Genomic DNA, 144,179 nt, shown 5'->3' with positions numbered 1-144,179 from the left:
GGGTGAATGGTTTCATTTGAGGTAGGGGGTAATCATACTTAGGAAGTCAATGTGGAGTCGACGGTGCCTTTTGAACTGACACGTAATTAAAATAAGTTGTTGTGGCTCTCAATCAAGTCACTTACTCAATTAGGAAAATTATAGACATGTCATTTCATAATTAAAATAAGTTATATTATTCGAAGGTACTTTAGTATTTTTTATTTAAAAAACAATTAAAATATGTACATGGTAGAATTTGAACTCAAACCAATTGCATTAGTAAAACTCTTAATTTACCACTAAACTAAAATTCTATTTTAATATTTTTATACATTTTAATTTTATTATACACACTTCATTACTTCCATGAATTGTATATCTATATACTTTGTAACACCCCTAACCGTATCTGTCGCCGGAATAGGGTTACGGAGCATTACCGGACTTATTTCATAATCAATCATACATTTCACATACATTTTCCAATTCCAAATAAAAGTCATTCACAATTAATCATATAGTCCCTAATACGAGCCTACGACTCAAATCATGCATTAGAAGTGGTTCAGGACTAAATCGATAATTCAAGAAATTTTTGGAAATCTTAGAAAAATTTTCAAAATACAGGGGACACACGCTCGTGTGGCCCGGCCGTGTATCTCACACGGCCAAAGACACGCTTGTGTCACAGGCCGTGTGGACATTCGAAATAGGATCACATGGCTGTGTCCTAGCCTATATCTGACCCCGTGTAACTCTCTGACTTGGGTCACACGACCAACACACACGTCCGTATGACTACCTCGTGTGCCCTTCGAAATGGTCACACACACCCTTGTGCCAGGCCGTGTGCTAGGCCATGCCAAAACTGTATGGTATACTAACTTATGCCACACGGCCAAGTCACACGCCCATGTGTTAGGCCGTGTGAAGTATACTGACTTAGTTTCTAATTAAACACCAGGGGACACACGGCCGTGTCATTGACCGTGTGTCACACACGGGTGAGACACACGCTCGTGTCTCTGCCTATGTGGACAAAAATAGGCTATTTACCAAGCCATCTTTCTCACCAAAATTGCATCCACCTAAAATCATCAAATGGCATATAACATAGTATCAATAGACATTCAAACCAATCTCAAACAAGTCTAATTTATGCCAATTCAATACTAACAACCATAAGGTACACGAGAGTCACAATTATCCATTCCATTTCATACCAATTTCACATATCAAAATCACTTAATTGATCACTTTCAATTGTGCATTATTTTACTTAAAACCACAAATATACCAATCTCAACTTCCAACTATTTGATACCCAAAATATCAATCTACAACAAGCATTACATAGCCATTATCAACCACATAACAAAAGGGCATTTGCACACACACACATATATATATACACACATAACAAAACACGCCAAAATAAGCCAATTTACATGGCTATACACATAACCAAACATTTATAACCAAGCCTTTATCATTTATAAGCCAAATCAAATAGCTAAATCCTTTACTAACTTATATACCAAAATGACCATAATTCCTATACATGCTATATAATTAAATATATAAGTTCAAAAGTACCAAAATGATAGCTTGACAGTGTGATGAGATCTCCGGCGACTCCCAAACCCGAGCAAGCTTTGATATTCACTATAAAACACGGAAAAGTAAACAGAGTAAGATATAACACTTAGTAAGTTCGTATAGTAATAAACTCAACTTACTATACATACACAATTTAAAAAATTAAACATATCATAATATAATTCATATTGCTCCACAAATCTATCATATATTCATTCACAAGGTTAGATATGAAATTCACAAGTTTCTTCGATTCAATGCTTGTACGGTTCATGTACATAGCTGTATCAACTCGTATCAATCTTATACCCATCAATATTTTTGATGTACCCGTTGAACCATTTGGAATAATATCGGATACTCGGGAATCTCGCACCCTAAGTGCCAATACATAGCCGAAGCTGTCTCAATCTCATATCTCATATAATGCTCACTCTCGAGCTATCAACGGGTCTGCTCACACAAGCTGACGGTCATGATGTAGCTACACAGTGCTTCTTACATAAGCTGACGAGAATCTGCAACACATGCCGGATAACTCAGCCACCGGTAGGATGTACAGACCAGCACCCAAAACACATAATCCCTAATGACATGTCATTCGTATCTTAATCTATTCCTAAGGTTCAATCAGGATTTCACATTGTCGAATCTTTGTCGAATATATCCGTAAGGTCGTATTCAAAATTATTTCAATAATAAAGCATTTAAAATACAATTATATTAATGCTTATTAACATACGAACTTACCTCGATTCACACAAACGATGAAATGGATCGACTAGTCTAGTACTTTATTTTTCCCTCAATCTAGATCTGAACTTCATTTTTCTTGATCTATATAATATCGAATTTAACTTATTCAATTATCATTCTATTTAATTTAGCCCAAAAATCACATTATGGAAAAATTAAACTTTTGCCCCTAATAGGTTAACATTTTTACAATTTAGTCCTTAGCTCATAAAAATACAATTTCATGCAATTAGATCCCTATCCATGCTAGCCGAATTTCCCTTATCATCAAAGCAGCTCATATTTTTCATTTATTTCACATTTCTATCACAAAATTTTCACATTTCTCTATTTAATCCCTAATTGACAATTTTACCAAAAATCACTTTACAAATGTTGTTTATCTAACAACAATCATTTATTTTCTATCATCAAACATCAAAATACACCTATATTAATCAATTTAAAAACCTAAACCTTTAAATTAATCAATTTAAAAACCTAAACCTTTAAAATTTTTGCAAATTAGTCCTTGGGCTAGCTAGATTAATCTGTAATGATCTCAAAAACATAAAAATCATTAAAAACGGGACAAAAACCATACCTAAATGAGCAATAGAAGCTTGGCCGAATGAAAACCCTAAAATGGCTTCTTTTCTCCTCAAAAATTCGATGGAGAAGATGAATGAATAGAAAATTTGTTTTCTTTTATTTAGTTTAAGTTTTAATTACTAAATTAACTAATTAACCTTATTACATAATCAAAATTTCCATAATGACAAGCCAATATCATCCACTATCTAGTTAATGGGCTATTTACCACATAAGGACCTTCATTTTAAAGTTCTATAGCTATTAGACACCTTTAGCTAATAGAACTCGAGTTTTACACTTAACACAATTTAGTCCTTTTTATCGAATTGAGCACTCAAACGATAAAATTTCTTAATGAAATTTTCACACAATCATACTATCATGATGTAGAAATTAAAATAATAATAATAAAATAAATATTTTTACCTCGGATTTGTGGTTCCAAAACTATTGTTCCGATTTGACTAAAAATGGGTTGTTACATACCTACTATTATTTAAGCTCCTAACTAAGTTAAGGTCACCTTCTACCAGGTTACCAACTCAATTAGAAATTACAAAAATGTCATTTCATGGTTAATATAAGCTATATTATTCGAGAATACTTTAGTCTTTTTATTTAAAAATATGAATAAAAATATCCATGTAATGGGATTTGAACCCTACCCAATTGTATTAATAAAACATTTAATTTACTATTCAACTAAAGTTTTATTTCAATATTTTTATACATTTTAATTTTATTACACGCACTTTATTACTTTAAAAGTTAACTCAATACCGACTCGGATTGATGACAACATATTGATAAATAATTTAATATATTTTTTAAATTCTAATATTGTATATATTTCATGTGTTATTATTAATTATTTTCAAGCCATACGTTTTATTATTTATTATATGCTATTTTTAAATATATACACTTCTATTGTATATGTAACACCCCATACTCGGCCTCGAATCTGGAGAAGTTACATCAACTCTTTTGAAAAACCAATTTAAAATCTAACATAGAAATCGTATGATCTGAAATCTTAATTTTAGCTGATTTCATACGAGTTTTAGAAAAATCTCAAGTTTGAAAATACTTATTTTATAATAAAATCACTTAATCATTTTCTTAGTTTAGCAGTGGAAAAATTTTCAGAGTTTAAATTGAAAACTGAATTTTTAATTTGTTAATTAGAATGATTTTGAAGTTTTACGTTTAAAATACTAAAATCCGGCAAAACTAAGCAAAAACGAAAAACAAATTAACAATCCAAAATATCAAAAACGACCTAATCATAAATCAATTTATTTATTTAACCAAAAATTCAATTCGAGCTTCCACACGTCGTTTGATCCTAAACTTACTGTTTACCTGAAAAGTCAGAGATAAAACAAATGGGTGAGTTACAATGCTCAATGTGTAACTAAAACTCAAACTGAGATCACACACAATACAACATACAAATCAGAGAGTCATAGAAAAATTTCATAACGATCAATCGTATAAAACTAAAAGTGCATGATTAAGCCAATGCAATATTTTTCAGAAAATCATAATGCAAATTTTTCAAAAAAATTTACTACCCAACTTCGCTACACACCAAAATAGAGTTCCACAGAACTCATCCAACCAAATCACACAAGCAGAATGGTTGTGGTCAATGCCACCAAAGATTGCAACCCAGCTACCAGAATAAACATATGTGGTTAGGCCACTAAAATTGTAGATAAGCTACCAGACAGAATTGTGGATAAACCACCAAAATGCGCAGATCATTAAATTGCCAGAATCTTCCTCCTTCCAACATTATCCCAAACCCCATGCAACGTGTCATGGCATGTACATACAGAATCAGAATGATAAGTATGTAGGACATGTTGACGTACAACAACAGAAAACAGAAGGCATGTAAGTTCACGCTTTACAGAACATATTTATCAAACCTTATAAAAACACATCAGTTTTGCCATGAAGTCACATGCATGGTTATATAACAGATTTATAGATATACAAATTATCATATTCTGACATCACATGCTCACATCCAAACATAGCAACACGGAACATACCATTAAAATTAATAGAATACGGATCGTACATGTATAAACCACACACCTTAAATGCATCTCATACAAAAGCATATTATTAGGTACATTGTTTTCAGGTCTTATTTAAGCTGTACGGGCCCTATACAGAGGCTAATTACAATTTACAAGAAATTTTAAAAAAATGGGCCCATATGACCCAATTGGCCAGCTTGAGTGGCCCATACGGCCCAAACAACCCATACCGTGTGGTGTCAATAGTCTAATTTTTTTACTTTCTATCATTCAATGTTTTTCTAGTATACACCCCTGATCATTTTTCGATGCACATCCAACCATGAGAATTCCAGAAGCCTAAAACGACATCCAAAATGACTAATTAACACAAATTATCAGCCTAAATCACTGAGAATCCAAATACAAATTCGGCCACAACCGTCAACTCTTAGGCCTTAAACAAAACATACTAGCCATCAATCAAAGGTTTTGAACACTTACCTAACAGAACAATGATTCAAAAATTCCCTAGCACGTTAGAAGATTACGCATCTCCTGCCTCACGACCTTCTCCTAATCGGATTCGAACACAGTTAAACTGAAAAACCCACAATCAACCCACCATCTTCGCATACTAATTGTAATAGCCCAATTTTGCCTGGCCAAAACAACAAACAAATAAATAAAAACCTAAAGCCCAAATACACCGGCCCAATAACCCAAAACCTAAACAAAAAAGAAAACCGTAATTCCTCTAAGCCTCCAGCTGCCACCGCTTCTCTGCCTTTGCCACATCAATAGGCACGTCGCCCGAGGTCTGCCCTCCTTTCATTGAAATGGAAAAGCGTGGTTTCCCATCGCCATCGATTGCCACAGATGCTTGCACAAAAAAAGGAAAGAAACAACACAGAGAGCAAAATAGAGAAAACAAAAATAAAATGTATGATATTCGACTCTAAAACCAACAAAAAAACAATTTTGTATCATCAATCAAAAGAATACAAAAAACATAAAAAAAAACAAAAGTTTAAAAAAGTTGTCCCATTTACTTTTTTTTTAGAACATACATATAAAAAAAGAAACAAAAGATTTTTTTTTGTTTACTTGCACCGCCTTCGTTGGTGGTCCCTTCTAGCTTGAAAGGCTTTCGAATTCCTAAGGATTCGCCTAAGGCTGCATAAAAAAGGGGAAAGAAATCGAAAGATTTCTCTTTTTTGTTGAATTTTGACGAAACTTTTAGGGATTTTAACCCCAACTAGGAGTTCCACGTGAAATGGGAGTCAAAAGGAAACTTTTTCAATTTTTTGGCCACCGGATGCGGCGGTCACCATCGCTGATGACCGATGGCAGCGGCAGAGGCTTGCCGAATCTCGTGACCAGCCTAAGGATGGCTTGAGGAAAAAAAAAGAGGAAAGAAAGTTTTTTTTAAATAAGTTGCAAATGAATTTTTTAATTTTTTTTACTTATATAGCCCACTTGAAACTACATCGTTTTGACTTAGCTTTAGATGTCTAAAACGACGTCATTTTAAGGACTAACCTAATGACCTGATCTGGATCTATCCAGGATTCGCGTGTTTTCAAGGGGAGGGTCTAATTGTCTTTTTGGTCCTTCCGCTTTTTTGCCCTTTTTTATTTTCGTCCTATTCTTTTTTTATTTTTTTAAATTGTACCCCATAATTTTAATTTTCTTGCAAATCTGTCCTTTAACCCACTGTTGAACTAAGGAGATGACATGGGATTGGGATAATTTCCCTTTGAGTCCCTATACTTTTCTATTTTATTTTAATTTGATCTTTTATGTTATATTTTTGTTTTTTTAATTTATACTTTAAATTTTATTGCACTTTTAGTTCAGTACCCTGCTTATTTAATTAAGTCCCTGTACTTGCTGTTATTTTAATTTTTACCCTTTTAACTTGCATAATTTATGTTTTTGCCCTTGAATTTCTTGATTATTTTATTTTAGTCCTTTATTTTTAAATGTTAATACTATTAGTACTATTTTATTTTCGATATGATTATATTATCATCATACCTTTTATATTATTTCACTATTATTATCATTATTATATGGTATTATTAACTGAATTATTATTATTTCTTATTATTGTATTCATTATATTATTTTCATTTTATTTTATTATTTATGTTGTTTTTTTGTTAATGTCATAATTTTGCCATCATCATGTATTGTAAATATTGCTACATACATTCGTATGTTTTTCTACGGAAACGCAAAAGAAATAATTTAAGACCGAGGCAATATTCTTTATTTGGGGAATCAGATGGGTTGTGCTCTTAACTTACGGAGTATAACTTTCTCATTGAACCGAAGTAATCGAATATCCCATTTAAATAAAAAAATAAGGTTTAGGTAATAATTAAACGATGAGCGTTCTTATTTTTGAGAATTCAATATTTTGTGCCCCAACTTACGAGACATGGCTTTTCGTCTTGATCGACCCGAAATAAGAAAACCTACTCACTAAAATTTAACTTAGACGTCATCAAATAACATCATGCAAAGAGGGGATCATATCTTAAATTTTCTTTGAATTCTCAATTCTCGACACTAAGACATCATGTAATCAACTAGGTACCAATTTTGGGCGTTATGAGGGTACTAACCTTTCCTCGTACATAATCGACTCTCAAACTCATTTTCTAAACTTTGTAGACCGAAAATCATCGTTTTAGTAAATCTAACCTTTTATTAAAATGATCAACTTTCAAGGTGATCCAATCACACCTAATAAAAAGAATTGGTGTAAATAAAAACTCGATTTCCAAAAAGGTTTCGACACTAATAATTAAGGAAAACAAACTATAAATACATACCAACCAAGCACTTAAACTACGCACCATCACAGGAAAGGAAACTAAAGAGGTTGACGATAATGAACTACTCAAAATACAAAATAGTCGCAACTAAGATAACGCAAGGAAAAAGAAAATTCCACAGCAATTGAATGGTAAGTTCTCAAAAGAACCACAGAGAAAACTTTTGAACAAAAGAGAGAAACCAATGTGAACAGAAAAATGAGAGAGAAGGAAAGTAGGGAGAAAATGGACAACAATTTTTGTGGAGGAATTTTAAGAAAACCCCAATAGATATTTTTTTACAAATAGATAAATAAATAAATATAAAAAATATATAAATAAAATAAAGATCCCAATCTATCATATTCACTCTCTGCTGAATTCAAACCCAACTCAAATATTTGCCACATGGATGACACAAGAAAGAAATTGCAAAAATATTTCCACCTTGCACGCACAAGAGATCAAGACCTCTAACCAAATTAAAGCCTTATCACTGAACCAACAAGCTCATTCTATTATCAATTGAATGAAAAATAAAACAAAAGCCAAATGTTCAAGGATAAGAATTGGCACTAAATAACAAAATGTAAGAAAAATGATTCAAACTCATAATCTCTTATACACAAACACAACACTAAACCACTGAATCAGATCAAATCACTTGACAAAATTTTTGAAATTTTAACTCAAAAATCAAGGCGTGCCCATTCTTAGTTTCACTAACCAAATTTCTTCTAACCTGATTTTTCGGACGTGACAATATATTTGTAGTTTCCACATGCATACATATATGACAATGATTCTAGTTATTATAATATACGTGATATTTTGTAATACGATATGCATAAAATATTATCTTATTAATTATGAAATGATTTCTGTAAAATAAATTATTATAGATTTCATAACATTTTGTGTAACATTGATACAAAATACATTATCTAATTAATCAATTTATTGCAACTCACATACTATTTTGTATAACAACACAAAACTCATAAGGTTTTGTGTGGTTGTATAAAATATTACTTTATTACACTGATTATTAAAATTTGAGAGTAATGTTATTGTTATTATGCAAACATTTACCTTACTACACTAATTATTATATATCTTATGATGTTTTATGTAATATGAATTACAAAATACATTATTCGATTACACAATTTCTTTTGTGCTATTATACAAAACATTATTTACACTAAATAATAACTAACATGAATTACATAATTTATCAGACGGTTACAAAATTTATTACAATTTATATAATATTTTGTGCAATAACAAAAAACTCGTCAGACTACATGTGATTATAAGAAATATTATTTTACTACACTAATTATTATATGTTATGTTATTATGTAAAACATTACCTTAATGCAATATAAAATACATTATTTGATTAGATAAATTATTACAATTTGCATAACGTTTTATGCAATAACACAATTATATGAATATTACCTTATTAAACTAATTATTATAGTTTGAGGGTTATGTTTTATGTTATTGCATGAACTATTACCTTGTTTCAGTAATTAATATAGATGTTGTAATATTTTGGCTGACACAAATCATATAATTTATTATTTAGTTATATAATTTTTTTAATAGTAGAAATAAATAGATTTTTAACAGAATTAATTTACTCTTTGATATAATGAATATAAATTAATTTATCTATTTTTTGAATAAAAAATTAAAATACAATTTAACTCTTAATATATATACTCGGAATATCAATCAATTGGATAAGTTAGATTTATGACATTTATATGTTCCTAGCAATGTGATGTGTAAATTTCAATTTCCTGATTGACAGTTATTACATTTATTCTTAAATTGAAAAATAATATTTATTACCTGATACATGTTAAAAGGCAAGCATGAATGTCCCCCAAAATTCAATTATTTTTTTATCACTTCAATTAATTTTGAAAAACAAACACTTTCTTTTCTTTTTTATCCCTCTAATTTTTAAACATTTTAATAATTATTTATTCACTACACTTTTTATATTTTTTTAAATAATTATTATAAAATTTACATATTGTACCATTATGATATAATAATATCGTTTTATACATACAAATACAATTTTAAATATTAGGTTGTTTAAAATAATATAATTAGTAACAGCTTAGTGAATAATATTTTTTTAAAATTATTCATTTACTTTAATAAGCAAAGTGCGTTCTCCTGCTCGTGTTTTACATTATAATAAAAAATATTATATACTTAACACAGTTATTAAATAAAATTTGATAATTAATTTTCAAATAAAATTTTCTTTTTTAACAATAACCATATTATAGGTTTTTATCATATATGTTTTTTTTAATATAATAATTAGAATTACCCATACTCCCTCTTCAACTCTTAAATAGGAGGAGAATACACTTCAGCGCACTCAAACTCACGTCCTCCTATATTAACAATAATATCAATGCCAATCGAATTATTACTTAATCAACAATTTTTAATTAAAGTTTTAAATTTATTTTAAACAAAAACTTACACATATGCATAAAATTGGATGTGAGCAATGTTTCATTGCCTATACGTGAATCTCGCTTATGAGACTATTCTAAAATTTTATTATCAAAATTTATTAATTTTGAATTTAATATAAAAGAATTTAAAATGATTTTAACCAATAATTTTGTAAGCTTCTCATAAGCCAAAAATATTAATTACCTATTAATGTACCAATTTTATATTTCTTTTCCTTTTGATTTAATTACTATTTTTTTAATAATTTCATTATAAATTTTGATCATATCTGTTTTGTAACAACCTAAAGTTTAAGAGTATCGAAAAAGTGTACTTTCGGGTTATTAATTTCAGTAAAATGAATTTATAAATATTTATTAGAAATATTTACGAAGTTAGTAGTGTAGTTAATTAGATTTTGGCTAAGTAAATTAGCTTGAATTAAGGCTAATTTAGTGAAAGGCCTAGATTGAATAAATGGTAAAAGTTAAATTATGGAATAGAAAAAAGTCAAAGGACTAAATTAGTAAATAAACCATATGGGGACAAATGTGTGGTATAAAATTTATACATTTGTAATAATTGTATTTATACAAATGTAATATGTATATATATTTACTTATACTTTAAGTATAAGATATTTATTAATTATAATATATTATTATATTAATTATTAATTAATTGAAACATAAAATAAATAAAAGAAATAAAAATAAAGGAAAAAAATAGGAAAGAAAAAGAAAGGAAAAGGGAAAATTAGGAATTTGAAGCTTAATTTGGTAGGTCAATTTAGTCCCTTTTTTTTGCAATTTTGATGTTTTTGGAGTCCTAGAGACAAATATTACTTGATGTAAGTGGAAATTTTGAAAGTTAGATGATTTTTAGACATGAGTTATGTTGAACAAATTGTTGAATTAGGGATTTAATTGAATAAATTTCAAGTTATAATTGATTAAAGAATTAAATTGTAAAAGAAGCTATAAGTTTTATATTTGAGGAACTAAATTGAAAGAAACTTGAGATTAGGGTTTTACCATGAATATTTAATTTTTAAAGAGAATATAATAGGAAATTGAATAGAAATGAAGTATGAATTGAATGATAAAAGCAAATGTGTTAATTAGGATTAAATTGAAAATTGAAGTTTGAATTGAATAGAAATTCAATTATTTATTGTGAGTTGCTATTGTATTAATAGTATAAATTGTTTAATTTCCGTAGCTAACGTAGTACTGAAGACATCAACAAAGAAAGGAAAAGAGAAGGTTGACGGGGAGTAATCCAAAAAATTTACGGTTTGTATTTCTATAAACCAAACTTAATAATTATTTTCGCATTCATTATATATACAGTAAGTATTATAGAGGTAAGTATTGTTATTATTGTATTGAATTGATTGGAGTTGTCAATATCTAGACTGAAGTGTATATTGATTATTATCTGAAAATTAAAGTGAAATGAATACCCTATTAACAGTGTCGGGCTAGGTTGGATATAATTGGCATGCCATAGGATTTGGAAATGTACTGAGATACTTCGACCATGGGTCGATGAGGCACTAATAGTGTCGTACTGTTACTTCAACTTTGTGTCAATGAGGCACTTCGTGTGTCGTACTGTTTCCAGTGCTTCGGTTTAATCCGATGAGGTACTATGTACCGTATTGCTACTGTTTTCTTCGGCAAAGTCGATGAGGCACAATGTGTCGTACTGGTGTGTTGGTTGGATCCGTGTATCCGCCAAAGCTTGAATTATGTTAATAGGGGTAAATTTACTGTACTGGACAACTGAATGACTGTGCTACTGTAATGAAAATCTATATTGATTGATATATTATTGAACTAAATGTTTCATTGAGATAGAACTTTGAATATAAGTAGTGATATTAGATTTGAAGTTAATAGCATAGATGCATTTTGTGTTAATATTGATTTAAGTATTGGTTTATATAAATACCACTGAGTGTATACTCAGCGTACGGTTTATTTCCGTGCGCAGGTTAGGTACGAAAGCGACTAACAACTCAACATTCAAGCCAAGCCCAAACTCAAATATTCGGTGATGTATTTTATTTTGAGAAATGGCATGTACCTAGGTTGTCTTTGACGCTATTTTGTGTAAGAATGATAATGACTAGCCCATAAATGAAAAGTTATGTTTATAATATAGTCTTTTATATAGTTTAATTTTGAATTGATTCAACTAGTATCAAGGTATACTATCTAGAGGTTCTATGTTAAACATTTACTAATACACTCGAGTTAGATCGTAACATTGATGATTTTAATGTGAAATAGATGTATTTAATCATGTTTTGGATTGGTTAAAAGATTGAATTTTGAGTTGCTTGTTATTAAAGTTTGCAGGGTTGGTAAACTTAGATTATAAGATTAATTTTGAGTCCACACGGCCTGGCATTCGAGCATGTGATCAGACCATGTGAGACAGACGGCCCTTTACACGGGCATGTGAGTAGACCGTGTGTCCCCTGCATCTAAAATTTGGCAAACAGAATGCTTAGGTATGGCCATACGGGCAAAGAAACAGGCATGTGTCTCAGCCGTGTGAAGTACACGGCCACAGTACACAGGCATGTACCTAGCCGTGTGAAAATTGCACTAGATTCGAATTGAAAATAAATCCACACGGGCTAAGCACACGGGCGTGTGTCTTGGCCGTGTGAAACTAGTTTGTTCATAAGTAATAAGTCAGAGAAATACATGGGTAAAGGACACGGGTGTGTTCTAACCGTGTGAGTCATACGGGGTGACAACACGGACATGTCCTGAAACCACACGGGCGTGTGGTACTGTTCATTAAGGGAAATTTTAAAAATTTTATGAAAAATTTTATAAGCATCTGGATAGATTCCGATTTATTTGTAACATCTTCATTGGTCCCCGAATGTTCGTTTAAGAGTCAATAAGGTATATTATTGAACTATACAATGTTTAATTTTATTTGATTCGTGTTATAAATTGTAGTGACCGGTAATACTTCGTAATCCTATTCTGATGTCGGAAAAGGGTTAGGGGGTGTTACATATTTTTTTTTACACAATGTTTAAAACTAGGTATAGTCCCTCCCCAATCTATAAATAAGAAGATAATGTACTTCAGTGTACTCGAATTCACATCTTTATGTATTGACAACAATGCCCATTTAAATTAAATTAAGACCCAATCGACAACTTATTACCAATCATAAAATTAAAAGAAAATAGATAATATAAAATGTTATATTAAAGAAGTTACAACATAATAATTGATGTGGATAAAAAAAAAAGCATAATCTATATATTATATAAAATTAGCTCCTATGAAGAGTTAATATAGGTATTTTAGGTGGTATAAAAAATTAATAGGGCTATTTTTGGTAGTATAAAAATTAATAAGGATAATTTAGACATTAAAAGTTAACAAAGTCAATTTAAGTATTTTGTAAAAAAAAAAATTACTCTGAAATTTTTATGAGTTTTATTTATTTTTTAATTTTAAAATATTGTGCAATTTAATTTTATTGTATTATTTTATTTTCAAGATTCATCGTTGAAAGTGTAAAATATTGGAGAAATATATTTTTTTAATAAAAATTATTTCTTCCCAAATGATTATATGAATTTGAGTTATGATTCTACTTTCCTACGTTTGGATTGCATGCGAATCAACAAATTTCTTTCTTATTTGAATTTGAGTTTCACCTTAATTGGATTTTGATATAATTTGGTATATTTTAAAATTTTATATCTCATTGTTTGTTTTTTAGAAATAGTTTACCGTCGCTTCTCTTTAAAGAATGCATAAATTTTAGTTTTAAACAAATTAAGTTATCATAGGATGAATATAACATTCCACTAACCGTTTAACTTTTATTTGTTTTTCAAGTTAAATAAATAAATATAAACAAAATTTAAAATTTATTTATTAAATAAATTGAACACAAACAAGGTTTATTATGCTCATTTATATTCATGCATAAGTTTATTTATGTTAATTTAAAACTCGTTTATTGTTTAATTATTATATTAATAAATTTATTATTTGTGTGCTTATTTTACTTATTTATATTATATATTGATATTTAATTATTTTACATCTAAAAAATATATATGCTTATTTATTTATTATTTATTATTCATAGAGATTGTTCATAAATATGTTCAATTATATGTTTGTTTAGCTTAAAACGAGCGAGAATAAACACACATAATTTTAGATAAATGAACATAAATAAATCACAAACAAATTTAAAAACGAACAAACGAAAATGAACGTAGATTCGTTCATTCAAACTCGGTTAATTTACATCCTATTTCTAATATGATAATTGTGTTTTTTTTGTCAAATGTAATACTTATATTTAACAAAAGTTTAACATTTTTTTACCTGAAAATACTGTATTTTTTAATATTTAATTCATATTTAAAATTAATTTGGTAAAACTTCATCATTAATTAATATATTATTGATAGTTATTGATTATTTTTTATTTACTTGAAAAAAATAACTGTTTAGAAATATTCAAGAAAAAAACACTTAAACTTTATTAAATAATATTCAAAACCCGTGAAATAAAATTCATTTTATTAAAATAAAGTCTAAAAATTCATATAGAAGAATTAAAAACCAATCTAATCCGAGCTAAATTATCATAGATAATTCAAATCGCCTTAACTGAAACGAATTGAACTCACCCTATAAAGAAAACCCAATATTAAACATTTATGTAAATTTGTTGACTTGAAAAAAAGTAATTACATGTATAAAATTAATAAAAATCACTAATTCAACAATTTATACCTAATAAATTAAAAAAATCAATAAACTGTTCACTTGATCAACTTTTAAACTAATGACAAATTAATCTAACTTTTGAAATTTTGTAAAACATAAGCATGAAATTGAGAATTAAATAAACAATGGTGGTAAAAAGTTAATTTAAGAAAGAAAAGGGGGTTTTATGTAAATTCAATTATTTAAAGCATGTTGTAAATATAACATAGCAACTAGGGTTCCAGTCTCTTCAGTGACCAAGCAGCAGCAGCAGCCGCAGTGCAGGAGTCTCCCAACGCAGGTCACCTTTCTCTCTGATATCTGATCTCTCCCTTTTTTTTTTCTCATTCATCTTCTGTTTGCTTACTTCTATATAGGAATTCTGGAGGAACGTTAAAAGGAAAATAAAACCTTAGCTTTTTCTGTAGGAAAAAAAATTGCTCTCTTTGAAACTCTTAGTCATTTGATTTTAATTGTTATCTTTATATACATCAAAATGAAAAAAATAACATGGGTTTGATTAGATTTTATTTTATTTTTGTTTTGTTTTGGGTGGTGAAGGAGGGGAAGAATGTCTCACAGGAAGTTTGAGCACCCAAGGCATGGTTCCCTTGGATTTCTTCCAAGGAAGCGAGCTTCTCGTCACAGAGGAAAAGGCATATTGTATTCTTTTTCATTTTGACAGTTTAATAATGAATACTGTAATTATCCTGCAATATTATCTTTGATAACCTCCTATGTTGAACTATGTTATTCGGACTTGGGGTGATATGGTCACGGGTTTGGATACTATATGTTTTTGGTATGGATATGTTGGAGTATGATGATGTTGTTTTTGATTCGTGCAGTGAAGGCATTCCCAAAGGATGATCCAAGCAAACCATGCAAGCTTACTGCCTTTTTAGGGTACAAGGCTGGTATGACACACATTGTCAGGGAGGTCGAAAAACCCGGATCTAGTAAGTTCATTTTTGATTAAGATAACTCCCATTTTCATCTGTATTTTTGAGCTAAATTTATGTCCTTTAATTTTGTATAGAGCTTCACAAGAAGGAGACTTGTGAAGCTGTTACAATCATTGAAACCCCTCCTATGGTTATTGTTGGAGTTGTTGGGTATGTGAAGACACCACGTGGTCTCCGCTCATTGAACACCGTCTGGGCTCAGCATTTGAGCTAGGAGGTTAAACGTAGGTTCTATAAGCATTGGTGCAAGTCCAAGAAGAAGGCTTTCACCAAGTACTCAAAGCAGTATGAGAGCGAAGAAGGGAAGAAGAGTATAGATGCTCAGCTTGAAAAGATGAAGAAATATGCCACTGTTATTAGGGTCTTGGCCCACACCCAGGTTCATGAGTTTTTTGTTTCACTGGAATTAATTTGTTATAAATGTTTCAAGGTGGACAAAATTTGCTTACAAAGTGCATTTACAGATTAGGAAAATGAAGGGATTGAAGCAGAAGAAGGCACACCTAATGGAGATCCAAGTCAATGGTGGAACGATTGCTGACAAGGTTGATTTTGCATACAAGTTCTTTGAGAAACAAGTCCCCATTGATGCTGTTTTCCAGAAGGATGAAATGATTGATATCATCGGTGTTACAAAGGGTAAAGGCTACGAAGGTGTTGTCACTCGTTGGGGTGTCACACGTCTGCCCCGTAAGACCCACAGAGGTCTGCGTAAGGTTGCTTGTATTGGTGCCTGGCATCCTGCTAGAGTCTCGTTTACCGTTGCCAGGGCAGGTCAGAACGGATACCATCACCGTACCGAGATGAACAAGAAGGTTTACAGAGTTGGCAAGGTTGGTGATGAGACTCACTCTGCTATAACAGACTATGACAGGTTAGTACATTTGTCTAATTCCATCTGATTCAAAGTTGTTTTCAATATCTTTGTATGGAATGTTTCAATGTTTTCCGTTCGGATTTGCTCGATATAATTGCTGAATGTGTTGATGGTGTTTGTTTTTAATCAGGACTGAGAAAGATATCACCCCCATAGGTGGCTTCCCTCACTATGGTGTTGTGAAGAGTGATTACTTGATGATCAAAGGAGGCTGTGTTGGACCTAAGAAGAGGGTGGTTACGCTTCGCCAGTCTCTGATTAACCAGACATCTCGCGTGGCTCTCGAGGAAATCAAACTCAAGTTCATCGACACCTCCTCGAAGTTTGGGCACGGACGGTTCCAGACAACACAGGAGAAACAGAAATTCTATGGTCGGCTCAAGGCATAATCTTGGAAAAACCGGTCGGAAATTCATGGTTGAATTTTGTTTTGCTTTTTATAAATTTGATGAATGTTTGAATTTGCTGAGTTGGTTCAGTTTTTGCGTTATAGATTGTTCCGAGCTTTGAACCAAATATACCCAATATCGTACTTGTTTTAATTTGCCTGTTTGCACTTCGATCAGAAATTAGAATTGTTTTTTTTAGGTAAAATAGGATTGCTTGTGAACTCGAACACTGGAGTATTAACAAGTAATCAACCATCTAAACCAACCTATCTTGGAAGTGAGGGTCTTGAATGACACATTAAATCCAATTTAATATTAAGAATTAAAGTAAATATAAACAATGAGTAGGCTCAAGGTTATAGAAAATAGGCAATCAAATGTTATTTTAGGGAAAAACAATAGCTTTGATGTGTATTTTAGTCTTTAAACTTGGTAATCAATTAAACGTGTCAGGTTTAAAAAATTCATACAAACTAGTAAAACTCCAAAATTAAGGTTGTTTAATCTAGTTGATGAGCATGACTTCTACGAGATCTCTTATTAGATCTTCTATATGCTAGATGTTTCGAGTTTTAGTCTTTCTATTCCTTGCATTTTAGCAGTTGTCGTGCATTTGCTTCTATGAGTTTAAATTTTTTCGAGACATTTTCAATCAATAATTTCACCATGGCTAAATAGGAAATAAGACATGATAATAGTAGACTTGCTACGGCTACATAGTAAACGAAATTAAATTGGAGACAATATTAGACTTGTTGGAGTATGTTTTATAAGGAAAATTTGTCTTTCAACTCTATCGAAAATCTAATTACCTAAGCACGTAGCCAGTTCATAAAGCAAGAGTACCTTATCCGGTACTTATCTAGTACATAAAAAGGCGAGCCTATGTAGAGAGAGGGGTTATAATTGCCCCCAGTTGAAAAGGGGGTTACAAAATCACTATCCTTTAGAGAAGATCGAGTGCTAGGTAGAGGTCCTTCTGCTAATTTGTAGCGGAGTTATTCTATTGGTGTAAGTGGAAGTCTTCTCAAATTTCAAAATTTATAATCGATGACTTGATAACTTGATGACAAAGTGTCATTTGTGGAAACATGTGTTAACTATTACTTGATCCATGCACGTGATCAGAGTGGTAATGAAGCGTGGGATATATGGTAGTGTTTGATTGGTTGTTGCAATGATTACTTGTGAAAAATACATGAGAGTTACGCATATAACGAGTGTGAAGGAATTGGAATCTTCTATAAATAAGGGCATTGTTCCATTATTCTACACTTCAAAAAAATTTCTAGCCATGTAAGGATTCTCTTGTTTTTAACTTATCATTCATCGTTTTTCTTTCTGTATCTTCTGCAATATTTATTCTCTCTTTTTTCTTTTTTTTTTTCCTATTTTAGTTTTTAGCTTTTACTAGTCTTGGTCTTATCATAATGTACTAGTGTCACGGGGCTAGATCTTTCATCTTGCGATCCGTGCGACCTTAGGCGATCTGTTTGTCCAAACTCGCCTAAGTCAACCTTTACTCAAGTAAGGATTCTTTAAGAACTCTTCCAAGGCACCAATTTGTATAGCGGAAGCAAACTATGCCAAAAGAAACTACAAAGAACAACAGAAAGCCATAAAAAGAATGCACACAGAGTGTTTGAGTAAATGCTCTCTATATTCTCTTATTCACAAAGAATAATGAAACAATGAATGGAGTGAGTACAAATGAGGGGAAGACTCTCTATTTATAGTTGAGCTCCTCCAAAATCGACGGTTAAGATTAAATTACATTGACGGACGAGATTAGCTTATCCATTGATTTTAGGGATTTACAAGATTACATCAAATCATATAAAATCTAATCTTTACAAGATATGATTCCCTATCAATCTTTAAAGATTAGTTCCCATACTTATTAAGATAGCCTAAGTTGCCATATCTTCATTATCGGGCCAACCGAGCTTCAATTTGACAGGTTTTTCCTACAGTTTACTAAATCGGGCCAGTTCCACAGGCCAAATGATCCCCATCTAAACAATAGACCTCCATTGGATGCATTTAGTGTGATGGTCACGGGCTTTAAACTTTGACCCATGACATTTTCCCCCACCCATTCTCGCAACGCCTTCGTCGCGACTTCGGAATGACACTGACTTGATTCGCCTCTGTCTCGTATCGATGCCTTAGCTTTTTTCTTCATTTAGAACTTTTGCCTCGATTTATGTCGCTTCTTAACTCAAACCGTCCCATTTGTTTGTATATCTCTATGGCAAGAAGTCACGTCTTTCTCTTGCTTACATTCTAACTTGCCCCGAACAAAATCTTCTTGATTCACAATATTTGGCTTCGCTTTGCCCACAGTCTCTCGGCCTCCTTGCTCAAAAACTTTGAAAAGGCCCTTACGTTCTTGCCAAGTCAACAAGTTAGAATGCAAAACACTATCAGAGTGTTGAGAATGTACCTTCCTTATTGCATTTACTCGGGTCAACTATCCAACTTGCATCTCTACTTTCTCGAAGTGTGATACACACCCCACCTCTCTCATGGGTGGTAGTCCCTCCGACGTGTCAACAAAAATGAACCTCATTGATCCTAGCTTTAAGGTTTGCATTGCAACTTCTTTCTCTAAATTCGATGCCAAACTCACTTCTTCCATGAGTGAAAGCCTCGCCGAATGACTTGGCCAACTCCATCGCTTTATTCGAATTGAGCCTCATTGGTCCCAGCTTCACTATTTTCATTACAAATTTTTCCCTTAAGTTCGATAACAGACTCACATCTTCCTCATGTGGAAGCCCCTTCGATGACTCAACAAGCTCCGATGTTGCCTTTTCTTTGACCATAACTGACTTGGATTGCTTTGGATAGTTCTGCAACTCATGTGGACCACGAAACAAGAAGTACTTTACTCGCTTCTTTTTGCTCCTCTTTTCCCTCTTGGCTTTGGCTTTTCCCTTGCTCGAACCAAGCTTCTTAGGCTCCTTGTCTGCCCCATCGTCTAATTCGATGATAGACTTTTTCAGAAACTTCTGCAACCTATGCATACCATGACACAAGAAGCACTCCACTGGCTTCTTCTCACTTTCGGCCTCTCTGGCTTCAACACCCCTAGCGCTCGAAAAGTCCTAATGCCTTACCTACCGGCTTCTCTTTCTTAAGAAGCGTGAATTTCTTTAGACTTTTCTTCAACATGTGTGGACTGTCGCAAAGAAAGCATTTCAACTTATCCTTTTTTTCTGTTGGGTTTTTTCTCCCCAACTCGTAGTTTCTCATTACCACTATTGTCACTGTTGCCGTTTCCATCAACATCTTTCTTATGATCTTTTTTACATACGCCCCTTTCCTCGGACTTGGAAGACCCAAGCTTGTCTTTCCCTAGACTAAGCTTGACCACGGACTCTGCTAGCTTTTGGACACTTCTTTGTTCCAACTCCTATCTGACCCACGGCTTCATTTCAGTTTGAAAAGCAAGCAATGCTTCTTTCTCGGTCACATATGAAACTTAGAGCATGAGTTCCTTTAACTTTCGAACATATTCCCCCACTGTGCCCCATTGCGGTAGTCATCGCAACTTTGCTCGAGCTACTTTCTCGGTAAATTTTGGGTAAAATTGTCCCTTCAATTCACATTGGAACTTTTGCGACTTCCCAATCTCACTTTGCCATTTATCTGTGGACCTGTCTCGCCACCAAAAAGTGCAATATCAGTAAGAAATATTGAAGTAGTGTTTACCTTAACCGTATCATCCGTGATGCCTTTGGCACGGAAGTAGTTTTCCATCCTCCAGAAAAAATTATCCACATCGCATGCAAACCTTGTCCCTATGAACTCTTTCAGCTTTGGGACATCCTCGTAACTGAGTGCTACACTTGACACTCCTTTTTCCACGGTTGCTTGACACAAGGCCAATTTTCTCTTGAGTTCCTCTATTCTTGTATTCAAAGCCTTCGTCGTGGCTATTATTTTATCCTTTAAAGCCATCACCATGGTCTCGAGAGGATCGTTCCTCTCTTTTAGCTTATTCCTTTGAAAATCTAGCAACTCTTGTACATTGTCCCTATTGAAAGTGAGACACATGGTCACAAAGTCCCTGGACTACTCCCATAAGTCATTTATACGCTCACCAAGCGCATTGTGTGACTCTTTCATGTCCCCCATGGGCTCCTCAAGTTTATCTACGTGTTCCTCAACAGTCAACAACATCTCCCTAAAAGGGACTGATCTTTTGGCCTATTTTTGTTCAAACTCTTCTTTTGACATCACAATGGTGCCTTCGTCACCAATAGCTCGGATACCACTTGTCATGGGACTAGATCTTTTGTCTTGCAATCCATGCGGCCTTAGGCGATTCGTTCGTCCAAACTTGCCTAAGTTAGCCTTTACTCAAGTGAGGATTTCTTAAGAACTCCTCCAAGGTACCAATTTATATAGCGGTAGCAAACTATGCCAAAAGAAGCCACAAAGAACAACAGAAGGCCACAGAAAGAACGTACACAAAGTGTTTAAGTAAATGCTCTCTATATTATCTTATTCACAAAGAATAATGAAACAATGAATGGAGTGAGTACAAATGTGGAGGAGGCTCTCTATTTATAGTTGAGCTCTCCAAAATCGACGGTCAAGATTAAATTACATCGACAGATGAGATTAGCCTATCCTTTGATTTTAAGGATTTACAAGACTACATCAAATCATATCAAATCTAATCTTTAAAAGATATGATTCCCTATCAATATTTAAAGATTATAGGGCTTTAATCTGACAGGCTTCTCCAACAGCTTACTGAATCGGGCCAATTCTTGCAGGCCAAATGATCCCTATCTAAACAATAGACCTCCATTGAGTGCATTTGGTGTGATGGTCACGGGCTTTGAACTTTAACCTGTGACACTAGGTGAGACTCTTTCTTTTCATTTAACCCTCATCTTTTTGTGTTTTCTAAGAGTGGCGGAAGGGTTTGTCAATAAGTTAGTAGACTATGGCCATTGTCTTTACCAAAGTTGGAAGTACAAAAGTTTAAAAGGTGTAAGATAAGAGGAATAAAGGGAAATGAAGAATTTGGACTTGGAGGACCTAATGAAGGTATCTTTTTTTTTTACTTCCTTTTAACATTTTGTTTATTTGAAGGCAAGCTACTCTTGTCTTGTTAGATTTCTCAGTCGGGAGTGAATTTAAAAAAGTGTTTAAAACTTCTATCATAAGCTTTAAAAATGATAGTAATTGTTCTTGTCATTGAGGTAAATTTTGGCCTTTTAGTGACAGAATTGATAAGAGTCTCCTACAAAAAAGTTGCACATAGTTTGAAGGGCTAATGCCCTTCAAAAATACAATAGAAAGTTGTTGGGAGGAATGATGTTGAGGTTGAAATTGCGCAACCCAACAGAGGTGCTGATAAAAAAGTGATGAAACCTTCTTAGGGTGTTTCACCACTGGTTCTTTTGAGTGAGGTTACTACATTCCTTGCTGTTGTTATTCTAGTTATTACCTCCACTACATCAACTCTTATTGTTATCTAAATTCTAACTTCAACTTCAATTGCATTGTTACCTTCATCTTTATCAACAATCCTTTCACCTCCCGCTTCTACTCCAACTTGTTTGAGTGAAACACTGTCAGAAAAATCTGATCTGAAAACGGATTTTTTACACAGCGAAAAATTAAAAATTTGAAAATCTACTCATTTTGTTATATTTATAACAATATACCTTATACTAAAATTGTACCTAAGTTTTCGGATAAGCGGATCCTTGATGTTTTTCGGCTTTTAACCAAAAGATTTTCACCGCTATTCTCGTGCCATGAACTGTTTCAAGTGTGTGATCGAATAAATTAAATCAAAACACAAGACTAAAAAAAAATTTCTTTTCTTTTTAAGGTGAAAACAAAAATTCTCTCTTCTTTAATAGAAATCAGTAAAATTGTTATTCTGAAATAGTTAAATATAATTTTTCTATTTTTCGGCAAAGTAACAAACTTTCAAAGTTGTGTTAATAGCTCTACTGGTGCCATCTATTTATATGAAGAGAAAGTATAACCCTTGTTGAATTGTAGTGGTTTATTTCAAATAAAAAAAAACCAATAACAACAACAACAACAACTTCCTACTTATAGTGAAAATATGGTAGACAACACACCCTAGTATTCCTACTAGGGTTGTCGTCCCCTTCATGTTACATGAGGGGACTTTGGGCCTCTCTCCTATCGAGTTTAATTACAAGTATTTCCAGGTTGAACTTCATATATTTATATTAAATTATTTTCTTATCCCAATTTTACATTTAGCAAATTATGACGATTTGACCCTGTAACGCCCCAATTTTCAGGAATTCTGTGAATGTTAGCATAGGTTTAATTATGTTAGTGGGCCTCTAGAAGGCCCAAGCTTAAGATAGAACCCGACAATTTTAGTTAATTTTTGTTCCATAAGAAAAAGGGGGTGAAATTATGAAATAGAACCTATGTGAAAATGTTTGAAAATGCTATAGGCTAAATTGAAGTGGCCAAATAAATAGGAGTGCAAAATAGGAGGATTTGCATGACAAACCTCCCATTTTACATGAAGTGGCCAGCCATCATGTTGTTGTAGACAATATGAGCACTTGATATCCATAATTCATGGTACAAATTGATAATGAGTTAGGTAAATGTTCCATGATAATGGATTAGGTAAATATTCCATGATAATGGGTTAGGTAAATGTTCCATGATAATGGTTTAGGTAAATGTTCCATGATGGGCATTTCATGTCTTTTGTATTAAAGAATTAAATGGATGAAATATGAAATTTTATTAAAAGAAAAAGGGGTGAAAATAACAAAGTTTTGTCCATCTTTGTTCATCATAGCCTAAAGTTAGAGAAGAGAAAGTAGAGGAGAAAGCTCTTGAATGTTCGGTCACTTGGGGAAGAAAATTGAAGGTAAGTTCATGGTAGTTTGCTTCTATCTTGATGTTCATGAGTTCTTCTTGATTCTACCTTAACTCTTGAAGCATATTTTGGTTTTTGGTTGTGTTGTGAGCATTTGGTCATGAATTAAAATGAAGGAAATGGTTGTTGTTTCATGTTCTTTTGATGAAAAATGGAAGATAGGTGAAGTTGAGCCAAACAAATGAGCATGCATGTGCCTTAGATGCTAAGGGGAAAAATCGGCTAACATGTTGTGCTTTAAAATGATGAAATGGAGACTATACTTAAGTAAACTCATAGATATGTGATGATTGATTGGTGATATACATGTTTAAATAACATGCATGCAAGTTATGTGTGAAAGAGTGATTTGGTAATAAATCTGCTTGGGACAGCAGCAGTAACATGACTTTGGAAAATCACCATAAATTGTGAGAGATGAGTTAGAAGGTGAATAAATTATGTAATTAAAGTTTAATGAGTCTAGTTTCAAATGAAATAAACGAGAACATATTTTGAATTCTGTACAATGAGAAATTTGATTCGTAATGAAGAGTGGTCAGATTAGTCAAACAGTGAAACATGGGAAACTTTAAGAAAAATCTGGTATTGATTGGCCAAACCAAAAATTCTGAAAATTTTATGGATAGAAGATATATGAGTCTATTTTCAGGGAAAATTAACGACACTTGATTTGGAGTTTCGTAGCTCCAGTTATAAATGATTTAGTGACTGTTGCTCAGGAAGACAGCTTGCAGTGAAATTATGATTATATGGTAAACATTGACAAAAATTTGTTAATGAGTTGCTTATTGATTTCTTATAAGCTTACTATGATCTGTAGGTGTGGTTGGTCGAATATTGTAAGGGGTTAATATGTAGTTTGTATTTGAATAGTTAGGTTAACGTGTTAGTAATCCAATTGTACGCGGTTCGTGTGTGGATCTCGTCAGCATATCGTCGCAAACAGGTGTGTAACTGACACCCTCTCATAAACTAGATTGGCAAAAGCCGAAACGCTGAAAAGTCGGTATTTTGGGAATTTGCGAGTGTGCGAATGCTCGTAAGATAGTTGGGTTGTATATTTGGTAATCTAAAGTAATAAACTGCAGTACGCGCGATTTCGTACATTTTGATAATTTGGGCTTAATGGGCCAAAGATCGGGTTCATGGGCCAACGGGCCCAATTCGGTAAGTATGCGCGGTAAGTGTTCTGATAGTACGTAAATAGTTAGGATATGCATGAAAACCCTAAAAGCAGCTAAATTACTATAATACCCCTATGTAGGAAAATTACTGTTATACCCCTAGGTGCAAAATTACCATTATACCCCTAGGGTTACTTTTGACTGAAAAGCATGACGATCTGATTCTGTATGATGTATGCCATGATTATATATCTGTTGCATGGGGACATGGGTTATATTATGGAGGAAGCGTCCTGGTGGCTATGCCACAATTATCTGATCTGGTGGCTCTGCCACATATATCTGTTCTGGTGGCTATGCCATGATTATCTGATCTGGTGGCTCTGCCACATATATCTGTTCTGGTGGCTCTGCCACAATATCTGTATCTGGTGACTTTGTCACAATATCTGGCAGCCTCGCTGTGATTTCTGTGGTGTGTAGCGGTTGGGTGGGTCGAATAGTCTCCCCACATGGTGTAAGGCTAGTACGGGGGTGTTATGGATGAATCTGGGTTGGGATTTCTGCATAAACATGTAATATCTGTTCTGTTCTGTTATGGGCCTATGGGCTTTATTCTGAATTTTTGTTCTGGGCTAAGGCCAACTTATTCTGTTTCTGTGGGTTGAGCTGATTTAGGCTATGATTGGGTTATTTTACACACTGAGTTTCCCCAAACTCACCCCTTTTATTTTCATCCACGCAGGAAATCCCCAACCATAGTGGGCTTGGAGCTGTGAGGGAATTTGGAGTGGCCACCCGTTCTGAAAGTTTGGTTTTCTTCTGGTGAACTGGACATCCTATTATTTACGTTGAGGTTTGGGTTTTTAAATGTAATAAGGCCGCTTAATTATTTTTGATGGTTTTAATATGTATTACTAAGATAGGTATTACTTATTTTAACTGTTGAAATTGGATAGCTTTAGGGCGCGTTTTCAAAAAAAAACAACAATTGATTTCAAAATAACACGACAACAAGCAAAGCTTCCGCAATAAAAGTATTTTCCAAAATTAATCAATTTTCCTAAAAATGACTTAATCAGATCGGTTTCCTAGAAATATACATGACGTTAAGGTGTGGCAATGGCGGTGTGCATGTCTAGGATTGGACCCGAAGGGAGCTTGGTACTTAAGTAGTCCGATAGACTCACCTCCTATTTTCCGGTTTCCTACCTGGTGCATAGCTTCCATTCACTTTAACCTATAATGAAATTATCTTTTAAAATATTAAGTAGGTTTTTCTGGATCAACAATATAAAATGTTTTGAACGCTTCGATGTGGCATGTCGGATCCGGCCATAACGTTTGGGCCGAGTTTGGGGTGTTACAGACCCCAAGTAAAATTTCGAGAAAATATGTTTAATATTTCGCCACTCAAGTTTATTTTCATTTTCGGGTTTTAAAATAGCTAAAAAGCATAAACTTATTTTTCCAATCATTTTTGAGTAATCCATATACATTTGCAAATGAATCATTTCTCATTTCTCATTTTCATTTCCATTTTGAGAAAACCACATTCATTTCCAAATGGTTCTATTTCTCCATTTAAAAGAAGACCATAATCATTCTTGAATGTGTCTCATTTCTTATTTTTTAATTCCGTTCATTTTAATTCAAACATGCAATTCATTTCTAGTTTCAACGAGTTAGCGGAGGGACCGATTGGACATATGTAATTAGGGCTTAAATAATTTATAATTAAGTTATAGCTTTTCTCCTATTGATTATAAACTTATTTAGTCACGAAGTCATTCCACTATAGTATCATAACTAAGCTTCCCTTAATGACATACCATTACGAAAACAACTCAATTAATGCTCGTCCAATGACCTTATCATAAGTGTGTTACCCTCATAGGATATCCTTAATCTCTTTGGGATAATATCAATTCTCTCAATATGATCCTATTTTATCTCATTGTAATCATTACATCTTCCTTCATGAAAGGTCAATTACTATCAAATAGTAATCAAGTCATTCATCACAAAGACGAACAACCCATGGTCACATTTACTTTTCATCAACCATGTAATTCTATTGTTGTGAATGACGACGCTACATACTACAGAAGTCGTACACCCAACGCACCAGTTTTTGGTTCATTATCTATTCGAACTTAGGTTTTTACTTACATCAAAGTGTACGAGTCATGCATACATAGTCCGTCATCCACTCAAGATTTAGATATGCCACACTATGAATGTCACAAGTGAATAAATTCATAAATAGATACAAGATCTATTCTTCTTGGGTCCAGTTCACTATACTGTTAGTCCAATCAATCATATCTATGTCTCTATTTTCTGGGAGTCATCCGCTCTAATGCCTAAAACAAAACATCTCCCTAATTGGACTTGCTAGACAACATATTAGTCTTTCAATCAGTTTGCTCATTTTTTATTAGACTGAGGGCATATTTAGGTTCGTCTACTAATATAAGCTGTCTTTCTGTATTATGACACGACCATGTAATACCGCTTAGTATTAGTTAAACATTAGACAACTAGTGAGCAATGTTTGTTTTCATTTTGCTTTGCGTGCAAAAAACATGTGAGGACAATAATCAAAGTATTAATGTAATTCATGAATAATTTTATTAATCAATTTGTTCAAAAAATTACAAGTATAGTTAAACGAAAATACTACACTTAGGGCACTAGATCCAACAAACTCTACTTGCACCAACCTTTTCTTTCAAGGTAGGTTAGTTTGACACTTTGATTTTTGTGTTTGAATTACAAGTTTTTTTACTTTTATATTTTAATAATTTGTTTCTACTTTTCTCTTGTAAGTACTTCTCAACTAGTATTCAACTCAACTCACCTCATCATTTTCTATCTACTAACACCATTGGGGTTGTTGCCAATAACATCTTTACTACATTGGATAAGGGGTAGAAATTTCTAGGCTTTATCCTCAATTTTCACAACTAACATGTTAAGCTTTTTATCTAGCACGATGCAATATATCAATTTCCTCTAAATTCAAATGAGGCCATTATAACAGCCTATTTTTAAGGTTAATCGAAACAATAGTTTCGGGACCACAATCTAAAGTCAAAATATTTATTTTAATATTTTATCATGTTTTAAAACATGATATAATTATTGTGTGAAAATTTCATAAAGAAATTTTACCGTTTAAAGGCTTAATTCGGTAAAAAGGACTAAATCGCGTAAAGCGTAAAAGTTGCGTTCTATAAGCTAAAGGTGTCAAAAATCTATGGAATTTAAAAGTTAGCGTCCTTATGTGATAAATGGACCATGGATTAGATATTGGATGATGTGGTTTGGCATTTGGTTGTAATTATTAATTTTTATTAAGGATAATATCGTAATTGATGTTTAAAATGATAATTGTAATAAAACAAAACGTGCATTTTGCATTCATCTTCTCCAAAAAGAGAAAATCAACCGAGTTCTTGAAGAAAAAGAAGGCTAGGGTTCGGCACTTCTTTTCTCTATCAATTAGGTATGTATTTTACTCCGTTTTTAATAATTTTTACTTTTTTGAGATTGTTGCTTCGTAATCTAGCTAGCCCGTACCTCCGATTTCAAAACTGTTAAAGTATTTGGATGATGTCATTGTTGAATGTTTGAGTATCTTGATGTTTAATGATAGAAAATAAATCTTTGATGTTAGATTAATGAGTTTTGTTAAGTGAATTTTAGTAAAAATGTCAATTTTGGACTAAATTATGAAATATGATAATTTGTGTCGTAAAAGTGTGAATAAATGAAAAATATGGGCTGTTATGAGCATGTATGAAATTCGGCTAGCTTGGGCTATGATGAAATTGATTAAATTTACATTTTAGGAACTTAGGGACTAATTTGTAAAAAGGTCAAAAGTGTATGAAATTGGGTTAAAATGAATAGAATATGAATTGAAATAGCTGGATTTGATTGATTATATCAAGTTAAGCCTCGTACTAGTCTATATCGAGGGAAAAATAAAATTTCAGGCTAGTCGATCTATTTCGACGTTTTGACGATCAAGGTAAGTTCGTATGCTAATAAACGTTTTTAAATTGTGTTATAAATGCTTATTTATTATTGAATTGAATTGAATTATATACGTTTATTTGTAATTGAACTGTTATGAATGTCAAATAAGCAACTACGAGTAAGAATGAACAGAGTTACGATATTCAAAAGTCCCGTACGAAATTTAGGAATAGTATAGGATACGAATGTCATGACATTAGGTTATTGAGATGTGATTACATGTAAGACCATGTCTGAGACATTGGAATTGTATTGTGATTACGTGTAAGACCATGTCTGAGACATTGGTATCGTATTATGATTCGTGTAAGACCCTGTCTGGGACAGTGGCATAGATATGTGATAACATGTAAGATCATATCTAGGATATGGTATTGTACGAGCTTATGTGATTACCGAGTATCCTTAACAATTCTGAGTGGTTCAACGAGCATAATCAAGACGAGAATTAAAGTACAGTTATAGTAAGTAATACATGTACGTACAAAACTTATGCAAGAATCGAATGAAAGTAAATTGGTGAGTTTATATTGTATTATATTTATTAAATAAGAAAGAATTGTGTATAAGTATGTTTCATGTTAAAATGTGTTTATTTGACTATAATGAAGTATGTATTGAATGTTATATGAGATGTGAATTATAGTTGTTTTAACTAAATATACATATGATAATCGACTAATAAAACCATAACTGGGTTATGGCATGTGAAAGAAAGACCACGATAGGGCCTTGGCAATGTATGTGTAATACCATAATTGGACTATGGCATAGGAAAATCGATGAATTTGTATCATAAGCACTTATAAACAAGAGAGGTTTGATAAGAGTATAGGTGATAAATAGAAAGGTATTAGTACAGGTTTATACGGAAAATTACTCAAGTATTGAGTTATATGAAGGTGAGAACTAGCAAATGAGGACATGAATAATTTTATGTTAGCTCATGAATTGATGCTTTAAATGTTAATGGTTTATCTATTTTGAATTTCTATATGAATGTTGTGATTATTTTAGGTTCACATACGAACTTACTCAGCTGTGAAGCTTACTTTGTGTTATTATTCTATGTTTTATAGTGATTCGGACGTTCGCTCGGGTTGGAAGTCAGCGGAGATCGTATCACACATCTGGCTATTGATTTTCGGTATTTTATTTACACTTTGTGACTTGGTTATATGGCATGTATAGGCTTGAGTCTTTTGATAAAGGTTTTGGTGATGTATTTGGTCAATTTATATGGCTTATTAATGACTTATGTTTGATGTGTAATTTGCCTTGTGTAATGGCATAATTTAGTATGGTTGGTGGTGGTTCAAGATGATCATTTGATAATTTGGTATATGATGAGTATTTACTTATGAAATGGCATGATTTGTATATGAATTGGCATGTTTTGGTTGCCTATAAGTGTATTGAAATGGTGTAAAATGTTGTGTTTTAAGTATGCATGAGGAGGGTGAGAAATGTGGCTTAAACCAATCCTATTTTCACTCCACACGGCTAAGCACACAGGCGTGTGGCTCGACCGTGTGTGACACATGACCTTGGTACACGGTCGTGTGCCCCTTGGGGTAGCCCTTCGAATTTAAGTCAGTATACCCTACAAGTTTGGCACGGCCTAGACACACGGGCGTGTCTACTGGCCGTGTGTGGCACACGGCTGACACATGGACGTATGGCTGGCCGTGCGACCCAAGTCAATAACATCTTCAGTTTTCCCACGGCCATGGCACACGGGCGTGTCTCCGGCCGTGTGGTGCAAGTCAGAATGTATGCCCCGCTTTCACATGGCCTGTGACACAGGCGTGTATGGTGGCCGTGTGAGGCATACGGCCTATTCACACAGGCGTGTGACCCTTTTATGTTGAAAAATTTTCTAAGTTTCTCAAAGTTTGCAAATGTTATCGGTTTTGTCCCAAATAACTTCTAAGCATGTTTTAAGGTCTCATAGAGCCTTATAAGGGGCTTTGTGAATGTTTTGAATAGATTTTGGTTATGAATGCTTAATATATATGAACGATATGTATTGATCGGTAATGCCTCGTAACCTTATTCAGGTGACGGATACAGGTTAGGGGTGTTATAGCCATGGCTAATTTAGTAGGGAGTATTACTATAGGGTTGAAGGATATTTGTACCTTTCACCTTTAAAGGAATCTTATAGTTTCATCGACTAGTTGTTTGGGGGAGAACGTGTCAGAGTGTGAATATGGTTAAAGTATGGTTGCATTATCTAATAAATGAAGAAAATTTGTTGTGTGAAAGAAATGCATTAAAGTTTTTTATTGACAAGGTGACTGAAGAAGCAACGGAATTTAAAAAGTTATCTATGGATATCTCCACCAAGGAAGCAACGCTAAAATCCACCCATGATTTGCTGAAAACTAACCATGATAACTTGAATAAGAACATGGTTGTCTTGGAAATGCAAGTAAATGAATATAGGAAAATGGTGGATGAGCATGCTATGGAGGTTGCAACATTAAAGAAAACAAGAGGCCAAGTTGGCAAAAATGAAAAAAAAATCATGAAGCTTGAGTAATTGCCGTGAAAGTAGAGTATGAGGAACCCTTAGAGGAGGCAATAATAGACTTGTGGAGAAGAAGGGGGTTAGACAAAAAAATGCTACTAATGATAAGAAGATAGTGTAACATCCCTTACTTGAATTGAACCAATATATCTTGAGTAAGGGATATCACATTTGAGCACAAAGACTAATCAATTTAGAAAATCATGTTAAACATTTCATTTTAACATATTTGAGCTAGTTTAAAGTGATTCAAGTCATTTCTAGGATTCATTTAAATTTTGGTTGCATTCAAGAGTCATTTGGGACCTTTTCAGAGCAAATTCGGGTAAACAGGATCAATGTTGTGACATAAACATTGAAAAATGAATGTTGTGACATTGGGGGAAGAATACCTCAATGCTGCAACATTGACTTGTGGTGTCATGACATTAAAACCAAAATTACCCAATGTTGCAACCTTAATTAGTGAATGTCGCAACAGTTGGGACAATTTGCCTAAAATATTATTGAAACACCTAAAACTAAATCAAAACTATCTCCAATCATTCCATGACATTTCTAAATATTTTTGGAACTCAAAATATGTCAAAATATTATTCACAAATCTCATATATAACACATACATATATATTTATGTCAACCTGAGAAAGATCGTTCCAAGGTAGAAAATATTTAAATGGTTCTAATCTTATGTACATGTCACTCTACTACCAAAATATAAGTTCCATACACTTTAAATTCTTCTTTGGTGTTGAGATAAGGATGAGGATAGGCATTTCGAAAGGAGGCTATAATTGATCCTTACCTACGCTACACGTTTAAAATAACACATTAAACTTGTGAAAGCTTAGTAAGTATTTAAGAATTCAAAACTTACCTTTGAGTTCAATTAGATAATTTAATTAATAAATAAATATAATTAATATGATTACAATAATTATACCAAAGATAGAGATAAAGTACATAATAGCAACAAGGTTAATTAGCACATTTTCATTTACCATACTTTTATCACTTACTTATCATTCATGTAACATACCTTATCCAACCTGATCGTCAGATCCGAGGTGTGAGATGTCACACTCATTGCCGAAGCTACTACAATTTTCTTAAAAGAAAAATTATCCAAGCAATTTAGTTTCAAAACTTAATTCAACATTATTTATTCAAATCTGGGTTGTAATTGAGCTTACAAAAGCTTTTATTAAACACTAGTAACAATCCAAATATAGGGCTAAAGTCACGACATTGAAGGATGCATGTCATGACAGTGAGAGCAGAAGCTTGATGTTGCAACTTCAACAAAGGTGAGTTGTGACTATGGAGACATGATGTTAACGTTGTGACTTCAATAGGGGAATTTCGCGACATTAAGGAGGACAAGGGTCTGATGTCGCGACCTCGGTAGGGGAGAGTCGCGATTATGGGGTTAGATTATTTAATATCTGTTTTTTTCTATACCAATTTTGAAACACCTATTTCAAATGGTCTAAATGGCCCAAAGATTCAACTTTCTACCTTGTAGGCATTAACACAAATGCCAAATTACCTTTCTTGACATATCAATCATATATGGACATATTCAATGCTAACACTTCCTACCATTTGAATCAAATAATTTAAAATGGACTTAAAACCAACTCAAGACCTTAGGTACATGCTAGTTGATATAAACATGACAAAATCTATACCAAATTTGCTGAGTCGAGAATTGAGTCTTGGATGTTGTTGCACTTTTTGAAACCTAACAATACCTGTAATAGCCTGAATTTTTAGTGGTGTCGGAATGGTGATTCGAGATCACTAAATCTGACAAATGAGTAGAAAATATTATAAATTTAGTAAGTATAAGTTAAATGTGAAGTTAGGAAAATTTTTGAAATAGTGAATAGTGTACTAGGAATAAATATTAAAATAATTAAAATAAAAAACGAGGTATCGAGACCTCGAAGATTTTCAACCGAGCCATAAATATTTTTATAAATATTTATAGAGTGTCATTGAGTTGGTATTAAAGTTTCGTTAGAAAATTTTAACGTTTGGATAGTTAATTAACTAAAAAGGACTAAATTGGGAATAGTGTAAAATTTGTTAAATTGTGATTAAATAGCTTAAGTGACTAAAGTGGAGGGATTTAAAAGGCAATTAGGCCCAAATTATATGGGCTGGACGGTTGGGTAAAAAAAAATCAGCAGAATGTAAGGAGAAACAGGGGCAAAATTGGAAACTTAACAAATTAAACATTTAAAACAAAGACAAAAGTGAAAAATCTAGAGATCTCTTCACAATTTATCAGCAAAAACGCCATAGGAGGTCTGGAATAAGCTGGTTTTTCATATTTTTGAATCACGTAAGTTTAATTCTTGATTATTTCTTCTAATTTTTGTGATTTTGATACTTTTACAATTAGGTCCAACTAATTATTTCATTAGTTTTTGATTCCATGGCTGATTTTGAAAGTTACCATTGATGAGTGTTGGATTTTTATGATGAATAAACATGGAATTGAAGCTTTAATTTTGTTATATGATGATTTTATTAAGTAATTTTGATAGAAATTGATTTTAGGGACCTAATTGTGAAAAAGTTGGGAATTAAGGTTTGGTGTTGCGGTTTTGAGTATAAAAGGCTATGTAGTAGTCTAAAATAGTTGGAAAGGTGTTAATTGAGAAAAATTAGATCAATTGAGGGGTTAATTGAGTAGGGATCAAATTGTAAAAAGTGTAAAGTTTGGGGTAAAAGTGTAATTTCGAAAATTAAAGGGCATAAATTGTGAAATGAATTAGAATTGAATTAAATGCTGATGAATGAATAAATTTGCATTTTAGATCGAGAACCCGAAACAAGTCGAGGAAAAGAAAAAGTAGCCGATTAGTCCCTGAACTTTTACAAATTCTGCAAATCGATCCAGGTAAGTTCATATGGCTGAAATTTAATGATTAAATGTTAATTTCATGAATTATACAATGTATGATGAAATGTATTTATTGTTGAAATGAGAATAAAATAAAAATGTGAAAATCGAATAAATGATCAAATTAAGTGGAACACCGGATTTGAGTACTTCTGATCAAGAAACAAAGTGATAAGTGGCTACACTTATCTGATCAAGAAACAAAGTGATAAGTGGTTACACTTATCTGATCAAGAAACAAAGTGATAAGTGGTTACACTTATCTGATCAAGAGACAAAGTGATAAGTGGCTACACTTATCTGATCAAGTGATAAAGTGATAAGTGGTAGCTTCAGCTACACTTATCTGATCAAGTGGCAAAGTGATAAGTGGTAGCCTAGCTACACTTATCTGATCAAGGACAAGTGATAAGAGGTCATATGTCAAAGTGAAAGTGAAGTACTCAATTTTCCGTAACCGTTCCTTAATTTTGATCAAGGATGGTAAGTGACAAATGGGCCCAAAGGAATTATGGTAAAAGAATAAGTAGTAGTGAGTTTATACCAAGGAACTCACCAAAGATTGTGGTTGACAGGTAAATTTAGTAATGGTGTATATTGTATAAGTGTACAAGTGTTTGGTAAGATTTATGTTTTATGCCTATGAACTTACTAAGCTTTTCTATAAGCTTACATGTGTGTGTTTATTGTTTTTGTAGATTAACGTATTTATACATTCGGAGGATCGGATCTACATTAAGAATCACACTATCCAGATATACTCCGGTAGTTTATGTTAAGCAACTTTTTGGATTTATATGGCATGTATAGGGAATTGAAGTAAAAGTAAATTTGAATGTTATGGTTGCGTTAGATATCGAAATATATACATGTTTTTAGTTTGAAATGGTTGATTGGTTGAACTTAATTAGTATTTAAATGAAGTAGATGAAATACTGGAATTGGTTGTGATTTGAAATTTGTAGGGAAGGTTAGACAATTATAAAGGGGTTATATTGAATTTTTTTAAAAAAATTGCAATGGAGCAGTTCTTGGACAGCAGCATTGATGTAACTTTTAAAAATCACCAAAAATAGTTGAAATAGAATTAGAAGTTGAGTGAGATATGAAATTAAAGCTGAAAGAGTCTACTTTCATATAAAAGAAGTTGAGTAAGCAAAAGAATTATATACTTTTAGATATTTGAATTTTAGTGAAACAGGGCAAGAATGTTTTTGAAGTCCCCTGTTCTGACTTTAGAAATTCATTAAAAATTGTACAGAAGGAATTATGAGTTATAATTTATATGTATAGATTCCTTAATGAGTCTATTTTCAGTAGAAATAAGTTTAATCACCATATGAAGCCTTTAATAAGATATAATTAAATTTTAGTGATGAGTGGTCAGGATAGTCGATTAGTGAAACAGGGGAGACTTCAACTAATAAACTGTACTAATTGGCTAAAGCAAAAATTCTGAAAAATTTATGGTGAATAGATATATGAGTCTAGTTTTAGGGAAAATTTACGGATATAAATTTCGAGTTTCGTAGCTTGAATTATAATTATTTTAGTGACTGCTGTACAGGTGGACAGCTTTATTATGAATGATGAAATTAAATTTGAAAGTAAATTTTTATGCCCCGAACTTTTAAGTTAAGTCAAGTAACGCCTCATGCTCGACTCCGGCAACGGTATTGGGTAAGGGGTGTTACATTTTATTGGTATCAGAGCCTGGTTTAGCCGGTCCTCGGAATATGTGTGAAGTGTAAAGTGTTTGAAATACATGCCATATAAATCTGTGATAGTGTGATGTGTATGATCCGATCTAATCTTTGTTATTTTTATAGATACTCTCCGATTATAAAGATGTCAAATATACCTGAACGTACTGATCAAGAAGAAGTTAACAGTAGAGCACAAAATTCTGAACAAAGAGCAAGCAGTGATGTTCCGATTTCCCAAATGCGAGAGCATGAATTAAAGAATATGATTTATGGGATTATGAATCAGTGGTATACTGAAATGAGGCAAGAAAGAAATCAGGCTGAACCACCTCCTCCCCCTACTGCTCCATCGATGGTACCCCCGGTTGCTCCTCCACCTTCTACAACGACTGAATCTAGTAAGCGTTCTCCATTGGAAAGGCTTAGAAAACTTGGAGCCGAAGAATTTCGGGGAAGGACTGATGATGATACCGTCAAAGCTGAATATTGGTTACAGAGTTTGATAAGAATTTTTAAAGAAATGGCTTGCTCACCAGATGACTATTTGAGATGTGTTGTGTCTCTGTTGAAAGAAGAAGCTTATAGTTGGTGGGAGACGATCGAGGCTGTGGTTCCGGCAGAGAAAATTTCTTGGGAATTTTTCCAAAATGAATTTAAGAAGAAATATGTGGGCAGACGGTATTTGGATAAAAAGAAAAGGGAATTCCTCGACCTACGACAGGGAAATAAATCAGTAGTTGAATATGAAAGAGAATTTGTCTACCTCAGCAAATATGCCCGAGACATTGTACCTACTGAAGAAGAAATGTGTATCCGGTTTGAAGAAGGGTTAAATGATGAAATTAGAATGATGATTGGGGGTAATGAAATACGAGAGTTCGTTGTTCTGTCAGACCATGCTCAAAAGCTTGAAGAAGTATACAACAGAAAAATGCAGCGGGATCGAAAAAGTAAAGAGCCATTCAAAAGAGGTGCTTCTAAGTCATTTTCAGATTTTCCAGTGAAGAAATCTAGAGAAGAAATTAATCGAACTACATCAGTGTCGGGGAGATCGGGCAGAGATAGACCAAGACAATCTGATTTCAGGGTATTCGATAGACCTGTAGCAAGTGTGAGCAGTGTTCAGAATGCTTCACGACCTAAGTGTCAATATTGTGGAAGATATCATTTCGGAGAATGCAGGACTAAGATGGGGGCTTGTTATAAATGTGGGGCTACTGATCATCTTATTCGAGATTGTCCCCGGCTGTAAAAAGATGAAGTGGAACAGAAAGAGATACAGAGAACCATTCCTCAAAGAAGTAGACGTTCGGGCCAGAGCAGTGCTACAGGGACTACCCGTTCGGGTACGAGGGAATCAGTTGGTCGATCAGAGAATAGAGCACCAGCACGTACCTACGCCATTCGAGCAAGGGAAGAAGCTACGGCTCCTGATGTAATTGCTGGTACTTTCTATCTTTATGATGTTATTGTTTATGCATTGATAGACCCTGGATCTACTCATTCATATATTTGCACTATGTTAGCATCTGAAAAGAATTTATTTGTTGAGTCCACTGAATTTGATATACAAGTTACAAATCCATTAGGTCATAGTGTGATGGTTAATTTGATATGCCGTAATTGTCCACTGAAAGTGAAAGGCTATGAATTCCCAACAGATTTGATGTTGTTACCCTTTCGGGAATTTGACATTATTCTGGGGATGGACTGGTTAATGAGACATGATGCGGTGGTGAATTGTCGTGATAAGCAAATCAGTTTGAAATGTCAAACAGGAGATGTAATCTCAGTTGGGTCAGAAAACATGGGCGATACAGTCAGAATTATTTCAGCTCTCTCTGCTCAGAGATTATTACGCAAAGGCAATGAAGCATTCTTGGCCTATATCCTTGATACTCGGGGTTCTGATTTAAAGCTCGAACAAGTGCCAGTGGTGAATGAATTTCCTGATGTGTTCCCTGAAGAGTTACCCGGTCTACCACCTGATAGAGAAGTTGAATTTGTAATTGATGTGATCCCCGGAACAACTCCTATCTCAGTGACACCGTACAGAATGGCTCCAGCTGAGTTAAAAGAGTTAAAGGCGCAGTTGCAGGAGTTATTAGATAAAGGGTTCATTAGACCGAGTATGTCGCCTTGGGGAGCACTTGTCTTGTTTGTGAAAAAGAAGGACGGTTCTTTAAGACTGTGTATAGATTACAGGCAGTTGAATAAGGTAACGGTAAAGAATAAATATCCTTTGCCTCGTATTGATGATCTGTTTGATCAGTTGAAAGGTGCTGCAGTATTTTCCAAGATAGACCTTCGATCTGGGTATTATCAGTTGAAAGTTAAAGAGTGTGATGTGCCAAAAACTGCCTTCCGAACTCGATATGGTCATTATGAATTTTTGGTGATGCCATTTGGTTTAACCAATGCTCCTGCTGCTTTTATGGATTTGATGAATAGAATTTTTCAGTCATATTTGGATAGATTTGTGGTTGTGTTCATTGACGATATATTGATTTATTCAAAGACAGAGTCCGAACATGCACAACATCTAAGGATTGTATTACAGACTTTGCGGGAGAAACAGTTATATGCGAAATTCAGCAAATGTGAATTTTGGCTTCAGGAAGTTGCGTTTTTGGGTCATATTGTATCAGCTGATGGAATAAGAGTGGATCCAAGTAAGATAGCGGCAGTGGTAAATTGGAAAGTTCCAAAGAATGTTACTGAAGTACGGAGCTTTCTAGGATTGGCAGGTTATTATCGCCGATTTGTCAAAGATTTCTCAATGATTACCTTACCGTTGACTCGATTACTACAAAAGAATGTTGAATTTATATGGTCAGACGAATGTCAGCAGAGTTTCGATCAGTTGAAAAAGATGTTGACAGAGGCTCCAGTGTTGACTCAACCAGAATTGGGCGTACCGTTTGTAGTATATAGTGATGCGTCTCTGAGTGGTTTGGGTTGTGTACTTATGCAGTCAGGAAAAGTGGTGGCATATGCTTCCTGACAACTAAAACCGCACGAGAAGAATTATCCTACACATGATTTGGAATTGGCAGCGATCGTGTTTGCTTTGAAGATATGGAGACACTACTTATATGGTGAGAAATGTTATGTGTATACTGATCATAAAAGCTTGAAGTATTTAATGACTCAGAAAGAGTTAAATTTGAGACAGAGACGATGGTTAGAGTTGCTGAAAGATTATGATCTTGTTATTGACTATCACCCAGGGAAAGCAAATGTCGTAGCAGATGCACTTAGTCGGAAATCATCATTATTTGCATTACGGGCATTGAGTGCTCATTTATCTATTAATGAGGATGGTTCTGTACTAGCGGAATTAAAAGCTAAACCTGTGTTCTTTCAACGGATTCGGGAATTACAAGATGAAGACCCAAAATTGATGCTAAAACGACAGGTGGTTCAAAATGAGTTAAGCTCAGAATACTCCATTGATGAAAATGGTATGTTATATTATCGTAATAGAATATGTGTTCCAAATAATTTAGACTTGAAAAATGATATTTTATCAGAGGCTCACAGTAGTATGTGTTCTATTCACCCGGGGAGTACAAAAATGTATTGTGATTTGAAGAAAATGTATTGGTGGCCTGGAATGAAACGAGAAATCTGTGAATATGTAGCAAGATGTTTGATTTGTCAACAGGTGAAAGCTGAGCATCAAGTACCGACAGGGTTGTTACAGCCCATTATGATTCCAGAGTGGAAATGGGAACATGTCACGATGGATTTTGTATCTGGATTACCAGTAACTCCGAAGAAGAAAGATTCGATATGGGTGATTGTTGATCGGTTAACTAAGTCGGCACATTTTATTCCAGTCAGAGCAGATTATCAGCTTGAAAAGTTAGCGGAGTTATATGTGTCTGAGATAGTGAGGTTACATGGGGTACCAATATCTATTATTTCGGATCGAGATCCGAGATTTACCTCGAGATTTTGGAGTAAATTACAGGAGGCTCTGGGCACCAAATTAAATTTCAGCACAGCTTTTCATCCCCAGACAGATGGGCAGTCAGAGCGAGTGATTCAGATTTTAGAAGATATGTTAAGGTGTTGTATACTTGAGTTCGGCGGCAGCTGGGAAAGGTATTTACCTTTAGCCGAATTTGCTTATAATAATAGTTATCAAACTAGTATTAAAATGGCACCGTTTGAAGCTCTGTATGGAAGAAAGTGTAGAACTCCATTATATTGGTCTGAATTAAGTGAATCGAAACTGGTGGGAGTGGACTTGATTCGGGAAACTGAAGAAAAAGTTCGTATTATTCGAGATTGTTTAAAAGCTGCCTCCGATCGGCAAAAATCATATGCAGATTTGAAGAGAAGGGATATAGAGTTTAGTGTGGGTGATCGTGTATTTTTGAAAGTGTCACCGTGGAAGAAAGTTTTGCGGTTCGGCAGAAAGGGAAAACTCAGCCCACGATTTATCGGGCCGTATGAAATCATTGAAAGAATCAGTCCGGTAGCTTATAGATTGGCTTTGCCCCCGGAACTTGAAAATATTCACAATGTGTTTCATGTGTCTATGTTGAGACGGTACAGATCAGATCCATCACATGTAATTCCTCATACGGAAATAGAGCTCCAACCTGACATGACTTATTCAGAGGAACCGGTGAAAATTTTAGCTCGGGAGGTTAAAGAGTTGAGGAATAAACGTGTACCACTAGTTAAGGTGCTATGGAATCGACATGGATCTGAGGAGGCAACCTGGGAAATGGAGGAATTGATGAAATTTCAGTATCCGAATTTATTTCCAGGTACGAAATTTCGGAGACGAAATTTCCTAAAAGGGGGAGAGTTGTAATAGCCTGAATTTTTAGTGGTGTCGAAATGGTGATTCGAGATCACTAAATCTGACAAACGAGTAGAAAATATTATAAATTTAGTAAGTATAAGTTAAATGTGAAGTTAGGAAAATTTTTGAAATAGTGAATAGTGTACTAGGAATAAATATTAAAATAATTAAAATAAAAAACGAGGTATCGAGACCTCAAAGATTTTCAACCGAGCCATAAATATTTTTATAAATATTTATAGAGTGTCATTGAGTTGGTATTAAAGTTTCGTTAGAAAATTTTAACGTTTGGATAGTTAATTAACTAAAAAGGACTAAATTGGGAATAGTGTAAAATTTGTTAAATTGTGATTAAATAGCTTAAGTGACTAAAGTGGAGGGATTTAAAAGGCAATTAGGCCCAAATTATATGGGCTGGACGGTTGGGTAAAAAAAAAATCAGCAGAATGTAAGGAGAAACAGGGGCAAAATTGGAAACTTAACAAATTAAACATTTAAAACAAAGACAAAAGTGAAAAATCTAGAGATCTCTTCACAATTTATCAGCAAAAACGCCATAGGAGGTCTGGAATAAGCTGGTTTTTCATATTTTTGAATCACGTAAGTTTAATTCTTGATTATTTCTTCTAATTTTTGTGATTTTGATACTTTTACAATTAGGTCCAACTAATTATTTCATTAGTTTTTGATTCCATGGCTGATTTTGAAAGTTACCATTGATGAGTGTTGGATTTTTATGATGAATAAACATGGAATTGAAGCTTTAATTTTGTTATATGATGATTTTATTAAGTAATTTTGATAGAAATTGATTTTAGGGACCTAATTGTGAAAAAGTTGGGAATTAAGGTTTGGTGTTGCGGTTTTGAGTATAAAAGGCTATGTAGTAGTCTAAAATAGTTGGAAAGGTGTTAATTGAGAAAAATTAGATCAATTGAGGGGTTAATTGAGTAGGGATCAAATTGTAAAAAGTGTAAAGTTTGGGGTAAAAGTGTAATTTCGAAAATTAAAGGGCATAAATTGTGAAATGAATTAGAATTGAATTAAATGCTGATGAATGAATAAATTTGCATTTTAGATCGAGAACCCGAAACAAGTCGAGGAAAAGAAAAAGTAGCCGATTAGTCCCTGAACTTTTACAAATTCTGCAAATCGATCCAGGTAAGTTCATATGGCTGAAATTTAATGATTAAATGTTAATTTCATGAATTATACAATGTATGATGAAATGTATTTATTGTTGAAATGAGAATAAAATAAAAATGTGAAAATCGAATAAATGATCAAATTAAGTGGAACACCGGATTTGAGTACTTCTGATCAAGAAACAAAGTGATAAGTGGCTACACTTATCTGATCAAGAAACAAAGTGATAAGTGGTTACACTTATCTGATCAAGAGACAAAGTGATAAGTGGCTACACTTATCTGATCAAGTGATAAAGTGATAAGTGTTAGCTTCAGCTACACTTATCTGATCAAGTGGCAAAGTGATAAGTGGTAGCCTAGCTACACTTATCTGATCAAGGACAAGTGATAAGAGGTCATATGTCAAAGTGAAAGTGAAGTACTCAATTTTCCGTAACCGTTCCTTAATTTTGATCAAGGATGGTAAGTGACAAATGGGCCCAAAGGAATTATGGTAAAAGAATAAGTAGTAGTGAGTTTATACCAAGGAACTCACCAAAGATTGTGGTTGACAGGTAAATTTAGTAATGGTGTATATTGTATAAGTGTACAAGTGTTTGGTAAGATTTATGTTTTATGCCTATGAACTTACTAAGCTTTTCTATAAGCTTACATGTGTGTGTTTATTGTTTTTGTAGATTAACGTATTTATACATTCGGAGGATCGGATCTACATTAAGAATCACACTATCCAGATATACTCCGGTAGTTTATGTTAAGCAACTTTTTGGATTTATATGGCATGTATAGGGAATTGAAGTAAAAGTAAATTTGAATGTTATGGTTGCGTTAGATATCGAAATATATACATGTTTTTAGTTTGAAATGGTTGATTGGTTGAACTTAATTAGTATTTAAATGAAGTAGATGAAATACTGGAATTGGTTGTGATTTGAAATTTGTAGGGAAGGTTAGACAATTATAAAGGGGTTATATTGAATTTTTTTAAAAAAATTGCAATGGAGCAGTTCTTGGACAGCAGCATTGATGTAACTTTTAAAAATCACCAAAAATAGTTGAAATAGAATTAGAAGTTGAGTGAGATATGAAATTAAAGCTGAAAGAGTCTACTTTCATATAAAAGAAGTTGAGTAAGCAAAAGAATTATATACTTTTAGATATTTGAATTTTAGTGAAACAGGGCAAGAATGTTTTTGAAGTCCCCTGTTCTGACTTTAGAAATTCATTAAAAATTGTACAGAAGGAATTATGAGTTATAATTTATATGTATAGATTCCTTAATGAGTCTATTTTCAGTAGAAATAAGTTTAATCACCATATGAAGCCTTTAATAAGATATAATTAAATTTTAGTGATGAGTGGTCAGGATAGTCGATTAGTGAAACAGGGGAGACTTCAACTAATAAACTGTACTAATTGGCTAAAGCAAAAATTCTGAAAAATTTATGGTGAATAGATATATGAGTCTAGTTTTAGGGAAAATTTACGGATATAAATTTCGAGTTTCGTAGCTTGAATTATAATTATTTTAGTGACTGCTGTACAGGTGGACAGCTTTATTATGAATGATGAAATTAAATTTGAAAGTAAATTTTTATGCCCCGAACTTTTAAGTTAAGTCAAGTAACGCCTCATGCTCGACTCCGGCAACGGTATTGGGTAAGGGGTGTTACATTTTATTGGTATCAGAGCCTGGTTTAGCCGGTCCTCGGAATATGTGTGAAGTGTAAAGTGTTTGAAATACATGCCATATAAATCTGTGATAGTGTGATGTGTATGATCCGATCTAATCTTTGTTATTTTTATAGATACTCTCCGATTATAAAGATGTCAAATATACCTGAACGTACTGATCAAGAAGAAGTTAACAGTAGAGCACAAAATTCTGAACAAAGAGCAAGCAGTGATGTTCCGATTTCCCAAATGCGAGAGCATGAATTAAAGAATATGATTTATGGGATTATGAATCAGTGGTATACTGAAATGAGGCAAGAAAGAAATCAGGCTGAACCACCTCCTCCCCCTACTGCTCCATCGATGGTACCCCCGGTTGCTCCTCCACCTTCTACAACGACTGAATCTAGTAAGCGTTCTCCATTGGAAAGGCTTAGAAAACTTGGAGCCGAAGAATTTCGGGGAAGGACTGATGATGATACCGTCAAAGCTGAATATTGGTTACAGAGTTTGATAAGAATTTTTAAAGAAATGGCTTGCTCACCAGATGACTATTTGAGATGTGTTGTGTCTCTGTTGAAAGAAGAAGCTTATAGTTGGTGGGAGACGATCGAGGCTGTGGTTCCGGCAGAGAAAATTTCTTGGGAATTTTTCCAAAATGAATTTAAGAAGAAATATGTGGGCAGACGGTATTTGGATAAAAAGAAAAGGGAATTCCTCGACCTACGACAGGGAAATAAATCAGTAGTTGAATATGAAAGAGAATTTGTCTACCTCAGCAAATATGCCCGAGACATTGTACCTACTGAAGAAGAAATGTGTATCCGGTTTGAAGAAGGGTTAAATGATGAAATTAGAATGATGATTGGGGGTAATGAAATACGAGAGTTCGTTGTTCTGTCAGACCATGCTCAAAAGCTTGAAGAAGTATACAACAGAAAAATGCAGCGGGATCGAAAAAGTAAAGAGCCATTCAAAAGAGGTGCTTCTAAGTCATTTTCAGATTTTCCAGTGAAGAAATCTAGAGAAGAAATTAATCGAACTACATCAGTGTCGGGGAGATCGGGCAGAGATAGACCAAGACAATCTGATTTCAGGGTATTCGATAGACCTGTAGCAAGTGTGAGCAGTGTTCAGAATGCTTCACGACCTAAGTGTCAATATTGTGGAAGATATCATTTCGGAGAATGCAGGACTAAGATGGGGGCTTGTTATAAATGTGGGGCTACTGATCATCTTATTCGAGATTGTCCCCGGCTGTAAAAAGATGAAGTGGAACAGAAAGAGATACAGAGAACCATTCCTCAAAGAAGTAGACGTTCGGGCCAGAGCAGTGCTACAGGGACTACCCGTTCGGGTACGAGGGAATCAGTTGGTCGATCAGAGAATAGAGCACCAGCACGTACCTACGCCATTCGAGCAAGGGAAGAAGCTACGGCTCCTGATGTAATTGCTGGTACTTTCTATCTTTATGATGTTATTGTTTATGCATTGATAGACCCTGGATCTACTCATTCATATATTTGCACTATGTTAGCATCTGAAAAGAATTTATTTGTTGAGTCCACTGAATTTGATATACAAGTTACAAATCCATTAGGTCATAGTGTGATGGTTAATTTGATATGCCGTAATTGTCCACTGAAAGTGAAAGGCTATGAATTCCCAACAGATTTGATGTTGTTACCCTTTCGGGAATTTGACATTATTCTGGGGATGGACTGGTTAATGAGACATGATGCGGTGGTGAATTGTCGTGATAAGCAAATCAGTTTGAAATGTCAAACAGGAGATGTAATCTCAGTTGGGTCAGAAAACATGGGCGATACAGTCAGAATTATTTCAGCTCTCTCTGCTCAGAGATTATTACGCAAAGGCAATGAAGCATTCTTGGCCTATATCCTTGATACTCGGGGTTCTGATTTAAAGCTCGAACAAGTGCCAGTGGTGAATGAATTTCCTGATGTGTTCCCTGAAGAGTTACCCGGTCTACCACCTGATAGAGAAGTTGAATTTGTAATTGATGTGATCCCCGGAACAACTCCTATCTCAGTGACACCGTACAGAATGGCTCCAGCTGAGTTAAAAGAGTTAAAGGCGCAGTTGCAGGAGTTATTAGATAAAGGGTTCATTAGACCGAGTATGTCGCCTTGGGGAGCACTTGTCTTGTTTGTGAAAAAGAAGGACGGTTCTTTAAGACTGTGTATAGATTACAGGCAGTTGAATAAGGTAACGGTAAAGAATAAATATCCTTTGCCTCGTATTGATGATCTGTTTGATCAGTTGAAAGGTGCTGCAGTATTTTCCAAGATAGACCTTCGATCTGGGTATTATCAGTTGAAAGTTAAAGAGTGTGATGTGCCAAAAACTGCCTTCCGAACTCGATATGGTCATTATGAATTTTTGGTGATGCCATTTGGTTTAACCAATGCTCCTGCTGCTTTTATGGATTTGATGAATAGAATTTTTCAGTCATATTTGGATAGATTTGTGGTTGTGTTCATTGACGATATATTGATTTATTCAAAGACAGAGTCCGAACATGCACAACATCTAAGGATTGTATTACAGACTTTGCGGGAGAAACAGTTATATGCGAAATTCAGCAAATGTGAATTTTGGCTTCAGGAAGTTGCGTTTTTGGGTCATATTGTATCAGCTGATGGAATAAGAGTGGATCCAAGTAAGATAGCGGCAGTGGTAAATTGGAAAGTTCCAAAGAATGTTACTGAAGTACGGAGCTTTCTAGGATTGGCAGGTTATTATCGCCGATTTGTCAAAGATTTCTCAATGATTACCTTACCGTTGACTCGATTACTACAAAAGAATGTTGAATTTATATGGTCAGACGAATGTCAGCAGAGTTTCGATCAGTTGAAAAAGATGTTGACAGAGGCTCCAGTGTTGACTCAACCAGAATTGGGCGTACCGTTTGTAGTATATAGTGATGCGTCTCTGAGTGGTTTGGGTTGTGTACTTATGCAGTCAGGAAAAGTGGTGGCATATGCTTCCTGACAACTAAAACCGCACGAGAAGAATTATCCTACACATGATTTGGAATTGGCAGCGATCGTGTTTGCTTTGAAGATATGGAGACACTACTTATATGGTGAGAAATGTTATGTGTATACTGATCATAAAAGCTTGAAGTATTTAATGACTCAGAAAGAGTTAAATTTGAGACAGAGACGATGGTTAGAGTTGCTGAAAGATTATGATCTTGTTATTGACTATCACCCAGGGAAAGCAAATGTCGTAGCAGATGCACTTAGTCGGAAATCATCATTATTTGCATTACGGGCATTGAGTGCTCATTTATCTATTAATGAGGATGGTTCTGTACTAGCGGAATTAAAAGCTAAACCTGTGTTCTTTCAACGGATTCGGGAATTACAAGATGAAGACCCAAAATTGATGCTAAAACGACAGGTGGTTCAAAATGAGTTAAGCTCAGAATACTCCATTGATGAAAATGGTATGTTATATTATCGTAATAGAATATGTGTTCCAAATAATTTAGACTTGAAAAATGATATTTTATCAGAGGCTCACAGTAGTATGTGTTCTATTCACCCGGGGAGTACAAAAATGTATTGTGATTTGAAGAAAATGTATTGGTGGCCTGGAATGAAACGAGAAATCTGTGAATATGTAGCAAGATGTTTGATTTGTCAACAGGTGAAAGCTGAGCATCAAGTACCGACAGGGTTGTTACAGCCCATTATGATTCCAGAGTGGAAATGGGAACATGTCACGATGGATTTTGTATCTGGATTACCAGTAACTCCGAAGAAGAAAGATTCGATATGGGTGATTGTTGATCGGTTAACTAAGTCGGCACATTTTATTCCAGTCAGAGCAGATTATCAGCTTGAAAAGTTAGCGGAGTTATATGTGTCTGAGATAGTGAGGTTACATGGGGTACCAATATCTATTATTTCGGATCGAGATCCGAGATTTACCTCGAGATTTTGGAGTAAATTACAGGAGGCTCTGGGCACCAAATTAAATTTCAGCACAGCTTTTCATCCCCAGACAGATGGGCAGTCAGAGCGAGTGATTCAGATTTTAGAAGATATGTTAAGGTGTTGTATACTTGAGTTCGGCGGCAGCTGGGAAAGGTATTTACCTTTAGCCGAATTTGCTTATAATAATAGTTATCAAACTAGTATTAAAATGGCACCGTTTGAAGCTCTGTATGGAAGAAAGTGTAGAACTCCATTATATTGGTCTGAATTAAGTGAATCGAAACTGGTGGGAGTGGACTTGATTCGGGAAACTGAAGAAAAAGTTCGTATTATTCGAGATTGTTTAAAAGCTGCCTCCGATCGGCAAAAATCATATGCAGATTTGAAGAGAAGGGATATAGAGTTTAGTGTGGGTGATCGTGTATTTTTGAAAGTGTCACCGTGGAAGAAAGTTTTGCGGTTCGGCAGAAAGGGAAAACTCAGCCCACGATTTATCGGGCCGTATGAAATCATTGAAAGAATCAGTCCGGTAGCTTATAGATTGGCTTTGCCCCCGGAACTTGAAAATATTCACAATGTGTTTCATGTGTCTATGTTGAGACGGTACAGATCAGATCCATCACATGTAATTCCTCATACGGAAATAGAGCTCCAACCTGACATGACTTATTCAGAGGAACCGGTGAAAATTTTAGCTCGGGAGGTTAAAGAGTTGAGGAATAAACGTGTACCACTAGTTAAGGTGCTATGGAATCGACATGGATCTGAGGAGGCAACCTGGGAAATGGAGGAATTGATGAAATTTCAGTATCCGAATTTATTTCCAGGTACGAAATTTCGGAGACGAAATTTCCTAAAAGGGGGAGAGTTGTAATAGCCTGAATTTTTAGTGGTGTCGAAATGGTGATTCGAGATCACTAAATCTGACAAACGAGTAGAAAATATTATAAATTTAGTAAGTATAAGTTAAATGTGAAGTTAGGAAAATTTTTGAAATAGTGAATAGTGTACTAGGAATAAATATTAAAATAATTAAAATAAAAAACGAGGTATCGAGACCTCAAAGATTTTCAACCGAGCCATAAATATTTTTATAAATATTTATAGAGTGTCATTGAGTTGGTATTAAAGTTTCGTTAGAAAATTTTAACGTTTGGATAGTTAATTAACTAAAAAGGACTAAATTGGGAATAGTGTAAAATTTGTTAAATTGTGATTAAATAGCTTAAGTGACTAAAGTGGAGGGATTTAAAAGGCAATTAGGCCCAAATTATATGGGCTGGACGGTTGGGTAAAAAAAAAATCAGCAGAATGTAAGGAGAAACAGGGGCAAAATTGGAAACTTAACAAATTAAACATTTAAAACAAAGACAAAAGTGAAAAATCTAGAGATCTCTTCACAATTTATCAGCAAAAACGCCATAGGAGGTCTGGAATAAGCTGGTTTTTCATATTTTTGAATCACGTAAGTTTAATTCTTGATTATTTCTTCTAATTTTTGTGATTTTGATACTTTTACAATTAGGTCCAACTAATTATTTCATTAGTTTTTGATTCCATGGCTGATTTTGAAAGTTACCATTGATGAGTGTTGGATTTTTATGATGAATAAACATGGAATTGAAGCTTTAATTTTGTTATATGATGATTTTATTAAGTAATTTTGATAGAAATTGATTTTAGGGACCTAATTGTGAAAAAGTTGGGAATTAAGGTTTGGTGTTGCGGTTTTGAGTATAAAAGGCTATGTAGTAGTCTAAAATAGTTGGAAAGGTGTTAATTGAGAAAAATTAGATCAATTGAGGGGTTAATTGAGTAGGGATCAAATTGTAAAAGTGTAAAGTTTGGGGTAAAAGTGTAATTTCGAAAATTAAAGGGCATAAATTGTGAAATGAATTAGAATTGAATTAAATGCTGATGAATGAATAAATTTGCATTTTAGATCGAGAACCCGAAACAAGTCGAGGAAAAGAAAAAGTAGCCGATTAGTCCCTGAACTTTTACAAATTCTGCAAATCGATCCAGGTAAGTTCATATGGCTGAAATTTAATGATTAAATGTTAATTTCATGAATTATACAATGTATGATGAAATGTATTTATTGTTGAAATGAGAATAAAATAAAAATGTGAAAATCGAATAAATGATCAAATTAAGTGGAACACCGGATTTGAGTACTTCTGATCAAGAAACAAAGTGATAAGTGGCTACACTTATCTGATCAAGAAACAAAGTGATAAGTGGTTACACTTATCTGATCAAGAGACAAAGTGATAAGTGGCTACACTTATCTGATCAAGTGATAAAGTGATAAGTGTTAGCTTCAGCTACACTTATCTGATCAAGTGGCAAAGTGATAAGTGGTAGCCTAGCTACACTTATCTGATCAAGGACAAGTGATAAGAGGTCATATGTCAAAGTGAAAGTGAAGTACTCAATTTTCCGTAACCGTTCCTTAATTTTGATCAAGGATGGTAAGTGACAAATGGGCCCAAAGGAATTATGGTAAAAGAATAAGTAGTAGTGAGTTTATACCAAGGAACTCACCAAAGATTGTGGTTGACAGGTAAATTTAGTAATGGTGTATATTGTATAAGTGTACAAGTGTTTGGTAAGATTTATGTTTTATGCCTATGAACTTACTAAGCTTTTCTATAAGCTTACATGTGTGTGTTTATTGTTTTTGTAGATTAACGTATTTATACATTCGGAGGATCGGATCTACATTAAGAATCACACTATCCAGATATACTCCGGTAGTTTATGTTAAGCAACTTTTTGGATTTATATGGCATGTATAGGGAATTGAAGTAAAAGTAAATTTGAATGTTATGGTTGCGTTAGATATCGAAATATATACATGTTTTTAGTTTGAAATGGTTGATTGGTTGAACTTAATTAGTATTTAAATGAAGTAGATGAAATACTGGAATTGGTTGTGATTTGAAATTTGCAGGGAAGGTTAGGCAATTATAAAGGGGTTATATTGAATTTTTTTAAAAAATTGCAATGGAGCAGTTCTTGGACAGCAGCATTGATGTAACTTTTAAAAATCACCAAAAATAGTGGAAATAGAATTAGAAGTTGAGTGAGATATGAAATTAAAGCTGAAAGAGTCTACTTTCATATAAAAGAAGTTGAGTAAGCAAAAGAATTATATACTTTTAGATATTTGAATTTTAGTGAAACAGGGCAAGAATGTTTTTGAAGTCCCCTGTTCTGACTTTAGAAATTCATTAAAAATTGTACAGAAGGAATTATGAGTTATAATTTATATGTATAGATTCCTTAATGAGTCTATTTTCAGTAGAAATAAGTTTAATCACCATATGAAGCCTTTAATAAGATATAATTAAATTTTAGTGATGAGTGGTCAGGATAGTCGATTAGTGAAACAGGGGAGACTTCAACTAATAAACTGTACTAATTGGCTAAAGCAAAAATTCTGAAAAATTTATGGTGAATAGATATATGAGTCTAGTTTCAGGGAAAATTTACGGATATAAATTTCGAGTTTCGTAGCTTGAATTATAATTATTTTAGTGACTGCTGTATAGGTGGACAGCTTTATTATGAATGATGAAATTAAATTTGAAAGTAAATTTTTATGCCCCGAACTTTTAAGTTAAGTCAAGTAACGCCTCATGCTCGACTCCGGCAACGGTATTGGGTAAGGGGTGTTACAATACCTACGTGTGAAAATAAACAAAATTGTACGTTGAGCAATAGAGCTTAGTGGTGCTAACATGAATTAAAGCATTAATCAAATACAACAAAATTCCAAATACTATTCAAGACATATTTGCATTTCTTGTCTCATGAACCTAATATCACACTTTGTGCTATTTATCATGGCATATGCAAACATTCAATTCATATACCATATATTTTAATTTCCAGAATAATAAGCATATCACAAGGATCATATTACTTTATCGTTTCATTCTCAAATCAATTGATACGGTCTATATCTATATTAGCCTTTAGGGCTCATTTTAATTGGTTCATATGATCTTTCACATGCCATCTTTTATTATTTAAACATTAATACGCAAAATTCACCATTCCTTATTAACATTTCACATCAAATGTCACTTAATAAGCTATATGATTTATGATCCCCATTAACCAGACATGGACCCAGAACGGATACATAGATCATCCAACCATCACACTAATATATTTAGAACCTAGTGCCTCTTCGGTACGTATAACAACCTGATTTTGGGGCTAGTCGAAATAGTGATTTTGGAACCACTAAATCGAGGTCAAGGAAATTAATTTAATTATTATTTTATGTATTGTAGCATGATTAGATAAGTACATGAAAATTTTGGTGAATTAATTTTAGCGATTGCTTGCCTAATTATGAAAAAGGACTAAATCGCATAAAGTGCAAAAGTCCTATTTTGTTAGATAAGAGTGCCAATTAGCTAAAGAACCTAAATTGGGGGCCTTAAAGAGCAATTATACCCTTATATAATAGGGTGGTCGGCCATAGGGGGACAAATTGATGGGAAAGTCAAAATTAGGTGGTGTTTTGGTCACCAATTTTGACTAGTTTTAAATAAAATAAAACAACAAAATGTTTCATCTTTTTTGTCACTCTTTCTTCTTCCACCGAAAAATTGGCCATTAGAGGGGTTTTTTAAGCTTGAAAATTTCAGCAACTTTAAGCCTTCACAAGTAAGTGGTTTTCATGACTTTTCTTGATGATTTTTACATTTTTTGACCCTTTGAAGCAAGAGCTTTTAAATGAGGGGACTATTTTGCAAAATGGTTGAAGGTCTAGGGTTTTCCCATGAGAGAATTTAGGTCGTTTTCTGAATTTTTATGGAAGAATATGATCCTTTGGTGAGTAAGAAACAACTTTTGTGAATGGATTTCTCATGAAAAACCTAATAGGGACTATTTTGCATGAGTTGTAAAATAGATAATAAATGTGTGGAACAGTGGAAATTTTGGATTACTATAAGAGTAAAAAGGGTTCGGTTAGGCTTATAAGATGAATAAATTCAATAAAAATAAATTTTCGAGCATATGGGTAAACTGGTCATTTTGTGAAAATTTAGGGGCAAAATAGTCATTTTTCCTAATTATGAACTTGCGGGCTTTTATATTGATATGCTGATGAAATAAAGAAATTTTATTAATTTAGATCAAGAGAAACGTGATTTGGGGCTTGATCGGGGTAAGAATAACGTTTACGGCTCGTCTTCATCATTTTGTATCGAGGTAAGTACATATGTAAATAATGTGTTATTGAAGCTTACTTCGGTATATTTTAATAATATACATGTGTAATTAGCTTATTGTTGTTATGTATCTAAATTCTAATTGTTGCAATGAATGTTTAAATGACATGTTATGCGAGTAAATTACAATGTGAGCAAATGCGATGCTATTCGATTAGATATGTAGTCCCATTGAACCTTAGACATAGCATAGGATACAAAGGGGCATGTTATGAAAATTATGTGGTCTGAACTCATGAGTTGAGTCTGAGTTCATGAGACATAGCATAAGATACAAAGGGACATGTTATGAAAATAATGCTATAGGTAACATGGGTCCGGGTACTGACTTTGTATACAGACCCGTGAGTGGCTCAATGAGCTACGTTACATGATAGCTATGGGGTCCAGGTCCTGACTTGATAAAAAGGCCCGTGAGTAGCTCAAATGTGAGCGTTTCATAGCACGAGGTAGCCCTGATTTCTTATGTGGCATTTAGACGCAAATTCCTCGCATATCTTTATGTATTTCGAGAGTTCAACGGGTAACCCGTAGATTTAGTTGGTGAATACTTTGATGAGGTATGTATACCGAACTCTTGGTTAAGACCTAAGTAAAGGACAAGGTGTATTAAGTATACATGAATGAAAAGAAGAGTAAGATAGAGACGTTAAGTGATTTATATCTTTTAAGCATTACAAGCTACAGTTGGATGAATATGATTTTCTTATAATTACACTTTATTTGCATACATGTACTTACTAAGCTCCTACGCTTACCCTCCTTTCTTTTCTTTCCTTATAGTGCCGCCAAGCTAGCATCGGGGATCCAGTGACATCAAAAGCTTCAATCACACTATCACTCAAGATCTTGGTATAGCTAGTTTTATCGTTATGTTTTCTGGCATGTATAAGGACTCAAGTATTTGTTTAGTGTTTTGTTAGTTAGCCATAATGTGTTGGCCCATATGATGAATATGGTACTCATTTTGCATAAGGCCATAGATGATGGTCAATACTCCTTTTGATTTATAAATAGAAGATGATATTTTCATAGATAAGTAAATTGCATAAATGAAATGATGTCCATTATGGTTATTTTGGCTATGTGATGTGCCCTTATGTTAGTATAGAGTGATTTTTGTGCAGGTTACATAAGTAAAGGTGACAAAAAGGCTTAGTGAATAGCCTTATTTTGTCCACACGGGTAGGCACACGGGCGTGTGTCTAGGTCGTGTGTGGCACATGGTTCATCATATGGGGTGTGATAAGGCCGTGTGTCCCTTACACGTAAGAATTGTAAGTTATTATGCACAGTAGTAAACATACGGGCAGAGACACAGCTGTGTGTCTCAGCCGTGTGAAGGGCACAGCTTACGACACGGGCGTGTACCTTGGTTGTGTGGCCCTTGAGGATTGCTGGCGTCAAAAATAAAATGTCCAAGTTTTTAGACACGGGCTAGAACACGGGCGTGTTATGGTCGTGCGAAGGACACGGGCCAGAGACACGAGCGTGTTTCAGGCCGTGTGAAAACCCCTGTAAGTGTGCATGTAGAATTAATACCACACGTATATAAGACACGGGGGTGTCCTTGTATTACTTAGGCCATGTGAGCCACACGGGCCAATAGCATGACCATGTTGAATTGTCACACGGTCGTGTTGCCCCTCTCACACGGGCGTGTGCCCCTGTGATAAGAGTTATTTTTAGAGTTCTTTAAAGGACTCGGATTATTTCCCAATGGGTTCCAATGGATGTTTTGGGCTTAATAGGCTCTTATTAATGAGTTTATAAATAAAATTGAAAAAGTTTTAATTTGACCATGTTTTGCTGTTACAAAAATGTCTATATGCATAAGTTTAAGTTAGGTAATGCCTCACATCCCGACCCGGCGTGAGGTATGGGTGTTGGGTGTTACAGTACGTTTGAAGTATAATTTTCTCTCCACATCTCATCGGTATAAATCGAAGTAATGTGTGATCCACACCTCATCGAAATGTCCGAAGTAAAATATTCGCTTCGCAACTCATTGATATAAATTGAAGTATAGAAAATCGTACACTAATCCTATGACATGTCAACTATGCTTGACTATTCTTGATATCGTTAATAGGGTAATCAGTGTTTCAAACATATTTATATGTTTCATATATCAACGTTCAATACATAACCAACTCATTTCATGCTCAAATCATTTCATACCATTACATATCATCACTATGTTTCAATTTCATATACATATCTTCTACATGCTATATACATATGAGCTCACAACTTCAATTTAACATATTCATACAAAATCATCATATTCATATCATCATTTATACTATTATCACATCTTTCATCAATTAACAATTTCAATTAAATATCAAGTCTTAGGTAAACTCACCTTTCATGAGACAAAGCACCAATGTCATCTTACTCAATTTAGTACTTGGTTAAACTATGAACTAAAACAAGTCATGAAAGTACAAACCAAAATAGCTACTCATTTATGGCATTCGCCTTTCCTTTTCTCGAGATGGTGGCGTCGCCTTTACTTATGTACGATAATTTTATTATAAAAATGGCATTAGTTTTATACAAATACATGAAAACACAACAATTCAACATAATTTGCATTTTATTCATTTTATTCCTTATATCTAAATTACTCATATTTTTTGATATTTAGCATCGAATCAAAATTTAAATTTATATCTATTCACTAGGGATCTCATACTCTCAACCCATAGCATACTTTTCTTTTTATTTTATTCAGTTTAGTCCTTAATGTTATAAAATTAATTATAGGGCTTGGTTGAGTTTCTAATAAAATCTATCACTTTTCACTACATTCTAACTTAGTCCTAACATAACTTAAGCTTACTAACCAACAATCTTTCTCATCACATTAAAGATTAATTTATTAGTTATACATTAATGGTAACTTGATATATACTTAATAATTTGAAAATCTAAGACTTGGGTCTTTTAAATCAAAATTAAAAGACCAAGAATTCATAAAAATGCCCAAAGAAAAGCATGGATACCTTGTATATTTTGAAATCAAAATTGGAATATGGAAAGAAAGTTTATGTCTTCCTTTATTAGCTTGGATGGCGCAAATAAATGAAAAAGATGGATAGTTTTCATTTTTCTCTACTCACATGTATTATATAATTAGATTAAGGAATGTAATTAAGCTTAATTAACTTTACTTTTTAACCATTAACCATGTTTAATCTAATGATTAAATTTTCTTAACTAAAATCAACGAATGACCATCACTTTCCACTATCCAAATTAACTTAATGGTTAAATAACCATTAAGTACCTTGGCTAATTTCTATTCAAGTCCCCAAGTATTTTCTAAACTAAAAAATTCAACAGTGATTGAACTTTTTACAATTTAGTCCATGTACTTTAATTAACGATTTTCTTAATTAAGTTACTTGACCGTTTAGTAATATATTTTCATATTAACTTCAAAAAATTTTCTATTATAATCTCATAGACTCGATTTATGAAATTGGATTTCGAAACCATACCTTCTAACACTAGTTAAAATCGGGTTGTTATAATTCATGTACTACCCACTTTGCCCATTGTAGACTCGAATGAACAAGAAGGATATACAGAATGTAATCATGAAGTACATAAGCACGTAAGCACGTAAGTTCTAGATTTTCATGACACTATAAGTGTTAAAGCACGAGTACCGAAATGCTAAATTCACAAGCACACTAAGGGAATTCCTAATGGCATGCCATCTATATCCTACAAGTTCAAGACTTGTCTACATAGGCTTTGACATTAGTATAAACTCAATTTACATCTCAATTACAGTCAGATTCTCACAATTTCATATTTATACAACAATTTTCAACACTTTACAATTTAGTTATTTACTCTACACATATAATCACACCAACAATAATCACATCTATTTATCGCTTTCTTGAATTTAACACTTATTATTATGTTATATATATATTAAAACCTTAACATTAGCCTTTTTAATAATACATTATTCATAAAATTTTAAGGTAAGAAATAACTGTAAAATACTTGCAAATTTTATCTAGACTATACTTCCTTTTAAGTTTTGTCTACTTGTTTCTCTTTGTCTCCACTCCTTCCATCTTGTTCATTGTTTTTCTCTTCATTCCATATCAATTTCATAAAATATGAGAAATCACTATACTTGATTTATAACACTTTCATGCTCAAATAATTGAAATAAACATGATACTATTACTAAATCATGAAAATCTTACCTTAGGTCTTTAGTTTCTCACACTATCTATATTTTCTCTCTCCTCAAGCATAAACACTTCACTTCTGACTTGAAATCTATGCTTGCTAGCTTGTGGGTAATTTAGTTTAACTAAACTTCTCCATGAAAATTTGGTGATTTTTAGCTTAGAATGGCCTTTAATGATGATGGAGCATGAAATTGTAAAAGAAAGAAAACTTTCTTTCTATGGTAGTGATGTGAAAGGAAGAAGAAGATGGAGAACTTTCTCCATAATTCTTCTAGAATATCTCTAATATAATAATAAAATTAAACAAATTAATATAATATGTTATGATGATAATAATAATATAAAATAAAATATTTTAACTTAATAACAAAAAATCTTTCCATCATACTTATCCACTTACCCTTGGTAATAATTCTCTCCATATCCTTACACATTTCACCACTAATTCAATTTAATCCTTTTTATACTCTAAATTTCTCACTTTCACCCTTACGCTTTGCAAAACCTTATGATTTAATTTATACCCTGGATTAATATCTCTCAATATACCAATCTTTTGAATTTTCACAATTCTCCTACTACCCTCTATACTAACACTAATAAATTACATTTTATTTATTCTGAAAAATTCGTCTTGTAATTGCTCAAAATAACATTATTATGACTAAGGGAATTTTGAAGACGTTACAGATAGAAGACCTAGAGAAACAATTAACAAAGAAGTATCAATTAAATATGAGTATCATTGCTACTACTTTGGAGGTGAATTGTGTTGTGCCTTACATTTAGAAGGGTACCATTTTGGCAATTTAAGTTTAATGGGGTCCACTTGATCTTGGTGGCATAGAGATTAGTGCTTGTGAGGGAATTGAAGTAGACTTTGACTTTATGATTTCCTTTGGTGAGGCATGGGAGAGGTTTAGAGAACATGTTCATAATAAAATGATTGTCCCACTACCACCCCTAGATTGAATCATGAGAAGCTTCTAAAGCCGTTGAAAAGGGGGACGATGTAAAGCCCCCATCAAACCCTTAAGCAAGGCTCTCATATCTAGAGGATTGATGAATTCATTAGTGATTATAGTGACCCCATGATCAAACCCCATTGGTTCTCTGTGTCTAACAACTAGTTTTTTTCTACACTTTCAAAACATGTGCTTTTACACTTCCAAAAGCTATTTTCCATCCCCAGCAATCATAAACGGTCAAAAACTCATTCATTAGTATAAATACACCTAAACAACACTTCAAGATGTATGAACCTCATATACAAGCAATAAATAAAGTGAGAATACAATAGCGATTTAATTCTTTACCTCTTTATTGTACATAAACATCAATGTTTTATTGTATATCTCTGTACAAGTCTTGTTCTATATTCTAGAGAGCTTAAATTTTGTAAACACCATACTGTAAATAAACACCATATTGTAAAAAGATTTTCTTTGTTTATATTTTAAAACATTTTGTAAAAGAAGAGATTTTTAGTTTAGCTTTGAAATCTAGAGTGGTTCTATTTTAACCATTGTAAAACAGAAATGGGAGGTTTCTATCTAAACTTAAGAAAAAGAGAGGAATGTAATGTTATGCATTGTCATTGAAAGGTAGCAATTCACGTTAGTGAATTGGAAAATTTTCTTGGTAAGTAAAGTTAAGGCTAAGGTTAAGCTAGAAGAAGTAAGTAATTGAAACCAAATTTGTATAAATTGTTTGTGTTTAATTTTTCCATCCCTTTCACTCCTTTAAGAAAATTTTTTTAATTACCAATTCACCTCCTAATAGTAAAATACGCTTTAATAAGACTTTTCAATATTACATTCCACCAAAAATGTTACTTTTATAACAAGTTTACCATTTTTTTTTACCATTTTGGTTAATTTTACCTTTAAACCATAACATATAACATGTTTTAGTAAAAAAATGTATTGCTCTTTTTCATGGTACTTCAATTAAAAGAAAAGCTTTAACTATTTATTTCTTCTCCTTGATTTTAATTCTTTTTTTTAGAAATGAGATATGTTAAGTATTTTAGGAGAGAAATGCATTAAATTATTAGTAAAATAAAATTTGACAACTTCAACCTTTGCTTAGTGAAAAAAAAAACAAATGAAATAAAAATGACTTAGTAAAATATGCTTTTACGTAATCTCATATGTTGTCAACTAATCAACAAAAATTTACATTCTAGCCAAACGAATCCAATAAGACACTATAACATACTCAATAATGTGCTAAGTAATTTTACCTTCATTAGCTAAACACTTGCTATTGGTAATATCATATTAGGGTAAACTACATTAGTAGTCACCTAACTATGAAAAGATACAAAATGACCACCAAACTTGGTCGACCAACTATGAAAAGTTACAAAATAATCACCCAATTATTCAAAATTTTCTTTTTTGGTTACTAGCTGGCTGATTTAAAAATGGGAACACCTAAAAGTCTAAGATAGTTGGGTGACTAAAAAAGACAAAATCGAATAGTTGTGTAACTATTTTGTAACTTTTCATAGTTGGTGACCAAAAAAGAAAAAAAAACATAGTTGGGTGATTACAAATGTAGTTTACCTGTCATATTATTGACTTGATGTCATCTTTTTCCATCCAAATATGATAATGTCTCAAAATAAATTTTTTTATCCAACCATGAAGATATGATACTGGAATGTAAAAAATCCCAAGAAATTTTACATTTTGTTGATACAATGAATTAGCAAGGAAGGGACAAGGAAGAGAAGGTGGGTGGTGACTATAAAGTTGGTTCACGTGTGATAGGTGAAGAGTCGGAAGAGAGAACTTAAGGGGGAGGAGAAGGAGAAGAAAGGCGAAAGGAGAAAGAAAGGCTGAAGAACACTAATTTATCAAGTGGGATGCTTAGGGAAGAAGAAAGATCCTTTATATCTCGAGTTTTGAGGTATAATAGGGGAGGTCCCATTGTCATGTAGTGCCATATCATTGACAATATGAGTGGTAGGATACTCATGTGGTCGGTTAGGTGGCAGGTTCGTTGTGTGTCAATTTTCGTAAATTGTTGTACTGTATGGTCCTACTCTAGCTTCTCATTTCCCTTTAATGAGGTTGTATGAGGTCATTATACCTTGGTGGTCTCTTAATGGTCCCCATGAGGAATCCAACAGCGAGTGACCTCCTTATAGGTGGCGAGAAGTATGTGCGTGATTGATTATTGGTCACCACTAAAAATACAAGGTGGAGGATCGTCCATGGGTGCTTGCAAAGTTATTTCTCATATTGCCACGTGTCCAAGCTAAGTAAGGGCATAACACATTCCATGAAGCAAACACACAACATATATTTTACAAGGATAATTTTTTGAAAAACAATTTAAATGCATTTATATGAAAAAACAATGCACACAATTTTACTTTATTTTAAAGTTATCATTATATACTACTTGTAATTTACAAAATTTCTAGTTAATATATGTAGTTCAAAAAAATACAAATTAGGGTATGATTTGAAAATTCAATTTAGAATGGGGGTGGGCCGGGGGAAGAGAAGAGGGGATTAGGGCGAAAAGAGGAAAGTGGAAAAGAGGAAAGAGGATAGGGCAAAAATAAAAACATGCGAACAAACACTCTCTCAACTTCTCTCTGATTCCCTCTCTTCTCTTCTCTTCTCCTCTCCTCTTCGATTCTTTCCTTTCCTTTCCCTCCACTTTCTCTCCAATTTTCCTTTCTCTTTCCCTCTCTTTCTCAGGCAAGTTATCTCTCTTTCTCTCTGATCTCACTGTGCTTTTTTTCCTTTTAACTAAAATATAACGGTCCCTTTTGTTTCCAGAATCAAACATTCAATTCTAATAAATCTAGATTTTTGCATTTTACTTTCTCTCTTCTTCAGATTCGAACTTAAAACTTAAAAGCCTCCGCCTTTTTTATTTTAAAATTTTCTTTTCCCTTTCTTCTGATTTCTTAGCAATCCAACAGAGTTTCTGTTTATTTTTTTTTATGCTTTTTTACTTTCACAATCTTTCTGATATTTAGAAACAAAAAACACATTGATTTTTTATTTTTTTAATTATTTCGCATTTAATATGTATGATTTGACTGTTAGATGCTTAATTTTAGTGAGAAATTTGTGTATTTTCTTTTGCTTGTACTTTGGATAGAAATGCATTGTTTAATTAGTTCTTTGATAGGAAAGTTGATGAATAAAAGATAATGATAGTGTTTTGAGTTTGTTACAGGTCCTTGCAAATGGCGGAAGCTTCTAAAGTCATTCATGTTCGCAACGTTGGCCATGAAATTTCTGAAGTAATGCCTCTTTTCCTTTTATAGTTTACTCGTTCTCTTTACTGCTAACTTTTACTGAGTAATCACAATGTTGTCTTTTTGACTGATCATGATTATTTTTGGAGTGTATGCTTTCAATAAGGCAAACGAGTAATACTTTATTTTGAACTAAATGTAAAAAGGTTAAAAATTATTGTGCATTTATGAATTTCTGTTAAGAGAATTACTATTTTAAGTGTTACATAGATTCGGCACTTCCAGCCGAGTCTACCATCTTGACAAAACATGACAATATGTTCATGATACGTGTCGAACGATGTGGTTGCAGTATTGATTTGCCTTATTTTCCTCAAGCAAATCAAACTTGGATAATAGAAATAAACTGACTGGAAAGGGCTAATATTTGTGGCTTGAAGATGGAAAGAAATCATTGGTCTTATTGACATAAGGGTAAATATAGAAAAATTATTTATATAATAAATTATATTTTCAGTTACGTTTTCATAAGATGTATCTGTAAACTTGTATCTTGCTTTTGGTCACCTTTTAGTGACTTTGTTAGCCTAAAAGGTTGAGCAAATAACGAATTAGACCCGTAGACATTCCCATACTGGATACCTATACTTGAGTCCATGTAAAATAGGCTGCAATGAAAATGCATAGGTTTTTATTAAGTGTAATTGCACTGCATATTCTTCAATGATTTACATATATCATCTGACGTATCTCCTTTTGTTTGTTTCAGAATGATTTGCTTCAACTTTTCCAGCCATTTGGAGTGATAACAAAGCTTGTAATGCTCCGTGCAAAGAATCAGGTCTTTACTTTGCTCGTGATAGATTTAGCTGTTTGAACTTGAAAGTTTACCTGTACCTGTGATGAATATATTTATCGTTTAGGCTCTTCTCCAAATGCAAGATATTCCTTCAGCCATCAATGCAATGCAGTTCTACACTAATGTTCAACCAACTATCAGGTATAAAAGTATTTTATTTGCTTTTTCTTGGGCTCCTTGTTTCCAAGTCTTTTGCATGAGTTTGTAATGGTCCAGGGGGAGGAATGTGTATGTTCAATTCTCATCACATCAAGAACTGACAACCATGGATCAGAATGCTCAAGGACGAGGTGATGAGGTTAGTAGATTAGCACCTTATCATATTGTGGATGCGAAACATACTTACTGAACTATATGGAGAAAAATGTTTCAAAGGAAGCCATTTGTGTGTGACCAATTGTATTTGTAGCTTTTAGAACATGTTATGCTTTTTCTTTTTTAATTAATTGTCAGTTATTGTCTTTGATATATCTTTATCTTTGACAACAAGGATCATTCAGTAATGTTGATTTGAAGTTTCCATAATAAACCAAGCTTATTGGGATAACTGTTGCACCATATTTAAAATACAGAGAGTACCTATGGTGCAGTAAAATGACTATGGGGAATATTTTAACTTGAACAAAATCTATTGCAGATTGATTTTCTAAAGTTGAGTATGTATAAAATGTGGCCTTCTGAAATTCAAAACAGTCTTGAAATATGCTGCTGGGAAGTAAATTGATTGCTGTGGAAAAAATACTTTATTGTAGATTATTGAAAGATTGATTATTTTCATAATATACAAGGTGGAGCTTTTTGTTATTAACTGAGTGACTTGGGAAAAGGAGCTATGTTAGTTAAATTCCTACTGGTAACGTTAGTGGTCGTGTACGCTGGGATGAAGCCAAATATTTTTTGGACCCCCCCTCTCTACACCCCTGCATGTATGGGGTAGTAGCTGTTTGATCACTAGGATGCCTTTATAAAGTTCATTTTGTGCCATATGTGTTGGTAATTCTGCTGTCATGTTGCTAATATGCAATCTGTTTGTGTTTTGCTGTCAGACATTTTCTTTGCTAAATGCTATATATTTCACCTCCTTGTGGTCGATTCAACAAGATTTCTTATTTGTTTGGATTTTAAGCCTTTAATTTCAAAGTGCAACTAGCATTTCAACCATTTTAGTTGAAGTTACTTTGGGCATTACTCAATTGTGGTTTATTGAGTAATATCTTGTTTATTTTAATTTTTAGCTACAAAAAGATCATGGTCAATCCTTTATCCTGTTAGCTCTATGCATTATACTATCCAACTATAGGGTGAATAATATCTACGTAGTAAACGTCTTTGTTGCACAAGTAACCTCAAGTTCATACTTATAAAGTAACTAGAACAAATCTATTTTGGCTTTCCTTTCCTCCTCTCTGAGTTTCCTAGGTTTTTATAGTCCTTCCAATTTCAGTGTTTTAAAGGCCTTTTTACTGCATATTCAGGGTTTGTTTCTTTATTCATTTAATCTTCTCTTTATCTGTGCTTCTTTATTATTCTCTTCTCTTCTCTTCTCTATCTGTGCTTCTCCATTTATATTCCTCTCTCTTCTGTCTCCTTGCGGGTCTGCTATTGGGCACACTTTGGATGCACAGCCGAATCGAATCCTCCTGGTCACAATCCATCATATGCTTTATCCTATTACTGTGGAAGTGCTACACCAGGTTTTCTCACCTCATGGATTTGTGGAGAAGATTGTCACATTTCAGAAGTCGGCTGGTCAGCTTCAAATTTTCTTTCTCTCTCCTGAACTCTTATACAATATATTAAGCTGCCTACTGAACTCTTGCACAATATATTTATGTTGATACCAGCTTACTGGGAAATAATTTCAAAGCTATGAAGTGTCTACAGTTTGCAGTTGTTTTTGTGAATATGCTTACCATACATTTTAGATACATGGTCATGAAAGAACTACTTTGAATAAACTTTGTGTTCTTTTTTATTTAGTCTTTCCTCTGTTCCTCATCCTATTCTTGCAAATCTTTTAGGCTTTCAAGCCCTGATCCAGTATCAAGGACGCCAGAATGCTATCTCAGCTAGAACTTCTCTTCAGGTATTTTTACTTGTATAAATATGGTATTCATATTTCTATGGTAAGCTCTTTTAATTTTAATTAGTGGTTTGCTTTCGTGGGAAATTTAATTTCTTGATGTTTTGCAGGGCCGTAATATTTATGATGGCTGCTGCCAGCTTGATATACAGTTTTCAAAGTAGGTTTATTCATCCAGTTCCAGCCATACCATTATTTGTGTCTACAGCATGTGGGCGTGGAAGTTCATTTGTTTTGTTTGATTATGCTTTATTTTTCTCCTGTCTGATAGATTATACTTCTTAAAAAGCCATTGTTATTATTAAGTTGCTATTGATTTTCTTATTTCAGCCTTGATGAATTACAAGTCCATTATAATAATGAGCGATCAAGGTATGTTAGTAACCACTTGCTTCTCTTTTATATCTTGTCGACATTTTCATTTTGGTGCTGCTTACATTGTATCCTCTCTCTTTCTCTCTCTCTTGCCAAGGGATTTCACAAACCCAAATCTCCCGACAGAGCAGAAGGGCAGATCATCACAGGTATAATCAATTTTTGCAATTTCCTTCTAACATGAGATTTCTAGAAGTATATGTGCATCTCCACAACTGTTTTTGCAGCTATTTCCTTTTTGATTTTAATTTGCATATATTTTTAAATGCAGCATCCTGGGTATGGTGATGCAGGAGGTATGTATGCCCGAGGCTCGTGTAGCTAGGGCAGGTGCTTAATTTGGTACATGTACATAATTTCTTTATTGTTGCTCATTATTTGATTTTTCCTTGTTGACTAATAAATGTTGGTTTTCTTCTGTTTCAGTTGGATTCCCACAGGTGGGTATTGCTCAGTTCATGGTCTGAATATAAATGAGACAGTTCTTTCTGATCTTGGGGGTATTATCATCCTTTATGTTATTCAGCCACAACAGTCAAGAGTGTCTGCCAGCTAACCTCTTTGTTTTTGTAGGAGTGATTAAACAGACTTCTTTTTTCCCTGCATGGCAAATGTTACTCAGCGCCCATATACTTTTTGTAGCTTAATTTTGTGGCAAACTATTAGAGCATGCATTCTATTCTAGTCTTGCCAATAGAAAGAAATTTTGATCAAACTTGGATTGTGGATATTATTTGGGCTTATATCACACACATCTATGTTTCCATTTGGTATGGGGTGTTACTACATTCTTTAACTGGGTCAAGTTTGTTGTGAAGTGTGAATTGATTTTGCTGAAGGTCTTTATTTTATCTGTTAGATACTACCACATTTAATGATTGCATTTCCCTCTTCTCCATGAAATATAGATGGCTAATGCAGCTGCAATTGCAGCAGCTTTTGGAGGAGGTTTGCCTCCAGGAATAAGTGGGACAAATGATAGGTGCACAGTGCTCGTTTCCAATCTAAATCCTGATGTAAGCTAGTTGCTATCTTTTTTTTTTTTTTTTGGTTGAATTCTCGACTCTACCTATCATTAAGCTTGACAGTTAATATCTTTTTTCAGAGAATAGATGAGGATAAGCTATTCAACTTGTTCTCACTCTATGGAAACATTGTGAGAATTAAACTTCTACGTAATAAACCAGATCATGCTCTTGTTCAAATGGGTGATGGCTTCCAGGCTGAACTGGCAGTACATTTTCTCAAGGTTTGGCTTTTGAATCTCTTGAAATGTTGTTCTTGGATGTTTAGTTCTCTTAAAGAAATACTATTAAGCGGTTGGTTTTAGGTTGAACACTTACTGGGTACTGACACAATTGAAAAATCAGGGGGCCATGCTATTTGGGAAGCGACTGGAGGTCAATTTTTCAAAACATCCAAATATAACACAGGGAACTGATACCCATGAATATATGAACTCAAATCTCAACCGCTTTAATCGCCATGCTGCGAAGAACTACCGTTACTGCTGCTCCCCAACAAAGATGGTCCATCTTTCTACTTTACCTCAGGATGTCACTGAAGAGGAAATTGTGAACCACTTGGCGGAACATGGCACCATCGTTAATACCAAGCTCTTTGAAATGAACGGAAAGAAGCAAGCCCTTGTTATGTTTGAAAATGAGGAGCAAGCTACAGAAGCCCTTGTTTCCAAGCACGCAACCTCACTTGGTGGGTCAATAATCCGAATTTCATTCTCTCAGTTGCAGACAATAAGAGAGAACTCACAGTAATAGTTTGTCGGTAAGGAACTGCGATGATACTGGCATTAAGAATTCATTATCACCCAGGATATTTTATATCGGGTTGTAGGTTCATCTTTTTATTTCTTGTTTCGTTTAACGTTAAGTCTAATTACTTTTATGGTGCTGGATACTATGTTTTATTTTTCGGTCTTCATGTGACTAGTTCATGTAAGGTATGCCACTTAATCTCTCTAGGGTCTGAAAATTTCTTGGTAGATTTTTTATTATGCGGATAATGGTCAGTTTTGAGGAAATAGGGAGAGAAACATTAGCTGAAATTGCATGATCTTTGTATCATTGTGTTGTATATTTCTTGTAAGCCAGGCCAACTGGTCCATTCCTGTTTGTATCCGTATGCCATACCAGGACGCGTTTTCGTTCAGTCATTAAGATAATTTATTCTTCGAGTTTGTTGCTGCCCCTTCTCTGAATCCCTCCCTCCCATCTCCCTCTCTCCATGGACAGTTATGCATTTCATGATATGCTTGGCGATGCTTGCAGATTCCTAAGCTTGCTTGCTCACGGTGATGGTTGCTAGCTATGTATTTCATGATACCTGTGCAAGACAATTATGCATTTCAGGTAGCTTCCTTAATGAAAAATCTATTGGTAAATGACTTTCCAACTAAGCCAATTGAAATAATCTTTTTCATGTAGGCTTTTCCTCTTATCTCTCTTTAAACCAGCTGATAGGTATTAGCAGTCATCCATCCGGCTTCCGGGCTAGTGTTGCTCATCTCTCCCCTTCCTAATCTCCTTTTCTCTGTCTGTACTCTCCCCTTTCTTTTGGGTTTTAGCGAAATAATCTTAGGATCTAGCTACCATCTTCACCCTCTTGCCTTCGGTCATCAAGCTGTGGTAGGCTTGGATTTTGTTTGATCTGTGGGTCATTTTCACGTCGGCTAGGAGCCTGTGTCTCCTTTCTCGTTTTGATGGGCTTTTGTTCTTGATCTTCGTCTTCGGTAAGACCTATCTGCTTTATGTTGATGTGGCATCGTTGGCGCCCTGTGCTCTCGTTGGTATGAATCATGAGGGAGCATCGGATCCTATACACTAGAACAAAATTGCTACGTAAATATATTAAATGTGTTTAACATGCTTTTATCCCCAATTGCTACGTAAATAGGTGTTTGGATCTTTCAACGTATTGGAGGCCTTTTTTTTCCCATTGATGAATCATCCTCCGGTAGATAAAAAGACCGTTTGTCGGTCAACTTTTTTATTTTAACTTTTCATATTTTACTTTTTTTTTTCAATTTAAAAAACATATGGTAGCTTCCATGCCTAGGCCTGGAATGAGTTTTTTTTCCCTTCAATAAGAAGTAAATGTACAAGAAAATATAATTTATTTATTACTGTTATATAAAATGCACAAATTTGTTTTTATAATAACTTAATAAATATATATTAAAATTGGTATAAATTAATCATAAATAATTAGTTATATGATTAATAAAAATAGATGCAAATATATTTAATTACATTAACATAATTATTATTTAACAATAACATAAATATAAATTTAATATATTTTTTATTATTCAATATGAAATATAACATTTTATTATTTATTTTACATAATCAAATTAATGTAAGAACTTGATACATCCATGGATGGGGTGAAATTTATTAAATTTCATTCACCGAAGCTGTCAATTGTTAAGTTTAGGAAATCAGCAGACTTGCGACGACTTTCCGGATGAGATCTTGGCATTTTTGAGTTGAGATGTCTTCATGGTGTTTGAAAATCTATCTCTTAGCTTTGAAACGCACTTTGAATCACTCGATTTTGAGTTCAGGAGCTCAAGTTATGATTGTTTAAGTGAAAACTGCGCGAACAGAATTTTTGAACGAGATTATGATGAGAATACAAGTTTCGGGCTTTTAATTTGACTTTAAGTCATATTGCGTTCGGGTTTTAGGCTTAATTTTTATTATATATGAGCTGAATATTGTATTTATAAACTCTTATTATTTTATAACTCTGAATTTTTTATAATTATTAAATATTTTAAGTTATTTAAGAGTTTTATGTCAACAAAAAAATGTTTAAAACTATTTCTTATTATTTAGGTTAATTAGAGTTCTAGTATTTTTATTTAGATTTATTTAGCTAGTCTATATAAAGGCTTTTTCATTGTTCATTAAGAAGATAATTGGTTTTTATTAATAAAGTTTTCAACTCTACGAGTTTGTTTCTTTGTGCAAAAATTCTTTTTTGTGATTTTTAGAAGTAGTTTTCTTCTCGATTTTCTTCAAGGAGTCGTGAGAATTCATTTTTTGCCCTTTAATTTGTCAATGTTTATTTTTTAGAGGGTTAATTACAGCCATTAATTAAGTTTGTTGGGATTTATATCTCAAATGGTTCAATTGGACATTTATTATCACTTCTATCAATCGGTTTATCATTTCATCTTCCACTTTGCTTTAATCTATTTTTTTGCTATTTAGTTATTATTTTGAATATTTATTCTTTATTTTTTAATTTTTTAATTTTAACTCTAAGAGTTTGTTTATTTGGATAAGATTTCTTTCTTGTGATTTTTAGAAATAATTTTAAATAAAACTTTTTTATTTACATAAAATTCTTAAATAACTTAAAATACTTAATAATTATAAAAAATTCAGAATAATAAAATAATAGAATAATAAGAGCTGATAAATACAATATTGTGCTCATATTTAATAAAAATTAAGCCTAAAACCTGAATACAATATGATTTAAAATCGAATTAAAAGTTCGAAACTCGTAATTCTTGTCATAATCCCATTTAGAAATTCTGCTTGTGCAATTTTCACTAAAACGATCATAACTTGAGCTCCCAGACTCACAATCGATTGATTCAAAGTGTGTTTCGAAGTTAAGAGATATAACTTCGAAAATCATGTAGACATCTCAACCTAAAAATGTCAGAATCCCATTCAGAAAGTCGTCGCAAGTCTATTGATTTCCCAAACTTAAAAATTGACAATTTCAGTTAATGAAATTTAAAAAATTTCACCTCATGTATCAAAACTTAAATAATTATTGTTCATTCTCACGTGAACAAATTTGAATTCAAATATATATTTCATCACTTAAAAAACTCAATTTTCCTATCTTAAATGAAATTCTAACTAATCTGACCGAACCCATCTCTAGAATGTTATCAGATAAAGTCTCAGCCGATTCGTGGGGTCAAGAAGATTCTATGTTCTCAACTCTGTGTGTCCTCTCTACTAGGAAATGATGCTTATGCCATTTTTTTCTTTATCTAATAAAAACCCTCCTCTCTCATGTAGCTATGCAAAATGCAGCATTAACCGATGGCAACAACAATAATCTTACTCAAATCTCTCAATCTTACTCAATTGGAATATTCCTCGTCATTCACCAAACGGAAAACACCCATAAAAACATGAACAACAACTTCTATTCCAACGTAGTAAAAAACGTATTGTCTTGGAGTGCAACTGCAAGGGGCTTCAAAACTCGGCCATTTTCTAGAACTCTCTTCAGAATCACTTCCTTTCATCCCAAAGTTGAATTACCGTCAAATATGGTCTCCGTGTCACCGATGCTGCTACAATGTACATTGTCTCCACAGTCCTTGTAGGTAAGGTCAACAAAGACCTCGTGCACATATCCTATCCGGGTGGTGCTGCCGTGGGACTCTCGGGGATCAATGGTGACGGCCTGGCCTCGTCCCAATGCATCTCAACCGGGTTTCGTCCCAGAGGTTGCAATCCTCGAACCTGTGCTCAACAGCGGGCACATCCCAGTGATTGCTTCTGTGGCAACTGATGAGTCGGGATAGCCTTAAACATCAACGACGACAAGGTGTCTGGCGAGGTAGCTGCCACATTGGGGGGCAGAGAGTCTGATCCTGTTGAAGACCCTGGGAGCTTAGTGAAGAAGATCAATGTAAAAAAAGAGAAAAAGACTGTCGAAGAAGCTATCCTTCTGATAATATTGGTTAAAATTTTAGTCAGTCTATTTCAGCCTACTAGCAACCTTAAATTTATATTAACTTCTTTAAAAATGAAATACACTTATATAATTAAATAATATCCACACCAACAAATACAACATCATTGGATTAAATCTTAGCTCAATTAGTATGGGTATTATTGTCAATACAAGAGGAAGTGGATCCGAGTACACTGAAATTTATTATCCTCCTATCTATGAATTGAAAAAAAGTTATAAATAGTTCTAAACATTATGTCAAAAAAATGTGATCAAAATTTATAATAAGACAATTTAAAAAAAAAATTCATACTCATGTCCAATCAAAAAATCTATTTTATTATTAAAAATTGATAAAATATTTTAAAAATCTATTTTATTATTAAAAATTAATAAAATATTAAAAAATATATTTTTAATTGATATTTTATATATTTTATAATTAAAATTAAACAACTGAAATACAAAACAGTCGGTTGGTTGTTGATGCTACAAAAACCAACTCCAGGAGCTAAGTTAAAGTATAAAAAGTTTTGTCTTTTAACAAAACATCCATTGCGTTGACCAAAATTATAAAAGTCAAGCATCATTTATTATTATAAAAAAATTATTGTTTGATTACTCAGAAATTTCTTTATTAAAAATATAAAAATGGTATATATCAATTTAATCTTAACTTAATCAATATTGTTATTGTAATAATAAAGATATAAATTTAAGTTCTTCTGTAAAAAAATTTAAAAAGAAAAATATTGGTGTGGAATTTTTTTTATTTCAATGATATGTAATTATAATTTAAATCTTGAGATTATTTGACTTCTATTACTTTCATTATAAAAGTTTTGATTACAATTGTCGTTTTACTTAAGAAATCCAATAACTGTAATTTAAAAAATAAAAAAAAACCCATTTTTTTTAAAATGGCTTAAATTTTTAATTAAACTTAAAAAATACTTATTTAAATCCGCGCAAAAGGAGGGGCAATTAGTGGCTTTGGTCCCTCAAAGAAGGAAATTTCTCTACATAGCCCTTTCAATTTAAAAAAAAAGCATAAATTAATATAATGGTAAAATTATACTTTGACCCTCAAATTTTTTTATTCTTTTTTGGCCACTTAAAAGATTGTTCTAGCTTTTCCCTTGAGCCAATGAATAGCAAAAATTTTGGAGAGACCTTATATTATCTTTCAAAGAGTAAATAACTATTTTATTTTTGAAAATTAATTTTTTTAAAAAAATTTGAAGACCTTGAAAGAAAATTTCTATAATTCTTGGAAAAAATTTAAAATTTTATGACATTTTATTGAAAATATGGAAAGAAATATATATTTTAGAAAATTTTATGTACTTTTAAAGATAAAAAGCGAAATTGACAAAAAAAAGTTATAAACATTAAATATTAAAAATATTAATTTTCCTTTTCTTTTATAATTTGCACGTCAAGACTAACAACAAAATTGGATGATGCTATAAATTGGACCAAGATTGCTAAATTAAAACAAGTATATGGACTCAGTATCTTAAAATTAAAGAATGAGCATCAAATTTTAAATTTTGTTAAAAGTAAAGATATCTTTAATGTATTTAAATCTTGACGTAATGATAAAATTACATTTTAATTCTAACATTTTGTTATATTATTTTTCATGTCCTAAACTTTTAATATATAAATTTTATATATTATATATTTTAAATAATTTCGTAAAAACATGGTTGAAAATTTTTTAAACATTCTCAAAATAATTTTAAGGTTTGAATTATTATTAAGAATTCTTTTGTACCTGTTTTCAAGCCAAGTGGGGTACCTAGGCGAAAGGGTGCAATATGTGTGAGGCAATATGCCTACTAGCACATAGGTATTGAACCCTTTTAGTAAAGGGTGCAATACTTGTCAAGCAAAGCTTTTGTTTGGTATTTCTCATTACTTAGGTATGGAACCCCTACTCAAGAGGCACCAGACCCATGATGTAACACCTCTACCCGTATCCATTGCCGGAATAGGTATGAGGCATTACGGGAGTTTACTGAACATTTTCAGATAATTCTGAGTCATTTATTATTCATATTTTGAAAATAATCATAACGTCTCTTTATTGGGCCCTCGAAGCCCCAAACATACATTAAAAACCAACCGGAATTAAATCGGGATCATAAAAAATTTCGCAGAATCTTAAATTTTATTTTCAACTAAGTACTTACCATTTCAATGCTTCTTATAATTAAACATGTTACCATTCAATCAATAGCTTGACCTTTGTCTAAGCGTCAAGCCACATCATTGTTAGTATACTTGCACATATTTCATATAAATTCAACATTGATATACTTATTTTCTCGACATGTCACACTTGAGTTTAATAATTGTCTTTACTTACATAATTTCCTTGTATCAACATATCAAAGATAATCATATATGTACATGTCATGAAACATATCATTCTCTTACCGTTTCTTCATAAGCATATATCATTCATTTCATGATATCAATATTTCATGCTCCATCATTTCCATATATTTTATGTATATTTATTTCGGTAATAGCTTATATCAAACTTAACATAAATTATATTTCATGTACATATACTTATTTCGTTTATCTATCTTAATAATTATTTCATATAACCATTCGTCATCTGATACATATTACCTGAATATCAATTGTTCAACAGATGTCATAGCGTCTCCCATCCACGGTCTTATTTATCTTTGACATGATGCCATAGTGTCTTTCAACTATGGTCTTACTCATTTTCTGTCATGTTGTCATGGTATCTTTCAACCATGGTCTTACATATTTCATATCAGGTTGCCATGGTATCTTTCAACCATGGTCTTACACATTTCATATCAGGTTGCCATGGTGTCTTTCAACCATGGTCTTACACATTTCATATCAGGCTGCCATGGTATCTTTCAACCATGGTCTTACACATTTCATTTCAGAGAGCACACTCCCGCGAACCTCATCCTTACAGTGGGATTACCAGTCCAGGCTAAATCCCCTGTAATATAAACTCATAGAGTATTGTCGGGATTACCAGTCCAGGCTAAATTCCCTGCAATGACAATTACTCTAATGAGCTTCGATCTGAATTACCAGTCCAGGCTAAATTCAGACCCTAATTTGGATTACCCGTCCGGGCTAAATCCATGTTACACGTATTCTTCGGGAGGGCTATATCAGAATAGGATCACCCGTCCGGGCTAGATCCTTTTTACCGTCAATTCCTTTTCAGAGATCCATCAAATTTTCCTTTCATTCAAACTGGATTTCTTCCCATTTTATCAAATATATCAATGTTTCATAAATTTCCATATAATGAACATTCAAATCATATTCATATCAAAAACATGCATTTCAAGCATTTAAGAATATAATTCAAGTTACACGAACTTACCTCATTGCTTGTTTGTGTTTATAATTTCATTAATCCGATATCTTTTCTTTTCCACGATCAAGTCTCATATTTGAGTCGTCCAGATCTTTATAAATAAATTTGATCATCATTTTCATTCATTTCATATTCTAATACATTTAATTAATGCTCTAGGCAAAATTACCATTTTGCCCCTAAACTTTTAATTAATGACGATTTCATTCTTAGGGTCAGGAAAATAAAATTCTTGCAATTTAATCATTATTTTTAGCTATTATTCTCATACATATTGATAACAGTCCATGAATTCTATAAAATATCAGAATTTTCCATAATTTTAACACTTTTCAATTTAATCATGTTTTCCTCGTATCTTGAACTAAATTAATAATTTTATTCAATTTTGTAATTTAAATAATAAAATAATCCATTTCATGCAATTTGGTCATTTTTGGCATTTTTACAAAATTGCCTATAAAATTTTACTTTTATTCAATTTAGTCCCTGAGCCTAAAATATGCAAATTAGCCATGCTAAATGAATATTCATATATGTTTTCCTCCTCCTCCTCTCCATTCCACATCCTTAATGTATATAACACACTTGTAAATAACATTATCTATATATATATTTTTATTTACTTTTATGAATATTCAAGCTGTCCATCTGTATCATAGTCACTAAATTATTTATATCTGGATCTATAGAGCTCCAAATTAAGATAAAGTTTTTTTCCCTAAAACTAGACTCATATATCTTCTTTCCATAAAATTTTCAGAATTTTTGGTTTAACCAATAAGTACATTTTATTCTTTAAAGTTACCCCTGTTCTGTTGTCTGACAGTTCTGACCCTTCTTTACTAAAAATTAATTATCTCCTCGTACATATTTGAATGGTATTCACGTTTATTTATATTGAAAATAAACTCATTCAAGATTCTAAAAATATAAATTTAAGCCCCTAATTATTTCTATCCAATTTTTGATGATTTTCCAAAGTCAGAATAGGGGAACCCGAATTCATTCTAACCTTGTCTCACAAAATTCATTATATTTCATGATTTAAAAATCTATTACTTTTATATTTCATGATTTAAAAATCTATTACTTACACCGTTTCTTCTATAAGAAACTAGACTCAATAAGATTTAATCTCATATTTTATTCATCCTATAATTAGATTTCTACAATTTTTGGTGATTTTTCAAAATTAGACTACTGCTGCTGTCCATAATTGTTTTAGTGCAAGATATTAATTACCATGTTATAACACCCTTATTTTCTTTTTCTACACCATTTCTCATCACTTTCTCTTATTTTCTCTTCACTAACATATCAAGAACATAGGACCTTATGTAAGAAAACTCTACTATAACATTATTTCCATGCTTTGTTAATAATAACAAACTTAAAAACATATTGAAATCTTAATGTACTTACCTTTTCTTATTGACTTCAACCTTTAACTTGATTTTTCTCTCTCCTCCAGCTTCTATTTCTTGGATCCAACTTGATATTCTTGCTCCCCATCATCTCCTTGCTATCTTTCACTCTTGATGGCTAAGGAAATTCTTTCAAATTTTAGGTGAAAATAATGAATTTTTGGAGGAAGGACTAAATTGTAAGAAAAGGAAAACCTTCTTTCTTCTTCTTCTTCTCCTCACGTTAATTGCATGAGAATGGTGATCATCCTCCCCTTGCTTTCCTTACATATATATATTAAATAAAATAATAATAAATAATAAAATATCATTTAAAAATCAATTTAAAGTATTAATAAACTAATATTTATTTATTTAATTTATCTAAAATATCTCCAACATCATCATTGTCTCTAGATTTCTCTCTCTTCCAATTGACCATTTTGCCCTCTGTGATCTTTTAAAATTTCAATCTTGAGTCATCACTTAATTTGGTAAAATTGCAATTTAGTCCCTCATAATTCTTCACCTATTCAATTTGGTCCTAATTCATCAATTTTCCTTGGTTTCTAGATCATTCCACCCTTAAAATATTTTCACTATTAGTCCTTCAACTTTTCATATTGACACTTTAATCCTTCAAATTTTGAGTATTTACTCTTGGGCCACAAAACTTTTCTCACTTTTACAATTTAATCCTTTCTTGAATCAATATGTCATAATATACTTCCCAATATTGACATAACTCAAAATTTCCCTTTTTGTCACTTTATTTCCTTATTTTACTATATCACGGATAATATTTTACTATAAAAATTTTCGGGGTATTACACATGACGAGGAGATACCACACCCCACTCAAGTATAATACTCAATGACTCAACGATCAAATAATTTCAAAGGTTAGATATCAATACCTACGCTTCCGTAATTACATTTAATGTCCAAATTAATTCTTCTAACGGCTTTAAATCATCCCCAATGATCATAAACTTCCATGAACTTATTCTTTAATATAAATACATATTAAAGACACATCAAGACACAAGAGATGGGTATCCAATCATAAAAATATAGAGAAAAGCCTCAAATTCTTTTTTTCTTCATTTTATCTTATACATATCTCTTACGTGCTTATTGTTAAATCCTTTTATCATTCTCATTTCTATTCTTTGAGAGAAAGTTAACATTTGTAAACACAAGCCTTTAAGAGCTTTTCATTGTATAAATCTTTTCTTTATTTGAAGTTTTAAGGTATAAAGCCTTAATGCTACGTTTGTTATGTTTGGTGAGAGTATTTTTCTTATGCATGTTTTAGTATATAAGTTATTTAGTCACTCACATGACTTATTTTTAACAAAGAGAAGGAAAATTTTTTTGTTTATTTTGAATGTCTTATTTTTTATAAGAGTTATTACCCGTCTTTCTAATTTCAAGTTTAAAATTATACTAACTATTATAATATAGATGTAATCAATAAACTTTTTCCGCATGTAATTATACTAATAACCAAATGAGGCATGAGTGATTTGTAAAGGACTATAGTTGAACCTTGTAAAAACTAAAGGGTTTTAGGTATGCCATAAAAATTAGGAAAATGTTTTATCTTAGTCTTGTGAAAATGAATCGCTATAAATCAGATTGTCCATTCTTATCTTTCCTTTCCATATTATTTAGAAAATTTTTGTAAAAAAGACAAGAAAATCAAGAATAAATATTTCAACAATGGAATAAAAAAACCTTCACAAATAGATCTAGGATGATGCTATCTATTTTTAGAGTATAATACAATAATAATAAAACAACACTTGGTAGCATAGGGGCCAAAGCAAGAAAAAAAAATTAGGGGACAAAATGGAATTTTAAAATTTTGTGGGCCAAAATGAAAATTTATCATTATTATTTTATAATTTATTTAAACACAATTTCACATGGAAGGCAAGGCCCTTACCCTTAGACCCACTTGTGAAATTTATATTACTCCATTAACTTTCAACATAATAATAATATTTAAGTTTTTAGCGACACTTTTTGATAATAATTGTAAACATTTTAAACTTTAAATCACATTTAAAAAAAATAAAAGAAAGCGCACTAAAGTAATCTAAATAAATGTAATGGTAATGTTCAAAATTACTATCATAAAAAAATTAATTTTATTAATTTTAATATTTTCAAATTATATTTATTAACAACAACAGTTAATTTATTATTAACAACATTTAATCTATTTATTTTTATTAATGCTAATGTATTTATATTTAATAAATAAATTAATATATTTATTTCAAAATTAATATATAATTATATTATAAATTTTTAATTATTTAATATCATTTAATTTATAATATAAATTAATATTTAATTCAATAATAGTTAAAATAAAAATAAAATTAAATATTTTAGATTTTATAATTGGAAAAAAAATTAATATAAAGTATAATAAATAAATAAAAACATGTATTTTTTTCGTAAATACATCTTTAAACTTTTTAGGAAAAATAGTATCTCACCTTTATTCAAAAATATCGTATTCATAAAATAAATTTTCAAACTAAAATTAAATTCTCAACAAACATGGTAAATATGTGAATATATATATACTGGTAGAAAATAACAGGTTTTAAGCGATTACATTAATAAACAATTATTATACTCGCATTCCTATCAGTATGCAGTATTCCTTGAATTGAACTCGGTGGATCTATGAATAGTAGAAGTTTGGATTCACTATTATTCGCGAACTTAGTCATTTGATTCACAACCATGTTCTGCTACTTTTATACATGTCAAATTCTTATTTTCCAATTATGTTTGAAGTGGCAACTAATTAATCGCAGTTGGACTAAACTACTAGAATTAGCTCCACCAGCTAACAAAGTCTACTAAAATAGCATTATCACATTGAAGTTCTACTTGTCTGAACCCTTTCGCCAATGCTATGTTCAAACCTTCATATATAGCACGTGCTTCAACTTTAAAAATGGAATCCTTATTCACCACTACGGAAAACTCACATAATCATCTCGCATTCACATCTCTAAACACACCTCCCACGTATGTCTCTTAAAATATATATTCTCTGACTAAGTAAATTAAATTCCTTAAAAAAGGAAAATCTTTTTATCGATGAAAACTCTAAAAAAAAATCAATTTAGCTTATATCAAATTCGAAAGTAAACTGTTAAAAATAATAAATTATATCAATTTTAAAAGTGAACAACTAAAAATAATTAATCATGTGATTCACGTTTTCAATTTATTTGATCTTTTACGACAAAAGAATAATTATTAATAATAAGGAATCCACATGTCTAATTCATTTTGGACTAAATAATTTAAATTTTAACCCTTAACTTTCACTATTTATGTTATGAGATTTAAATTTTATTTTTTTGTTATTATTAGGTGAAAAGTAGGAGTTAAAATTTAAATTAAATAAAAATATGTGATTAATTATCTTTAATTACTTAATTTTGAAGTTAATAAAAATTAAATTACTTATTTTTAAGGGATCAAATTATAAAATATCAAAATTGAGAGAATTTTTAATCATTTAAACTTTAATTTAAACACACAAATAAATAAAAAATATTGTTAAGTGTGAACATTTCATTTAGTCAAGATCCATCATCTGCCTTTTCTCTCTCTCTCTTTTCTCAATCAAATCTATTATTTAAAAAGACCAAACGTTTTTTCCAAAAGAATAAAACCCTATAAAATAAATACATAACGTTTTAAATATTTTTTCTCTTAAAAAAGCGTTGAATACTGAAAGAAAAAGTAAAAAAAAAAAACGATTAATACCACAAAAATAAGTAAATAAGGAAAATATATTACACTTATTAAATCGTAGTAGTTGTCAACTAAATACAATTGAGATTAATATAGACAATGGCGGATCTAAAAATACAATTTAAGAGGTAGGGGTAAGGTTAGAATTTTTTTTTTGTGGGGAGGGTCGGAATTGAATTATAAATTTTTATGATAGTAAAAATATAATTTCACCATTTTAATAGTTTATATCTTTATTTTTTTAAAAGGATTAAATCAAAATTTTATCATTTTTAGGGGCTAAAGTATAATTTTACTATTATTATTTTAAAATTTTATAAATTATACAAGGCCTAAATGAGTATTATCTAGAGATTATGAATTTAATGAGTAATATCTTCTTAGGTTAAAAAAATATATAATATTTTTAAAATGTAAAAAAAATTATTATATTTTAGTTTTGAATATTTTTTAAAGGTAAGTATTTGATATATTAGCAATACACTTTTTTAATCTTACAAGTAGAGTTACAAATTTGCTAAGTGTCTCATTTCTTTTACTATATCTAACATGCACTTGTCATCACTCTAACTACCTTTGTGAAAATTTTAAATTCTACTAATAGTATACTAAATGTTTTTTCTTTTTTATAATTATTGTTATTTATTTTAACTGGTGAAAATTTCATAATATCAACTATCACACTGTAAACGCTGTAAAAAGATCATGCGTTCATAATCTACCTATACTAAATATAAAAAGATTGAAATTATTAAAATATCATTACTAAAACATAAGTTGAGATAAATTTTTACTCTTTTATATAACAATTGAAAAACATTATTTAAGAATTAAATAGAAGAATAATCTATTTATTTATATATTTTTAATATAAAATATTTCGTAGGATCCACATGTTAGGTGTGATAAAACTTAGTTGTGAATTTTATAAAAAAAAAAATAGTTGTCAATTAAATCACATTTTATCGTATAGTGGTAAATTAAATTTGTGGAGAGTGTGCTACTTTAGTGGCAGCTCATGATCAAAATATCTTCAGCTTTTTTAATTCCTAATCCACGTATAAAACCCTCTCTACCTCATTTGTTCATACAAATTTTTTCATTTTTGTTTAAATAAAAAAAATAAATCCAAAGATTACATTGGTTTTCACGTATTTTACCCAACAAGGTGGCGCACCAAAACAGGTCAGGTGAGTTCGTCGGGTTTCCACCTGTCGGAGATGGCGGTCCCGAACAACAAGAACATGATAGCTGCCGACAAAGACAAGCAGAGGATAGGGTTGAATCATCAGATATGTTTTTTGGATCACAAAGTCATCATCAAGCAACCGAGATGTCTGCAATGGTATCTGCCTTGACTCATGTTGTCTCTGGCCAAAGATTTGCTGCTTGGGATTGTTACCCTTCTAACATGGACGCCACTTGTTTCCAACATACACAAACTGGTTCAGCTTCTGGTCTTGCTCCATGCAAGATTGGTCAAAAAAGGGGCCGTGCAGAAGACGTTACTGCTCATTTGGTTCAAACAAGCTCTCATGCCCATTCATCATCACCTGCAACTTCTGGTATCTATGATTATTTTCTATCAAAACCCATTTTTATTACATGTCAAAACTCGAAGCTGCAATGAAACAGTTAGCTTTAACAGTTTTATTTATTCAGTTTATCTATCCTTTTTTTTTTTTGAACAGTAACTGAAGAAACTGAAACGGCGGCAACCACATCAATGGAAACTGCAGGTGAAGCAGCGGCAGCCTCCAATGAAGAAACTGGCGAGCCGAGGAGAAGATACCGAGGGGTTAGGCAAAGGCCATGGGGGAAATGGGCGGCGGAAATACGCGACCCTAACAAAGCAGCGAGGGTCTGGCTTGGTACATTCGATACGGCTGAAGCGGCCGCCAGAGCCTACGATGAAGCCGCGTTGAGATTCAGGGGAAACAGAGCAAAGCTTAATTTCCCGGAAAATGTCAGAGTTGTTGTTCCTCAACCAATGCAGAATTTTCCAACCATCCAAACACCAGTTTCTAGTTCTCAAACAACCCATTTTCCACCATATTATCAATCCCCACCTACTGCTGATATGCTTAGAGATTATTGGCAATACTCTCAATTACTGCAGAGCTGTAATGATTTCCATGAACAACAAGCTACAAGCTTGCTGAACCAGATGATTCAATCATCTCAATTACCCAATGTCCAACCGCCATTGTTATCTTCTTCTCTCTCACCACCTTTGCTTTCATCACCATCATCTTCTGCCTCCGCTTCTTTTCCTCTGCTTTTTGGTGAGCAACACCAAATGGGCATTTCCAGGGCGCCCTTTAATCAAACTCAGGCTAGTCAATTAGATTTTCCGGTGCCGCCACCGCCATGGTCTCATCCTGGTCATCATTCTTCATCCACTTGTTAAAATAAGTATATCCCATTTTTTTATATACAAAGAAGAAATAATGAATTTTATCGTTTATTAAAAACGAGAAGTTAGTGTTTTATTTGGATTTGTAAAAATTTGAACTTTTTCATAAAATACAAGAATTAGATTTGACAAATTAAAGCAAAGAAATTAGCTCTTCAATTTTGGCATAGTAGAACGATGCAATTATTAATTAAGACAAAAAAACAAATTTTTAATTTTATTTGGAATTTTCCCCTTTATTTTATTTTTCTAACTTTGAATTTTTCAATCATTGTTATTGTAAAAAAGAATATAATTTGGGGATAATATATAAAGAAAGAGACAATTAGGATAATATGGTTTACTTTCTATGGATTATCCAAAGAAAGATGTAGAAACAAACACCTCTTTTCCTTTGCTTTACACCCAAAGATTCTTCAAAGCATGTAATTTGTTTGCTTTACACCCAAAGGTAGAATACTATATTTTTGAATAACATCAATAGGTCACTTTGCTTGGTAAGATTTTTAATTCTATTATCATCCTTTAACTAATCCATTTATATTAAAATTTTAAAATATTTATAACAATCGAATTAAGATTTAATTGATTTCAATATTTATTTTAAAATTACAAAAACAAAATAAATATTATAGAAAAATAAATTAGTTAATAAGATACATTTCACATGTAAAACCTAATGTTTATGTATAAAAATCAAAAGCATAGAAACATGATCAAATTCTGTGTGCGGTCCACATATTTAAATATATAAACATTATATAGATATAAATGAGGGCAGGGAAAATGTAACAAAATCAAACGACATAAAGCTAACAACTTAAAAGAAGACAATATATTAATAAATAAATAAATAATACTCTAAAGGGTAAGTATGGGATGACATTAACTTTAAATCAGCTTCTCAACTCATCCCATTTTTATATTAAGCTTAACAAAAATTAATATATACTATTTATTAATTCCTTAATTAAATTATTATCATCCTCAACCGAGTTATTAATTCGATCAAAAAGTTATGAAAGTATTTAGCCTTTTCATTTCAACGAAAACTGATTAAAATATGCATTTGATGGAATTTGAACCTACAACCTTAAATTTATCATTTAATCAAAACTTCATTTTAATATATTTCATACAATTTTGTTTTAATATACACAATTTATTATCTACATCAATTATTTAATTAGTTTCAAACTATATGTTTTATTATTTATTATATGTTACTTTTAAACAAACATTTATGTTTTAAATCTATAATTTCTATATGTATATGCGTGTGATAGAATTCCTAGTAAAACTTTAACAGTGATAGTAAAATTTAAAAATTAGTTTAAGTTGATTATACTTTATATTGAATTGTATTAAATTTTAATGGACCCCATATGTAGAGAAAAGATTGTATGAACTGTGGTTCCTTTCAATAGGAGAATGATAAATCAGATTTTTTCTCTTGATTTTTAATATTTTTAGATGGATTTGAATTTTTCAGGAGAAAAAAGCTGAAAATCAGAAGGAAAAATCTTATTTGTCATTCTCATGTTGAAAAAGAGATAATGATGACGAAGAATCATAATTTCATACAATCTCTTCTCTCATATGTATTATTTATTATTTATAATTATAACCTCCTTAAAAAAACACTAAAAATACTAAACTTAAATTTTATTTATAAAAAGATTGAATAATTAAGGAAATGAATTGTTTCAGCCCCTAATGGATTTTAACTGTCTGTTTTATTTTCTGAAATAAGAAAAGATTAAAATGGTTTTATGTAAGTTATAATCTATTGGTTGGGTGTTTATATTTTTTAAAAATAGCTCAAGTTTAAATTATTATTGTGCTAATGAAATAAGAAAAAAATAAAAATAATTATTTTTTATATTAATAGTAAAAGTTTTTAATTTTATAAATAGAATTAAATAGTTATCAAATATTTTTATTTAATATTTAAAACCAAAAAATAAATGAAGCACGATTTAACCCTTTTGTTTATGTAATTAAAAAACTCCAAAAATATATAACTTGAAGTCATAAATAAATAATTCTGAACCTGATTACTCTCAAGTCTCAAATATATAATATATGAATTAACTCAAATATTTTTAAAAAAATGGTGCTTTTTTCATTTCTGAAGTCAGCATACAAGATGGAGTCATACGTGACGAGGAGGGCTCAGTACGGATGATATAAAATGTTGGGGAGTGGGACCCAAAAGGACACGTGTTAATCGTTGAACCTAATATCGAGCAATGACGTCAACATGTGATAGTCAACATCAAGATGCGTGCCCAAAAACAGAGACGTGTTAACCTTTGAGATAACGAGTCTTTTAAGCTTAAATAATCCTTATTATTATTTTATTTAGTTTGATTTAGTAAACTTTTTTTTATTTTATATTTTTTTACATATTTTTGTATTTTTCACGAGTTTTTGTATTTGAAAATAGTAGTTTTAATACATTGATACAAGAAGGAGGGGTATGTTTGAACTAGACTAATACGTAAGATAAATGTATTTAATGGGATGAGGATATCTGTGATGAGATATATCTTGTCATTCATTCTAACTTGATGGTATAGAATAGTTGAACCCACATGATGTACTGAACGGCTTGTGCTTGTTCAGATGGTGGTGTCGAAAGATAGGACTTGTGGATTACTTCTCAGTTCATTGCCGGCTGACTTGTTGCTTAGGTGTTCTTCTAGCTTGTCACGGTCCTTATACAGATGAGGGTATAACAAGCAGTTTTTAAATTATCTATCGAAATAAATAATTTTTCAAAATACATTTTTAGGGGTAATGTTGAGTTTCGTTTATTGTATTGAGTTGCGAAGGTTTCCAAACCTTAAGATAATTGGGATAATTGTTATGGAATTATAAAAAGACCTCGAAATCCATAGGTGTCGAGTTATATATAATTTATAAGCATTTAAGTTTTTATTGTTGGAGAGCTAAACCTTAAAAATACAACAGGAGCTTAACACCTTTGTGTGTTGAGTTACGTATAATTTAATGTATTTAATTTTGATGGTTTAGCAGTTTAACCTTGATAAATACAAGAAGACAATGTTGCTTACGAATGTCAAGTTCTTCTCTAATTAAAATTTCACCTAAACATAATAAATGTATCGAATGGAATTCAACATTCACGGGTTTCAAGTCCTTGAAAGTATAAGCATGAATGTTGTTTATAGCATCAATCCCTTCTCATCCATTATCTTTTTCACAGGTAAAAAAGTAAAAATGTATTTATATTTAACTTTTAGAATGTATACCCACATTTAAGTTTTTATAATGTAACTTATAAATATTTAATATATTTTTAGACTTAAAATAAATTTCATTAATTATCGTAAGCTTAAATATAAATCTAAATTAAGTACATTGATAAATATGCAACTGAATAAATAAGTTCTTACCCTATTAGTATTTAACTAATTGATTATTGTCATCAATAGTTATTTTGTTAACCATAAATTATTATTCGTAGTTTCGGCGGACACTATACTGACTGAATACATTCAAGTAGTACTCTTGAGGGAAGTAGCCAAGGAGACATACATATTGGGAAAGGCCAACATGACTATTACTATTGGAGAGAACGGAAGTTTAAAAATTTTGAAAATCGAGCTAATTTATGATATTTATAGCAATAAATTTTTTCTAAAAAGTAATTGTGTTTTGTGCGAGACGGATCCGAAACATTCTCAGCTTTGAACCAAATGACCTTCTCCATTATCCTTGTACCCCAGAATTGCATCAAGTTAAGCTTGAGCAACACGAACCAAACACAAAACAAGAAACAATTTAATTACTTTTAATAGGAAAGTAATTCTCTCAAATAGAAACCAGTAGAAATTGTAATTCTTAGAAAATATAATTTATTTTCACTACTTTCCGGTAGAATAACAATTTATTTTCACGACTAGTTTCATCTATTTATAGGAAGAGATAAGAGATTCTTGATATAACAAAAATAATATTTATTTAATAAAAAACAGTCTTCTAGTCTAACTGTGTAAGGGGGGGGGGGGAACACCTCTCAATTCCCCTAGGGTTGTCGCCTCTCATATTTTTATGTGAGGCAGATTGAGCATCTCATGTATTGGTTCCAATTATATGTGTTTCCTAAACTTTAACCTCAACACTTTATAATTTAATCCAACTAAATATTTATTTTTTATTTCCAAAATAAATATTAATTAATTAATCAAATTAGCTAAATTAATTTTCTAATTAAATAATTTTCTCAACCCAATTTTAATTTCATTAAAGTCATGACAACTTTTATTTTATTCAAACATTGAAGGTAAAGTTTGTAACAAAATCTTTCATTATTTCAATTTTTAAAATAAAATATCTTTCTATTCCAAATTTTTATCTCAATTTTTTTGGAAATTTCCATTGAAATATGAAGATGATTATTTGAGTTTTCTTAAATCTAATCACTTGGTTTCAACAAGGTAACGTGTTTTTTTAATTATAACCTTTTATTTCAATCATTAGAAATTTATTTCAACTGTAATGTGCTAGAGAAGGCTTGGATTTTGTGGGGTTTTTTTTTGATGTTTTTAGGATGTCTTCTTAATGATTTTAGTTTTTGGATCGTATTAGAACAACAAATTTTAGATTTATTTTGAGTTTAGATTAAGTTTTTAGGAGATGCCATTAATGAGCTCTAGAGAGAGAAAGGTTAGGAACTTTCAGTTTTGTTGGGGATTAGAGTTGTTCTAGAGAGATTTAGGGTTTCTAAACTTAGTTATAATGCTAGATTTTAGTTTCTGTAAGTTTAGATTAGGTTTCTCTTAAGTGGTTCTAATAAGCGAAAGGTGTTTTGCTATATCAAATTGCATCTCATGACAAATGTAGGAGTTTTAAACATTGGAATGTGATTTTTCTAACTTGTTTATTGTTTTGGATGTGTTATTGTAGCAAAGGAGGTGGTTGAGTCATCTAAGGATGAAAGGAAAAAAATGGTTATGGAGGCTTAATGAATTCAGTTTGTTCTTACTAAATTCAATTTTTCAATATATGTTTGATTAAATAAATAATCTTAGGGTTGTATTGTTAATTATATGCTTTTGTAGTTAATTGATCTTGTGGAATATGAAACTTGTCTTGTTGATTGTCTATTGAAGTGTTTTGTGATAATACATATTTTGCTGTATGAGTATGGCGAATGCTATGAATATAGAAATAATCTGAGTTTTAAATGCTAAGATTGATGTTTATTGCTTTTATGTGGTGTTGAAATAATAATGCCTATTAAACAAATTGGAAAAGCTTCGGGTATAGTTGGCATGCTATAGAACACTTATGTTTTGGAGCTTATATATAACATTTGTGTGCATGCTTATAATGTTTGAGGAGGTTGTGTCTCTACATGCATTGGAGTATTGTTATCATTTTTGGTGCTTGTGTGTAATATTTTGAAGTCTTGGGATTATCAGTGTATCCATTTTTTATTTTTAAATTTGGTTAATAGGGGGAAATTGAAAATGTTAATTCAACATAGCAATGCCTTGTTTGTTTGGAATAATGATGAATATGACATTCGAAGATCAATATCTCAATGGTATGCAAAAAGATTTCCTATGCTGCAACAATTTAATATGTGCTTAGGTTTGTACGCCTCTGAAAGTTGCGTACATTATTGTGAAATGTAGATATTTGAGCAATTCAACTATGGATAATTGGAAAGTAATTAAATGATTCATACGTTATCTTCAGAAAACAAAACAGTACATGTTCATATGTCGAACGCCTGATAATTTAAAGATAGTTAGGTATATAGACTCTGATTTTGATGGAATATGGATGCAAAATTGCCAGTTGGCTGCAAATTGTGGTAATAAATGTTAGTCTTGTATTCTAATAACAATAGGAGGACATCAACGTCAATGCACATAAACTTGAAATTCATTGTTGTTAAGGTAAGAGTTTAGATTGGTTAGATGTCTATAAAGCATATTGGGACAAGCTTCATGATTGTAAATCCATTTACTAAGAGACTACCACCTAAGGTTTTTATTGGCACACTACTTATATGTGTGTAATGTCATTTCTGGATGTTCAGGTTAAGTGGGAGTTTGTAATTTTAAATGCTTTTTTGTTATAAAAACATTTTTGGCTATTTTAGTTTAAGGATATTTTAAGATTATTTTCTGCAGAAATAATGTTTATTTGGTTTATTCACATTTTGATTTTGGTAAGGTTTGATCTCACTAATGTTTAAGGAAGACTAGTTGAAAATAAACATTTTTATATCACATTGCATGTAATTTTCATGCTATACATCCATACTTGATCTATATCATTTGGTTGTGTTAATATATGTGATCAGGGATGAATTTAGTTATGATATATGTAATAAAAATTACCTTGGTTCTATGTTAACATAATTAATGGGCATGATTGTTGGAAATACCTTTTGGTCATGATAATAAAGTTTTGACCTTATAAGGTTATATAATGAAATGTAATTATAAACTAATTAGTACATACACATAATGTGTGTGGTCAAAGTGTGAGATTGTTAGATAATATGAATATCACATATATATATTAAAAAAATTACTTGTTATTATTTACTATTATAAAAAGATTAGCTCAAATAAAAGTGGACTAATTTAGTTAAAACTTAATGGGCTTCAGTTATTAAATAGAGAATGAATCGAATATGTGCAGATACTCTAGTAACTAATTTCTAATTGATGATGGGTTGATTAGAAATTAATGTTAATATGCAAAAGTCATATATTGAGATTATAGTCCCCAAATTACACATACATAACTTTTTTGACATCTCATCTTCAGAAAAGAGAGAACCATTTTCTCTAAAATACTTGTGTACTAATTTGAAATATCAAAACATAATATTTGAAGAATTCAATATATTAACAATTCAAGCACGCTTTTGCATTTAATTTTTTTTCTTACTGATCTAACATAAAAAATCTTGATTTACGGTTTTAAATTTTATATAAAAAAATTTAAGGTTCTAACATTCAACACTAATAATGAAACTCAACACTTATAAATACTGAGATATTTTTAAAAAAAATTTATTATAAAAAATAATTTAAAAAAAGTACCTACGCTAATATCCGAATAAAATGAATAAATATACAATATTTAGGTAAACTAAAATTATAAAAAAATTATTTACGATAATAATTTAGAATTTTTCATTAGTTAGTTTTTTAATAATAAAAAACAGTTTTTTTTCCTAAAATTTTGTTAAAATAAGTTTGGTACAATCGTTTTGACACGTGATCTAATTGTTTGAGTTCCTTAAAACATTTTTTTTTCACTTACAAAAAAATTTAATTTACCTACCATTTCCTACCCTTTTTGGGAAACGAGAAACTTTTTTTTTCATATATTTTATTTCTATGCATAATTGTTAATGGACTGACTATAGAAATTTTAACTATGATTGAAATTTAGTTATGTGTGTTTAAATTTTATTTATAAATTTTAAAATAAATAAGATACGTAATGAAATCTTAATTTCCTTGAATTAATTATTTCTAATGTTCACGTATCAAATAATTACTAAATTTTTTGGCCTTTCAAAGAATTAATTTCAACTTTTTATTTAATTTTTTTTGTCAAATCATCTTAAAATGGATAGAAAAATTAATGTTCAACATACATGTAGTTTGCCGTGTAAATGACATGTTAGTATTTAATTACTTTTTTAAAATTAATTAAATACAAACGTGTCATTTACGCGGCAAACCACGTGTATGTAATATCAAGAAAGTTAAAAAAAAAGTTAATTTTTCGTTCATTTTAAATGATTTGATAAAGAAACGCAAGTTTAAAGACTAAAAATGTAAAAGATTAAAATGAATATTTGTAAAATTAAAACGGCAAATAAATTATTATGCGTTTTCTTTATTAATATCAATTTGGCAATTTGTACAAATGTGACATAACATTCCTTTTTAGGTTCTGGTAGATGGATATTTTTCAATTTTTCTTTTTTTTAGTTGAGAATATCAAATTAAAGAAAAGCATATATTATTTACCGTTTTACTCTAAGAACCATGAAAAATATATATTGAAAAAAAAAACACCATGGAAAAATATTGTGATGTTAATGGTAAATGATTTTCTTTAAATTTTATTTTTTTATATAAAAATAAAAATAATTATTTTTCATATTTTAAAGTTGTATTAAATGATAGCTAATGGCACCTTAATTAAGTCGTAAGGATAATATTCGAAAAGTTTGAGATAATAAAATTGAGTTAAATTTTATTTAAATTATGCATAATTTTATTTTTATTTTAATCTAATTTAAATTTTATTATGAGTGGGCCAATTTATTATTATTATTTTGTTTATATTTAAATATATTTAAGTACAAGATAATTAAATACTTTACATGTCTTTTTCCATTGGAAATAACCCTATGTCAATCTAGCTAAAGATTTAATGGGTGAAAAATATTCTTTTTAATGAAACTTTACCAAATAATGTCCAAAAGTCATATAATAAACTTTACCTTATCAAAATAAAGTCCAAAATCCCAAAACCAAATTTAATATAAAAATAATAAAGAATTGAATTGAATTATTATGGACGATGGACTAAATTAAATCGTACTGATATTTTAAAAAATATATAATTAATATATAAATATTAATTTAATACCAAAAAAATATTATAATTATTTTTGTATAAAATATATTAATATTTAGTTACTGTTTATAAGCACCTAACAACCAAAACCTAAAAAATAAAAAGAAGTGATATTTGGGATGATGGAGCATTGGATGCTTAGGTGAGGTTAGGTGGCCTTGTCTCTTTGATTTTAGGGTTCAACTTTAACTTACTACTAAACCCTCCCTCTAATGTAAGTTGGGTAGCACTAGGTTAGATTTTTTTGCATTTAGATGTAATGAAGGATTCTCTATCTAAATTAGTATTACGATTAGTATTACGAGTTAATCATACACCACTTTGGTTAGAAAAAAATATTAATAAAAAATATTATTATAAAAAATATTTTTTTTTGTAAAATACTTAAATGAATATAAAAGATAAATATATAGTGAACTTAAAAAAAAACAAAATTATTCTTTTAAAAGTCTACTCTTCAAAAGATAAATAGATGATTAGTCGTAAATGGAATGAACATTGAATGGAGTCTATGGAAAAGAAAGAAGAAATATAAGTTTGTATTAGTTATAAAATGGAAATGACAAAAACCAAACATTTTAATTGATTTTAGGTTAGAATGAAAAGAAATGGTCCAGAAATTTGGTTTAAATGCAATGCCTACCCTTTTTGCTTTATTATTTTTGACAAAGATTGTGTGGTCTCTAAACCAGAGTTTGAGGTCCTTTCCTAAATTAGTTGAATTCAAGCTTGTAACTTTAAATCAAGTCAGAGGCTCCATTTTGTGTTATAACTTACTTTTCTATCCCATCATCATTCCTTTGTTGTTGTCTTTTTTCAATTATTTTATAATTATATCAATAATTACGATCAAAATTAATCATTATAGTTGCGAAATTAAATAATTAACTTAAGATTAACTCGTTATAGTATTTGAGCTTAAACTTTGAAAGTTTCTAAAACTTATTTTTTATCATTAAGCTTTTCAAGTTTGATTATTATTATTATTATTTTCTTGAATTAATTATGATTTGTGATGAGATATTTGAAAATGATAACAACCTAACTGGTCCAATTGGTATTGAGGATGGGGATGGGATTTTGTTTTGGTACTACAATCCCAATGTTAAATTGATATTTTTTAAATAAATAAAGATTTTATAATTAACTGTTAGATTGGGATCCGGTTGGTATATTAATCTGCGCAAAAAATTGAATTGATTTCAAATTGGTTTTTGAGAACGGATTCAATCGAATTAAAAAACATGATTTTCTCTCTCTTTCTTTTTTTTTTTTTAATTTTATGAATTTAATAATTTATTTACTAGAGCATTTTATTATATTGCAGGAGAACAAAAAAAGCTTTAGCAAAATTCCACATTGTATGTATGCCCATCACTATTTGTATGTGCTATCAATTGTCCTTATTGACTTGGATATCAAATGTAAAGTCTGCTACAATTTGTAGGATATTGTTTACTTTGACCAATTAAGACCTCACAATATTTTTCCCTAAAAAACACCTTATGTTGAATATTTTAAAAAATATATATCATGACTAGCATAGCACCATGCCATCATCCCCCTAACAAAACTCTCTTGAATCCACATTTTTGTATCTATTGGCTAGTAGCTAACATGATACCCAGCAACATAGTTTGAGTCTGCCATTCTAAACCCTCTGCACCCGACCCAACTCTGCATGCAAGATAATGATATATCATCACATCACATGCTTATTACGTCCTTTAGATTCTTCACTTTTCATCCTTGACCCCTTCGATGGCGTTAACTCTTTAAACACTGCAGATGCTTCATATCTTTCCTCTTTCATCATCTGATTGAGACTGCTTCCTAAACTTCATGTATTGTGGGACTCCTAGGACCACTAACAACCAGTCACATTCAATTCTAATTCACCTGACTCTCCCCTGTTCTTCATGCTATTTATTAACAAAAAAAAGAAAGAGATTTTCAATAATTTTCATGTTTGGAGCAGTAAAAATAATATTTTTACAAACTGAAATAAAAAAAAAACAAAAACAAAAACCAAAACTAGACATTCCACCCAACGTTGCATATCATTCAACAATACTAAGAGAGAGGGTAAAAGTAAGACAACTATTCACTTATCTTCTCATAACAATTACAAAGACATCCAAAGACACTAACCGCATACCAATTAATGCAGTGGCAACTCTATACAAATTAACCCCATCATTGTCGACCTTCTTTCCCCGTCATATAGCTTCTGCTTTCCATCACTTTGGAATTGGAAAGCACATCATCGGTTGCGATTTCCCAACTACCGCTTCTCCTTCCCCAACTCGAGTGTCTAGTTTCGGATCGAATTGTAGGAGCTCGATGATCAGAATCCAGAATAGCATCAACCTCCAAGGCGGTATGAGCAGGGCCATTGCTCCCTCTACTGCGGATGTCCTCATCAATTTCCTCGATATTACGTCGCTGGGAGATCTTCAATAGATCTTCACCGATCTCTAGATCATCCTCTACTTTGGGACGTGGATCACCACCACCTATGTCTTCAGCTTCTGCTCCCTGAATACTTTGTAAAGTAGGCCTTGACACCTCCTCTCGAACAAAAGCCCGGAAATTGTTCTTTGAGGGCTTTATCTTTGTGCAAAATACTTCAAGAAAATTACTTGGACAACCCAGATTGTAAACATTAATTCTATTGTCAGCCCTAAATCGGAAATTTTCATATGTCGTCTGGAAAACATAGAGGCACCTTAGTCAACAACTAAACACTTGTGGGATGGAATCAAACAAAAATGAATCAATGCTCCTTATCACGTGAAATTCAAATCTTGCCAACATGCATTCTATTTCCAATTTTAAAAAAGCTAGATTCAAGGCCTAAAACTTACTATTTTATTTCTTGGAGGACTTTCCCATATTTATTTACTATACTCTGACAAGACAGGAGGGCAGGAAAAGCTATGTAAGAACTTGGGTCAATTTTTATCATACTTGATTCAAACTCTTATGTGCCTTTCAAAAAAAAAAAACAAGCTCTGATTTGTACTAACTAAGATCAAGCACAAAATAAATTGTCCTAGAGCAACCAAGAGAAATTGACAGACCTGGTTTGTTGAGATGAGGTACAAGTGAAACCCAGTAAGCCCGCCAACAAACCACAGTGAGATGAAACAATATGCCATTAGTATGACAGATGGAGGAGATTCCTTCATTGCTTTCCAAACTGTTCCTTGGTGATCATCCATCAGAACCTTGATGTACAATGCTGACATGGAGAATACATAGATGCAGAGAAGAGTTGCCGAAGAAACGAACATAAAGAAATACCGGTAATTTCGCTGCTCAAATACACAACAGTTAGCCTCCTAACAAAGCACCGATTGAGAGAAGCAAGCAAGAAGCATTCAGAGCAATATTAATAAACAAACTTATCAGATAAAAGAACATACCAATCCAATACATTGGCCCACCCAAGGACAATGGTGATCAAAACGCTCCACACAATTGTTGCAAATGGAACAGTGGGAGCAACGGGGAGGACGATAAAGCATGCACGTGTCACAATACTTCACCCGTACATGAACCCCATTAACCATAACTTCCTTGGTTCGAGGGAATTGGAGGCTGGGTGTTTGCCTACCCCCAACCTCAGCTGAAACAGAAGAATCATAGCGGAACTCCTCCTCTGGTGGATGTGAATTGCGTGGTATAATTCCTGGGTCCCGGGCTGATGTGAGGAAAAGAAGAATCAACACCTATCAAAATAAATTGTCCTATTAAACTTAACAGCAATTTAGACAACCCAAAAGGAACAGTTGCCAATGGTAAGAGACTAGAAGTTATCCAAAAGGTCTACAACTTTATAAATGCATTCACCATATGAAATCACGTCGAGAAATTAGAAGAGGCTATCCTAAATATTATCTAGACCTGAGAAGGCCAACCTTCTATGAGAACTCAATTTCCAGCACAAAGTCAACAAATTGATCTAAATCAAACGAAAGGGTTCCACCATCTATTCTACCAAAATATATTTTAAAATTTAGAAGATCGATTATTTTCTGAATTGAAACATAAAAGCTTATTTACTCTAAATTGTGACAATTTATCTTCAATAAATGCCCATGAGAATTTCATTCAATTAAATTATAACAGAATGATAATTTCCGAGAAATCCTATCATTTTGGTACTCAGTGAAGTTCATAAAGTACTTAGAAAAATGGTTTAACTGCTGGCATTCAGGGTGATCAACTCAACAGTAGTTGTTCTAAAACCTCAACAAAGAACACTCATGCAAGAAGTAAAAGGTGAAGACTTACATAGATAGTAAAGACAATTGCTACAGCCAGAATTGCATATCCCGCATTATATGGAGAAAATGCATGCCGAAGATGCCTTGCAACAAATACACAAAAGATAATAACAGGAACAGTGATCAGCAATAAGGTAACGAGCAGAGACTTAGCATCTGGCCCGAATATCAGCCTCCCACCAAGGATAAACTTCTGCAAAATACAAATAAAAGAGGAAATGAATGATGAATGATCATTCCACAATCAGTCTAGACAGGAGAAAGTGAGGATAAAATGAAAAACACCGGATGAGCTATCAACCTACCACATTTCCATATTTTAACATTGTTAGTCTAAATATTTTAAAAAATTACATCCTATTGTTCAGTCTTGGTCCTAGTCAAACTACATCCATGCATCCTAAATCACTCCTCTAAGTTTCACATTTATTCAGTTTTGGTCTTAGTCAACCTACATCCATGCATCCTAAAGCACTCTTCAAAGTTCTAACTTTCATTTACCTTCAACCTAAGTTTACTAATTAATATTATTTACAAATAGAATGTCCAAGGGCATCATCTTGAAACATATTTGGTAAGTTTGACCATAACCAGCACAAAGTATGAGGACTTAAAAGTAGTTTCTTGCTGTAAATATTTAAAACGTGAAACTTGTAACTGCTTCCCTCTACATATCCACAATAAATCAACATATGTATCTAAAAAATTACTCCTTTAACATAACATCTACTTCAAGATCCTGATTAATTAAGTATCAAATTGGGGGTAAGGCGTGAGGGGCGGATATTCTATGTTACTTGGACTCGGGCACAAGTGCCGGATATGGGTATGTCCTCAACACGGGTATATGGTTATATTTGTTTGAAGTTTTTCTATGTATTTGGAAGATTCTTAGAGGTCATATCCTCATATCCATGAGTCAGACACGAGTGTTGGACATGAGTACTTCAAGAAAAGTAACGAGTCCGAGTAACATAGTTGATAATTAAGCATATCCAAGTTTGTTTGTTTTTTTTCGCTTCAATGTATAAGTTGAATAAATGCTTTACACTTTTTCAATGGTATTCAATAATTATGAATTTTATAAAATTTCAGAAGGGGAATAACATCAAGTGCGATGAAAGAAATTATTAAGCAAGCAAATTTTCTACAGTTGAGCATTTAGATCAATACTTTGCTTTTACAATTCTTCACAAGTAGCAGAAGGGCTCCTAAAGAACCAAAAAGGACAGGGATATAACCTTTGACATGTACTCAGAGCAGTAGGAATAACAAAATCTTCTCGTAGTTCCTATACTAACCATATGATTGCTATAATTATCCTAACTTTCTCTTAGTCTATAAAACATTTATCTGCACCTGTGAACAACAGAAAAGGATTGTCGGGATACTAGAAGCCCCATGACAATAGTTGAAATCCTCATGCACAAACAAATTCACATAACTTTTTCCAAAAGTTCAAAGCATAATTTCCATTTCGAAATCATCTTCTATAAAATAACGTGCTAACCATATGCATTTGTTTTATTTATAGATATCATATTATGATCAGATAACACTAAAAAAATGTAAAAAAAGGAAACCAAGCACTGAAAGGAAGACTCTGAAAGGAACTAAATAGGGTGTTCTGATCATCTAATAGTAAAACACAGTAATGGTAGTATCACAATGAATTACAACGCAAGTTAAACAGCAAGAGAGGCTTACAAGGAATTGACCTATAACTAAGGAGTCCATAAACTTTCACTAGTAAATATAATGTGGCCATCTTTGAACAACTTCACTACTCTACAAAGCTAAAGCTGGACCAAACAAGGGTATGGAAGAAACATTACCACAAGTACCATATACAAGTTCCTTAAAAGACCAAAAAAATTATGGTCACGGGGCTTCTGGAAAAGGTGCAACACAAAGTTTCACAACTTTTTTTAATCTTGTTTTTCCTGGAAGATAGGGGTGCTAGGGACTGAAAATCTGACCCGTAACTTCCAACAAATGTAGTCATTCCTCTCAAAAATCAATCACAAACTAGAACCACATTACTCATTCTTCTACCATTAAACAATACTTTTGCACGGGTTCCTGAACAAAAGCATTCCTTTTGATCTACAGATCACTGCACTAATAAAGTAACAAGTATATCCAAGCAGTCACCAAACTTGGAAAAGCAACAGCTTGATTATTAAGGTTTCAAATTAGGGAGAAGTTAACTAGAACAGAAGAGAACCTGTCTCATTTGGTCTTCCACATTTGCAAGAACTTAGTAACATTATAATTATACTTACTTCAACTATGTCATTTCTCTCAAAACATTGGGAGATGAGGTTCAAACCCTTAATAACATATAAAAGTAGTGCTAGAGTTCTCACGACTGATATAAAACACACATGGCACCCTTCAATGCAAAAATACATTAGAACCAACCATGTATCAAGCATGGACTCAGTCTACTTTCCCCAAAGTAATTCGGCATAAAAGCACACCAACTCAACCTAAAAACTGTAAGGCTATATTCCATACCTCTAGTTAACAATCCATAACTGACTGTTATTCAAAGCCAAAGATGTTCCTCCATTTGGTCATAAAGAGTAAATAACAAATGTTTAACTAACATTAACCAAGCTCTTTGCCTAACTTCATAAATGCAAAACAAACAGTCAAAAACAGCCCCCCTAAAAAGTAAAGAGTTCACTATTTTCTCCATGCTTTCCCCCATTTTCTCATTATCATTAATTCATAGCACCAAAAATCCAACTAGCAGGGAAAAAAAACCAGTAAGAATTGTCAACTGATTAAAAAAACCCAAAACCTAAAAACCCTACTAATAACTAAACCAAATTAAAACTAACTCATTTTTCTACAAACCAAACAAATCTAACAAATACCCAGATACCAAAACCATGCATTTCAATAAAAAAAATCGACAAAAGTTAAAAAAAAAAAAACACTGAACATCCTTACATTACTTCCTTTCCAAACTTCACACACTCTCTTTTCCATTAGAGAAACTTCAAAGCCTCTTCTTCCCTACTGTAGCTTTATTGAACTAGGCTTGAACTGAGTTGGGAGGATTTGAAACTTGTGCGGGAGTTTTAGTTCATTTAAAAAATATATATTTTTTGTATTTTTGAAATAAAAAGACAGAAAATCTCAAAAACCTCTCTCGCGAAAACCTTCACAAGCACACACTGAAAGAATCGTACTCAATTGGGTGATGATTGAATCCGTAAAACGCCTGTGTTGAACTGTAACAAAGAATAATATAATAAATTAATATAATAAATTAATTCTATATAATAATGTTTTCAAACACTATTTTAATTTTAAAATACAACTGAATTTATTTTTGCAAACTCTCTGTGCGTTGGCTGATGTTGCGTCGTTTTATCATCCTTTTCGAATTGAAAGTGAACTTTTTGGGGTTAGAATTGTCCAGCTTTGAGTGGCCAAGATGAGGTGGCGTCATATTATTGGCCTTTAAACGACAAGTATACCAGGAATTTTCTTTCTTTCTTTCTTTATTTATTATTTACTTTTTTCGCTCTGCTTCCTTTTGTTTATTGAAGTCATCGAAAACTGTAAAGGAAGAATCTAGTACTAAATTACTGCGTTTTGCCCAAATATTTACTGCAACTAAAATATTTCGTTTTTTATTAAAAATATTTAATTATTGTGCTTAAATATTAATAATATATAAAAATTAAATTTTAAATTTCAACACAGACAAAAATATTTAAATATTACAAGAATTAAAAAGAAAAATTATAACCCACGACGGAGTTTTCTGCCGGCTTGCAGAGAGATCCAATGTGAACCAAATGGAACCTTAGTATACTAGATTTTGTTGCCCTTGCTGTCTCTCATATAATATTATGGTTAATTTATGATTTTGGTGGAATTTTTTTTGGGTTTAATTATAAATTTTATTCATCTAGTTTACAAATTTTGAAAATCTTTTATATAGTAAAACGCTGAGACTAAAATTAAAGATATTCCGACTTTTGATACACATTTCGCTTATTTTCTCGTCTCCTCCATTAGTAATTTATCTTGGTCGAGTCTCTACACAATTTTGATATTAATAAGAAAAATTGAAAGTAGAAAAAAGTTTTAATCTTGCACACAATCTCCCTAATAATAATAATAATTTAATCGGACCCATCTCTATATAAAATTTTACCGAGGAGCTAATCTCTCTATTTTAATGTATTCGAATTTGATTGTTTTACTTAATGAAAATAATTGGAAAAAATTAAAGATAATGTAATTATTTGGACCAATTTTTTTTAAAAAAATTAAGTGCGAGATTCTAAGGAATTATCAAATTATATGAAATGAGTTGGACGGAGGGTATCAATTTCAAGCCTCAAAACAATGATGAGCTTCAACATTGCCAACCTTTGGTCCATGCTTCCATGGCCACCCAAGAAACTAAAATTGGGCCAAAATGGTTGTTCAACCCTACTCAATTTCATCACCTTGATGAATAAAATAATCAATACTTATATTTTATGTAATTCAGTTTTTTCTAAAAAAAAATAAATAACAAATTGATGATTTTCAACATCGATTTGAGAGGTCAACTGAACCATAGGTAAAGTGACAAAAGATTTATATTAAACTTTTCAGTTGTTACTAATTTCATGTTTAATCTCTAAACAATCGACATGTTTTGTCACTTTATTAATTTATATTAAAAAATGTAATTAGTAGATATTTTAGAAAACCGACTGTTTTGTCACCGATTTCATTAATTTTTAATATAATAAAATTATTTTAATGCTATGTTTGGTAGGATCATTATTTTTTTATGCATGTTTTAGCATATGAGTTAACAATAAACTAATTAAATTGGTAGCATTTGACCACTCTCATGACTTATTTTTAGTAAAGAGAATGAAAAATTTTCTTACCGGAGTTTTTCTTTATTCTATATTTAACTATTATAATACATATGTAATAAATAAGTGTTTTCCTCACGTTGTTATACCAATAACCAAGTGTAGCATAATTGTTATTGTTGATACAGTGATACAACAAGGAGTGAGTATGGAGGAGAGGGTGGTGGTTGTTGTGGAGGCCAGTTTACTCAGTTGAGATGGAGAGCCAAAGGTTGAGGGTTGAAAGAGTGTTGGCTTAGTATTCTTGGAGAATCGATCATTTCTTCATCAATCTTAGAGGTATTTATAGGTAAGGGTTCTGCATAAGATGGTGTTAATATGCTGAAAAGGATATCTTCAATAGAATGGGGATGTTTGTAACAAGAGAAATTTTGTCATTCATTTTGACTCTAATAAGATAAAATAGTTGAACCCATATAATGTTTGGTAACTAACAACTTCATAACTTCATGTTCCAAATAAAGATTAGGTCATCCGTTGATCCCAAAAGAGTGAGCTTGCAGATAACCTTTCAACTTTCTTATTGTTCAGGCGTTTTCTTGACTTGCGACATATTCTAACATAGATAATGGTATAACAATTATAATAATGACGGTGTCAACTGAACTAAAGTTCAATTGGTAAAATTCTTTTTATTTATTTGAAGCTACTTGATTTATGTACAATAAGTGTATGTACTGATTTAGCTTAGGATCTTTTATTATTATGATAGCTACTATTCTATTTTCAGAATGCACCAATTTTATGCATTTCGGGGTACTTTAAAAATGGTATACCGATCTCAAAATATATGTTAAAACGGGTAAAAATTGTAATGTCTGTTGTTAAATTAATATTATATTTAACTATTGTTGGAAAAAAATATTCAAATTAAAAATACGAAAAATAATGCTTTTACGGTTAGAAAGTTGGTTTTTATTACATTTAGATACCTAAAATTTAAAATTAAGTTTTCACCGTTAAAAAATTATAATTTAATCTTTTAAAAATATAATATTTTACATTAACATAAAAATAAAATTACATTATATCTCTCTCAAAAATTTATTATTTAAATCCACCTTCAAAACCTCGATAAACACCCAACTTTACTTTCAAATTAACTTTTCAAGTCAAACATAAAAAAAAAAAAAAGAAAGAAAGAAAAAAACCCAATTTTTAGTTTTTGCAAAAGCTTACTTGGATGAAAAAATTATAAATTAACCCTCTTAATTGCTTAAAAAGTGTTTAGAATCTACATTTAAAATTATTTAAAGCTTATATTTTATATATTTGAATATAATTTAAATTAATTTATTATTTTACCGCTCAACATTATTTATAGCCTACACATTCTAAATTTCTAACAAAAGTTTTCGACACCAATATGAAATACTTGAAATCTTAAATTAAATTAATTTTTTTGTTCACCACAGATTTTCACAATCACATTTCAAAAGCATTGCTTCAAAATCAAAACATAAAAAAAAAAATATAGCATTATTTATAGGGTAAAAAACTAAACAAAAAGTTACGTTTAAATGTTTTCCGCTTTTATAAAAGCTAATTTAGAATAGAGTATTTAAAATGTAGGTAGCTTAAAGGTTTATTTGAAATCTGAGAGGATTTGAATAAAAATATTAAATTTAAAGTATGAGTTTATGCAAAAAATAAATAAACGTTTTAAAAATGAGCCAGAGACTAGAATTCAACCCAACCCAATATAACATGATTATATATATGTTTATTTAATATTTTAAATAGGGAAGGGGTCCACTTACGCCGGTGTAAAACGTAAGTGGTTTTACATTCTCTTGTAACTTTTTATACGATTAATATTCTAATAATTCAACCATTGAATTTATCAGTATATCTGCACTTGGCATGCATGCATATTTTTGAACGATCCGATATCTTTATCATATCGATCTAGAATATTGTCTATATTAATATACATTTAACAGTTGAATTTTTTATACATAAACGAATAGTTAGAAATTTTTAATTTATGCCAAACTTGACATGCATAATCTACATGAAAGGAGAATGAAATATTACAGTCGAATTGTTAAAATATAATTATATAAAAAGTTACGGAAAGATGTAAAACCATTTAAATTTTATATCGATGTAAGTTTATCCCTCCCTTTTAAATATATTATATTTTTATATACATTTATAAATAATAGACCCAAACTCCTGATACCCATATTTTATATCGCCATATCTTCTTAACGATGCAGATTTTGACAAGAGGTATTAGACAGGGTTGCCCTCTATCTCATTATCTTTTTGTCTTGTGTATGGAATGGTTAAGATGTAATATTCGTACTGCTATAAACTCTAGTGATTAGTGTCCTATTCTGCTTTCACGATTGGACTTGCTTTATCTCATGTTTTCTTTGCAGACGACTTAGTTATTTTTTGCAAAGCAGAGTTGGAGCAAGCACAAGTACTTAATAGGATTGTGGAACACTTCTGTGGTTATTCTGGACATAAGATCAATGCCCTAAAAAGTAATATTTTATTTTCTAATGGAACTGGGGATGCCTTAAACAATCAGATTTGTGAGAGATCCTTAGGTTTCAAAAGGTTTAGAATCTTGACTCATATTTGGGGGTGCCTCTTCTCCACGAAAAGGTCACCAATATTACCTTAAGTTTTCTGGTGAAAAAGGTTCGGCATAAATTACAAAGTTGGGATGCTAGACAGTTGTCCTTAGCTGGTAGAGTTACTTTGGTTCAATCTGTCCTTCTCTCAATTCCTAATTATTTTATGCAATTATTAAGGGAACTTGCACAGAAATTGAAAAAATGGCCAGACAGTTTATTTGGGGTTACTCTAGAGGATAGAAAAAGATGGCTTTAGTCGGGTGGAAATCCATCTATTAGCCTTGGTTTTGTGGTGTTCTTGGTCTTCGGTATTTGAGAGATCAAAACACTTCGTTTCTGGTGAAGATTGGGTTCAATTTGGCTTCTAATGATAGTGCTCTTTGGGTCTAAGGCCTTCGTGCTAAGTATGATTGAAAAGAACAACTACTGGATATCATTACTCAAAGTAGATGTTTTTATCTTTGAAAGGGCCCTTTCAAAGGTATGGCTATTATTTCGAGAAATTTTGGCTTGGTCAGTAGGAAATGGTAATAGCATTCATTATTGGAAGGATTCATGGATTCTGACAGTAGGACCTCTGATCATACAAATTCCTACTCACACTAATCTTGCCTTAGATTGCCTTCTCACTAGAATGGTTACACCGAACGAAGCTTGAAATCTTGATCTTTTTTGTGTTTGGTTATCAGAAGATGTCGTTAGATAAATAGTAAGTATTCCTTCCCCCCACTCATCGTTGGGACCGAATAGGATTATTTGGGCTCATACGACGATAGTGTCTTTTTCTGCTTGAAGTGTCTTTTGGTCTTTAAAGGAAAGTACTTGGAATCCTAAAGATGATTTCTGGAAGAACACGCGGAAGTACCAGGGCCTCAGAGAGTCAAATATTTCTTGTGGCTGGTTTCTAAACAAAGATTGCTTACTAATATGAAGCGTACTACGTGAGGAATAGGATATGATAACTTCTGTTCTTTTTGTAGGAACAAAACAGAGGAAATCTTACATGTGCTTCGGGATTGTTCGACAGCGAAACAAGTGTGGATGTAGATTGTCCCTTTGGATCAACAACACATGTTTTTCTCCTAGCCTTTACAGGTTTGGTTAACTTCTAACATTCTTTGTTACAAGATGTTGCTTAGGCGAAGGATAACTTGGTCTTGTCTTTTTGGGTTAATAGCTTGGCATATCTGGAAAAATAGGAATCTATTTATCTTTCAAGGTATCTCTTGGAATGCTCTTGAAATTGTTAAAGTTTCTTATAGTTGCGCTCAACAGTATGAGTTCAGCCATATTGGGTTCAAGCAAAATAATCATCCTACTGGTGTTCGAGCATCCTCGACAGACAATTGGGTACATCTTTTCACTGATGGTGTGGTTGATAGAGGCTCTAGAAGTGTTACTGCTGATGGAGTGCTATGAAAACAAAATGGAAGCTGGATCTTGGGGTACAATCACTATTTGGGAAAGTGCTCAGTTTTCGAGATTGAACTATGGGCATTCTAGATGGCATACTTATTCTACTAGCAAAGGTTTGAACAAAGCCACGATGCAAATCGATAATCTGGAGGTGGTTAGAGCTTTGCCTGATGGTATGTTAGTGGATGTGGGAATTACTGTTATTAGGAGGGTACAATGGATTATGAGAACTGAAGGTCAGTGGCTTATCATGTACATTCCTAGAGAAATTAATCTTGTTGCTGATGGTTTGGCTAAGTTGAGTTTAGAGTGGGAGTCAAGATTATAAGTTTATGAAGACGCCCCTAATGAAGTCTTAGAAGTGTTACAAAAAGATCAAGCCAGTAGGGCTTTTGAACATTTTAATTTGATGTAATTACTTTAGTTTGTTTTATCACAAAAAAAAAGGTAACCCAAACCCATATTATAATTCTTAAAATTTAAAACCTTTAAAGCATGAATTTGACCTAAAAATAAGAGGCATTTTCATGTTCAGCTGTGAGCCTTCATTTTCACCTTTAACTTAAAAGCATGAGATATTTGTTAATTTTCTTTTTTTTTATAATTTTAATCAAAGATTTTAGGTTCAATCAAAATAATTAGTGTACTCGTGAATAGAGGTGAGCTTTCGGTCGAATTGAGTAAAAAAAATTTGAGTTAATATAAAGGTTTTCTTGACATTTCTCTGTCTTGCTTAAGTTGTTCCCCTATTTACATCCTAAATTATTATGATAAATCTGAAAATGACACATATTTTGATCTAATATATAATGTTATGTTGAATTTTGATTTTGTGCAATTATATATATCAAATTTTATTTTGCTTCAAATATATATAAAAAAACTATGATTTTGATTCAATTATATACATTTATAAAAATAAATTAATCTAATTATTTTCATATTTAATAAATATAATAATTCGTGTATGTCACAAGTAAACTTGAAATAGTGTCACACCAGTAATGGTGCTAGCAGTTGAGAAGATTGAACTAAAATAAAAACTTCATGATATAGTTAAACAAAATTAAAGTTCATGTACTATATTACACGTTAAACCAAAATTTATATATAATTCTAAATTCTTATATTTATCCCTAAATTACTAGTTTGAACTTTGAACTATTGTGGAATTCAATAGATTTGTTTGGACCATAATTTGTATGGGTAAAGCCAAGCCGAATAATTTCGAAATAATTCAAGATAGGTTTGGTGAAAATAGCAAACTATTATTTCAAGTTGGATCAAACCTGACCTAAGATAACAATAAAAAATATCATTCTCTAAGCTCAGGATGAACTCAGTTAGACTTATGAACAAATCTCTTTTGAAGCTTAAAATTACTCACTCATTTCTCTTTTTGAAATTTATTTCAAACGTATAAGATTATATGTTTGAAATTTTAAGCTATTACTTGCTTAATAAGAATCTAAAATTTGGGCTTTCTCCATCCCATTAAGTTCGTCACATTTTAACTTTTAATGATTAAAAAAAATCTAAATTTGATTTCTTATTATTATTTTTTTAAATTTATCATGGATAAAATTTTTTAAAAATATATCACAAAAACTTTTCATAAAGTATTTTTTAATCTTCTTTTTTTTTTTGTAAAATTTAATAAATTAAAATATTTAATAATAATTGATACCCAAATTTTAAAAAATGTGGCCCTAAAATGTATCAGGATAGAAAAATGCTTCACACATAGTAACATTAACTAGTTCGAATATCATTTAAATTAAATTTACTTTTAAATTTGTAATATTATATTTAAAATGAACCCTTTTTTAACTTTTAGAGATTTTTTAATAGCAATGCTAAAAAAACTTAGAAATTAAAACCAATTTTTTTCACAATATTATCCAAAACTAATTTTTAAAGATAATTAAGTATTGTGAAAGGATAATATAATTGTTGACAATATAGAAAAAGTGAGAAAGAGAGAAAATGCAAAGTGTTGAAACTTGTTAATGCATGGGACCTTGAGAAGAAGAAAATATATAATTAAATTGATGATAAAAGAAGACATATGGGGTAGTTCAAATCCCAGATTCGATTATGTTTTTGTATTCTTTTGACAGTAAAATCTTTGGTTTGGTTTCTTTTACCAACCCCACTATAAACATTTTTATAACCTTAATAATTGAATCTAACAATGATTACCATGCATTGCTTCCATCCAGGTTAATTTTCGCCTGGCATTCATTATAATTATAGGTTTTGATCATATCTATTTTTTTGACACAATATTTAGAATTACTCATAATCCCTCTTCAACCCATAAAAAATCTTGATTGAGGTTCTGTAATGATGACATTGAAAAAAATCATTAAACAAAAATAAAAAATATTTATTTATTTTTTTACACAAAATGATTGAAAATGATGATACTTAAATCTTATATCTATTGATGTTATCTGGTATAGAATGATCATATAAATTAATTATACTAAACTCATTTTTAAACGAAGAAATATTTAACCATTTTTCACCCAAATATATTACAAGACAACCCAAATGATCAAACTTTGTAATGAAAGAGTAGACTCTACTCCCAAGTCCCAATTTGATTGGGTTATTTTCCCTTTCTTTTAATGGAGGAAATTCTTTCCTCTGCATTTCCAAACAAAATTATACAATATGAGAGGATTAAACACTAAAAACATCTCTAGTTAATCACATACCATAGCGAACATCGGTGAACTTGCTCTTGATCCACTTAAAACTGTTCCTAACACTCGATTTAAGCTTACCCTCCATTGTAAACACGTTGTATGAGGCGATCCTCTTCTTCCTCTTAAGTTCCGGGTCATTCGAGGCCGCGAACCCATTACTCTTGCTGCACGGCCCGTTGAAATTATACGAACTCGATCGGTTTTCGAACTCGAATTCACCTGACAAAGATGAAGAATAATATTGAGGCAATGACTTGCTCTTCTCCATAATACCCCTTTTGGTATAGTAATATAGCAAATTAAGCTCAATTGTTGGGTGTCTTGATGGCATTTATATTATGGGGGAAACATATAAGGTAGGTGCACGTCAAAATTAACCCATTTGATTGGATTCGAATTTATAATATTTAATTTGTGTTTTTTTTCCTTTATTTGAATAAAGAAGAAACTGGAGTGGATGATGAATGGAGTGTGGTGGCAGACCATGTGTGATGTTGAAAGGGATGCATTGGAAATCATGGTGTCGGGGGAAGAATCATGAGAGCCATTGGTTGATGGGGCCTAGTTGTATGCAACATGGCATGGCACCATTGAGTTCACGTGGTTCAGACGGTCCAATTTAACTCACCAATTGGCGTGGGGGATTGGGGGGGACCTTTAATTAATTTTTGTTTCATATTTTAGCGTTTAAAGCGAGAGATATTGAACTCATAACTTAGAGGAAATAAGTTTTTAGTGGAGTTATGAGTCATCTTCCCATTCCAATTAATCTCTTTTTTATTTTATTTTTATATAAAACAAATCCAAAAAAAAAAAACCCAAGTTGAATCATAAATTTTACAATTATTTTTTTATACACATTAATCAATTCAATCAACATTGATGTGGAAGAAGATAGGGGTGCACATTAAGCAATTTTCTGACTTTATTCATAGGCGTTGATCAATGTTATAAAAACAAGATCAATAATCAAATTGGTCCTTCATCTATTAATTAAAAAGTCGTGTCAGTGAAAAAATGAGATTGAATTGGGTCTAGGTATGGGATCAACTTTGCCTTTATAAAAGTGATTGGAATCATCTTCCACTTTATGCTAATATTGGTGGCTTAGTGATATGTGGGGCTTTGTTGTTTTCATGGCCATTATCTTGACTTCACCCTATATTTGCTTTTTTATATTTCATAAATAAAGAAATTCAATTTTCAAATTGTCACATTTGCAAGGTATTGAAACTCAGATTTATTAAATATTTATCATCATCATCATCATCATCACTTTCACCTCTTGATGAGCATGCATAAAACTAACATTCAATCCTCCATTGGAGTGTACAACTTGCACGCTGAAAAAGAAGATTTAAATATAAATTACAAGTTTATATTAATGTACTACATTTATCATTGAACAAAATATTTAAAACGCAATAATTCAATTTTCATGCAAAATAACTTTAATTATAATGTGTGTGGTAAATAAAATAATGTAATAATAATATTTAAAAATATTTAAAAATAAAATGAGGTTTTGGTTTAAATGTTAAAATTATAGTCTCAAGTTTAAATTTTATTATTTTTGTATTTTTCAATTTTTATATAAAAGATGTAAAAAGATAAAGTCGCTCTTAAAATAATATAATTTATTTTGTAAAGTGATTATAGTTTAATCATTTCCTAACTAAATTAATACCTAATTGACTCACGACACCAACTCGATCAAAGACTTAATATATAATATTGAAGTACTCTACCCTTATTTCATATCTACTTAACACTTATTAAGTACATGGTGTTGGTAATGTTAAGTGGATAATCCTTAAGTACATGGTGTTGGTAATGTTAAGTGGATAATCCCACGTTGGTTCAGAAAAAACTTCTAAAAAGGTTTAAATAAAGCCTTACCTCTTATCTTTATTGAGTAATTGAAAACACATGTGTGTTACCACATGTGATTTTTCCGGATAAAGTTTCTATTTTTTTCAAAATATTTTCAGTTGTGGAAAATCCCTTGACTATTGCATAAATGCATGGGCGTTGCACTTTTTGTGAAAACTGACACTGCGTGTTTTATTATTTTACCCATTCAAAAAACAATTTAAATAGTATGCTATTCTCCTCATTTTACAAAACAGGAAAACAATCTCATTCTCCTTTTCTCAGCTCGCTTGTTTTCTTTTCAGTTATCTTTTTTGGTAAAATTTTCTTACCAAATTTTCAGTTTTATTTTCTGGCCTATTTTTCTAATTCCTTTCCCGAAGAGCAATAACAATTGTGTTCTACCTTCTTTATTCGAGTGTATGAATATTGAATTACTATGTAAACCTTAGGAGACAACGTCTACTACACGATTATACTGATCAGGACAGATTTATTTATAAAGCAGTAATTCTTCCATGACATAATGCTTATTTTTACTGATTTACGCTCAGTTTATTTTTCCTATAACAATTTTGTTTTGTAATAATATATTTTCCAACACATGAATCCATGGCAATAAGAGGATATTAATGTAAATTGAAAAAAAAATGAAACATTCAAAATTTGAAGAAATTTCGAGGTAAATCGGTTCCCTTCGCACGACAACCCAAAGTGCGACAGGTGGGCGCCAATGCGCTATAAAACAATGCTTTCTAGGGCCATAATCTGGCTACTCTGGTGCGCCACTCCAGCGCTAGGGCGTCGATTATTTCAAAAAAAGGATGGAAACACGAAATTATTTATTTTAAAAACATCACTGCGTCAAAAATGGAATTTTTGCAATTTCTCCAATTACCCAATGTTGAAAACAACCTCATAACACCAAAAATTCATCAAACAAACGTTAAATACATCTACAATTTATTTGAAATCCTTAAAAGTAAAAAAACCATAACAATAAATAAAACTATGAATTTTTATGCTAAAAGAAACGATCCAAATCACACCTAAAGATTTTACAAAACCTTTACTCATGATATTACTTGGTAGAAACATTCAAACAATATGAATCATACAACCAATAACCCGAGATTTTTAGTCAATCAATAGATAATGATAGACAACTTACTTTGATCAATTGGAGAAGCTCATAAAGTGATTAAGATGTTCTAAGTCTAGATACATTGTTTCTGCTCTTGGATATGGAAGGAAGAGAAATCTACGACCTTATTTAGGGACCATGACTCTTTATAGCAAATTAGGTTTATATTTAGTTATGGGCCCATCAATGATAACTAAAGTATTATATGATTTCTACGCATATTAAATCCATTCCAAACCAAATGATATTTGTATAAGCCCTATAAACATCAATACCTTATTAGATCAAATAACTAAACACTTATAATTGGTAGCAATCTATGCACAATTATATTAATATACGAGTCCACTAAATTAGAAAATTGTTAACATATATGTCACTTTTTTAATTGTATATATGAAGTATCAAACAATTCTTTTATTCTGAATTTGAAACCATTAAAGCTTTCAATAACTTGAGCCCCGATGATTGATCCATTGGTTAATAGCGTTCACCTTAAATCCATGTCGTGGAATAGAATCACAAAATTTGTTTGCTAGTGATATAAGTAGTTGTGATATAGCTATTACGAGGCTAGAACTTTAGCCTCGCAAATCGCACAACCTTAGGTGATTCTTTAGTCTCGCAAGTCAGGCTTACTCTTAAAAATGTGAATTCATAAAGGAAATTCTCCAAGACACTGAAATAAAACAGAAGTAAACTCAAAACAATAGAGCAACAAAAGAATTGAAAAAGTCACAAAAAAGCAATACACGCTAGGTGTTTGCATAAATGCTCTTAAATATATTCAATAACTATGAATGATGTGATTACAAATAAAAGGGGAGGACTCTGTTTATAGTTGAGTTTCCTTAGATCCAATGGTACGAATCGAATTACATTAATGGATGAAATTAGTGCCTATCTATAATATGAGAGTCCTAAGATATTTAAACTCTATACATCTTTATCCTTTAGGATTTACAATAATTATCTTGGTAAAAATACAATACATTTTAATCAGGATCCAACTAGATGGGCCTTGAGTCTCTTCCAAGCAATAGGCCAACCCTTTCGAGCCAAATGATCCCAAGGGAACATGAAGGGTCTGAAATGTGCGCATTAGTTGCAAGCTCTAACTCAATCTTGTGATCTACCTCCCTCTTAGGTGGTAACTTAGGCAACTCGGTATGCATCACATTTTGAAAAGACTGTAATAGTTTTACCACTTCCTTTGGAATCTCAACAATGGGTTAAAAAAACTCATCGATTCTCAAGGTTGCTAAGTAGGAAATTTCATCTCTGTGTACCCTATTAGCAAACTGGATTGCCAACAATACATTGGTTCCACTTTTCTCATCACGACTCACTGACACAACATATTGTTGTTGATAAGTATCCAAGATACATATGTAATCGACAAAAGGAATCAACAGAGCATTAATCTTGTTAAAAAATTTCAAGCCAAGATCAAAGTCTTCCTTGCCTTTACATTCCTTTTTTGTAACTTAACTCCTTGTGCTATTCCCATAGTTGAGACTTCTTTGAAATTAAAAATCTTGATCTTTTTAGCTAATTTGCTAATTGAGAGACCAAGTTTACCCACGACTTTCTCCAATGTTAAAAATTAGATGCCCTTGTATCAGCAATAGCACTCTTCCTTTGGCTTGAGATGTTGATGTCCACAAACATCAATCCTTTTTACTTGCAATCCCTCTCCGCTTTTGTAGAATTGAGTATCATTAATCCAAGCTTCAATAGCCTACCTTCCTTAGGCCTTACTTCCTTTTCTTTACTGATTACGGTGAACTTGAATCGTTGTTGGAAGACTCGCACCCTAAATGGACCACAACATAAGAAGTATTGTATCTTGCTTTTCTTTTCCTTCGAGTAGTTGTTGGGTTTCCCCTTCCCATTTTGTGGTTTCCCATTACCACCATTACTATTTTTATATTCAACTTGTCCCTCTTCATTTGCCCCACCATTACCTTTCTCCTTGGCCTTGAGAGGTTTGAACTTGTCTTTCCTCGAAACAAGCTCGATTAAGGACTTTGCCATTATCATGGCTTTGGAAAGTTCTTGAACCCTTTGACATTCCAATTCCTACTTAACCCATGACTTCAACCCATTTATGAAAAAGAAGAATGTCTCGTTCTCACTCAAATCAGTGATTTGGAGCATTAGTTCATTGAATCTCTTCACATACTCCCTAACTGTGCCTTGTTCCGAGAATCAATACAACTTAGCCCAAGCCTCATTTTTGGCATATTGTGGGTAAAATTGCTCCTTGAACTCTTTTTGGGACTCCTCCCAAGTTCCAATTTCGATCCCACCTCACTTTTCATTTTGGACATACGATGCCACCATAAAAGAGTGACATTAGTAAAATACATAAAAGCAATATTTACCTTAGCATCATCATCATCCTTGATGCTCACGGAACGAAAGTATTGCTCCATTTCCCACAAGAAGTTATCCACGAGGGATGTGGATCTTGCCCCCTTAAATTTCTTCGGTTTAAGGACATCAATCTTATGGCTTAGTGTTGCACCCAACACCTCTTTACCCACAACAACTCTGCACTCAACAAGCTCTCCCTTGAGCTCCTCAATTTTCACGTGGCTTTGTTTTCTTCCTTCATAACTATCATCCCAACTTCGAAAGCTTTATTCTTTTCCGTTAGCTTACCCACAACGGTATTGAAAAGCGCTTGCAACGCGTCCATTTTGGAACTAAAGGCCTCCGCCACATATTCCTTGAGCCGTTCTTTCATCAGGTCCAACTCATCAGTGCCTCCCTCAACTACCTTAGTGTTTCCTTCACTTCACCCATGAATTCCTCAAGATTGACTACTCAACCATCCAAAGCCGACAACATATCTCTTGATCTACTATTTTCCCTACCTCTGCCACATGGGTCTCCGTCGAAACATTCTGTTCGTTTACTCTTTTCGCCATTTCAATTAACGCCTTCGAACAGTGACTCAGATACCAAACACAAAATCTAAATTACTTTCAATATTTTATTTTATCTATAATGTCCCAATCCCAATTCCCAACTCAATATTTTTCGACAACTTTCCAAAACTCACCAACTTCACCTGCGGAAAGAGCACAACAACTTACTTGCAATTATGCAAAGAGACATCAAAGTTAAATTATTATATGTGGTAAGGGAAATGATTAGCTACCAGCTAAGTTCCTTAATCATCCACTTTTGATCAGCCAATAATTACATTTTGATGTAGAGAAGCTTGAGACTTGTTATTTTCCCTTCTCTTTTAATTAATATAAAAAAATCATCATTAATCTCAACTTTTGAGCTAGTAATAATTTACTCGTGTCAAGATCAATGTAAATATAAAAGAAAATCACCACAACAGTGAAGTGAAATATATATATGTATGGTGACTATTAATTTCATTCGTTGCAAATGTTGCACTTTCTCTAACAAGCTTTTATGGTGACAATATTTATATCGTTAATTGTGATGCCTTATTTTTTCATTTGCTATTATATACTTTCTACATTAATTTGTAAGCAAATTGCTTGTTATGGTCCAAATATTTATATATTTGGAAAGATCAAGATTGAATTATTAGATCACAGAAATTTAGATACAATATATATTTGATCATTATATATTGGGACAAAGTGAAGGGTAAGAACTGGCTTTAGCTTAAGGTTTTATTTATTCCTTTAAAATATTAAAATGAAAAAAAAATTAAGAAAATGAAAATTTTTAAAACTTCTCAAAAATTAATAATTTAATTTAAATTTTTTTAACACAATTTTTCAACTCTTAAAAATCAAGAATTTTATCTCAATTCCTATATAAATTCCTAGCTTTACCTCTTAATATATAATCCACAACTGTTGATAATTGTTGTATATAAGATATATTAGATTATGGCATGTCTATGATACGTGTGAAAAAATTATATAACAAATTTATAAAAAATTGATATGAAAGTTAAATGTGGTTTTGGTTGACATAGTAAAACCGATAAAAGAAAGATTTTGAGGTCTGCATGTATTTTTTTAAATTGTATGTAAAAAGACAACAATACCCTCAAAATTATATTTTTTGTTTTATAAAAATATTAATATTTTAATAATTTTATAATTAAATTAGAACTCGGTTAAGAGTGACGTTAACATAAGCAAAGTTTTAAATAATAGTGTACATATATATATATTGTTGAAGTTGCAACGTTAACCTCCTGTTTTTGGAGTAGCGACACCTCTCCATCGAAGTCTAGACCTTGAGCTTCTGCCTTTGATGTTGCGAGGCTAGCCCGATAGTTTCAAAAAATTTTACATTTTAGTCCTCAATCGGTCTCGGGCTATCGAAAGAGCTTTCGTAAGCTCGTTTAAATCCCGAATATGATATATAACATGTCGATGTTTTGAACTTAATAACTTGTATTAATTGATAAATTGAATTGCAAATAAGATCGTAGTTACTCTGGTAATGAATGTAACATCTCGTAACTCAGACATGACTATCGAATTGAATATGAGATGTTTCATTTAGTGGTATCATATATGTTATATAAAAGAAACAGGAAGAATATTTTATAGAAAAAACTAAAAACAAGAAATTAAGAATATCTTAGCAGTATATATTTCTTAGGGAACATGCTTTGTAGTTTATACTTCGCCGGAAATTGTCGCAAAAAACAAGAAAAGCACAAAACCGGTGGCCAACAAAACCCTAATAAAGCCATATAAGAAAATCTGATCTTTTCCAAGATTGTCTCTCTCTCTCTCTTTTTTTCTTGGATTTTAATTTTGAAAAAAAATAACGTCAAAAAAGATTCCATGCAGAAAAGTAAGCAAAATCAAATCTTCACATTTTGAATGAAAAAGCTGAAGCACAGTAATATGAATAAGGCAAGTGGCCACCTTGCATGATAAAAAGCCATAATTTTGCCACTACTTTAGATTGGCTTCGCATGCTTTTGGGATATAGAATATACTATTGATTTCATTTATACAATATAATATTGGTGGGGTAGATCTTTAAAACTCCAACATAAAATCAACTGATTATTATTTAAAAAAAAACATGTATCATCTTATTTATTGTAGTTATGGAATTTTAAAAAAAAGTATTTTGTGAATATGAAATAATACAATGATATATTGATCAAAGAAGTTTGAATCAGGATCAAATTATAAAATTTTATGGAATTAAAACCTAAAACAAGTTGTGTTAAAAGAATTAAATTAAATTACTAATTTTTGAAACGATCGAAAATGTAATTTTTTTTAAACAAAGGAACTAAAAAGTTTAAATTAATTTTATAATTTTTTAGAGGTCAAAAGTGTAATTTGCTTATTTAATCAAGAGGTCATAGCCCCTGCTTGCTAGAGGTGTACATTACTTGAGTACTTGCTCAACTCAATTTGTTCCACTAGTTTTTCTTTGTGCTTTTACTTAGATTTTTCAATTTTGATCAAGCTTAGCTTGACCCATTTTATTGATTAAAAAAAATTAAAATTAGTTATTTGGACAAACTGATCGAGCTTAGACCTAAGCTTGAAATATTTTTTTAGAATCAACCCTCAGCACAACTCAGTCCACGAATAATTTTATTGCTGACTTTGGCTTTGTCCTTAGATATATTATGATTATATGCCGATTGGGTTTACCGACACTCTTGCTAGAACAAGAAAGTGGTTATTTTTAACACTCCAAATTTCTATAATTTCGGCTTTTGTGATTGTTGAGCTTGAAAATATCGAGACTTTTGTTTTGATTCATTTTGACATAAAATATATGTGGTTTAAGAGGTTATGTGCTCTGGGGTGTGTTTGGGAGGTCCCAAGTTTGAGCCATAACTTGGGCTAAGTTTTGGTTTTTTATTTGAATTAAGCCTGGCTTTTGGTTAATGGGCCTATAAGAATTTATTGGTAGGAATTTAATAGAATGGGCTAGCTAGTCTAGTGGTTAAGTGGTAATGGATTATGCCTCAGATCCCGAGTTTGAGTTGTGAGTGGCATGATTTTACTGATAAGCCGTGCGGACGTTTGAGTTGGACTAAAACACTAAAGGGGGAGGTAGGGTTATCAAGTGTTTGCCTAACCTGCTCTCATTTTTCTTTTTGCTCTCTCTGCCGTTTTCTTCTTTTCCCAAACCCCTTGCTGTTGAAATTTTATTTCTTTTACCCCTCTCCTCCATTTTTCTTTCTTTCGATTAGTTTTGGCGTGCTGCTAGTGGTTCTGCCAGCTCGGTAAGTATGGTTTTGTTAAATTGTGTGGTTTCTTTTGGAGATTGTTTAAGAGGGATTTAATTTGCTACTTAAGGGGCAATCAAGGTTCTGTGGATCACTAATCGGGGTTCTGAACAGCGAGTAATCACCGTTATTCGTTGAAGGTAAGTAGATCTCTCGTTTCGGGATTTTTCTATTCTGAACTATTCGAATCAAGAGACTGAAAATTTCGCTTATGATTGACAATAATAGGTTCTAGAGTGTTCGGGATTGCGTTAGGCTTCAATCAAAACTAGATGTGTACTTCGATTGCACAGAAAACGGGTTTTGGCGAAAGCCGAAACTGAAACTGTCGACGTCACACGGGCGTGTGGAGGCCGTGTGGCGATACACGGCTGTGTGATCGACGAGTCAGGCCTTGTACGTGCCACACGGGCACGACGGGCAGAGGCATGTGAGGCTAGCTAGGCCGTGTGCGAGGCACGAGCTAGACCAATTGGGTCATGTGGGCCATACGGGCGTGTAGGCCCATATAGGTGAACCACACGGGCGTGTGAGAATCTGGACCAGGCCGTATGATTCACACGGGCAAGGCCAATTTGGGCTGTGTGAGCCACACGGGCGTGTGGGCTTACACGGGCAGGCCACATGGGCATAGGAGCCCAATAATCTGATTTGTTTTGGAAGGTTGCATGGGTCGCCCTAGTTGACTGTTATTTGTTAAAGGGGTCGGTAAGCGTTAGTTAGGCCCTATTCTGTGACATGATATTGAGATGTATGCTAGCATGTTATACTTAGCATGTGTATAAATATTGATATGATCTGAGTATAGTACGTACAATCTGTTTACTGTTGAAAGCATGCCATGACATTATTTATGTTGCATTACATTAGGTTGGGTTTGATATTGAAGAGAAGGAAGACTGAAAGGCTCTTTAGCTGTTTATCTGGCAGCTTCGCTGCAGTTATCGATATGTGCCGTTACACGGTACCTTATGGTGTGTATGGTTGGGTGGGTTGATTTATCCTCATACTTGGTGTGTAGGGCTAGGTGGGTTGATATTATCCTCACGTGGTGTGTAGGGGTGAACGGAGATAGTGTGCAGGGTTGGTGGGCATGCACAGTACTGCTTGATATGCATGTATATCTGTATAGGCTAAAGGCCAAATGTATCTGATACTGTTCTGAGTGGGCTAAAGCCTACACTGATTATGTTAGGAGCTCAGGCTCGATTATGACTGCTTGACTGTTATCTGTTTACATGCATGCTTTACTGTGGGGACGTACACACTGAGTTTGTGAAAACTCACTCCTTTATTGTTTTATTTGTCAGGTAATCCCCAGTAGCAGATGGATCGGTGCAGAGGAGGGCTCGACGGTAACCACTGCCATATTTACTCTGGTTTTAAGGTTTAATTGAATTTACCGTTTTAACTGGTATGTTTGAGGGCTTTTAAGTAATTTCTGAAATTGAAATTTTTGGTTTTAACTTGGGATTTTGAACTACTATTTATGGATTTTGAAACTGCAACGCATATTTGTTTTGAAGTTCTGCATATTAAGAAATGGTTTCAAGCAAATTAATTAGTCAGTACACGTTTTCTGAGTTAAGTAAAAGACAATAACTGGAACAGTTTAGAGTAAATTTGGTTTTGAATATATTCTCTGTGACTTCACTAGATTCGGCCATAACGTCTAGGCCAGGTTTGGGGTGTTACATGTAATGGTATCAGAGTCAAGTTACAAAACTTAACTGTGGATTTGAGTTTAAAAAATATTAGTTTTTGTAAAATGATTTGAAATAATTTTGATTACAAGTATGTGGTACACCGAGCCTTCAGCATTGATCCTGTAAGTTCTCTGAAATTCTGATATGTACTGTCTAACAGCATGTTCATCCTGAAATGTTGTCTGAATCTGTCTGAAATACTCTGTGTGTGTTATGAGACTACTGTAGGTAGTACTTTACTGAAACACTATAGGTAGTGTGGACTGAAACTGTAATGAGACTGCTTCTCGCGATAACTGACTCTGAAACTCTATTACTATATTGCATAAAATATCTGCTAATAATTATCAAAACTGTAAACTGATGTGCATAAAAATTATAAATACAGATTAATTCGATAGTTACGATGAACACACATGGTACTCATGGACGGGGTACTAGAGGCCGAGGTAGAGGTCGTAGAGAGATTTGAGCTGAGTCCTTCGCATATGATACCCTAATCTGGACACTAGCGAGACGCCGGTGTCACCTGTTACTGAGACTGGTGCTGAGTCTAAGGACCGTGTAGCTGGGGATGACGCACTGTCCTAGGCCATGCTGCGAATTCTAGAGAGGGTTGTTGGGGCTAATACTGGGTCTGGAGGTCGTGGGTCGGTTACGGAATGACTCCAGTCGAATGGGGCTTAGATATTCAAGGTTAGCTCGATTAATAATATCAACCCAAATTTTAATTACACTACATTGACTATCAACTATAAATTGGTTAAAATTGAAACTATTTAAATTGAAAGCCATAGTGTTAATACCTAAAGCGATGAATTAGATACCTACTAGATGCCAATCAACTAAGCCCAGTTGACACTATTATTATTGCAACCATTAAGATGATGCGTGTTTGAGCACGCTTAAGTAGTTTTCTTTTCTCTAAATTAAGAGTTGAGAGGGATTATGAGTAAAAATAGACATGTTATAAAGGCATAATAACTTATTTGGCCTCCAAACTTTACAAAAAAAAAATGTCATTTTAGCCATTCTTTTTTTTTGCCTTTTTTAGCCCTTAAACTAGCACTTTTTGTCAAAATACCCCGAAATGGATGAAAAAGTAATGATTGTTAACTTTGTTGCCACTAATTACATTTTTTAAAAAAATTCCAAAATTTATAGAGTATTATTGAAATTTTTATTATTAAATAAAATTTAGAATTTTTTAATAATTTTTAATTTTTCATTATAAGTGACCAGTCACACCAAGCAAAAAAACAGTCTCATTTTCTTAATAAAACCCAATCTTCTAAAATTAAGCATTCCACCATAACTTTGCAAATATTGTGGAGCTAATTTTTCAGTTAAAAACGGTTTCGAAAAAATGCATACTAAAAGATAAAATGAAACCGAAATTTAAGCATGGTAACATATCATCATCTACAACAAATCATGGCATTACTAAGTACTTCTAATATTCGATCATTACATGCAATTTAATGCACTTCCATAAAACATAATTTAGGCATATCTTTATTCTCACATTAGACATGATCTTCAATATTCAATTCATTATCATTTAAAATAAAATCCGAATAATCTCAAACACTCAAAATTTGTACATTGTCCTCATAACAAATCAAGATTATTCAAATTATAACAAAATTTCCCTCCAAATATAACATTCCCAAACAAATCAAACTAACCCATCAATATCTTATTACATAAAGTCATTTACTCTTTAAAACATATCTTAATAACCATCTCAATGATATGTTAGAATCACCCAAAAACATAAACATCAAGTATCACAATAATAAAAATTCAAACTTTCAACATTAAATATTGGACCCAATTAATTTATAACCAAAGTCAAATCCTCAAGCGAAATATTTATCTAAATAAACATAATATCCTAAGCAAATTGACTTAAATTAACATCGAAAATCTTAAAGAGTAGAAATCGATACCAAGTATGCTTCTGCTACTTTCTCCTTCCACTAGGCTTTTTAGGTTTCACCATATTTATTAGAAAAATAGTCACTTTTGTTTACCTCATGTTATATTTTAGTTACTTATGTTTTAAACTTTACGTTTTAGTCACTTACATTATCGCGTTGTAACATTTTAATCACTAAGGGTGTGTTTCAATGGGTGGTGGGGTGCGGTGCGGTGCGTTTAGCTTATTTTTTGTCTCATGCTACAGTATCGCTACAGTATCTAATCTCACTGCCACTGTTGTTTTTACGCTAATCACTTGTAAATGCACCGCCCATCCAAACTTACCCTAAGCCGTTAATTGTTGTTAACGATGTAACTATAAGCTAACATGGCACGCTAAATCATCATTTCAAACAAAAATTTTAGGTTAATTTATACAATTAGTCCCCATATTTTTTTCGTTTTGGACAATTTAAAATTTTTTTTATGTTCTTTTAACTTTCTATTTTTTTTATTTTCCATTCTCTTCTGCTTCTCCTTCTGTTTCCTCCCTTCTCCATTTCTTTTAACATAGTTTTTCTATGTTTTCCTTTTCTTAAAACTAGTCCCTATACTTTTTATTTTTTTTGAACAATTTAATTTTTTTGAGTGAGATAAAAACCCAATTTTGCTTCTTAAAACCATCCATCTAAACTCTAATATAAGCCCACCTAAACCAAAATCTAATGATCTTGCTCAAAAATATACAATCCCTCAAGAAACTTAAGATCACTCAACATTCTTCTCTTTTTGAAATACTCACTCTACCACAAAATTTACTAAATCTTTACAAAAATCTATTTCTTATCCTATGATAATATAAACTCATAAGCATTAAAATCTAACTAGATCAAAACATCAAGAAATTAGCAAAATTCCAATTCAGACTTTACCCAAAATCCAACAAAAATGGTGAAAGATATGGGAATTCCAAGTTTTAAGGATCAAAATCTCAGAAAGAGTTAGAAATCATTTTTACTTTGCTGAATGCAATTGAATTTCACCAAGAATTAATGAAAAATTGCTTGTAGAAATTTGAGACAAAATGTGCAACTATCATGAAAATGGAACTAACTCAACCGTTCCCTTATTTGGTCTTTTTCAAATGGTGTATTTGCTCTTATACCCTTGGGCCAATCACCTAATAAGAACCTCACCTCTTCCTAATATTATATATATATTTTAGACATTTGCCCCAACAATTTTGATTCTCTTACAAAATAGTCCATATCTCAAAAATTCTAACTATCTAATTATTGCTAATTTATGAACAATTATTAATTATCACCAACTAATTATGAATCATAAAATCGACCCGATACTCGTTCCCTGAAGCATTTCAATTTAACTCCCTGGAACATTTCGAATTACCAATTTCGACACCAAAATCAAACTTTTTTACATTAGAAAATTTCGGGTTGTTATATTTTGAGTAGTTTTGGAATAGTTTTTCTTGGCTTAGACTTTTCGTTTAATTTCCTTGCATTTTCCTTTTCAGTTTTTTAAGAACTATATTAGTTTATAATAACAAATAGTTTTTTTAATTTCTTGCAACTTGCACTTGGTCTCAAAGAACTAGGGATTGATGAGGAAAATGCATGAGATTAAGCTTGTGCTTCACCAACCATGAGCCATTGTAACATTATTAAGTATCTTTTAACCTTGTTTTATTATTTTATGTTTCAAAGGGGTTAATGGTTTTGCATGCTTAATATCTATGTCTAGCAAAATGTCATGTGGGTAATGGTTTGAATATGTATGTGAGGTGATTTTAGGCTTGCTAGTTGACTATGAATGTGATATACTTGTTATTAGGTGGGCTTAAAAGCTACTTAAATGTGACGATTTTAAGTGTAATTAAGTTTCGAGAAAATACAAGAGGTGACTTTCAGTTAACTAGCTAATTAACAAGTTGAGCACCATACATCGAGAGAGTTGATGTATGTTAACTTGAAAAGTGAGAACTACAAGTTAAAGGTGATTGCCACATTCAAAACGAATCGAGAGAGTGTTAGGATGTGAGGATGGTATTGCCACACTTGTTAGCTACCAATTAAGCTTAGAATCACTAAAGTAGGCTATTCACTACACTATCATCCAAGTAGTAGTAATTTATGATTACATTTTACTAGTGTTTGAAAGAAAAGAAAAAAGTTATTTATGATTACATTTTAGAAAAATGAGAAGTTTTCTTAAACAATAAATAATTTATTTTTAAATATTATAGAAAAAAGTTGTATTGTGTAGTAATTATTAGCAATAATATCAAAAGATAATCCCAAATTGATAACCTCTATAGTAGCATATCGATTGAAGTAATAATGAAACTTCAATTGCCTCTATAGTAGTATATCGATTGAAGTAGTAATGAAACTTCAATAGGTAAATATGTACAATTAATGTTTTTATTTTAAAGTGAGACCAACGGCTAAGTGTGATGACTTAAACTAGTGTGGTTCAAATTCAGTACTTCTCTCCATTCATTTATCTCTTGGTTGGCAATGCTCAATAGCTTGCCAACAGATGATAGATTACTCTATTGGGGGGAATGAATGTCGATCAATTAGGTTTGCTTTGCAAGAAGGAATGAAAGTATCGATTTTTATGAGCAAGGTCGAGGCTCGGTTCTAAAAAAATATTTTTAGTTTATTTAATTTGGCTTAAATAATTAGTTTTATTGTTAAAAATACATTATTTAAATTTAATTACAAAAATATAAATTTATTTATTTTATATATTTTTATTATTTCTAAAAAATAAAAAAAATCAGATCAAGATTGAAAGCCTGTTCTAAAATGAGAATCGAGATGACTTCTTTTCATTGGCAGATACTCAAAACTAAGGTAGTAGCGAGTATTAGAGCTTTGTGAGATTTGAAGACAAGCTGCAGACCTGGAACTAGAGCTGCAATGGGTTCTTATGCTTGCATTAAATGTAAAGCTTCGATTATGATAATTCTTCCTATGACTTGGATTACATTGAAAAACCACAGACTGTATAAAAGAAAAACAAATGGTGAAAACGTAATACTAGAGCATAGTCTTTACATAGTTTCGACAACGTTACGAGTCTTAAAATCAATAAAGATAGGTATGGTGAATTTGTAATGCTTGGAAAGTCCATTTGAATGCACAATGAGATTAGTTTTAGTGAGCTTAAAAACATCAATGTCAAAGAAATAAATATTTAGATTTGAATGCAGATGAAAAAATATCATTAAGATATTATTAGACTAAAAATTGCATTTAATAAAATAGTTAAATTTTTTTACCAGTATCACAGAAAAACTTTTTTTTTGTTGAAAATTAATGTGCTTTCATTTTTACTTAGCAAAATACAGAGGTGGAGACAAGCTTTAGACACCCCAGTATGGTAAAAATATTTTTTAATCTTTAAAATTTTTGTAGATACAAATTAATATAATGATAAATTTATATTTTGACTCTTAAAATTTATTATTCATTTTTAACCCATTAAAACATGTACTACCCAGTTCCTTCTGGGTTAGTCCTCAACTTTCCTAAAAAATAAAATTTCAATGTATCATTGTTCATTTGCTTCCAAAATAAAAAAAAATAAAAAAAATAAAAATGACAATAACTAAAGAAAACAAAAATATTAGGATAAAAAAGATGTCCCTTATTCTCATTGACCTCAAACATATATATACAGATCCAAGACTCCTATTAGAAATAAACTTCTATATTTGTACAAATCAAGATTTCCTATACAGAGTAAGTTACCAAAAATACATCAACTAATGTAGCTAAAGATCCTAGAATATCATCCTTTAATTGCTGCACAAATTATGTTGTCCGAAATTTCCTTAACACCCCCTTCAAGTTGGAGCATGAAGATTTGAAGTGCCAAACTTGCCAAGAAGAAACTGAAATTGATTAGTGCCCAAAGCTTTAGTGAAAATATCATCAAGTTGGAGAGAATAACGCACATGAGTTGTTTCAATATTCCCGTTCTCTATCTCCTCACGAATAAAATGGCAATAAACTTCGATGTTTTTCATATGCTTATGATATACATGATTTGCTTCAAAATGTAAAGTGGATTGACTATCACAGTACACACACATGGAACCAAAATGAACAACACCAAGAAATAGCAACAAACCCTTCAACAATTTAAGTTTACAAGCTGCAGTAGTCATTGATTGATATTCTACTTTGGTAGAGGAGTGAGAAACTGTTTGTTGTTTCTTGGTTTTCCATGAAACATGAGATTTTCCCAAACAAATAAAATAACCTGTCAAGGAGTGTCTTGTCAAGGAACAACTCGCCCAATCTGAGTTACAATCAGCATAAGATTGAGATTAGAATTTGCTCGCAAAAGAATTCTTTGTCCAGGATTACCCTTCAAATATCGTACTAATAGTAATGCTTCTTCCCAATGAGCCTTCTTTGGTTGCTGCATAAATTGAGCAAGAATATGGACACAGTAACTCAATTCAGGTCGTGTAATAGTTAAATAGATTAGTCTTCCTACCAGCTGACGATATTGAGCAGGGTCATGAGCATCCTCCCCTTCTACAAGAGCAAGTTTATGATTCTACTCAAGTGGAGTTTTCGTTGGCTTAGCTCCCAGCAAACCGAACTTAGAGATGATATCCAAGGCATACTTTTGTTGATAGAGGAAAAACCCTTTAGCATTTCTCGCCACCTCTATGCCCAAAAAATATTTCAACAGTGCCAAATCCTTCATATGAAAACATCTGCTCAAATACTACTTGAATTATTGCATAACCTTAGCATCATTACCTGAAATAATGAGATCATCCACATAGACAATAACATGTATTTGCACATGCAGTTTGCGGAAAGTAAACAATGAATAGTTTGAGCAAGATTAATGAAAACCATACTCCTTCAAATAATCTAATAGCTTAGCAAACCAACAACGTGGTGGCACAAGCCATATAAAGACTTGCAAAGTCTACACATTTTTCTAGGACTTCCAGAGGCAAAACCTGGTGGCATTTTCATGTAACCTTCCTCATTCAAATCTATGTGCAAGAAAGCATTCTGCACATCCATTTGATGCAGTTCTCAGTTTTTCGCAATAGCCATTGCGAGAAAAGTACGTATAGTGGCCATCTTTGTAGTGGGAGCAAAAGTTTCATGGTAGTTGATACCCCTTATTATTATTGTTATTGCCAAGAACTACCAGTCGAGCCTTGCATTGTTCAATTCTTCCATATGAATTATATTTTATTTTGTACACTTACTTATTGTCAATAGTCTTTTTTCTAAGAGGCAAGTCTTCCATTGTCCAAATCTCATTATCTTCCAAAGTTTGAATCTCTTTTCTCATAGATTTTTTCCATCATTCATCTCTCACTGCTTTATTATAAGTTGGTTTTGAACCTGTAGTGATGCTTGCCAAGAAGGACCGATGCTGTGAAGAAAACTTATGATAATTGACAAAATTGGCTATGGGGTAAGACATACCTGAGGAAGGGATTGGAGAGATGAACTTTACAAGGAGATAAATATCACATTATTTGTCACATAATTCTTTAGACTAGTGGATAACTATTTAATCCTATGTACTCGACCCAATTGGTGTTCTACAAGCACACCTTCTCCTTTTAAATTTTCTTCTCTATTTTCAACAACTATGTCTGATAAACCGTAATTTATACATATTTTTATCCCATGCTAAGCACATTTTATGGATTATTTCTCCTTAAATTTGGTGAATTCGATGCTCCTAATCTTTTAATTTCATGTTTTATACTTAGGTGAGCATAGGAGAGTAAAAAGAGCGAGAAACAGGCTGAAAACGGAGAAAATTGACCAAAGTGAGAAATCAACACGGCCTGGACTTCCTTACACAGGTACACCACACGCCAGTGTCTATTCATCAGACTCGAACCCGAGTTGAAGCACTTGCACACAGGTGTGTCACATGGGCGTGTCCCTGTCGAGCCCAAGTCTAGTCCTATTCGGAAAAGGCCACTCTTGAGGGTTTTGAAGCATTCTAAAGCCTATATAAACACCCCAGAAGGTACCTAAAAAGGACATATGGAGAAGGAGGCAAGGAATTACTCGAAGAAAGCCGATTGATCCATCTCAAAATCCCTAAAGGGGGGAGAGTTGTAATATCCCGAATTAGGGTCTAATCGAAATAATGGTTTTAAGACCACAAATATAAGATAGAAATAATTATTTTATTATAATTTTAAGGTCTATGGCATGATTTCATGATTGTGTGAAAATTTCGTTTAGAAATTTTATCGATAGAGGGTCCAATTTGATATTTAGGACTAAATTGCAAAAGTTGTAAAATGTGTTTTCTAGTTCACAAAATGTACTAAGTACTTGTGAGTAATGGGTTTTTAAAGTGGAGGTCCTTGGATAGTAATTAGGCCATTATACTAGTTTGGACAAAAATACCTAAAGGAAGATAAAACACCATAGTTTTTAATTAAGGACATTTTGGTCATTTAGTTATTAGAATGAATTAAAAACAAAATTAAAAGCCAGTTTTTGTCCATCTTCAACCCCTTGGCCGAATTTCACATGAGGAAGACATAGCTAGGGTTTTTCAAGCTTTCAAGCTCGATTGTAAGTCCATTTTAGCCTCGTTTTTAATGTTCTTTACGTTTTTGGAGTCCCGGTAACTTGATTAAGCTTATTCTAGCAATAATTTAACCTAGGGTTTATATTTGGAAAAATACCCATAGGTGAAATATGTTTATTTTGATGTTTTATGGTAGAATATGAAGCTTGAAATTGTGTTAAACAACTTTTGCTAAGTGATTTTATGTGAAAACGAGTAAAACGACATAATCGGTAAAAATACCTAATGTTCATAAGTACATGTTAGAGTGAGAATTTGATGTTGCCATAGGAGGGAAAAATGATCATCATGTCATAAAACATAAGAAAATAGGATGAATTTTAATTCCGAGCCTTGGGGAAAAAGTGTAAATATGTAAAAGTTTAGGGACAAAAATATAATTTTTCCAAAGTTTGAGTCAAGGACTGTTTTAATAAATGTGAGTATTAAATAAGCTAAATTTGTTATTTTACATCAAGAGAAAAAAGATTTGAGTCGTGATTGAGGGAAAAATAAAGTTTACGAGGAATAGGCTCGATTTCTAATATTTTGTACCAAGGTATGTTCATGTGTAAATGTAGTAACATAATTGTCATTTTAAGTAATTTAGTGTTGTTTATATGATATGATGATTATTATCATGAAATATTATGCTTTGTGGATTATTATTTAGTAATATGCAAATTATGTAAGCTACTTGATAAATATGAAATGTTACCAAGTATCGGTTCCGACATTCCGTGGAAGACGAAAAAGATGTATGATTGAGGAAAATCCCGTTTGAACCTTGGGAATAAATTAGGATACAAGTGACATGTCACTAGGATATTTGAGTTTCGAGCTTGTTGAGTTGAGTTCGAGTTCGTGAGATGTAACTAGGCATCCGAACTCATTGAGTTGAGTCCGAGTTCACTTATGGATATAAACGCCCGAGCTCGTTGAGTTGAGTCTAAGTTCGCTTATGGGCGGGTTACATGGTAGCTTAGCTACATAATTTCCATAGGCTATTGAGTTTGTCTAGCTGCGGGTATCACACTTATGTGCGTGCAATCCGTGTATCCAAATTATATTCAGATGTGTTCAACGGGTGAATCTTAAGTGAATAAGGAGAATACTTAAGACGAAGGTGACATGTTGGTAAGTGTGGTGAATGAGAAAATTTGGACAGGTATGCGCTTAAACCCTCGGGTTGAGAACTTGGTATGATGAAATCATGGTAAGATAGTAAATGAAAATGTAACATGAATGTCTTGGTGATATTTATACAAATGATGTTTTATGTTGGATTGCATGAATATGTTACTTGCTATTTACATGTGAACTTACTAAACATTTATGCTTACTCCCTCCTTTCCATTCTTTGTAGTTTTGACAAGGCAGCTCGAAAATTGAAAACGGTCAGAGGCTCACTCACACTATCCGTGGACCATTTTGATATAGTGGCTTGTATATTTTGAGTATGGCATGTATAGCATTATAATCATTTTGTGTATATGATCTTATGATATGGTTACTGGGTGGTAAGGAAATGTTTGGTAATGATTAGCCATTGGAATGGCTAATCAAGATCATATTTGGTGTTATGTATACTTAATGTGCTATCCAATCCATGGAAATTCATAAAAAGGTGAAATTTGCTATAAAATAGTATCATACAACAACAATGACGTGAGTTTGAAAAATCACTAAAAATAGTAGAGATAGAATTAGATGATGAATAAAATATGAAATTTAATCTTATTGAGTCTATTTTCATATGAAAGAAACAAAATAGACAAATGGGTTGTATTTTATGAGAAATTTGAGTTTTGGTGGAATAGGGTTAGAGCAATATCTGAATCCCCTGTTCTGACTTTAGAAATTCACTAAAAATTGTACAAAAATATATAGGAGTCATACTTTATATTTATAGATTTCTTATTGAGTATAATTTTGATAGAAACAAAGAAAATAGTCATATGAATTCTGTACAGAGTGAAAAGTGATTCGTAGTGAATAGAGGTTAGAGCAGTCGAACACTGAAATAGGGGAAACTTTAACTAATAAACTGTAGTAATTGGTCTGACCAAAAATTCTGGAAAAAAAATTAGTAAATAGATATATGAGTCTAGTTTTAGGGAAAATTTACAGATTTTAATTTCAAGTTTTGTAACTCGAGATATGATTTTTTTTAGCGACTGTGATGCAGATTGGCAGTTTATTACGAAAGGTGAAATAAATTGTTTGAAATTGTTTAAGTGATAATTTAAGTTTGTTAACGCCTCGTGCTCGACTCTGGCGACAGTCTCGGGTAAGGTGGTGTTATAGATTTTTTTCCTTAGGTATTGTCCAAATCATTTAGTTTTCCCAAAAGTTATTTCTCCAATTTACTTCCTGTGCATTCTTAGTTTAGTAATTAATTTAGATACAACAAACCCCTAAATTTTTAGGCTAGATAATAAAAAGAAAGTTAATACTAGTACTTTTAGTTCCTTTGGGTTCGACATCCCGGTCTTGCCATATGCTATACTACTGTTCGATAAGGTGCGCTTGCCTTTGTCGTGATAATAGTTAGTATTCAAGAACGGACATTCATAAATTATAAAACTTATTGCACGTATCACATCACACGATCAAGTTTTTGGCGCTGTTGCCGGGGAACTAAGATATTAGGAACACTCGATTTTTATTACTTTAGCCATTTTATTTTTATTGCAATTTAAATTTTTATTTTCTTTTCTAATTTTTCATTTATTCTCTTCTGGCAGTTTTTTATAGTGCATGACTAGAAGAAACCCATCGGGACCATTACTTTTTTGATATGAGATCGATCGCACAGCTCGCAGAAACCGAAGAGAAATAAGGCGAAGCCTAAGATACACAAAGGAAGAGCAAGAGGACGACATTCACACCACAACCGAGGAGATGGCTGAAAATCAGGAACATCCGCTACCTCCTGCGATTGCTGCTGACCCAGTAAATCAGAATCCTGCTCCACGCACTATGTATGATTATGATAAACCTACTTTAACAGGAACTGAGTCAAGTATAGTTAGGCCTGCTGTTGCTGCAAATAGTGTTGAACTGAAACCTAACGCAATTCAAATATCCAACAGTTTTTTCAGTTTTATGGTTTGCAGGACAATGACCCAAACGCTCATTTGGTGAATTTCCTAGAGTTTTGCGACGCTTTCAAAATCAATGGCGTTTTTGATGATGCCATTCGCCTTCGGTTGTTTCCATTTTCATTGAGGAACAAAGCAAAACAGTGGTTGAACTTGTTACCACGAGGGTCAATCACTACTTGGGAACAAATGACCAAAAAATTTTTACTTAAATTTTTTCCGCCGGCTAAAACGACTAAATTGAGGAATGATATCTCTTCTTTTGTGCAGATGGATCTAGAGACACTCTATGATGCATGAGAGAGATACAAGGAACTCTTGAGAAGATGCCCTCACCATGGGCTGCCCTTATGGTGTCAGGTTCAAACATTTCACAATGGCTTGAATCCTTCAACTAGACAAATGATTGACGTAGCTGTTGGTGGGACTATCAATAACAAAACACCTGAAGTGGCTTACGAAGTTATTGAAGAGATGTCACTGAATAACTATCAATGGCAAGTCATGAGAACAAAGCCGACGAAAGCAGCCGGTGTTTTCAACCTTGATGTGGTTACTATGCTATCTAATTAGGTAGAACTCTTAAATAAAAAGATTGACGGTTTGTATGGTTCTACTCAGGTACATCCAGTGATGAGGTGCGATTCAAATGGAGGAGGAGCATACACAGAATGTCAACCCTTCAACTTTAGCACCGAGGAGGAACAAGTTCAATATATAGGTAATAATAATTCTAGATCTCAGAATAACCCTTATAGTAACACATATAATGCAGGTTAGAGGAACCATCCCAGCTTCTCGTGGGGTGGTAAAGGGAATCAAAGGTCACAACATCCTCCGGGTTTTCAACAACCACCTTACCAATAGAAAAAGAAGCCTAACTTTGAGGAGATGCTAACAAAGTTTATCTCGATGTCAGAAACTCACTTTCAGAATACCGAAACAACACTTAAGAATCAACAAGTGTCGGTCTAAGGGCTCGAAACTCAGATAGGCCAACTCGCCAAATTGATTTTTGAACGACCACAAGGTAGCCTGCCAAGTAACACTGAATCTAACCCAAGGGAACATTTCAATGCAATTATCATTCAAGATGAGGAAGGGTTAGTTGAACTTGAACCAGAACCAAGGCAAGGAATAGTGGTAAGTAAAGGTAAAGGTGAGGTAGTCCACATTGAGCAACAACCTGTTAGTAAAGAGTACAAACCACGGGTGCCATACCCTAATGCGACAAGAAAAGACCGTATAGACGAACAATTCGGTAAATTTCTTAAATTATTAAAAAAATTACATATTAACTTACCGTTTATTGAAGTTTTTTCGCAGATGCGAAAGTAGTCAAATTCTTAAAGGAGTTTTAAACAAACAAGCGAAAGTTGGATGAGGCGACGCATGTTGAGTTGAATGCAGTTTGCTTAGCCATACTATAGAACAAGCAGACCAACAAATTAAAAGATCCATGGAGTTTTACGATTCCTTTTTTAATTGGTAGCTTAGATGTTAATAATGCTTTGGTTGATTTAGGGGCTAGTATCAATGTCATGCCTTATAAATTGTTTAAACAACTAGGTCTTGGGAAACCCAAACAAACTAGGATGAGCATTCAGTTAGCACACAAAAGAATTAGATTTCCTAGGGGCATTATTGAAGATGTACTCGTTAAAATTGACAAATTCATATTCTCAGTTGATTTTGTTGTTCTAGACATAGAAAATGATAGTGACGTGCCTTTAATTTTAGGAAGGCCCTTTTTAGCAACTGCTAGAGCTATAATTGATGTTGGTACAGGTGAACTCACACTTTGTGTGGGGGAAGAAACAATCACTCTTCAAGCTCGTAATTCAAGTAACACATCAAATAATGAGGGTGATTGTAAAACCGTACTACTAATACTGATCATGTGGTGAAACCTTATTTGCGGGAAAAATGTTTGAAAAGCATACATGAGTCTTGTTCAAATAACAACAAAGAACCCATGTATGAAGAACGATGGCTTCAAGTAGAGGAACTAGATGAATGGTGAACACAGAAATCGAGAACACACGATAGACTAAAACCACGCCATGACGAGCTCAATATTTCACCAACTCAACTTAAGATTGGAAACAAAGTACTATTAGATGCAGTAGACCCTCGGATTGCCACCTCTGAACCTAATGGGGACATCCCTCGTATAAAACCTTATTTTGATAAAATTGATAGCAGGGATGAGGAGTGTAAACTCCTTGTACCACCATGACCACACAACAGAGAGATAAGTCAAGCTTAGATTATAACTAAATGCTTATCGGAAGGTAACCCGAGCACTAACGGTGTTAACTTCTTTAAATTTTAGTTTTTAACATGAAAATCATTAACATAATCACTGAACACAGGTTTTCCAGAACCACACAGCACATGGCGTGCCTTCGGCCGTGCCCATACCACGGGAGTCAACACGGCCGTGCGATACGGCCATGTGAAAACAGGGAAAAAATTTTCCCCAACACGGGATGCGATAAGTTACCACGGCCGTGCGATGTGGCCGTGGGCGAATCTATCAAAACAACATGGGAGTGCGACACGCCCGTATCTAAAGGTTGTGTTAAAATTGAGAAAACAACATAGGCGTGCGACATGCCTGTGCCCACAACCCGTGCTCAAGGCTGATAAAACAACACAGGCGTGCACCAATACACATGAGCGTGGGAGAAACAAACGAAGTAGGACATGGCCGTGTAACACGGCTATATGCACCAACACGCCCAAAAGACACGGGCATGGGCCAAATTTCAAATACGTCCAAATTTGAAAATCACGATACACACGGGCCAAAATTAGGGCACACGGGCTAAAATTAGGGTACACGGGCGTGCCCCACGGTCGTGTGCCCCAAAATCTATATAAACCCTCATTATTCATCATCCCCTTCCCTAAATATCAAACCCTAGCCGCCGAAATCCTTTCACACGCCCTCCCTGCCACGCTCGTGCGCCGACCACAGCACCACTATCGACGACCTAAGCTCCTTCCTTCACCAAGCTATTGCGCTTGTTCACTCTTTTCTCTTTATTATCTTCATTCCTTTTTCGAAATTTATGATCTATTCTTGTTTTATTTGACTATTTTTAAGTTATCTTCATAGTTCTAATAATAGTTCTTTGCCATTTTTATGAAACTTCATTCATTACCATTCTCATATACATGCATCCACTAGTTATTTCCTTTAGCATCATTCTCATATTTATATTCATAATAATGATTTGATATATCTATTAGGACTTGGTTGTTTTCCAGTAGATTTTCCTGTTGTCAGAAAGCTCCCATGAAATATTGGTATTTAGTTTTAACATACTTGCATACTTTTCCATTCGTGCGGACTATTCTTATAACTTCATGTTTTCATTGCAGATGCTATGTCCAATCCACGCGGCAAGAAAACCGCTGTACCTGCCTCGAAGAAGAAGAAAGGAGTAGCGTCATCCTCGGGTCCTGCCGCTATGATCAGGGACCCGTTCATCCATTTCCCACAGGACCACAGGAGGAACTATTTCAAATACTACGGGCCTGACCCCTAGGTACGGGCCGTTGCATTGACTAGGCCGTACTTGAACAAATCCAACTAGCTGACGCGGTCCGAACCTTCCTGACGACTGACCCATGGGGGCTCTTTTTCGAGATCATCGAGCCGATATACCTCGAGCTCACACTTGAACTCTGTTCGACCTTTCATCTTCAAGTAGTTATGACGGAGTTCGATGATCCCAGAACGATCCAGTTCCGTCTCGATGGTTTAGTCCGCTAGTTGAGCGTACCTGAGTTTAGCGTCACTTTGGGGCTTTATACGGAGGAGTTCATGGACGACGATGATTTTGACACCCTCCATCGCCACATCGACTTGTCTCCCTCCAACTGCTGGAGGGCCCTCGTTCCTGCTTCGGCCACCTATGACTCTAGTTGCTCCAAGGCAGCAACCCTTGCCCCATCCCTGAGGTACTTACACGCCATCCTAGCCCACACTCTGACAGGGCGGTGAGAAAGCACTGACGTTGTCAACACTCACAACGCCTACTTTTTATGGAGTATGGTGAACGGGCACGTATTCGACCTTGTCTATTTCATTTCCCTCGCTATTCGCCACTTGACGGAGCAGCATAGGAAGAGAGTTACATCCATTGGCCCTTATGTGACTCGCCTGGCGCGATATTTCGGCCTCCTCAACACGACAGCGCAAGTATCTTCCCTTACCCTCATTGGTCAGACGTCCCCACAGGGCATCTCGAGTATGCTACATATGAGGATGGTCGAGCGTCGATGTGGAGTTGACCCACGCCAATACCGCCTGGTCTAGTCCGCTGAGGAGGAGGACCTGAGGACATTACTGATGATGTCCCTCCACGTCATGAGGACCTACCGTCTCAGCCACCACCCAGCCATCGTCCAGTTCATGCGGCGGCTTCATACTCTGACATCTTTGAGCGCCTTACTCGATTTGAGCAGCTGTGTTTTCAGCGCTTTGATCATATTGATGCTACTCTACATCAGATTTGTCAGCACCTCCACATCTCATCGCCACCACCACCTCGCGAACCATCCAGCGATGACGATGTTTAAAGACTTTTTATTTTTTATTTTTAATTTTATTTTCCTTTAATATTATTTCATTTTTAGGTTTTATAATTTTTGTTGAACAATTTATAGTTTCGGCTATTTCATTACGAGTAATTATACTTCTCTATATTTTCTAAAGAGTTCTTGATTTTATCACATTTATAGAGAGCTCCAAAGCTCATCATCACTTAGGAACTTGAAACTCCATTGGAAAAGGTTCTCCATGACTGCCATGTCCTGCCCGACCACCATGATAACCTCTTCGTTGGACACTATGGTTGTGGAACCCAACCTCTACCACCACCGGAGTATCCTCCTCCAATCTTATCATTGCCTTGGCCGATTATTCTCTATACCTCCAGTTCAAGGATTTCATTCAACATTCAGGAAATTTCACTTCTCTCCCTCTCTCTTCTAATATTATCTTTATATCACTATTATATATCTATGTACATTGAGGACAATGTACATCTTAAGTGTGGGGGAGGGATATTTATATCATTATCAGAAAAATCCTTGAATTTTGTCTTGCTCTCATGTGATCTTCTCATATCATTATTAGAATGAATTTTGATTAATTTATGATTTTTATTGATATGTCTTGAATTAAAACATAGGCGTTCATGCATTGATTGTTTAAACTTTAAGGAATTACAAAATCAAGCATGATAAGTTAATTTTTAAGGATTAAATTTTTTTTAGGTTGTTTCCCCAAGTTTAGGTACTATATTGAGTTAAAATTAACAGGTTTAAACATTAAAAAAAAGCCATAATATTTGTGAGATCTTGAGCCTTTAGAGCATCTATTATTTCTTTCATGCTCACTTTTATAGTTGCTTTGAGTGCGTCAATATTGAATTGTTGTTCTAGAACTTGCTTGATTATGCATGTCAAGACCACACCATTGATTTGATATGTCGAGATGATAAAGACACTTAGGTTTAACCCATTTACTTCATAAAAGCCTAACCTCATAATTAACCCTTAGTGAACCCCTTTAAGCCTAACAAGCTATTCATTGATTTACCCTCAATATTAACCCATAACCCATTATTGTTGAAATCCCCTAATTTGATCCCTATTTTTGTCGAGATTTGATTTGAATTAATTGCTTAGCTATGTTTTATTTTTTGTTGTAATAATTAGCAAAGTTCTATGTTATTTGACTTACTTTAAAAAATATATATTATTACAATACATACATATATTAGTAGTAATTCGTTATTTTTGAGCTTAAGTGTTTAATTCCCTATTTTGAGAAGAAGCTCACATGTATTCAAGTGATGACTAGATATTTTTCTAGTTAGGTAATTTTTTAATTCAATCTCTATTCTAACCTTTTCTTTCAGCTTGTGACCACACCCCCTAACCAAAGCCACGTTACAATCCTCTAAAGACCTTTTTGATTGATGTATCATCTCAATTTATAGTGGTGGAGATTTGATTTTCACGCAAGCCTATGGTAATAACTTGTCATATTGACTAATGAGTGCTTCATTTGTTACCCTTAAACACTTTGAGTGATTTGAGTGAAATCCTTAGTGAGAATGTTAAAACTTTGTGATATTTTGCATAAAAGGTAATCACTTAGATGAAGGAGACACCTATGTTTTCATGACAAAATGCTCAACTTGGAATGTTTGAACCTTTGATATTCTTCTAGTTGAATTCTCAATGTATGATTACTTATGGATTATTTTGAGATATTATTGGTAGGAATTATGAGTTGAGAAAAATGAATTTTGATTGTGAGCTGATGATTTTGCTTGAAGACAAGCAAACGCTTAAGTGTGGGGGTATTTGATAAATCGTAATTTATACATATAGTTACCCCATGGTTAGCCTATTTTTGGATGAATTATCTTTAGAATTGGTGAATTCGATGCTCCTAATCCTTTAATTTTATGTTTTATACTTAGGTGAGCATAGGAGAGTAAAAAGAGCGAGAAACGGGCCAAAAACTGAAAAAATGGACCAACATGTGAAATCAACACGGCCTGAACTTCTGTACATGGGCAGACCACACGCCCGTGTCTATTTAATAGCCTTGAACATGGATTGAAGAAATCGAACATGGGTGTGTCACACGGGCGTGTCCCTGTCGAGCCCAAGTCTAATCCTATTAGGAAAAGGGCATTCTTGAGGGCTTGTAGGCATTCTAAAGCCTATTTAAACACACTAGAGGAGGATTAGAGGGGACACACGGAGTAGGAAGCAAGGAATTACTCGAAGAAAGCCGATTGATCTATCTCAGAAGTCGAATTCACCTTCAAGACTGAAGATCTCCCTTCAATTCCCTTCAAGAGTTTTTTGGTTTTCTTTATGTTTTGTTATTATTATTCTTTTCAGATGTTTTCTTTCGTAAATATGAACTAAACCCCCTAAATACCTAAGGGGAATGAAACCTAAGACGATCTAAATTGTATGATAAATATTTGACTTGTTCTTAATTATGAATTATGAATTCTTTCTTTAATATACAAGGATATTGATTCAAGTATTGATATGCTTATTCAGAGAAGCAAAAGTCCCTGTCTAATAGTAGATCTAACATAATTAAGCGGAGTTGATTGCACCCCTAGAGATAGGGTGACAAGATTTTTCTGGATTAGGATGAAACCTAATAAGGGAATCCATACATCGGGTTAATACAATGCTAGGGAGTTAATTAGAAAGAGATTTCAATTAATCAACCTAGGGTTAGACATTGCTAGTCTTAAGAGAGATAATAATATAAATTAGGGATTTCTACGGATCAAGTTAAGTGAATAAATCGTCTGATTCAGAGTCAATAACAAGTGAAGTCTAGGTGGATTTTTTCCCTTAGGTATTGTCCAAATCATTCAGTTTTCCCAAAAGTTATTTCCCAATTTACTTCCTGTGCATTCTTAGTTTAGATACAACAAACCCTTAAATTTTTAGGCTAGATAATAAAATGAAAGTTAATACTAGTAATTTTAGTTCATTTGGGTTCGACATCCCGGTCTTGCTATAAGCTATACCACTGTTTGATAAGGTGCGTTTGCCTTTGTCGTGATAATAGTTAGTTTTCAAGAACGAACATTCATAAATTATAAAACTTATTGCACGTATCACATCGCATGATCACGGATCTTGTTATTATTTTTTTAATTATATGATAATTATTTGACTTGTTCTTAATTATGAGTTCTTAGTTCTTGTTTTAATATTCCAGGATATTGATTCAAGTATTGATGTGCTTATTCAGAGGAGCAAAAGTCCCTGTCTAGGAGTAGATCTAGCATAATTAAGCGGAGTTGATTGCACCCCTAGACATAGGGTGACATAATTTTGCCGGATTAGGGTGAAACCTAATAAGGGAATCATAGATTGAGTTAATGCAACACTAGGGGTTTTAATTAGAAAGAGATTTCAATTAATCAACCTAAGGTTAGACGTTGTTAGTCTCGAGAGAGATAATAATATAACTTAGGGATTTCTATGGATCAAGTCAAGTGAATAAATTGTTTGATTCAGGGTCAAATAACAAGTGAAGTCTAGGTGGAATTTCCCTTGTGTATTGTCCAAATCAATTAGTTTTTCCCAAAAGTATTTCCCCAATTTTCTTCCTGTGCATTCTTAGTTTAGTTAATTAATTTAGATAAAACAAACCCCTTTACTTTTTAGGCTAGATAATAAAAAGAGAGTTAATACTAGTACTTTTAGTTCCTGTGGGTTTGACATCCCGGTCTTGCTATAAACTATACTACTGTTCGATAGGTGCACATGTCTTCATCGTGATAATAGTTAGTTTTCAAGTACGGTCAATTATAAATTTAAAACTTATCACGATTTGACGATCATTAATGTCTCCAAAATTTTCCTCACCAGTAAGACTGTCTTCAAGAGGTTTCTTGTTGTCCAATACCTTTCGCTCTTTTTCGAAAGTTTCCCAATCCTTATACATGTTAGGCCCATCTATAATTCTAGTGGAATTATCACTTGCAAACACATGTGTAGCATATGAAAAATTTGTTTCTACAAACATCACATCCCTTAAGACTAGATACTTGGAAGTTTCTAAATCATATATTTTCCATCCTTTCTTGTCAAAAGGGCACCCCACAAAAACACACCTACGACTTCTACTAGAAAATTGATCCTTATCTCTAAGTCGTTTATACACATAACAAAGACACCCGAAAGTCTTAATATGATTATAGGAATGGGGCTATCTAAAGAGAATTTCATAAGGAATTTTTCCTTTCAAAACTTCAGAGTGTGTTTGATTGATTAATTATTCAGCGATAATAATGCATTCACCCCAAAAATCAATTGGCAAGTGTGCCTGAAACGTCAAACCTCTTGCCACATTAAGTATGTGACAATGTTTTCTCTCTGAACATCTATTCTGTTGGGGAGTTCCTACAGTAGAAGTTTGATGCATTATGCCATGCTCATCCAAATATTCTCTTAGACAAAAAAATTCATTGTCGTTATCACTTCTAATAGTTTTCACATCCTTCTCAAACTGTCTTTTAATCATAGCAATGAAATTCTTAATAACACAAATAACTTCATGTTTTCCTTTCAGCAAATAAATCCACACAATACAAGAACAATAATCAACAATAGTAAAAAAATAATTAGCTCCACAAGAAGCTAAAGTTCTATAAGGTCCCCATAAATCACAATGTATTAAATCGAAACAAATTTTAGCTTTATTGTCACTAGAATAAAACATCTCTCTAGTCTATTTTGCTCTAAAACAGACATCACAACATAAGTTATCACTACTTTTACTAGATTTATTTGTTACAGAAATAAGATCTAGCATCTTATTCGATGGATGAACCATTCTCCTATGCCAAAGGTCAAAGTTTGCAACTTTAGAAGCTTTACAAGTATTTTTCAAAACCACCTCATTAAGAAAATACAACCCTTCACATTGTTCACCCACTACAATCAACTTTCTCGTATTTTGGTCCTGTATAACATGTATTTTGTTAATGATTTTACAATACCCATTTAAGTATTTAAGAAGTTATGAAACATAAATCAAATTGTATTTTAAATTAGGCACAAAAAGAACATTTTGCAACTTCAATCTCCTTCAAGATGCACTGTTCATTCTTTTAGTGTTACATTTGCTTCACCATTTGACAATCTGACTAAACATGGGACAATGTCGGACAGATCTCTTAGACAAGCGTTTGTGCCAGTCATATGATGGTAGGCCCCTGAATCTATTATTCAAGAAAAAATTCATTTCTTACTAGTCAACCTTTCATTAGATACAATCTTCTGTGAACTCAAAATTCCCAGCAAAGTACTTCATTATTCATCATTCAAAACACTAAGCCCTTTTTTTATCAGAAACTATGACACCTCTGTGACCACTCTTTATTGGAAATGTCTAAGTGAAATTTGCTCGTGGTACACCACCCTTATCACCATCATTGCACTTATTCCGACTTCCTCGTCATGTAGCACTAGAGTGAGGTTTATTTTCCCACCAATCTGGATACCATATCAACTGAAAGCAAGTACTGAGTCATGTTCCTCACAGTTGCAATGCAAGCAAACTACAGTTTTTTCCCTTGAATTTCCTTTGCTAGCCTAAATTGCAAAACTCATTGGGTTGCCTTTCTTTTCTCTTATTCGTGACATTATTCTTACTCGTTCTAGTTGAAGAACCATTGCATATACTCTATTCAGATTGGATAATTGGTCTATACTCAAGATATTAGCGCACACAGTACCAGAGTGTTCTTCATCCAAGCTTATAACCAATTTATGAACTCTTTCTTTCCCCCTTTTCTTTTCTAGCTCAGTAGTGAGATTGGATCTGCATCCACCACAACTACACAATGATATTTTGTCATAATTATTTAGTTCATCCCTTATAGGATTAAGCTGTCCATAATAATTGACTATGGTCTGTCCATCTAGCTTATAGTTCGTCAAATATGACCTCAATTGCTGCACTCTCGGGTCATTCCCAATGGAGAAGTACTGCCTTATGTCCCCCCACATATCTCTTACATTCTCCATAAGAGAAATAGTTAAACATAAAGAAGGTTCAATAGTGTTAAATACCCATGAAACAAGCATAGAATTGACTATGGCAAATCATCTGGGTTATTTCAAGATTCCATCAATGAAACCATCCTTCTTTTTGGGCTCAATGCAGTCTGCACTACTTGTGCCCACTTTTCATAAATTTCCCCCTTCAACTGCACCTGAGTAATTATGTTGCCTTGTAATAACCCATTTTCAGTGATGTTAGAAACAATGGTTTTGAGACCATGATTCTAATGAGTGAGTTAGTATTTTTATTATTTATTTAATATTTATGAGTATTTATTAAAGTCTCATTAAAATTTGGTTAAGAAATTTTATCGTTTAGATCGTTAATTAAGTGAAAAGGGCTAAATCGTAAAAGTTTCAAAAGTGAGTTTATTAGTTAAAAAGGGTGTTAAATAGTAAATTATTAAAGTTACATGAGTTTGTGTGGAAGTTATACCATAATTAAATGGTAAGAGTGGTTGGTACTTGATTTATTATATTAATATATGTTTTATTAATTAAGTAAAGTAAAAGTTAGGTTAAAAATATAATAAACAAAACAAAAACATCATTTTTATTTGGTATGTTCTTCTTTCCCAAGCTGTGTATCACCAATTTTGAAGTCAAGAGGTTCGGCCAAACCTCTTACCTTGCATGCATGTGTTTTAAGGTCCATTTTTAGTTGTTATCGTTTTAGCTTAATGTAGCTAGCCCAGGGATCAATTTGTGAAACTATTAAAAATTTAGGGACTTGCCATGAATGAATTAGAAGTTGTTTTGAATTTATTTGATAGATTATTAAGCTTGTTAGTTAAATGGAAGTATTTTGTTAAGTGATTTTTGTTAAAATTTAAGGTTTAGGGACTTATTATTGAAAATGGTAAAATTCAAGGAAAATAGGGTGAATTAATGAAAAATATGGGTTGTGATGGACCTTAGGAAAAATCTCCTAGCTTGGTATTTCATTGATTGTGGTTAAATTTTGAGTTTCGAGCTTACGAACTAAATTGCGTAAAAGTTAAAAGATTGGGGTAATTTCGTAAATTCACATTAAAATGGGCTATAGGTTTGAATTAATTATTTTAAGTTATTTGAATTGCTTAATTGAGTATTATTATCTAGATCAAGAAACTGGTCAATTGAAATTGAATCGAGGAAAACCGAAATTTTTGGATTAGTTAACTCCGTTTTAGTAACCGTTTCAGTCTAGGTAAGTTCGTATATCAATTAAAATAATTCATTTTATTTTGTGAAGTAAATTGATACTTATATAAATATTTATAAATTGGAGATTGAATTTCTTGAATTTGAAATGGGATATACCATGAGTGAAAGATATCATGGAATTATACTCGAAAAGGAAAAGACCATCATTGAAAGATACTATAGAATCATTTTGGAATTGTGTAAGACATTGGTTGAAAGATATCATGGCATCCTTGAAACAATGGAAAGATTGAAAAGGATATCAATTGAATGGCTATTATGTCAATGTTCTAAGGTTTATGTGGATAAGAAATTTTGAATACATAAGTGAGATTAGGGATCATGTATGGTTTATGTAAAGTAAAATTTATTAATTAAGTTATATTTACATGTATTTGAACTTACTAAGCATATCGTGCTTATGTATCATGTATTTCGTGTAGATTTCGAGAGGCATAGTAGATAGGAAGTTCAAATCGGAGCATACACACAATCCATCTCTTATTTTGGTAGATGTTTTGAGTCATTTTGGAAGTTGGTTATGAATGGCATGTATTAGGACTTTTGGTTAGTTTGTTCATGTTGTATGTGTTTGGTACTTAATTTGGTAACATTTTGTGGTTGTGTATATATATTTAGCACCTTAAACTAGAGGATTAGTTGTAAATACTTTAGGTCTTTTGCTTAATGTTTAAGATGATGTATATATATAAGTTGTTTAGATGTGTATGAGTGAAATGGAATGTTTGAGTAGTTCTAAATATATGCATTTAGGGTGATAGTTTGAATTAGAATGATGGACTCTTGAAAATAGACATAAATGGTATGATTGGTTGGCAAGTTAGTTATGTGATTATTTTGTGCATGATGAATCTATATACAAATTAGTTTGGTGCTTGATAAGTGTTTGATTTGGTTTATTTTGGTTTATAAATTGTAGTGTCAATGATGGCACATTAGTTAGACACCTAGGTTGATTGATTTTTGGCATATTTTGATGTCTTTAAATGTGTTTAAATCACATGAAAGTACCTTAAATTGGTTTAGTTTGTTGCCTAAGTAATTGGGTTTGATTTCGCTTGCATTAGGGGTAATTTGTGATGCACATGACTGTGTGCCGCACATGGTCACACCACACGGCTGTGTGTCTTTTAAATTATTAGGTGCAGGATGAGACACACGATCTGACACATGGCCTACGACACGACCGTGTGCTAAACTTCAAATGCATACACAGTCATGTGACCCTATTTTGAATACGAACATGAGAGGACACATGTGCTGGGACACGGCCGTGTGTCCCATAATCGAATACTCACACGGTCTAGGCTTTGTCTCACGGCCTACCACACGGTCGTGTGACCCCTGTTTTCAAATTTCTTCACGTTTTCCTAAATAAACTTTTATATCTATACAAATCAAGATTTCCTATACAAAGTAAGCTACCAAAAATACATCCACTAATATAGCTAAAGATCCAAGAATATCATTCCTTTAATTGCTGCACTGATTATGTTGTCCAGAATTTCCTCAACAATAATTATAAACTTTGAAGATTAAATTTTTGGTTGTCTTATTTGATTATATATTGATTTATGTCGATCTGTTAGTATGTAACTTTATATACGTATTAGTTTGCTACTTTCTTTGGATGAATAGAAATACAACTAAAACCAATCATTTTTGAATTTTTCTTAAAAAAACTAAAATATATATATAAAGAAGGCAAAACATAAACAATTTGAAAACATTAATTAATCATTTCATTGTCAGAAAACACACAAAAGGGAAACAAAAAAACATATATATAATCGTATGTGTTGAGGACAAATAAAAAATTAGTGACCGTTCACATAGTAGAGATTATACACAAAGTTATAAAAGGAGACATTTTCTAATGGTTTAGAAGGTGCAAGGGAAACACATAAAGACTTCCCAAGGTTAAAGGCAAGTGTTTATAGGTGAAAGTGTACCTCTCTTAGCCTTGATTCTTGACATGTGTATGGCACAAGTCTCATCTTGGTTAGCCATTTGAGAATTATTATAGTCTTCTCGATAGTAGTAATGAGCTGGAGGTGATTAGACGAGGGCTCATGTAGAAGCCATGCAAAGAAGGACTCAACATTATCCTCAGCGAGGTAAATCATAGGAGTTCCATGTGCAAGGGCAGAGCTATGAGGCTGGCAGGGGTCCTGCCCCCTTAAAATGTAAAATTGCAACATTGGTCCTTTAAGTTTTACAAGATTTTAATTGAGTAAAACTAAAATTACACGTTAGCCCTCAAAAATGATAAAATTTTAATTTAATCTTTTAAAACTTATAAAGATATAAGTTATTAAAATTGTGAAATTGCATTTAAACTCTCATAAAAATATACAACTTAATTTTGACCCCTTAGAAAAATTTTCTAACTTTGCCCCTGTCCATGTGTTATGCGTATGTATGTTTACATAGCTCGATCTTGATGAGGTTTTTTATTGGCAAGGTGACAATTGGCAAAGTTGTGGAATTGTGCCATTTTGAATCTTCCCTCCACGCTTTGCTTCCTTGTTTATATTTAAGGTGCCTTAGTAGTGCTGTGGAATTTTGGCTTTATCCTTGGTGAGAGGTTTTGAGAATGATTTCTTTAAAATCTAATCCAATTGTGAAAGTATTTGAAATTTTCTAAATTGATACAATACTTAGAACTACCCACAACCCATCGCAACTGATGCGGTCGTTGAGAGCACCAAAAATAACCTATCCCTATAAAATAAGGAAAAAGAATAGTATAAGAAAAGTAGGGTCAAATCCTTAGGGACTGAAATTGCACTACTTTTTGCTCCTCGAGATCCTGAGCACAATCGTGCCCAAGAAAAAGTGGCGTACCTGGAAAAAAATAATAAAAAAAAGAATTAAAAATATGGAGGGATTGAAATTGTATAAATTGAAATTGAAATTGTAAAGAGAAATAGAATTGAGAAAAGAGATTCTTTGATTGAGAGATTACAGCCTTTGGTTATCTCGATCCTCATTGGTTTCAATCCGAAGGTTTTAGGTGATCCTTCTTGAACATAATAAGCCAGTTATAGTGGAAGACGATGCCTACTACCACCAGCTCCACTTAGATTTTAGACTTACGATTTAGAGGAACCTGACTCTAGCTAACCGTTACTTTTGCGGGACCATCTTACACTAGATCATCATTTCTCAATGGCGAATGCCATGCCATTTTGTCTCTTGGGCTCGACAACCACTGATGCAGTAAGCTAACGAACCGACTGTGCAACCTTCCCAAAACATACAAAGCGGCCGTCTTTGCACAATCTGTAAATATC

The 144,179-nt window shown here is 32.5% G+C and overlaps 6 protein-coding genes, 1 long non-coding RNA gene and 1 other non-coding gene across 13 annotated transcripts; 6 read left to right on the top strand and 2 right to left on the bottom strand.

Annotated features, from left to right (window-relative positions):
* Nucleotides 1–15,240: 15,240 nt before the first annotated feature.
* On the top strand, nucleotides 15,241–17,420 carry LOC107951615 (60S ribosomal protein L3). Its single transcript, XM_016886715.2, has 6 exons — nucleotides 15,241–15,337; nucleotides 15,598–15,692; nucleotides 15,885–15,995; nucleotides 16,076–16,380; nucleotides 16,466–16,875; nucleotides 17,009–17,420. The coding sequence occupies exons 4-6, from the start codon at nucleotides 16,336–16,338 to the stop codon at nucleotides 17,265–17,267; spliced, it is 714 nt and encodes a 237-aa protein (XP_016742204.1). The 5' UTR covers nucleotides 15,241–15,337; nucleotides 15,598–15,692; nucleotides 15,885–15,995; nucleotides 16,076–16,335; the 3' UTR covers nucleotides 17,268–17,420.
* Nucleotides 15,608–16,215, top strand: LOC107952309 (60S ribosomal protein L3-2-like). The gene is made up of 3 exons (XM_016887575.1): nucleotides 15,608–15,692; nucleotides 15,885–15,953; nucleotides 16,076–16,215. The coding sequence occupies exons 1-3, from the start codon at nucleotides 15,608–15,610 to the stop codon at nucleotides 16,213–16,215; spliced, it is 294 nt and encodes a 97-aa protein (XP_016743064.1).
* Nucleotides 17,421–52,636: 35,216 nt separating the features above from the next.
* On the top strand, nucleotides 52,637–54,176 carry LOC121215946 (uncharacterized). The gene is made up of 3 exons (XR_005911932.1): nucleotides 52,637–52,802; nucleotides 53,275–53,351; nucleotides 54,155–54,176. It is a non-coding gene; the product is annotated as an uncharacterized lncRNA (long non-coding RNA).
* Nucleotides 54,177–61,094: 6,918 nt separating this feature from the next.
* On the top strand, nucleotides 61,095–67,152 carry LOC107910463 (polypyrimidine tract-binding protein homolog 3). The gene is made up of 15 exons (XM_041090849.1): nucleotides 61,095–61,316; nucleotides 61,804–61,870; nucleotides 62,595–62,666; nucleotides 62,749–62,825; nucleotides 62,901–62,982; nucleotides 64,310–64,433; nucleotides 64,706–64,770; nucleotides 64,878–64,927; nucleotides 65,098–65,139; nucleotides 65,240–65,291; nucleotides 65,414–65,438; nucleotides 65,569–65,582; nucleotides 66,051–66,158; nucleotides 66,248–66,391; nucleotides 66,513–67,152. Exons 2-15 carry the CDS (start codon nucleotides 61,814–61,816, stop codon nucleotides 66,915–66,917), a joined length of 1,317 nt encoding a protein of 438 aa, XP_040946783.1. The 5' UTR covers nucleotides 61,095–61,316; nucleotides 61,804–61,813; the 3' UTR covers nucleotides 66,918–67,152.
* A 13,333-nt stretch (nucleotides 67,153–80,485) lies between these two features.
* On the top strand, nucleotides 80,486–82,106 carry LOC121215941 (ethylene-responsive transcription factor ERF110). Of its 2 annotated transcripts, XM_041090847.1 has the most exons (3): nucleotides 80,496–80,815; nucleotides 80,906–81,035; nucleotides 81,162–82,106. In XM_041090847.1, exons 1-3 carry the CDS (start codon nucleotides 80,765–80,767, stop codon nucleotides 81,878–81,880), a joined length of 900 nt encoding a protein of 299 aa, XP_040946781.1. In that variant the 5' UTR covers nucleotides 80,496–80,764; the 3' UTR covers nucleotides 81,881–82,106. The 2 variants fall into 2 exon arrangements, with proteins under 2 accessions (XP_040946779.1, XP_040946781.1); XM_041090845.1 differs by having other exon boundaries at nucleotides 80,486–81,035.
* Nucleotides 82,107–92,554: 10,448 nt separating this feature from the next.
* Nucleotides 92,555–98,209, bottom strand: LOC107952015 (protein S-acyltransferase 8). Of its 2 annotated transcripts, none has more exons than XM_016887252.2 (5): nucleotides 97,795–98,209; nucleotides 94,841–95,026; nucleotides 93,970–94,275; nucleotides 93,625–93,858; nucleotides 92,555–93,250 (listed from the first exon to the last, which is right to left on the bottom strand). In XM_016887252.2, exons 1-5 carry the CDS (start codon nucleotides 97,831–97,833, stop codon nucleotides 92,738–92,740), a joined length of 1,278 nt encoding a protein of 425 aa, XP_016742741.1. In that variant the 5' UTR covers nucleotides 97,834–98,209; the 3' UTR covers nucleotides 92,555–92,737. The 2 variants fall into 2 exon arrangements, with proteins under 2 accessions (XP_016742741.1, XP_040946775.1); XM_041090841.1 differs by lacking the exon at nucleotides 97,795–98,209 and adding an exon at nucleotides 97,061–97,084.
* Nucleotides 98,210–102,406: 4,197 nt separating this feature from the next.
* On the top strand, nucleotides 102,407–104,370 carry LOC107952014 (uncharacterized). Of its 4 annotated transcripts, none has more exons than XR_005911929.1 (3): nucleotides 102,407–103,034; nucleotides 103,306–103,420; nucleotides 103,588–104,363. XR_005911929.1 is itself a non-coding variant. In XM_041090836.1 (3 exons), exons 2-3 carry the CDS (start codon nucleotides 103,329–103,331, stop codon nucleotides 104,067–104,069), a joined length of 561 nt encoding a protein of 186 aa, XP_040946770.1. In that variant the 5' UTR covers nucleotides 102,414–103,034; nucleotides 103,306–103,328; the 3' UTR covers nucleotides 104,070–104,365. The 4 variants fall into 4 exon arrangements, 2 of the variants coding, with proteins under 2 accessions (XP_040946770.1, XP_016742739.1); XM_041090836.1 differs by having other exon boundaries at nucleotides 102,414–103,034; nucleotides 103,601–104,365; XR_001698709.2 differs by lacking the exon at nucleotides 102,407–103,034 and having other exon boundaries at nucleotides 103,041–103,420; nucleotides 103,588–104,370.
* A 24,903-nt stretch (nucleotides 104,371–129,273) lies between these two features.
* LOC121216815 (small nucleolar RNA R71) lies at nucleotides 129,274–129,380 on the bottom strand. The gene has a single exon (XR_005913029.1). It is a non-coding gene; the product is annotated as a small nucleolar RNA R71 (small nucleolar RNA).
* Between the last annotated feature and the right edge of the window lie 14,799 nt (nucleotides 129,381–144,179).

This window comes from Gossypium hirsutum, chromosome A02 (assembly GCF_007990345.1).
Source record: "Gossypium hirsutum isolate 1008001.06 chromosome A02, Gossypium_hirsutum_v2.1, whole genome shotgun sequence".
In the NCBI taxonomy this organism is placed as follows: Eukaryota; Viridiplantae; Streptophyta; class Magnoliopsida; order Malvales; family Malvaceae; genus Gossypium; species Gossypium hirsutum.
The sequence above is the reverse complement of the archived record's forward strand: the minus strand, read 5'-3'. Positions and strand labels throughout refer to the sequence as shown.

Coding starts and splice junctions, on each gene's coding strand:
- LOC107952309 (XM_016887575.1), top strand. CDS start 15,608: ATGTCTCACAGGAAGTTTGAGCACCCAAGGCATGGTTCCCTTGGATTT. Junction 15,693..15,884: donor TTCTCGTCACAGAGGAAAAG/GCATATTGTATT, acceptor TGATTCGTGCAG/TGAAGGCATTCCCAAAGGAT. Junction 15,954..16,075: donor CTTTTTAGGGTACAAGGCTG/GTATGACACACA, acceptor AATTTTGTATAG/AGCTTCACAAGAAGGAGACT.
- LOC107951615 (XM_016886715.2), top strand. CDS start 16,336: ATGAAGAAATATGCCACTGTTATTAGGGTCTTGGCCCACACCCAG. Junction 16,381..16,465: donor GGGTCTTGGCCCACACCCAG/GTTCATGAGTTT, acceptor GTGCATTTACAG/ATTAGGAAAATGAAGGGATT. Junction 16,876..17,008: donor GCTATAACAGACTATGACAG/GTTAGTACATTT, acceptor GTTTTTAATCAG/GACTGAGAAAGATATCACCC.
- LOC107910463 (XM_041090849.1), top strand. CDS start 61,814: ATGGCGGAAGCTTCTAAAGTCATTCATGTTCGCAACGTTGGCCATGAA. Junction 62,826..62,900: donor AATGTTCAACCAACTATCAG/GTATAAAAGTAT, acceptor GTAATGGTCCAG/GGGGAGGAATGTGTATGTTC. Junction 66,392..66,512: donor TGGCAGTACATTTTCTCAAG/GTTTGGCTTTTG, acceptor TTGAAAAATCAG/GGGGCCATGCTATTTGGGAA.
- LOC121215941 (XM_041090845.1), top strand. CDS start 80,765: ATGTTTTTTGGATCACAAAGTCATCATCAAGCAACCGAGATGTCTGCA. Junction 81,036..81,161: donor ATCATCACCTGCAACTTCTG/GTATCTATGATT, acceptor TTTTTTGAACAG/TAACTGAAGAAACTGAAACG.
- LOC107952015 (XM_016887252.2), bottom strand. CDS start 97,833: ATGGAAAAGAGAGTGTGTGAAGTTTGGAAAGGAAGTAAT. Junction 94,276..94,840: donor CAATTGTCTTTACTATCTAT/GTAAGTCTTCAC, acceptor TTATTTTGATAG/GTGTTGATTCTTCTTTTCCT. Junction 93,859..93,969: donor TGGGCCAATGTATTGGATTG/GTATGTTCTTTT, acceptor GTATTTGAGCAG/CGAAATTACCGGTATTTCTT.
- LOC107952014 (XM_016887250.2), top strand. CDS start 103,281: ATGATAACTTCTGTTCTTTTTGTAGGAACAAAACAGAGGAAATCTTAC. Junction 103,421..103,600: donor TTTTCTCCTAGCCTTTACAG/GTTTGGTTAACT, acceptor TGCGCTCAACAG/TATGAGTTCAGCCATATTGG.